The 121,896-nt window shown below is 39.8% G+C and overlaps 2 protein-coding genes and 1 long non-coding RNA gene across 3 annotated transcripts in view; all 3 read left to right on the top strand.

The window, feature by feature from the left end:
• The first annotated feature begins 21,313 nt into the window (after window positions 1–21,313).
• Window positions 21,314–24,832, top strand: LOC127658481 (uncharacterized). Its single transcript, XR_007972389.1, has 3 exons — window positions 21,314–21,471; window positions 22,303–22,455; window positions 24,749–24,832. It is a non-coding gene; the product is annotated as an uncharacterized LOC127658481 (long non-coding RNA).
• Window positions 24,833–34,341: 9,509 nt separating this feature from the next.
• Window positions 34,342–77,169, top strand: LOC127657942 (TGF-beta receptor type-2-like). The gene is made up of 7 exons (XM_052146961.1): window positions 34,342–34,576; window positions 55,025–55,181; window positions 55,381–55,571; window positions 68,778–69,580; window positions 71,193–71,334; window positions 75,013–75,140; window positions 76,144–77,169. Exons 1-7 carry the CDS (start codon window positions 34,477–34,479, stop codon window positions 76,330–76,332), a joined length of 1,710 nt encoding a protein of 569 aa, XP_052002921.1. The 5' UTR covers window positions 34,342–34,476; the 3' UTR covers window positions 76,333–77,169.
• A 17,529-nt stretch (window positions 77,170–94,698) lies between these two features.
• Window positions 94,699–121,896, top strand: part of LOC127658321 (dolichyl-diphosphooligosaccharide--protein glycosyltransferase subunit STT3B) — a 75,677-nt gene continuing 48,479 nt past the window's right edge. Inside the window, exon 1 of the mRNA XM_052147553.1 lies at window positions 94,699–95,235. Within this exon, the coding sequence (XP_052003513.1) occupies window positions 94,976–95,235 (260 nt within the window). The 5' untranslated portion in view covers window positions 94,699–94,975. The remainder of the gene's footprint in view (window positions 95,236–121,896) is intronic.

The following is a 121,896-nucleotide window of genomic DNA, read 5'->3' as shown; positions in this document are numbered from 1 at the left end:
CTGACCCTCCAACAGTTTTTTTATTTTTAAAAACCCTCACAATCTGATATCAAAGTGCCCTCTCAGCAAAGGTTTAGCGCGTTCATAGGCAACCGCATTCATCGGTGAGTTTAACAACGCTCATTGTGGCGTACAACACCATTCATCGGTGAGTTTAACAACGCTCAACTGCAGGTAAAGCAGCACTCAGAGGTGAGTTCAACCAAAACAACGCTAAACTGCATGTGGCTAATGTTTACACTCAGGGTACATTACGGCATGTTTTCCATAACGTTACGACGTTCTCAATATAATTCATAATCACACGTTTATAATGAACAACGCGTTATGGTTATTGTGTTATTAAAAACTGTGTACGCAGGTGTTACAGTTAACATGGTAACACTAAGTTACACCTGGTTTACTTGTATGTTACTGATTAAGAAGTAATGTAAAAAAACAGTTATAACTGCATGAAGATGAATGGTAACACAATACTGGCAAAATACTGTTTACATCTTGCAAATGCATATGATTCAAGACTACAATTCCCCCAGAACGGAGGGAGGGGCGGGGTGACCAAACCTCATTATCATTTAAAGTCATATGCACTGAAACGGCGTGCTGAAAACGGAGCTGTTTTTGAGCAGTTAAAATTTGTGTTTTCTTAAAACACTAATGAGAATTTTTAATAAAAGTATATTACAAAGTTTTCATTTAGACCCTAAAGATTCATATTAACTTGTACAAAAATGGCATTATATGACCCCTTTAAGGTTACAAATACACACACACACACACACACTCCATCATTGCAATCTTGACATTGCAGCCTGTTCATTATAGCTGCAATAAAATATAATAATAAAATAGTAAACCTACCATATAAAAATTACTCTGTTTAAATAGTCAGTAGTACAATTCAGTATCATTCACAGTAAGCACCGCTCACTGTGATGTTTCCAAGCATATTTTTTAGCATGCAAAGAGGATGATTTTCTACGTCGGTATTGGAGCGTGAGTAAAGTACAAAGCCTATAATAACTGGCAGAAGGCAGTAAGAGAAACAGGAAGTCTGTTATAACTTCTGCATACATTAATTGATCTCGACGAAACTTCAGCAGTGTGTTCGCTGTAAGAGGCCGATCGCATGGATGTTGCTATTGTGAGTCAGTTATAGCGCCACCAACTGGCAGAAGGAAGTGTGTCACTTTCAAAATGCTTTTAAATCACCCCCTTATGTCTCAAGTGAACAAACAGACCAACAGAAAGTCAGATATTTTGGTTTGAATGTGGATTTCTTGGAATTTGCACACATCTTCTCGACGGTCGAAGCGAGCTTACGTTATTGCCCGTCGTGCGCGGCGACCCTAAAGGCCCAGGGGTGGCGGTGCCACCGGCTTGGGCCCGTCATCGCTGCTCGCAGCTTTAATGTTTAGTATTCTTACCTTTATAAGATGTTTATCTTCAGGTTTTTTTTTTTTTTTCAAGTTTGACATCAATCAGATTTGTATAAGACTTATTGTATTTTTGTTGTTGTTTTTTTTTTGTTTGTTCGGGGAACAGACAGTCTCTATGTGATATCCAGGTTATTCATTCTCTATGTGTTGTAGTTTATGTGGCCTGTGTGATGTCTCAAGGCAGCTAGCAAATGTTTGGTTTAGCCAGTTTGTCTGTTTCCTTACCTGGGTCCCCAGTTAGTCAAATTCTTTCACTATTAAGCCATATTACGAGAGAGGAGAGCAGTCCCTTCCCTGAAGGGATGGAGTCTGTCTCTCTTTCACAGGTCAAGTTTTCCCCAAAAGCTCTTCTAATTGTCTATGAATCCAATGCTATTCTCTGTACACCACTCAGACTTCCAGCCATTCAGTGTCACTAATCTACTATAAACCTCAGCACCACGAAGAGCAGGGAGAGGGCCAGAGCATATTATAGTGTTAGACATTGTTTTGCAAGTTCACACACCTCTTTAACATCATCTTTATTGATCTCCGACTGTCAAAGGCAGTCATTGTTAATGCTGACATGAATAACAATCTGAACAAAAAATCTAAGTTTAACATTAGCCAGCACTTGTAAATTTGATCTGATCAGACACTCTGGCATCAAAAATACTTTTAACAATAGTGGCTGGATTCTCTGTTTCCACATTCCTTACAATAGAGTCACCAATAACAAGGGTGCTTTCAACATGATTCTCAGTAGGTGCATCACTGTGTGGAAAGAATCTAATAAGAACGAGAGAGTGGTGTCACTTTGCCCTACGAGTATGCTGCTGAGACATCACCCAAATGTCCTGCTGCAGGGGCTCTACAGCCGGAACCAAAGTGTTTGTGTTGCTCGCTGTCCGTTCGAATGCTTGTCTCTAAGTCGTTAATTTTCTCCATGTGTACATTTATTTATATATTTATCACATATGAATCCCTCACTGCTGACGGATGAAGCTATAGTAAACATGTGGCATGCAATGCACAAAGCGATAATATGAGCAGATGCCATGACTTATCGCAATTGTTTTTGTTGTTATTGTGGTGGTGGTTGTTGATCAGTGGGGGTTTGAGATTGTTGTGAATCCCTCACATAATTGTTGTTGTTGAGGTGGTTCCTGATCACCAGTGGTTTGAGATTGATGAAATGATCTGTGTAAAAAAATGTGCAGTAAAGCAGCATCACTAACAGCGCACTCCTACATCACAGCATCACCAACAGTGCCCACGTTCGTATTTTGGATTGTGCTGTGAGGATCTGTATTCACCTTATGCGCCAGATAAACTAGCATGCAGCCATCTTGAAAATGTTGTCTCGGAACTTCAGTTCTAGCGGTTCTATATAGATATTTATGGTGTTGATGTCAAAATGCAATTAGTTAGCGAGGAGGATTTACAGGTTATAGAGTTGTCAAAAGTCATCATGAGTATTTTAAAGTGTTCAGGGGCTGTCATAGCTGGAAGCAGAGCAGGGAGATTTTAAAACAAGAGTACTTCATTCATAAATAAAGATCTTACCTTGAAGCTGTGGATGGACTCCTGTGCCTCTGTGCTCATGAAACTCCAAGAGACTACACAAAGTAATTTAAAATATCTAGTACGACGCCTCAAACCATCTTGTCATTTCATTCATCCATCACGTTATTGTTAAGGTGAGCACATTTTTTGAGTGTTAAACCAGGACAGGGGGAGGGGTGCAACTATATTTATACACAAACACACACACACACACACACACATACAGACACACATACACATGCGAAAGTGTATGTTTTATTTTATATTTTGTTTACAACTATTTTAATCACATTTAAGCCTCTAAAAATGTCGGGTGACAAATTAATTTTAAAAGTACAATTTTAATTTTCTTTAATGTTATGAACTTTTCGACCTGTCCAGGGTGTCCCCCGCCTTTCGCCCAATGTTAGCTGGGATAGGCTCCAGCCCCCCACGACCCTGTACACAGGATAAGCGGTTGACGATGGATGGATGGATGGATGGTTATGAACTTTTTATATAATTATATATTTTATATAATTAATGTTACACAGGACAAGCGGTTGATGATGGATGGGATATAATTAATGTTTTAATTAATTTATTTATTTAGACACCTTTTTGAAAATAAAATTAAACTGTCGAATAACTGTCAGATAAAAATTAAATGGCAGACACAGAATTTGTGAATAAATTAAAAAAAAGGATTTCATAGGGGCCTGCATGTTAACATGCATATATGCTTCTGTTCATGAAAAAGAACCTGCCTATCATTATCTTTTACTGCTAAAAATTACGTTTTGATGGTGTCTTTTAAGAAACAGTTGCTGAAGCACAATAAACATGCTATCCTCAAATTATCAATCTCACAATATAGTATTTGAAAATGGCAATATTACAAAAACAAAATAATAATAATAAATACATTCATTAGTACTGGCAAATACTAAAAAGAAACTCGTAATTTTCCTCTTTCTCCCAAAAATATATATATATATTTTTTTGAATGGCAATGGGACATCCCTGCAAATGGAATGTGGACCAAAATTAGACCTAGTCCACTTTCAAGGCCAGGGACAATGCAAATGCAAAGAACATTTTTTTAACTTAGTTCACTTTTTACCTTTATTTAAAGGATTTGTTTAAGTGTGAAAACATACACACATAAATCTGCATGCAAACACACACATTGTATTCACCATCAGTTACCTTGAAGAAAGCGTTTTAAATGATCTGCATGGTGTATTTGTCACGAACCCCGCTCCTCTGCCCCATCCCCGCTTCGTTGCACACACACTCACTCCTCAAGCTCGCACGCTCGTTCCGCCCCCCTCGAGCTCACGCTCGTTTTGCTCCCTCGAGCTCTCACGCTCGTTTTGCTCCTACGAGCTCTCATGCTCGTAGCAGGTCTCCCTCCTCGGGCTCACATGCCCGCTCCCTATGGCCAGAACATTATGACCACCTGCACTCGTCTCTATCACCCCTTTATTCGTTTCACCTGCACTCGTCTCATCACCTTTCATTGTTTACACCTGCACCTTCCCCTATAAATACCACAGCACATCCGTTTCACGGGTGTTGGTTATTGTATTTAGTTTCCCGTGTCTTTGCCCCCGCTAGTCTCGTCTAGTTTTGATCTCCTCTTGAACTCCTCTTGATTACCCCCTTAGCTTGCCTGCTCCTCGTTCCCCTAGTACCCCTGTCTACCAGTGGCGGCTGCTGGTCTTTCAAAGAGGGGAAGCTCATTTTCGGCCTACATTATAAACTCATTTACCCTATTTTTTGCACTAAATCAATCTTAGGTGTTGATCTGCCCTGCTGTTTAATTCTAATTTTTTCCTCGTAAGGAAGACTTTCAAATGGCTTCGCCAAAATCAGGTCGACAATATTAGCACCGTCTGCCATCGTGCGCAGTTTCACCCGTACGACGCTAGCCTAGCCTACTGTATGAATGAATGAATGAACGAACGAACGAACGCTCTAAAACAAAATATATTAAACTTGGTAAAACTGAAACAAGGAATGTGGTGTATAATTGTGTGAAATGTATTATGCAAATTGACTAGCAATTTCAGCCAAACAAATATAAAGAAATAGGTTGCAGCAGTTTGTCTTTCGACTACACTTGAGAAATCCGCAATGGGACTGAGCGCGAAATAGCTTCAGTGACTTCTTATAGTACAGATTCGCTGTCAATCAAAAGGAGATGCAGTCTTTCGACAGATCCTCCAATCATCACGCGGAAGCCCGGAGTCCGGGCCAGTCCACTCCTCATTCACCCCCAGAGACGCTGAGCGTCCGTGGGCGGGACATAATCGCAGCATTTATCCAATGACCGTCTATTTAGGAGCACTGAAAAAAACTGTTCATAGCAGCCCCATTGAAGTCAATGGACGCTCGGCTTCAACAGGGAAATGCACTGACGCTACGGGAATGTATGAGAAGTAAATCGAGTCAGCCGACCTGCTATATGTAATGTAGCTGATTCTGAACGAACTCGTCTTCGAGATGAATGTGTTCTAACGCATTTTTAGTCAATAAATTGTTTACACAATAGTACATATTTGACCATTATTTTTTTGACATTATAGGGGAAGCTGAGCTTCCCTTGCAGTCTTAAAGAAATCCCCACTGCTGTCTACTCCCTTTGTTAGTTTACCCGCCTCTCAATCCTGTTTACCCCGGCTTTGACCCTCGCTCCCCTCGACTACTCTCCCGGATTTGCCCCCTTTACTCTCTTTGATTCCCCGGCTTTTGACCCTACGCTTCCCTCGACAACTCTTCACTGGATTTGCCCGTTTGTACTTTTGCCTGCTTTTATTGTTAACAATAAAAGCAGTTTTTGACTTACATTGTGACTGTCTCATCTTGTGTGTGTGTGTCCGGGTTACAGAATAACCAACCTCACCGAAGACAGTCACAATGCATCACGCGGAGAATTCGCGCAGCTCACTAGAGCGGATGTTTTCAGCGCACTCTGCCACAGGATCTACCGGTGGGAGTCATGATCGCACGCTCACAGCCCAGGGACTGCAGGTGCGTCGCGATTTTTGATTTTTGTCACCCTGCTTCACCTGTGTCTGCCCCTGAGCCCGTTTATGCTTCCCATGCATATTTGGCGCCGTGAACTCTCCACCCCGGAGAGGTTTTTTGGCTCTTCGGACGCTGACCAAGGGGTTTTTATGCGAGGCAGCGGTTGTGTAACTCATAACCCGCCCTCGACATTAAGGAGCCAGCGGCCCGACTCTTGGGGTTGCGTCAGGGAGTCAACCCTTGGAGGTTTTTGTTATGGATTTTTGTGCCCTGGCGTACCAGGTGAATTTTGATGAGGTGGCTCTGAAAGACATTTTTCAATGTGGACTGAATGAGCCAACCTCATCATTCATGCCAGGTGGTCGCTGCTCTCTCAACCTGGCTCAGTTTATTGACCTCGCCCTACTGTACGCTGGTTCCTCGTTTACTGTGGGGGAGGCAGAAACTGAACCAGCGTTCCATACCACGTCCCCCGTCTTGAAGCCTACCACGGCCCCCGTCTTGAAGCCTACCACGGCCCCCGTCTTGAAGCCTTACACGGCCCCCGTCTTGAAGCCTTACACGGCCGTAGTCCCGAAGCCTGACACGGCCCCAGTCCCGAGGCCTGTCACGGTCCCAGTCCCGAGGCCTGTCACGGTCCCAGTCCCGAGGCCTGTCACGGTCCCAGTCCCGAAGCCTGACACGGCCCTAGCCCCGAAGCCTGACACGGCCCTAGCCCCAAAGCCTTACATGGCCCTAGCCCCGAAGCCTTACACCGCCCTAGCCCCGAAGCCTGACACGGCCCCAGTCCCGAGGCCTGTCACGGCCCCAGTCCTGAAGCCTGTCACAGCCCCAGTCCCGAAGCCTGTCACGGCCCTAGTCCCGAAGCCGGTCACGGCCCTAGTCCCGAAGCCTGACACGGCCCCAGTCCCGAGGCCTGTCACGGCCCCAGTCCCGAAGCCTGGCACGGTCCCAGTCTCGAAGCCTGGCACGGTCAGCGAGTCAACGCCCATGCCTGCCACGGCCAGAGAGTCAGCGCCCATGCCCGCCACGGCCAATGAGCCAGCGCCCATGCCCGCCACGGCCAACGAGCCAGCGCCTGTAGCCTCGACCGTCCCCATGGCCACGTCCCCTGTTGGCCGAGGACGCAAGAGAAGGAAGAGGGCTCCTTCTCCCCAGTCTCGTCTTGTGCTCAAGACCGCAGAGGTTCCCTCAGAGTCTTCCACAGCTCTTCCGACCTCTGCTCCGCCCTCAGAGTCTTCCACGGCTCTGCCCTGTTCTGCTCCGCCCCCAGGGTCTTCCACGGCTCTGCCGGGTTCTGCTCCGCCCCCAGAGTCTTCCACGGCTCTGCCGGGTTCTGCTCCGCCCCCAGAGTCTTCCACGGCTCTGCCAGCCTCTGCCCCGCTCTCAGAGTCTTCCACAGCTCTGCCAGCCTCTGCCCTGCTCTCAGAGTCTTCCACGGCTCTGCCAGCCTCTGCTCGCCCCTCAGAGCCCTCGCGGCCTCCGCCTCTCGAGTCTCCCAAGGCCCCTCCTCCCAAGCCTCCCAGGGCTCCTTACAAGCCTCCCAGGGCTCTTCCTCTCGAGCCTCCTAAGGTTCCTCCTCTCGAGCCTCCCAGAGCTCTACCTCCCAAGCCCCCCAGGGTTCTGCCTTTCAAGTCTCTCGAGCCTCCCAGAGCTCTACCCCTCGAGCCTCCCAAGGCTCCTCCTCCCAAGCCTCCCAGGGCTCCACCTTTCAGGGCTCCTCCTCCCCTTGAGCCTCTCAGGGCTCCGTCCCTCGAGTCTTTCATGGCTCCACCCCTCAAGCCTCTCATGGCTTCGCCTCTCGAGTCTCTCAGGGCTCCTCCTTCCCTCGAGTCTTTCATGGCTCCACCCCTCAAGCCTCTCACGGCTCCCCCTCTCAAGTCTCTCAGGGCTCCTCCCCCTCTCAAGCCTCTCAGGGCTTCCCTCTCGAGTCTCTCAGGGCTCCTCCCCCCCTCAAGCCTCTCAGGGCTTCTCCTCTCGAGCCTTTCAGGGCTCCACCCCCTTCCAAGCCTCTCAGGGCTTCGTCTCTCGAGTCTTCCAGGGCTCCTCCTCCTCCCGAGCCTCTCGGGGCTCCGTCTCTTGAGTCTTTCATGGCTCCCCCCCTCGAGCCTCTCGAGCCTTCCAGGGCCCCACCTCTAGAGCCTCTCGAGTCTTCCACGACCTTTTTCCCCGAGCCTCACACGGCTCTACTCCCAGAGACTCCAGAGCTTCCTAGGGCTCCACCTCTCGAGCCTCCTACGGCTCCGCCTCCCGAGCCTCCTACGGCTCTGCCTCCCGAGTCTCCTACGGCTCCCCCTCCAGAGCCTCCCATGGCTCCACCTCCCGAGCCCCTCACGGCTCTGCTCCCAAAGACTCCAGAGCTTTCTATGGCTCCGCCTCTCGGGCCTCCTACGGCTCTACCCCCCGAGACTACAGAGCCTGCCAGGTCGTCGCCTCGGGGACCTCCCACGGCGCCACCTCCATTGGCTCCACCTCCAGAGCCTTCCAGGCCTTCCCCCCTAAAGCCTCCTTTGGCTCCACCTCCAGGGCCTTCCAGGCCTCTGCCTCTAGAGCCTCCCATGGCGCCACCGTCATTGGCTCCACCTCCAGAGCCTTTCAGGCCTTCGCCCCTAAAGCCTCCTTCGGCTCCACCTCCAGAGCCTTCCAGAACCCCACCTCCAGAGCCGCCTACAGTGCCGCCTCTGACGGCACCGCCTTTCACGGCTCTTCCCTGGCCTCCTGACCCTGTTCCTGTCCGGTTGTCACCTTCCAGACCCCCGGACCCAGTCCCTGTCCTCCAGTCGCCTTCCAGACCCCCTGACCCAGCCTCTGCCCTATGGCTGTCCCCTAGATCTCCTGACCACCCGCCTGTCCGCTATGTTCCCCCTGACCTTGCCTTGAAACTGCCCATTGACCCCATGGACTGTCTCATTTCCCTCTGTGCCCCTTGGACTGCCCTCGATTTTGTTTGTGTGTTTTGTGGGTTGTCTGTTCAGGGTTTTTTTGTTTGTTGGGATCGTCCAGCACCACTTCCTCGCAACCGAGCGTGGCCGTCAGGAACCGTCCGTTTTAGAGGGGGGAGTACTGTCACGAACCCCGCTCCTCTGCCCCATCCCGGCCGTCGCACACACACTCACTCCTCAAGCTCGCACGCTCGTTCCGCCCCCTCGAGCTCGCACGCTCGTTCCGCCCCCCTCAAGCTCACGCTCGTTTTGCTCCCTCGAGCTCTCACGCTCGTTTTGCTCCTACGAGCTCTCATGCTCGTAGCAGGTCTCCCTCCTCGGGCTCACATGCCCGCTCCCTATGGCCAGAACATTATGACCACCTGCACTCGTCTCTATCACCCCTTTATTCGTTTCACCTGCACTCGTCTCATCACCTTTCATTGTTTACACCTGCACCTTCCCTATAAATACCACAGCACATCCATTTCACGGGTGTTGGTTATTGTATTTAGTTTCCGTGTCTTTGCCCCGCTAGTCTCATCTAGTTTTGATCTCCTCTTGAACTCCTCTTGATTACCCCCTTAGCTTGCCAGCTCCTCGTTCCCCTAGTACCCCTGTCTACTCCCTTTGTTAGTTTACCGCCTCTCGATCCTGTTTACCCCGGCTTTGACCCTCGCTCCCCTCGACTACTGTCCCGGATTTGCCCCCTTTACTCTCTTTGATTCCCTGGCTTTTGACCCTACGCTTCCCTCGACAACTCTTCACTGGATTTTCCCGTTTGTACTTTTGCCTGCTTTTATTGTTAACAATAAAAGCAGTTTTTGACTTACATTGTGACTGTCTCATCTTGTGTGTGTGTGTCCGGGTTACAGTATTATATACTAAAGAATGTGTTTAGCCTCCCAAGTGTAAAGTTATTTCCATTTGTTTGCGTAGAGGTGTCAGCAGTTCTGTACTTGGTCCTGCATCTACTGAGCTTGTAAACATATTCATAAGATTCTGTTTATATATTTCCCCAGAGATAATGACATCAGCCGCTCTGCTATTCTCCCTCAAGACTGAGTGTTTCCTGTCCACGCCATGTGAGTATATTTACTGTGTCACTGAGTGACAATAAAAGTCAAATTTTCTTCCTATTTTTATAGCCTATATAATAACTTATTGCCTCATTGTTTACCTAATCAAAAACCTGACCACTTTTAGAGTAATAGCCTAATGGTTAGCGTATGCACTTCCAGTGTGTTGTGCCGTAGGTCTCCACAGGGATTAAGTTTAAAGGGATGGTTCATCCAAAAATGAAAATACTCTATATATTTACTCACCTTCATGCCATCCCAGATGCGTATGACTTTCTTTCAACTGCAGATGAAAAATTGATATTTTTAGAAGAATATCTCAGCTCAGTTGATCCTCACAATGCAAGTGAATGGTGACCAAAAATGACATAAAGGAAGCATAAAAGTAATCCATATGACTCCAGTGGTTAAATCCATGTCTTCTGAAGCAATATGATAGGTTTGTGTGAGAAACAGTTCAATATTTAAGTCCCTTTTTACTACCAATCTCCACCTTTGACCAGCCCCGACCAGTAGGTGGCTGAATGTGAAAGTGAAAGTGTATAATGTTGTGGTCACCATTCCCTTGCATTGTTAGGACCAACAGAGCTGAATTTTTTTTTTAAAACCTTAATTTTTGCTTTGCAGAAGACAGAACGTCATACACATCTGAGATGGCATGAGGGTAAATGATGAGAGAATTTTCATTTTTGGGAGAACTATCTCTTTAAGTCCCAACCTGGCCTATATTAAGTTTATCAAGCACTGAAACTTTACTGGGTGAAGAACAATCTGGAATCAAGTCACATATCAGTAATCTTTTCATTCAGAACTTCTTAAGAACGTTGAATCTTTGTGACACCAGCACAAAAAAAGGTAGATGCAGCGCAACAAATTAAAAAGAACACGAGTGTCTCGAGATGTCTATAAAATGACGTTCTTTTTCACGTGTCTAAAAAATTAGTCTGTCCTGCCCAAAATGCTGGAAAATCAGCAAGACGTGGTGCAACAGTCAGAGAAGTCCACCCAGCACGTGTTTATGTAGAAAGGCTCTGTAAATAGCAGAAAATGTCGTATGGAAAATTCATTATTGATGCAATTCCATTTAGTGCCACTAGTGGCACAAACATCACAGTAGCCTTAACAACACACGTCATTCATCTCACTGTGAAATTACGGCAATAAAGACTGACTATAAAATTAACAACATCTACACAGCGACCAATCCATCTACTGATTCGACATCAAGTACTTAATGAGTTTGAACAGATCCCATAAATTCCTAATCATCACTTCATCAATGGACGATAACATGCTTTTTGCTTAAGCGCAGATAAACATCTGCACTTTCTCTTGCTAATTGGTTTCCAGAAAAAAACGAATGACATGGTGTTTTGGTTAAACCAATCACGATGACAACTCATGGGGTGTTTAGATTTCAAGTTCCCCAGTTGACTCATCTGTGCTGTGGTGAGAATGATTATATATTCACATTAACACCATGCCACATCACCCTATTAACTGTCACATATGTCACACATGATTTATGTGGCTGACCAACTGTCTTATGTGGGGGCATTCCCATTCCTGTGCATTCCTGTGGCTACTGAACTGTCCCCTAGAAATGTACTGAAAAACATCCTCTCTCTCTCTCGCTGTGTGTGTGTGTGTGTGTGTGTGTGTGTGTGTGTGTGTGTGTGTGTGTGTGTGTGTGTGTGTGTGTGTGTGTGTGTGTGTGTGTGTGTGTGTGTTTGTGTGTGTGCGTGTGTGTGTGTCCAGTTGCTCATTACACACACAATCAACATTCAACCAAAAGACTTATCAGCTGTTATTCTTTTCAGGCAGAGATTAGCGTCCCTTCCTCCCTCTCGTGTCAAAGATAAGGCTGCTGCACACAAGGCAGTAAATCATTATGGCCTGATGGCTGACTGTGGATTCACTGCTGGGTACATGTATTGTGATGAGACATGCTGTGCAATGAATACAATAGTCTATTTCAGCATTTGACATGCATTCATATAAAATTATATTTAATCTTACAGTAGCGTTGATTCTGTTGTGGTCACAAACATTTGAAAGGCTTTTAAACATCAAAGGGATGACTTTCAAATGTGTTGTGTAAATTCTAGGCCAAAAGTGGACATATGCAGTGTTGTACTGTAAATAAATATTACAGTAAGATAAAATCCAAGTATTTTGTTCTTAGCCCAGATGTGTAGTCAAGTGAGCAAATACAGACACAAATACTTGGTCAGCACATTGCAAGTACAATCCTGTTGTGCACATTTCTGCTGCATTCACGTGCTATCCAACTTCTGAAGTCATAAATACCAGTATATCACATTCAAGTGCTTTATCGGCGAAGAGAACATGAAAAATGAAGGATGCCAGGTTTATTCATGCATATTGCTTGGGGAACTCTTATTTTGACATCCTAATACATGTTAGTCAGCTTGCTGATGATAATTGAATTATTTTCTCTGTGTTTAAAATGTACAATAAGCATTACATGGTTACTGTGGAGTGGAGGGCGGGGCCGGGCTAGAATGTTGTCATTCTCTCTTTCTCAAACCATCGTCACCGGCCGCCTTTATCCCTCGCGCGCCCCATCAGGCTGATTGGGGACCGGGCGTGTGACATTCTAGCCCGGCCCCGCCCCCCTCCGCTCCACACTTATTATATACGTAAATGTGTTTGACCGAAACAGCAAGCACAAACAAGGTATCTGCATTTGGAAAAATGAACAAATACTCAAAATCATTCTCTACTACAGTAACAATCCACCCTTAGCCATGATGAAAATGTATGGGTCCTCCAAACTCAGAATCTCAGGTATCAAAATTATCTCATATTTACGATAATTCCGATGGCACGTGAATGCAGCATTAATGTCCATTGTTATATTATTGTGGTGGAAATATGTGTAATATTAAACCTATATTTCTCTTGATACTTTTGCTTATTATGATGCTATCTGTTTGGTTTAGGTTTAAGGATTAGGGTAGGGAGGTAGATTTTGTTCATTTAAAACATGATAGAGCATTAACCTTAATGAACCATTTTTCATCTTACATTTGCTTTTTCTGACTCAATCGGTTAGGTTGAGGTTTAGGATAGGGAGGTAGGTAGGTATTGTTGATTTAAAACTCAATTGAGCTTTAACCTGAGCTTTAAACTTTAATTCACTTTAAGCTCCACTCAGTGGACATTTCACCTTGGAACTGCAGAGGACCCACATAATATAATTTTATAGAAATGTTGGCACAGTGGCGTAATTGTCATGAGATCAGGCTCCAAAATGTTGTTTACAGCTCCTTTAAGTAAGCTGTTCTGCTAAATTCTCTATTGAAGAACTGCTGCTCGTAGTTAATGTGAAAGAGAAAACTGACCGTAGACAGTTTACGATAATGACAATTGCAATAACTCTTGCATAATTGCATTGCGTTATTAATTGCGTTCAGACACAAGGAATGCAACTACATGTAAAATGGAGCCTCTTGAGCTAGATGCATTTGAATTCAAATACTTGTGTTGAGTATGTTTCTGGTCTCACTGTGATATTTGTGTATCTCTACCATCAGCGGGCCCTGTAATCAAGGATAGTTAGCATGCACTCCTCAAATCCATCCTTTTCCTTTCATCCTCTAATGACAGGCCTGCTCCTCATTATGGAATCTCAGAGACTGCCAGACCCAAAACCCAACAAACCACATCTTCCACCCAAATCAAGCTGCTCTCACAAGCTTTGTTGTGTATAGTGAATGGGGTGGTCGAGGGCTGGTTTTGCCAAAGAGATGCACGCAGACCGCTACATCCAAGCAATGCTCCCTGAGATCCACTCGTATTCAGCAACTAGCCTCATCATTTCATGAACTGTATCGGCAATTCTATGGATCTGATCTAAGAGAAGCATTCCCATAAAGCCGCAGTCAGTTCCCATCAGACAAGCAACATGTGGACATCTTGAAGTTAAGTGGAGTTGAAAGGGTGCAGTGTCATTAAGGATGAATTCTGGCCATAACTGTCTTTCTTATTTTTAATAGTCTGAGTAAGTGCTTCTACTTCTGGGTGGCATGAAGATCTCTCAACCTCAGAGACCCTATTAGAGATAAGCAAGAGAAAATAAATCGCACATACCTCTGACACAATCACTCATTGTGAGGAATGAGTGGTTTGGGTCTTGTGCATGTACTGTGTTTGAATTTAAAGGAGATGTTAGAATGACCTAGGGCTGCACGATTTGGGGAAAATGTCATATTGCGATTATTGAGGCTAATATTGCGATATGCGATGGTGATATCATAAACAAATGAGTCAACTTGCTTGGTTAACTTTCATTGTTTGGGGGGAAAAAAGATGCAATGAAAGTGAACTCAGGCTAATCTCCTTTAAATTCAAACACAGTACATGCACAAGACCCAAACCACTCATTCCTCACAATGTGTGATTGTTTGTGCGATATATTTTCTCTTGCTTATATATATAACGGCGGCCAAAAGTGTGGAATAATGTACAGATATTGCTCTTATGTAAAGAAATTAGTATGTTTATTCACCAAATTTGCATTCATTGGCAAAGTGGCATTCAACTGATTACAATGTATAGTCTGAACATTAATAATGTGAACATTTTATTTTAGAATTTGAAAAAAAATTCAGAACTTCTTAAACTACTTCAAATTGTTCACATCAAAAAATCCTCCATGTGCAGCAATGACAGGTTTTCAGATCCTTGGCATTCTAGCTGTCAGTTTGTCCAGATACTCAGGTGACATTTCACCCCACACTTCCTGACTCAGATGTACTTGTTTAGTTGTACATCTGGCCATCCACATCTCATGCCAGTCTATTGCATACTGTGGCAACTCAAAAACAAACACAAAGACAACGTTAAGCTTCATTTAATGAACCAAATAGCTTTCAGCAGTATTTGATATAATGGCAAGTGATTTTCTTGCAATTTAGCAATTTAGCATGATTACTCAAGGATAAGGTGTTGGAGTGATGGCTGCTGGAAATGGGGCCTGTCTAGATTTGATCAAAAATTACTTTTTTCAAACAGTGATGATGATTTTTTTTTTTTACATCAGTAATGTCCTGACTATACTTTGGGATCAGTTGAATGCCACTTTGATGAATTAAAGTACCATTCCCCTTCTGTCACTCTCTCGACGTTGTGTCGATGTAGTGACACTAAGGGTCGCTCTCTCTCTCTCTCTCTCTCTAGTTATATATATATATATATATATATATAACTATATAGTAGTGCAAACGTTTTAGGCACTTGTGAAAAATGTTGCATAGAGATGTGTTCAAAAATAACAACATAAATAGTTTTCATTTATCACTTCATGTCATACAAAGTTCAGTAAACATAAAAAAGCTAAATCAATATTCGGTGTGACCAACTTTGCCTTTAAAACAGCACCAATTCTCCTAGGTACACATGGACACAGTTTTTCTTGGTTGGTGGCAGATAGGATGTTCCAACCTTCTTGGGGAATTCGCAACAGTTCTATCTATTTAAGCTGTCTCAATTGCTTCTGTCTCTTTATGTAATCTCAGACTGACACAATGTTCAGTGGGGGGCTTTGTGGGGGGCATGAAATCTGTTGCTGGGTTCCCTGTTCTTCTATTCTAATCTTTTCTATTTGCAAAAGTAATGTTTGGGAGTCTAACATTTATATTTCCTATTGAAACACTAAAGTAGCAGAAATAAATGACCATCTTAAGACAAAAGACTTTTGCAAAGTACTGTGTATATATGTATATGTATATGTATATGTATATGTATATGTATATACAGGTGAAACTCGAAAAATTAGAATATCGTGCAAAAGTTCATTAATTTCAGTAATTCAACTTAAAAGGTGAAACTAATATATTATATAGACTCATTACAAGCAAAGTAAGATATTTCAAGCCTTTATTTGATATAATTTTTATGATTATGGCTTACAGCTTATGAAAACCCCAAATTCAGAATCTCAGAAAATTAGAATATTACATGAAATCAATAAAAAAGGATTTTAAATACAGAAATGTCGGCCCTCTGAAAAGTATAATCATGCATATGTACTCAGTACTTGGTTTGGGCCCCTTTTGCATTAATTACTGCCTCAATGCGGCATGGCATGGATGCTATCAGCCTGTGGCACTGCTGAGGTGTTATGGAAGACCAAGATGCTTCAATAGCGGCCTTCAGCTCTTCTGCATTGTTTGGTCTCATGTCTTTCATCTTTCTCTTGGCAATGCCCCATAGATTCTCTATGGGGTTCAGGTCAGGCGAGTTTGCCGGCCAATCAAGCACAGTAATACCATGGTCATTGAACCAGGTTTTGGTACTTTTGGCAGTGTGGGCAGGTGCCAAATCCTGCTGGAAAATGAAGTCAGCATCTCCATAAAGCTTGTCTGCTGAAGGAAGCATGAAGTGCTCTAAAATGTCCCGGTAGACGGCTGCGTTGACTTTGGACTTAATAAAGCACAGTGGACCAACACCAGCCGATGACATGGCTCCCCAAACCAACACAGACTGTGGAAACTTCACACTGGACTTCAAGCATCTTGGATTGTGTGCCTCTCCAATTCTTCCTCCAGACTCTGGGACCTTGGTTTCCAAATGAGATGCAAAATTTGCTCTCATCAGAAAAGAGGACTTTGGACCACTGAGCAACAGACCAGTTCTTTGTTTCTTTAGCCCAGGTAAGACGTTTGACATTTGAAGCCCATGTCCAGGATCCGTCCGTGTGTGGTGGCTCTTGATGCAGTAACTCCAGCCTCAGTCCACTCCTTGTGAAGCTCCCCCACACATTTGAATGGCCTTTTCCTGACAATCCTCTCCAGGCTACGGTCATCCCTGCTGCTTGTGCACCTTTTTCTTCCACACTTTTCCCTTCCACTTAACTTTCTATTAATGTGCTTTGATACAGCACTTTGAGAACATCCAACTTCTTTTGCAATTACCTTTTGAGGCTTTCCCTCCTTGTGGAGGGTGTCAATGATGGTTTTCTGCACAACTGTCAGGTCAGCAGTCTTCCCCATGATTGTGAATTCAACTGAACCAGACTGAGAGACCATTTAAAGGCTCAGGAACCCTTTGCAGGTGTTTAGCTGATTAGAGTGTGACGCTTTGAGCCTACAATACTGAACCTTTTCACAATATTCTAATTTTCTGAGATTCTGAATTTGGGGTTTTCATAAGCTGTAAGGCATAATCATAAAAATTATATCAAATAAAGGCTTGAAATATCTTACATTGCTTGTAATGAGTCTATATAATATTTTAGTTTCACCTTTTAAGTTGAATTACTGAAATTAATGAACTTTTGCACGATATTCTAATTTTTCGAGTTTCACCTGTATATATATATACAGTGAGGAAAATAAGTATTTGAACACCCTGCTATTTTGCAAGTTCTCCCAGTTGGAAATCATGGAGGGGTCTGAAATTGTCATCGTAGGTGCATGACCACTGTGAGAGACATAATCTAATAAAAAAAATCCAGAAATCACAATATATGATTTTTTAACTATTTATTAGTATGATACAGCTGCAAATAAGTATTTGAACACCTGTCTATCAGCTAGAATTCTGACCCTCAAAGACCTGTTAGTCTGCCTTTAAAATGTCCACCTCCACTCCATTTATTATCCTAAATTATATGCACCTGTTTGAGGTCGTTAGCTGCATAAAGACACCTGTCCACCCCATACAATCAGTAAGAATCCAACTACTAACATGGCCAAGACCAAAGAGCTGTCCAAAGACACTAGAGACAAAATTGTACACCTCCACAAGGCTGGAAAGGGCTACGGGAAATTGCCAAGCAGCTTGGTGAAAAAAAGTCCACTGTTGGAGCAATCATTAGAAAATGGAAGAAGCTAAACATGACTGTCAATCTCCCTCGGACTGGGGCTCCATGCAAGATCTCACCTCGTGGGGTCTCAATGATCCTAAGAAAGGTGAGAAATCAGCCCAGAACTACACGGGAGGAGCTGGTCAATGGCCTGAAAAGAGCTGGGACCACCATTTCCAAGGTTACTGTTGGTAATACACTAAGACGTCATGGTTTGAAATCATGCATGGCACGGAAGGTTCCCCTGCTTAAACCAGCACATGTCAAGGCCCATCTTAAGTTTGCCAATGACCATTTGGATGATCCAGAGGAGTCATGGGATAAAGTCATGTGGTCAGATGAGACCAAAATAGAACTTTTTGGTCATAATTCCACTAACCGTGTTTGGAGGAAGAAGAATGATGAGTACCATCCCAAGAACACCACCCCTACTGTGAAGCATGGGGGTGGTAGCATCATGCTTTGGGGGTGTTTTTCTGCACATGGGACAGGGCTGACTGCACTGTATTAAGGAGAGGATGACCGGGGCCATGTATTGCGAGATTTTGGGGAACAACCTCCTTCCCTCAGTTAGAGCATTGAAGATGGGTCGAGGCTGGGTCTTCCAACATGACAATGACCGAAGCACACAGCCAGGATAACCAAGGAGTGGCTCTGTAAGAAGCATATCAAGGTTCTGGCGTGGCCAAGCCAGTCTCCAGACCTAAACCCAATAGAGAATCTTTGGAGGGAGCTCAAACTCCGTGTTTCTCAGCGACAGCCCAGAAACCTGACTGATCTAGAGAAGATCTGTGTGGAGGAGTGGGCCAAAATCCCTCCTGCAGTGTGTGCAAACCTGGTGAAAAACTACAGGAAACGTTTGACCTCTGTAATTGCAAACAAAGGCTACTGTACCAAATATTAACATTGATTTTGTCAGGTGTTCAAATACTTATTTGCAGCTGTATCATACAAATAAATAGTTAAAAAATCATACATTGTGATTTCTGGATTTTTTTTTATTAGATTATGTCTCTCACAGTGGACATGCACCTACGATGACAATTTCAGACCCCTCCATGATTTCTAAGTGGGAGAACTTGCAAAATAGCAGGGTGTTCAAATACTTATTTTCCTCACTGTATATATGGATATGGATGATCTATTCCATTAAAAGACAGGAAGAGATGCTGGCGTCCTTTTCATTAGCACAATGTGGAGAAACCCTTCTTCCGGCCTTCCTTTCAGCAACATTCCAAGCAGCATTCTGGTCATCTAAAGTGCTTGCTGTTTGGACAAGCATACTTCTGCCTGCAGCAGGGATCTTAGAGGGGTGACAGTGTGTATGTATAGGAGCAAGTGAGAAATATGACAGAAAGATTGAGAGAAAGAATGCTCAAGACCTATGGGAACAATTTGTGACTTAAAGTTATAGTTCACCCAAAATTGAAAATTCTCTCATCATTTACTCACCCTCATGCCATCCCAGATGTGAATCACTTTCTTTCTTCTGCAGAACACAAATGAAGATGATGCTCCAGAAATCATATAAAGGCATCATAAAAGTAATCCATATCTTCATAAGTGATATGATGAGGTGTGGGTGAGAAAAAGATCAATATTTAAGTCATTTTTGCAAGAAATTCTTCTCCCTGCCCAGTAGGGTGCAATATGCATGAAGAATGAGAATCACCAAAAACACAAGAAGAATGTGAAAGATATATTTGTCTCACCCACACCTATTATATCACTTCTGAAGACATTGATTTAACCATTGAAGTCTTGTGGATTACTTTAATGCTGATTTATGTTTGGGCGTCAATTTAGGCAAAATTTTGGCACCCATTCGCTTGCATTGTGATGACCTACAAAGCTGAAATATTCTTCTAAAAATCGTAATTTGTGTTCTGCTGAAGAAAAAAGTCATACACATCTGGGATGGTATGAGGATGAATAAATGATGAGAGAATTTAAATTTTTGGGTGAATGTAAAGCAGTTCAATGGAAAGGAGGAGGCGAGAACCGGCTTGACAATATAAATAATATCTTTAATAAATAACTAAAACCAAAAGACACAAACACACACATAGGACAAACAGCTGCCTGTAAACGCCCTCTCTTTCGCACCACCGTCCGCAGTCGGCCTTTAGCCCTCTCGTAGGCTTGATTAGCCTGATAAGGGGCCGGGTGTGTAAAATCACGACCTGGCCCCGCCCTCCGCCCTGTCACATTTCTCCCTCATTCTCTCAGGCAGGGGAGCCCCTGGCATGATGTCCATCCCCCTCCTTTCCCTGGGGGAGGGCGTGCCTTTATGCCCCATCTGCCAGTAAGTCATACCCGCCTTCCTGAATCTGGGAGGGGACAGGGGGAGGGAAACAATAATGAAAAATAGGGGGGTACTCCCTGTAACAGTGCTTAATACTGTAAAACTTTAAAGAGAGGGAAAAGGCTAACTTGGAGCGGCAGTGGGAGAGAGAGGAGATAGAGAGAGAGTGAAAGAAAAAACACTTACTCGCTGGTTCTCCGATATGCCATAGCTTGGTCCTCGGCCACTCCTCCACCCTCTAATGGATGACAACCATGCATCCCTGGGTGGATCAGATTCAGTCCTCCAGCCCCTGGCGGATGGAACTCCCCGCCACGTTCTCGGGGAACAGAAGGGGTCTCCCCTGCCCCTGGCAGCGGTTCTCCCGCTCCAGGCGGTTGGCAGTGAGCCCCTTCCCCGCTCGCGTTCGGCGGTCTCAGACCTCGCCGCGTTTAAGCGGCTGGTAGGTGTCTCCGTCCCCCGGCAGATGGCTGCGGCTGCTCCGTTGGGGATGGTAGCGGCGAGATTTCCACTACGGTGTATCCCTCCTCCTTCCTGGGTTTTGGCACCAGTGTAAAGCAGTTCAATGGAAAGGAGGAGGCGAGAACCGGCTTGACAATATAAATAATATTTTTAATAAAGATCTAAAACCAAAAGACATACACACACACATAGGATGGACAGTTGCCCGTAAACGCGCTCTCTCTCTGTTACACCACCATCCACAGTCGGCATTTACACCTCTCTGAGGTTTTATTAGCCTGATAAGGGGCCGGGTGAGTAAAATCACAACCCGGCCCCGCCCTCCGCCCTATCACAGTGAACTATCCCTTTAACACATGAAAAATACACTCTCACCTTTAAATAACAAACATAAGGCATCTTTTGATCTTTTGAGTTCACTTAAGACAATGGCTTGGATAAGGGGAGCCAGGGAAGCTCTTTGTGCTACTGCCGTGTGTGATACTTTGTTTCCTTTTCCTCCTTCCCACTGAACGCTCCCACAATTCATCAGCAGCGTGTGACAGTGTGAATATCGGTTGAGGATGTTCTCATAGCAGGGTTGGGCAATATTCACAGTTTTAGATCTGGCTCCCTTTCAATTCAATTCATAATCAGTAATGAACGTGATACAGAGGTTGCATTTTTTGCTCTAACATTACATTTTTACTCCATTGATATTTGGGCTGAGGGTACAGTTTATAAAATATGCATTCCTCTTCACTATGTTACAGCCTTTAAAGCTGAAAACAATTGGAATCACAACTTACTTTTGGCACCCATCCATGGACATTTCAGAGCGCACACGTGTCGACAGTTACCGCTTTGGCCACTGGGGGCAGTGTTTCTCATTTAGGTAAGCACAGACTGATTTCAGTTAAAGAAATGACAACCTACTGTTTTTAAATTTAAAGGAATATTCCAGGTTCAGTAGAGGTAAAAAAAACCTAAAAAGCAAAAATCAAGTTTACAGTGAGACACTTACAATGAAAGTGAATGGGGCCAATTTATGGAAAGTACATTAATTCTTCTGTTAAAACTCTTGTATTATTTGAGTTGTGAAGTTGGATTTTAGGATTTACATTACATCATCATGGCAACAAAACTGTAAAAATGTCTATAACTTTACACAAAAAATTTTAGAAAGTGATTTCATTACACTAAAATCATGTTAACATGCATACTGTTTACGTCTTGTGCTACTTTTGAAACAGTGAGTATTTTAAAGTTAAAAAATTTGCCATCATTCACTTCCATTGTAAGAGCCTCATTCTAACCCAGATTTCTGCTTTTTTTTTTTTTTTTTTTTTTTAAAGAAAGAAAGAAAGCAAGGGGCAAGTCAAAATGAATTTTTCTCTCTTTATCTTTTTAAAATCTTTATATTATTTTTTGGTTTGTTGTTTTCTTTTTCTTTCTTTTTTTGGTTTGTTTGTTTGTTTACTTCTATTTTTATACTTATTACTCGTGTCCTTTTTTATGTGGTTTCTTAATTTGTGAAGAAACACTGGTTTCTTTTTATTTATTTTTTAATTTATTTTGTGAATTAGCCATAAGCCAGAGGAATTCTGTGAACAACTGTGCAAGACCTTTTGAAATGGGTGTAATGGAAAGGCATTGAAATCTAATGTAATTATTACTGCAATTCATGTCCTCTCTTTCCCTCTCTCTATTTCTCTCACACACACAGGACACACGCTTTCCAAACACAGTTCTGACCTCGGATGATTTCTTGCGCTTTGCTGCAGTGACACTGACAGACTAAAAAAAGACTGATCTTTCAAATCAACAAGGTGAAGATTGTAGACTCTGGGATTGATGCTAAGGAAACACATCTCTTATGGTGTGTATACTCTCTTTTTCTGTATGTGCATATGCTGTAAATTTATAAACAAGCCCATACATATGAAGAACTATGGATGTAATTAAGTCAACATGTCTTTCACCAAGTTCAATGAGTCACTGAATATAGGAAGTGTCATGTAACAACTGGCAAATGAGTATGAGTGAGTGGGAAATCGGTCCCCTTCGGAGGCATTAAGACCACAGGAAGTCCTTAAAAACATCGAAGCTGGGAGCTTGGAAATGACTCCATGCACTGACTCAGTCTAATTCACTCTAAACAGACTCTTCATAAGATATTTAGGATTTCATCCAGGCTTTTAAGAGTGATTAGGTCACCTTTCAGTGCAAATAATTTAACCAATAACTCTGACTATCCATGGCGACTTGCATCCTGTTTTTAAAAAGCATTGTGTTGTGTCTTTGGGCATGTTTAAACACGACTAAAGGCTAAAATAAAAAAAAATAAAAAATGCTTGTCTAGTGTGGGTGTGCATGTTTATCTGTATGCTGTGTGACTGTATTTCATATTTACTCTGTGTTTGTATACACCCTTTTTTGTGTGTTCCTGTGTATATATGAGTTTGACATGATCTATGGAAGATCTTTGTGCACATTGGGGGGCACATTACTGAAAAGACCAGCTTAGATCAGCATGAATTACCATTCTGGCTCAGCCTAGTTTTTACCAAGGAAGTTGGTTAACCTAGTTAAGAAGCCTTCTGGAAACATCAGCATGCCAGGATCCAAAGCACAACTGGTGAAAATTACATGACTCAAATATTTTGTTGTTCATAACATGTTTAGCATCAATTCCAAAGTGAAATGTCCACTATTTGGCAATAAAAGCAAGTAAAAATTTCTCTCAAAGAGATAATTTTTTTTAGATGAATGATTTATTGAGGATTAAACCATTTTACACTACCATTTAGGCCAGAGATCTCTAATCTCAAGAGACTAACCCTGGGAACCCTGGCTCGGTGGCCATGACAGTGGACGTCTCTGACATGGCAGTCACTGTAGGAATGCATAGCTCCTCATTAGCCACTCCTTCAGTGATAGATGAACCGCTCAGTTGCAGCGCTAAATCCATGCATTTAGCCCAAAATGGAAACAGTCTTTGAAGGCAACATATGACACAATCCACAAATGTACACAACATAATCCTTGAGGGGATGATTTCCCTGCTGGGTTCATGTTGTTTGGTCAAGTACTCCGCAACATTTAGGCAGACAGGACACAGGAGCAGATGAAGATGATGAAGTGAGAACCCAAGTGCAGTTTATTAACCAAGTGCAGTTTATCCAAATGTGAGTACAACATAATCATAAACAACTTGACTACACAAAACAATACTCAACAAAGGAAAATGGCAAACATAGGGCTTAAATACATGGACATGGGCAAACACATGACAATGACAACCAATAACAAGACTAATCTAATAACAAGAAAACTAGATACTAAAACATGAACCAATGACAAGACAAGATTGATCATGAGTTAAACAAACAATGAACCAATGAAAACAAGACACATGAACGGAAAAACATGACAGGATCACACGAGGGAACAGGAAATCACATGATATGAACCAGGAACTAACTTCCAAAATAAAAGTCATGAACACAAAACATGAACAAAAACACATTTACATGTGACAGTGGATAAGAAAATAAAAGCAGACATGGCTAGTGCATGTCAAGATGAAACCATCACTAAATTGGTCTACATCAAAGCAAAGGACATGATGTCTTTTAGAATTGTAGAGAGGCCAGGGTTTAAAGCACTGATGAAAACTGTTGCTCCCATATATAAAATCCCAAGAAGACAACAATTTTTTGATAAAGAAATCCGAAACATGTACTTTTAGTAAAAGCTGACATTGTCAGCTCTTTGGATGAAGCTGAACACTTTGCACTTACAACTGATCTCTGGACCAGTAACTGGAAACCACTATATGAGCTTAACAGCTCACTTCATCACACCAGCATGGGAAATGAAAGCTTCATGTCTAGAGACTGTTTTTTTTACTTGATAACCACACAAGGGAAAACATTAAACAGACATTTGAAAATCTAATTGAAGAGTTGGTCAGATGACAGTCGTACCAACAAAAGCGGTATATAGATTCAGATATGGCTACAGGTGAGTAGGCCGGTACCCAAATTTGGTACTTAATCTCCAACCTGTGAATATCATGAAATTATCAGACTTACCTTGTGTACCCTTTATTTTTTTTGTGTTTTGTGAGCTCCTGTAATAATGCAATTTCACTCTGGGTTAATTTACAGTGATGAAACTGGCCTGTGTACTGGACCCACAGTTGAACTTCTTGGAAGAGGCTGACTCAATCCCTGCAATCAAAAGACAGCTAGAGCAGCAGGTCACACAGGAGTCTTCTGCCAATGAAGGTAGATCTTGTTTCTCTCACAGGAGTCTTCTGCCAGAGGAGAATGTGAAGATGAGGGGACCAATGTCTCAGAGGCATCAAAGGGCTTGCCTGGTATTTTCAAAATGATAACAATGAGAAAACAGCAGGAGAAGGAACAATCAGCAGACATGGTGAAACAAACAGCAGTCTTAGAAGTTTCTACATACAAATCCATTCCCACCATTCCTGTAGATAAAGACCCACTGCAATGGTGGAAAGCTAATGAGGACTTTTCAAGTTTGGCAAAATTGGCACGGAAGGTCCTTTGTATTCCTGCCAGTGTTGCATCAGAAAGACTTCTTAGTTCTTCTGGGAACCTTCAGACAGTGATTCGCTTCAGCTTGAAATCTGATAAACGAAACATGCTTGTCTTCCTTCATAAAAAATTGTCATAGACAGAGAATGTGAAAAATGGAAAGAGGAAAAAATTATGTAAGGACTTCACAAGGACTTCACTAAATCACAGTATCAGAGTGGTTAGTTGTCATCCTGTGGTCTCACATACAAACTCTCTGTCCCCTGCTTCCCGCAAGTGATTTTGTTTCAGCTGACATTGTATTGATGGCAGATGTTAGGCCTTGTGTATCTTTTGTTTATCAGTTCATCTGGTTGCCATTAAGTGTAATTGTTCTTTTTGTACGCTTTTGTACAGTTATGGTAACAAACTCACTCTCCACCTCCCTACACTTTTGAGTGTAATTCATTGGCCAAAAAAGATAAAACACACAATAAACAAAGTTAAAGATTAATTTGTGGTGCTTCTTTGACACTTTCAGCTTGGATGTGACTCGCAAGCTTTTTCGGACTCCTTGTACTTTGCATCGCAAAAACAACACCCAGTTGAGCTGCCACACAATTTGATCACACTTAAACAAGCTTCTAAATGTAGTTCATTGTAGTTCATCAGATGTAGTTCATAAAGAACTTTGTCTCATGTCTGGGAGCTACAGCACGTCACACAGTTCTGGGAGCACTATTTGTGTGTTCCTCCTTCCTTATGCCTTTACTGTGCGGATCTATAAGATATTTTTCAAGTGTCAATAAACCTGCTATTTGGCACACTTCAAGTTTTAATTCAACTTATTTGCTCTCCAAACTCTTTGCAGGCTTTGGATTTCCTAGGCACATTTCAGATGCGATGATTGGTCGAATCATTCAGTCACATGACTCTTTTTGATCCGCATCCTGAATTCCTCATAAAGTCAATTAAATTCTAATTCCGTTTATTCTGTAAATGGGTTTCCATCGTAGTTTATGCACATTTCTTGTCTAATTAAAAATGATACACCTCAAGCGAGGGTATACCTTTTTAATGCTCATTTACATTTTAGTGATTCCATCCATCAGTTTTTATGCAATATCCCAAAATGCACATAAAAATATGTGGATGGAAACAAGGATTGCACCTCTAGTGTTCATTTCACCAGGAAACTGCCGCAATACACACAAGCCTTCTAAAACTTATTTTGCTCAAATATTTTTTGAGAACAAATTGGCTATGCTGGTCTTTTCAGCAGGGCCTGTACATATGTGGTGATCTAAAATCACTGAAAACATCTACCAACCGGAGATTCCTTTTACAAAATAATCCCTTGAGAACCATAATGTCATCTTTCATAATATGAATGTAAAAGCATGCACAGCAAGAGCCCCCTTTATCTCTATCCCTCTTTCAATGATGTTATTCTTTCCGAGTGCATTAGTGTACTCAGCACATCTCTGTAAGCTGGATAATGGTTTGATGTGTTAAGAATAACTTATGAGATTTGGTCTGAAAAAGCATTTGGTTATGAGTAATTTGACGTGGAGAAAGGTGTGGTGTTCACAACTGTGGAAAGAAAGAAAGAAAGAAAAGTAATATTCAGTAAAACAGTAAATATTTGACTAGATTTATTTTTTATGATTTCTCCTTCAGTTTTGAATTAAATGTGTATTTATAATCAGCATTTATCCAACTCTGGATAAAATCTGATTTGACTCAGTAATGCATTACTGACACAGGATATGACAGGTTTTCAAAAACGAATCAGATCAACTATGAACAGGAAGCTTCCAACCACGCATAAGAATCTATAACTTAACTAAACCCATAGAATAGTTCAGAGCTCAAATCAAACTACACATAATGAAAGCCTGTGGTGAGTTTACCAGCCTACTCTCTTCTGATCACCTCTCATCTTTGCCCACCTCATTATGAAACACTCAGAATATGCCCTCCTCGGTTCACTGCACCAGCCCTCCTATTGCATCTATAGCATTTCCCCTGGTTTCCACAGCAACTGGGTTCAGGTGACAGAGGAGGTACATGGCACAGCTGTCATAGCAAGCATGCCAGCAGAAACCCAACTCCTCTCCTCTCCTCAGCCTTTGTGCACTCAGAATACAACCGACAAGACACACGGTGCACTTAAGTGCTTTGATATAAAAGATGAATCCAACCGTGGTAAAGTTTTGTTTGTGGTTATGGCTTCAGGCCTGTGGTGGAGTCACCGGATGACAGAACAGATGTTTCAGGTCATTCTGAGGAAGAGATCTGACCACACACCTGTCAACCTTTTGTGCACATGGTGCATATTGTGTAAAACCTGTATTTGTCTTGTCTGTGTTATGGGGTATATTTGGTGTCTTGTTTATAATGTAGACCTTTTTGAATATTTCTGTATTTTTTTTATTATATGTGATGTCTGGCTGCAAATGCTCCCCAATTCCCCTCACAGGATAAATAAAGTGTCTGTTTGTTTTTAGTGTATCTACTGTTCACACTGTTTGTGTCTGTCTTTAGTGTATATACATATCTATCTATCTATCTATCTATCTATCTATCTATCTATCTATCTATCTATCTATCTATCTATCTATCTATCTATCTATCTATCTATCTATCTATCTATCTATCTATCTATCTGTCTGTCTCTGCTGTATCTACATGTCTGTCTGTCTGTCTCTACTGTCTCTATATGTCTGTCTGTCTATGTCTGTCTCTACTGTATCTACATGTCTGTCTGTTTGTCTGAAAGTGGCCTCAAGACCATGCTGACTACATTCTTCAGCTAATTTATACTAAGTTTCCAGCTAGACTAGAACCAAACCAGCATAAACCACCCTTGATGATGGGAATTCATGTTGGACTAAGACATTCTATTCAGATGTGAAGACTGGTCATTTTATACTGAATTATTTTCTACCATCTCATTTTCAACTCTTCTGAGTGCAAGTACATTTCTCTCTCACTCTCTCCATCATTTTCTCATACTTTTAACCTCTCAGGCATCCTTTACGGCCCCTCCCTGCCTTTTGGAAGGAGTGCTGGAGAAACACAGTCTCATGATCTCAAAAAGACTTGCCAGTGCTTTCATAACTCCCTCTCCTCATTCCAAGAGGATGTTCCGAATTTTCTGACCTCTGAGAGATGCACAATATAATTCACATGGACGTGTGCTTCAGCAACACAAACTTTATATTTTCTGAACTGCACAGAAAACGTTCTGCTAGATTCTTGATGAATAAGGAGCTGGGAATATTAATCAAAGTCAAATGATAGACTGTGTGCATGTGTGTAAGATAGGAGCGCTAACATTATCGAGTGCTACTGTATGTAAATAGAGTATGCTTTTGAAGAGGTGGTGACATTGACGGAGAGGATAAAGTGATGATATGCTGCCGCTTGTAGGAGGACCCTGGCTGTGCTCTTGGCACTGATGTAAATACAGATACATATTTCAACAAGATCATACACAAATAATAATCCATCATCTATAAATCTCGGCAACTATTGCTGTAAATGTACGTGCTGTGCAAAGTTGGTCTGCTATCACCGTGTGCTTGCTGGCTCATGCTTTATTCTAAGCCAGTGGTTTTCAACCAGGGGGCCGGGGTCCACTAGAGGGCCTCAGCAAACTTCAAAGGGAGCTGCAAGATTACTTAAAATTATTTATAAAAAGTTATATTAAAACAATCTAACTTAGTTACAATTGCTAAAAATCAATGTAAGTTTACAACAGTTAACTGACATTCTGTCTGATCGCTGCATTCTCTGTCACTTGATTATTATTATATATATATATATATATATATATATATATATATATATATATATATATATATATATATATACTGTATATAATATTAGATTATTAGACCACATTTAATATATAATCTATTAAATAGGGGTCTAATAATCTAATAATTAATAAAATATTATCCTTTGAATATTGTCTTAGATGATGAGGGACAAAAAATTTGAAAATCACTGTTCTAAGCACACCTCTCGCTATACCTCCTTCCCTCTTTTCTGGCTGTCTTTCTAAATATCTGCAGTGGTAGGCTGTGAACATTTGTGCATGTTCCAGCGTGCCTCGCCCATCCAGCAAACCAGTCTCAAGTTTGCTTAACCAAAAAAGTGAGGAAGACATCATGTTAGGTCTTTCCTCATCTCTCTCTAAAACAATCATTATAAAAAAGGCAAAACTATAGCAATCAAATGAGAGACTCCACATTGTATAATTTAAATCACATTTAGAGCATTCTAACATGATGAGGTTTAAAATTAATGCCCAATAAAGCTTGTGAACATGAGTCATACTTCTTGAGCAAATGTTATGGTATAATGACTATAGGGCAGCAACTGTGACATTATTGAGGCAGACATTGGAGGCCACACACACGTTTTCCAGCCATAATTATTTCTTACCGACCTCTATTTATTAATTTGATTATTTATTTTGTTCTTTTGACAATTATTTGACTTATTTTTGACTAAAATCATGGTGTGTTAAGGTGCGGTCAAATTAACCTATGCACAATGAAATTCCAGTCAATGAAGGCGTGGGCGGATGTTAAGCGCATGTGAAACCTGCAAAAATGACTGGCCAAGTAGCCTCTATTTTTACATAGCACTGTATACTCTGTGAGTGTGAAGTTGTAAAGAAACTCACAACTAAAATGATTTCTTTGTCCAAGTTGCAATGTGTCTCCACACAACTTCTGGAGTTATGACAATAAATGGAAAGGGGGTATAAAACGAAATTTTGGAATTTTGGACCCTACACACATGCACGCATGTGTTATTTGTATTTTATCAGAACTTCCCATTGACCTCTTAAATTAAGTTTGTCTATCATTAGTAATGGAAAAATAAGATAATAAATAAGATAAAATTATATGCCTTTATTTAACTTTTTACTAGTGAGTACTTAGAGAGTTTTCCTTATATTTGAGAGAATATTTTCAGAAATTTGGAAACACAAGTACACACACTCAATTGTAAAATATATATATATATATATATATATATATATATATATATATATATATATATATATATATACTATGCAGGGTTGGGGAGTAACAGAATACATGTAATGGGATTACTTATTTACAATACAAAATATTAGTAACTGTATTGCACTACAGATACAGTTTAAATAATTGGTATTTAGAATACATTTAACTTCAAAAAGTATTTTGATTAATGTAGAGATTATCAGTAGAAAAATAAATAAACCTTGTGTAATTGTCAGCTTTATGCTAAGCTAAAATGCTATTTCTAGCCATTTTAGATGGAACGAGTTCTACTGCCGCTTTGAAAGACAAAGGGACAGTCCTGAAACCATCCCCCATGTCACCTCCCAACAGCTCCAGCCACAGTGCATCACCTCCACCTCCCCCACCCCAGCAGGGGCCTGGGCACCCCCACCAATGCCCACCTTAAAGTTACCCCCCCAACCACCCCAGTGACGACTCTTTCCATCCATGAGAGGGACGTCAACAAACTCTTTAGGAGACAGAACCCCCGGAAAGCTGCCGGACCGGATGCTGTCTCCCCATCCAGCTTGAAGCACTGCGCTGATCTGCTGTCTCCAGTGTTCACAGACATTTTCAACACCTCACTGGAGACATGTTACGTGCCAGCCTGCTTCAATTCTTCAACTATCATCCCTGTTCCCAAGAAGTCAAGGACCACAGGACTTAACGACTTCAGACCCGTCGCCCTGACCTCTGTGGTGATGAAGTCCTTTGAGCGCCTTGTGCTTTCTCACCTCAAAGTCATCACCGACCCCCTCCTGGACCCCCGGCAGTTTGCATACAGAGCCAACAGGTCTGTAGACGACGCAGTCAACTTGGCCCTCCACTACATCCTCCAGCACCTGGACTCCGCAGGAACCTACGCCAGGATTCTGTTTGTCGATTTCAGCTCTGCCTTTAACACCATCATCCCGGCTCTGCTCCAGGAGAAGCTCTCCCAGCTAAGTGTGCCTGTCTCCACCTGCAGGTGGATCACTGACTTCCTGTCTGACAGGAAGCAGCATGTGAGGCTGGGGAAACACGTCTCCAACTCACAGACCATCAGCACTGGATCCCCTCCAGGGCTGCGTTCTTTCTCCTCTGCTCTTCTCCTCTGCTCTTCTCCCTGTACACTAACAGTTGCACCTCCAGTCACCAGTCCGTCAAGCTTCTGAAGTTTGGGGATGACACCTCCCTCATCGGACTCATCTCTGATGGTGACGAGTCCGCCTACAGGTGGGAGTTTGACCACCTGGTGACCTGGTGCAACCAAAACAACCTAGAGCTCAACGCTCTAAAGACAGTGGAGATGGTTGTGGACTTCAGGAAGAACTCAGCCCCACCTGCACCTGCCCCCATCACCCTCTGCGACTCCACAATTGACACTGTGGAGTCTTTCCGCTTCCTGGGAACTATCTTCTCCCAGGACCTCAAGTGGGAGCTGAACATCAGCGCCCTCATCAAGAAAGCACAACAGAGGATGTACTTCCTGCGGCAGCTGAAGAAATTCAACCTGCCAAAGTCAATGATGGTGCACCCTCTGCGACTCCACAATTGACACTGTGGAGTCTTTCCGCTTCCTGGGAACTATCTTCTCCCAGGACCTCAAGTGGGAGCTGAACATCAGCGCCCTCATCAAGAAAGCACAACAGAGGATGTACTTCCTGCGGCAGCTGAAGAAATTCAACCTGTCAAAGTCAATGATGGTGCACTTCTACACAGCCATCATCGAGTCCATCCTCACTTCCTCCATCACTATCTGGTACGCTGCTACTACTGCCAAGGACTGCAGACTGCAGGGTGTCATCCAGTCTGCAGAGAAGGTGATTGGCTGCAATCAGCCACCGCTCCAGGACCTGTACGACTCCAGGACTTGTGGCTGATCTCTCCCACCCCGGCCACAATCTCTTTGAATCACTCCCCTCTGGCAGAAGGCCGAGGTCCATCAGGACAAAAACCTCACGCCACAAGAACAGTTTCTTCCCATCCGCCACTTGCCTTATCAACAATGCCCGGTACCCACCCTGACACTCTCCACACTCCACCTCTGGCTCTACATTTCACTGCACTGCTCTGCTCTCTTTTATTTTCTACTTAATTTTAATTGATACTGCGTGGACATATTTATATTTATATTGCTTATATTTTAATTCTTGTTCATATATTTAGAGATTGTGTGAACGCACCTACAACACCACAAAAAATTCCTTGTATGCGTAAAAAACGTACTTGGCAATAAAGCTTTTTCTGATTCTGATTTTACATGCACATGTTACCAGGCACAATCATATTTTTTTTATCAAGAAAATTCATGTTGGATCATAATTTCTAGTAAGACCTTTGATATTAGTACAAAAATCGCATTCTTGATAATTTTTGTATTGTTTTTACGTAAAAATATAATTATTATTATATTTAGGTTTTTCAGAGAATGTATTTTTAACATGTGTATTTTGTTTTACTGTACTGGCAGATTTTTTATAGTCAAAACAAGTGAAAAAATCTACCAGTGATAAAGAAGTAATACAAAGTATTTAGAATACGTTACTGACCTTGAGTAATCTAACGGACTATGTTACAAATTACATTTTACAGCGTGTATTCTCTAATCTGTAGTGGAATAAATTTCAAATGTAACCCTCCCAACACTGACTATATGCACACTTAGAAATTTCCACTCTAACCACCTCAAAAATTCAAGAAATTAACCTTATCAGACCAATATCACCCAGGCGAAGTCATCGCATTAAAGCAGTCCATCAACTTTTTAAACAATGCGAATCCCGTAAAAATATTGGCAACATGTCATTTAATGCTACACTTTGTTACTTTTGGCCCTCTAGCGGCCAAAAAAAAACGGCATGCGTCTTGAGGGAGAACATTGTTTTGGTAATGACAAAAGTTGTGCTTCGGCTCTGCTCCTCTGCACCGATGAATGTGGTTGAATTCACCGGTACACACATGGATACAGGACATCTTATCAGTATAAGACTAATAAATAACGAAACAAAGGAAAAAATTTATATCTAAAAATGTCATCTGAGCAGGTAAGTGCCATATCTTATGCTGTTGTTTTGACTTATTGGAAACATTGATGTTTTGAAATAAATGTTACGACAAGTTAGGCAACGTTCGTTAACATTACACAGAGCGATTGCTAGTCTGATGAGGTCAAACGTTCTAAAACGTTTTTAACTGCAGGATATTCTGGCCAAATAAACCACGGTAGTTACTCATTTATAAATTGTCTCTGTTACCAACCAGTAGTCAAGATCATTTCAAGACTCACATGTCCTTGGCAAGCCTACTAAAAGATTTATGTATATAAATTATTACTGTTATAAAGAAAAATACACTTGTGTGCTAGCAAGTGCAAAGTTCTGCACCAATTACAGTATTTCACATAATTTCACATACTGTGTGTGTGGGGGGTGATTACACAACTATTCATAAACCATATCAATAAAATATCTTACCTGTTGAGTAAGGAAAAAAACATCTTTGGGTCACTTTTTGTCACCACCTCTGAAAAGCCCAGCCAATGTTGATTCTGGTTTAATTAGGACTCTAATTAGGAATTGGGGAGCTGTTACTTTCACTTATTGCTTGTAGACTCTGTTCTGCTCTGGGTTTCTTTGTTTTGACAACAGGTGATTCCCCTGAGGTTTGCCGTTTTTAATGATTCATGATCCAATTTTTCTCCATTGTGACGACAAACTTTCAGCTTCACGCTACTTTCACACTATACAGGCGCTACAGTAGCCATATCTAATTTTCTCTGTGTTCTGATACGGCGTGAACAATTGAACACGCATGGGCGAATGACGTAGGAATTTCCCGCGAAATCCGTCCCAACAGCACTAAAATATAAATCATTATTAGAGGTTTATCAAAGAGTATTTGGGTATAAAAAAAAAAAATAAAAAAAAATGTTGTTGCACTCTCTCATTAATATCATTTAGTTATTTAAAAAAAAAAAAATTTTTTTTTACATAGTAGGCCTATAGCTTTAAAGTCATATACAATAATATTTGAAGTGATGGCATATACTGTACATATTTACAGGCTCTAGTAGAAACTGTTGTGAGGAAGGGAGATGGAGGAAAGTCCTGCCCTTTTTGAAAGATTTCCTGTTTCCTCAGCGAGTAGAACTGCTTGACTCAACCCCACAGATTCCTGCACAGTGACTGTTCACTTAAACAGCATGAGTAGACGCTCTCCGGCTCTCCGGAATAGACCGTAAAAGTACTTCACTTTCTTGTCCATCAACGTCAGCTTTATTCTATTCAGATTAATGCGAGGGATATGGACAAAATCACTTTTCTAATGGAGCAATATCGGCTTTCTCTTCTCTGTTGGGGCACCGTGTTTATTTCTACAGTTCTCATGGAACAGAGCGGAGTCGGTGAGTTTACGTCTACATGACACTTCTCGCGCGCGGTTTGAGTTGTCAGGTATATACGCACATCTTGAGACACAAGACCCGTATATTTATTGTCCGCTTTGGCTCGTATGCTGTTAGAAGAGCGTTTGTTCTTAACCGCTTACATTTAACTTGCAACAGGTGGTCACTTGCAGTTAACGCAAACTTTTTTTTCTTTCTTTCTTTGCAGTTTTCACTAGTTACGTAAGAGCTGTAAGAAAGGCAACATATTTGCTCAGGTGTTGCAAGATGACATCAGTCCCACATCTGCAGTTTTTATTGTGCTACTAAACATTAAACGTCCAAGTTGTTGATAGGAGTGACTCATGCAGGGGTGTCATTGTGGTTGTGTCAAACCGTTATTGTTGTGGCTGTTATATTTCTACGTGAAGCTGACGTTGTAACAGCATGAAACCTATGAAATGGGCTTTTGATGGGAAACAAACAGTTTAGCATGTGTCACTTGTGTTTATTTTTCTATCACCTTTTATGAAACATTAGCATTGTTTATAAGTTATAAGATGCATATTGTATGTATACTTAACATTAGTCGAAAGTACATTCTCACACACAAATAAATTGGTGGTATAATGGTAGTGATGATATCAGATGGTCATACCAGGGTACTTTGATATTTACCATGATACTGCATGATTACAATATTAATGTTCCATGGAATTTATATTATACATTGTCCAAAAGGCCTTGGTAACTGTGGTAGTACCATTTTGGTACTTTTGTGACATTCTGTCTCGTCATTAAGCATTAAAATTCAAGAAAACAAATTGAAATGTTCATCTTATCAGACACAAGACATTTGAACTTTATCATATCAGGCTGTTTCTGTTTGTTATTCTCTCAGAAGTGTGTGGACAAGGGAACGCCCTTATGTACTGAAAGCTGAGTAACATTAAGAATTTGTCTGTTCTGCTGTAGTGGAAGTGTTTGACATTGCACACTGGACATTTTCCATTTAACCATGAAGTGCACGGGGGTTTCGCCAAACATTATACCTCAGGTCTTTAGTGACCTGGCATGTATATCTATCTCAAATGAATCTACAAAATGCCCAGATAGTGTCAAATTTTGAAAACATTTTCAAGAAAATTAGAAAATAATAGATATATATTCTATTATAACAGAATATAGGCCTACTGTACTCTGATATAGTTTGATGTTTTTTTTTCATATATGAAGTACATGATGCACATAAGTTACACATATGCCCTTTTTTCAGGTATTTTTTGAGTCTAAATAGACACAACGTTTCAGTAGTAAACCCAGATGGCAATAGCCAAATCATACTGTCCATGTGTTACACTTGCTATAGTTTACTTCCACTTTGCTTCTTTTTCAAATAGCAATGTCACATGTAAATCAAGTTATCACTGAAACATCAGCACCACTTGAGAAAGAAATAGCATTTATAATATATGTGCACACACATATGAGATACTGATAATTCTCCATCGTCACACAGAAAATCGAAGTGATATAGTAGTCATTTGCATGAATATAGTACTCATTTGTCTTGTAATAAACAAAACAAAAAAAACATATCCTGTGATAGTAAAAAGATATAGATATGAAATAATCCTAAAATATGATTTATGGAAGTAGAGAAAATATCGACACTATTACATATCTTGGGTCTTTAATGACCTTATACAGTTTTGGGCAGTTATATAAATAAATAAATATATGTTTTATTGCAATTTTGCCTTTTATTGTTGTTGTTGAGTTTGAGGAATACTTAAGAGGCGTGGGCATAACTAAAAAAAAAAATTGATTAGGTACATTTACATTTATGCATTTGGCAGCCGCTTTTATCCAAAGCGACTTACAGTGCACTTATTACAGGGACAATTCCCCCGGAGCAACCTGGAGTTAAGTGCCTTGCTCAAGGACACAATGGTGGTGGCTGGTGAGGTACAGGGGGTGGATTGAGGTTCCTGGTCACTAAATACCTAAAGTATGCATTAAAGGGTTAAACCAACCCCGCATCCCTCCTCCTATTGGCGTAAATGGTTTATCTCTCTCTGTCCTGTCATTAATTCAGCCTCTGTAATTACAGGTTACTTTAGACACTAATTACACTCAGTGAACTCCTACCTTCCTCACACCTGTGATTATACAGCAGTCTATAGAAATATATGTTTTTCACATAGACCTCTCAGATCCGTTTGCTGTGTTCAGATGAGTATTACTAAGATGTTTCTTACAGAAATCATATTTTCCAGATGTCAGACTACATCTTTGCCTCTTCCTGTTTCCAGCCTTGCTTGGCTGCATGTTGCTCTGCGCACTTCTCTGGTGAAAAACACTAGGTCTGTGTCTGTTTGGGCCACATTTTTTGCCCTGCTTGTTTAGTCTTTACAAATAGCATCAGACAACCTTACTGTATGTACTGCTACAGTGCTCGCCTTCCTGTTTGCTGTCATTACTTAGAATGTTACTTTTATTTCTCAACTGCCTACACAGGTCATTTTGGGCAATGACATCCCACATAAACAGAATACAAATGCACTAAGTGATGAATGCTTTCATCCTGTTTTACATCACACACACACACACACACACACACACACACAAATGTTCACACTTACACTTACACATTTTTCTGTGTACTGTTCAGGCACTCCACCCTCATGTTAAAAAAGGGAAAGTTTTGCCATTTATGGTGCTCAAATAGACCTAGTTTTTCTTATCTGAATGTGGTTGGTGTATGGTTACGTTTGTGGTTGTGGACTAAACTTAGTTTTTACAGATTTTAAGTAACTGACCATATATTTAATAAAACAAAATAAAGATGACAACTGTCTGACAGGCCCAGATGGGTTACATTCTCCTTATCTGAAGTTGTTCATTTGTTATTGGAATGTACAGGGCCTTAAACAAGATCTTGTTTCCAAGTTAGCCAACAGGCCTTGTCAAGTCTGATATTAAAACATTTAAAGCATCTGTCAGTTACTTCCTTCTAGACAAGATAAAATAGGGCTGTTACTTAAGGCTGATTAATACAATTGTTATATGCAATACAGTATACATGTAATACATCATATAATACACATGATATGTGTATAAAACAAAACCAAAAATATATATATATTTTTTTACATTTTTATTTGTAAATCCACTGCATTGCTTTAAATGTTACAATAATGAACAGTCTTGGAATGATCATGATATTGGGGGCTTTTCTCAGCAAATACGTTCATATGCAATCAATGTGATTAATTAATCTGAATGTCATGCTATTGCCAATTAATTTGCACTTCAGCAGCCCTCCTGCAAACTTAAATCTATGGGGGAAATAGCTTTCTCTTTTAGAGGCCCTAAGCTATGGAATGCTCCCACCCCAACCTTGGATTGTTTTAAGAAGTTACTTAAGACTCATAAAACTAATATTAATAAATATTAAAATACCACCTTAAATAAATAAGTGGTTGCTGCTCTATGTTAGTAATTTTGTGTTTAGTCTTTTTTAATTTGTTGTTATGGTGGTTGCTATTGTATGTTATGTGTTTATTCAATTTTGTAACGCTTTGAGTGCAAGAAAAGAGCATTATAAATAAAAGGTATTATTATTGATTTTATTGAACATTTTGATTGGCTCTCCAAAAATGTCATAATTATGGATATCTCATCAAACTCTATGAATTGGATCATGGCAGTGCATAATGGTCTTGCTGCTTTACTATCAAAAGGAAATGGAGTGAGGTAATGGCTCTTCATTATACAATGTTATCCAGTCAGGCCAGGCAGTAGATACCAAGAGAGCAAGCAGTGCTTATCAAGTTAAAAGCTCCTTTGTAGGCCCTATAAGCTGTGTAAAGCCCAGGCTATTGGAAGGAGGCTGTGAATCTGAACTTGTGTTTACCAAAGCCTCCCTGGGCCTCTGTGCAGAGAACTCAAAATAGCTATCAAGGGATGAGAAGAGGGGTCACATAACATCAAAATGACTCCATCTGATTTGACCATATTAGTCTTCCTATCCTCGTGGCGGACACAATCCCCTCTTGGCTCGCTCCAATGAACCAGAGACTAAAAGAGCACATTGGCCTGCTTATCTGTCCAGTTCCAAAACTGAGCTAAATCAGCCAAAATTTACAGTGGATGTGTGCTGGATCATAATGGCACACCAAAGGCCACACGTTTATAAAAGGCGAATCGCAGACGAATGTCCCTTTCAGATAGAAAGTGACATGAATGATCACCTTTAACACGTTCATGCTTTTACAATAGGTGGCACTAATCAACAAGCAATTTTACCCTGGTACGGTAGGTCAGTGGTTCTCAACCAGTGGTTCTCAAGCATTACGTTATGTTTGCGTTAGTTTTCATTACTTTTGTCTCACAGCCACTTTCTCTTCTGTTATGCTATGCATTCCATACAAATAAGCCATGCATTGCATACAAGAGACATGACAGGTCATGCTAGCTACTGTACAACACTCATGTCAAAACATCATACTAAACAAACAGATATTTAGAAAGTAGGTCTTCACATCATATTTATAATAAAGAATCAATAACATGAATATGCATGATTTGTTTTTCCATCAACATGGCAGCCAATATGAATAATGAAGAATAAACACTGTCTTACCTAAAGTCCAACACTTGAACCTGCATCATATGTGATCATATGCTTTGCCCATTGACAATGCCAGAGTCAACTTGAGATGTTCTTCAGAAGTCAGGATAAAATTCAGTGGCAAATGCCAGTCTAACATGTTCAAGGAATAAGTTGGATGAATAAATTAATATTTTTCACTTAAGTCATCTCAGTACATGCTTATTTTGAGTTGATCCACAGTGCATACAGACGCCACAACTTCAAAGGTGCATGTTGATGCAACTTGAATGGAATCGTTTTTAATGAAAAAAAATTCATAAAAACAGTTTAGTTAACTAAGACATTTTCTCTGCATACACAATCGATGCAGAATGTTGCTCGGAATGACTGATCCAGAGTCTTTTCTCATCCCATTCTCTCACGGGTTAGCACGGAGTAATTCGGCTGCATAAGTTTGAGAGTTGAGTGAGTATTTAATCCTGTGTATCATGTCATGACCAGTTTATGCAGAATGTATGCAGAATATAAACAATAAAGATTTTTAGGGAGTGCAAAGTTATGAGGTAGAGAAGCAGAGACCAGCTCAATGCAAATTTCTATAATACAGTACAAGGTGCAAATGAAGAAGTATAAACACTGAAGGTGCATTGTACAGAATGAGGTATAATATAGTAAATATATATATATGACAGGTGACCATTATAGTGCAAGTGCCATCAAGAGGTACAAATTGTGTGCAAAGAAATATGCAAGGGAATGTGCAAAAATAAATATGTAGTCCGAGTGGGATGTAGTGTTCAGCACCTAAGTTTAGAGTTCAGTAGGCTGAGTACGGTGGCCCAGTAGTGCACAACACAACGAAATTCAAAAAGCAAACATAAGTTCACAACACAACGGAAACAAGCCACAACACAACACAAAAAAGCCGCAACACAACGGAAACAAGCCACAACACAACGAAATAGCCACAACACAACGGAAATGATCCCGAACATTAGGGGGCAGCGTCGGCACTAAAAAGCCGATATTTCACACACACACACAGCGTCAAACTCGGAGGAGAGGAGAGGAGAGGAAAAACACATGTGAAAACAAAGCAAAAGCAGGAAAATGAGTCGGAAGCACAGCAGCATTTGGAACCACTTTAATGATGTGGACAATGTTAAAGCACAGAATTTGTAGAATTTTCCAAAAAAAAATATCGCATAAAGCCGGTTCTACGCACAACCTACACCGGCATATGCGAACTGTGCACCCAACTGTGAAGCTAGCGGAGCTTCGAGAAACAGCTTTTTCTTTAATATGGGTTCTATTATGTTCAGATTGTATTTGTTTTGAATGTTGTTTCTATACATTAAAAAGTTCTAATGCAAATGCTTAATAGTATTATTTTTTCATAACACATCAATGCATTTTTAAAGAAATTGTGAGACATTGCGAGTATGATTTCATTTAATAATTGAATTAGAATTGTTTTCACACCTATCATAGAGAAAACGTTTTTTTTTAAAGAGCCATTTGTGAGCCAAAAGAGCCGGCTCTTTTCAGTGAGCTGAGTCAAACGAGCCGACTCACGAAAAAGAGCCGGATTGCCCATCACTAATCCAGACCGCCAGCGATAACGCATGGGAGATTGAGAGCAATTTACCATTTCCGGAGACCACCTGTCCCCCTAGTGGTCGGGAGCATTTCCGTTGTGTTGTGGCTATTCCGTTGTGTTGTGGCTATTCCGTTGTGTTGTGGCTATTTCGTTGTGTTGTGGCTTGTTTCCGTTGTGTTGCGGCTTTTTTGCGTTGTGTTGTGGCTTGTTTCCGTTGTGTTGTGAACTACTTGGCCACCGTAGGCTGAGAGCTGGGGGAAAGAAACTGTTCCTGAGTCTGCTGGTGCGATAGCGAAGACACCTATAACGTCTCCCAGAAGGGAGAGGAGTAAACAGACCATGGTTGGGGTTAGAGGTGTCTTTGATAATGCTTCTCACCCTCCTTAGGCAGCATTTGTGGTGAATGTCTTTGATGGAGGGTAGCTGAACACCAGTGAAGTATTGGGCAGTTTTCACCACTGCTGGAGGGCCTTCTGGTCTGAGACAGTGCAGTTGCCATACCACACTGATGAAGTTTGTTAGGATACTTTCAATAATGCAGTATGTATTAGCACATGAATCATTGACGGACAGGCGACTTCATGTTGACGGACAGGCGATATCTGTATATAAAAGGTGATTGGCTCTTTTACCTGCAAGGCAGGACTTCTTTTCTACATCAATTGACTGTTGGGTGGTAGTGCTTCTTGGATGGTGTTATAATTAGTCCCATTCATACAAATAGAAGTGACTCGTCTCTGCTAAATTGTCTCTGGTCTCACACTCTATAGAAATACTATGCCCATCATGCACTATATCTCCTCCCCGAAGTTAGCACACTTTTGGTCATGATTTCTCGCAATATAGGGACAGTAGGGGTGTACAAAAGCAACATGTTACTTTATTTAAAAAGTAACTCCGATATTATGGTTTAAATAAAAATATTGCATTACTTTACTCGTTACACCCCCATCAGGATGAGAAGAAGAATGACAAGTTTACAAATAAACGAGTTCTCAAGAAAGCAGATAGAAAAATTAAATCAATTGTATTTATCTGCAAGCTGCAGCAGTGATAAAGAGTTTGTCTTTATAGGCTTAATGAGAAAGAAAACATTCAAGACACTTTTAGAAACAATTTCAGTTGTCCTGTTGGACTGGTTGACTGGCAGTATTATCATAAGTACACAGTCTGAGCAGTGATTAGAAAGAATCATTTACTCATCCTCATGCCATCCCAGATTTGTTTGACTTTTCTTTTCTGCAAAACACAAATTATGATTTTTAGAAGAATATTTCCACTCTGTTGGTCCTTATAATGCAAGTGAATCATAAAGGCAGCATAAAAGTATTCCATACAACTTCAGTGATTAAATCAATGTCTTCTGAAGCGATCCAATTAGAATAATTACAGCTCATGGGTTATCCATGTTATCCATGTAATTTAATGGCAAGAAACAGTCAAACTTTTAAAAAATGCATCTCAAGACCTCTGTATTCTGTTTCATTCTATTGTGTTCCATCCTGCTGTTCGTGAACACAAGAAAGCATCTTATTTAAACACCCCCTAAGAAATGCATCCGATTTGAGCCAGGGGAACCCAAAACCTGAATTATTAAACAGTGCTTTTCTTCCTTAAGACCAATTAGTTTTTCAGGCAACCCTCAGACTAGTCGATTTTGAAATATGAAGATTTGCACACAATTATAAAACTATACTGACCTTGACTCAGAATGTAAAATAAATATTCTGTAGAAACCAAGATTTGTGATCTTTTTTAGCATAGATTTTGTAAGCTAAAATGTATGTTGTATTGTTTTTAAATGTAGGTTTATGTTGGCTGTTGCAGTGTAAAAAGATTGGTTGAAAGTCTCTTCAGTAGAACTATCTCAGCAGAAGTGTCTTGTTATTCTAGCCATGGAAGGAAAGCCACACATCTGCTCTATCTGTGTGCTTCCTTCCTCGGCTGGGTCACCTGTTCCATCCTTTCCAGAGGAGCAGTGGAGAGAGATTGAGGAGGGAGAGCTGCGTAAAGGGAAAGTTGGTGTCAGAGGTCTTAGCATAGTGTCTCTTTACCATATTCTCTTACTGACATTTCCATATAGACTCTTTCAGAAATTATTCTGGAGAATAAAGATTTGCTGCCATCATTAGAGAGTATGAGTAACTAAAGAATTAAGGTTGTTTAAATCATGTAAAGTTGAGTAGTTCCATTGCTTACTGCTTTTTTCAGATTATCACTTTTTATTGAGTCACACACTTGAACAGAAATGGAAAACATATATTCATAGAATCACCTATAACCCCTATTATTCCCTTTCCCCCTCCCAATCCCCAACCCCACCCTCAACAATATCCCTGTGGAAAAATAATAATAATAATAATATATATATATATATATATATATATATATATATATATATATATATATATATATATATATATATATATATATATATATATATAATCACACACATTTAAAATTGCACATCTCTCTCCACAACCCCTCCCCGAGAGTCCTCCGAAAGGCCAAATAGCAGCCCCATTTTTTATTTAAAGAATCTAAGTTGTGTAGCCTTCTACATAACATCTCCTTGAATGCCACTACCTTGCCCATCGCTGTGCACCACTCTTAAAATGAGGGTGCTCCAGCCAACTTCCATCCCCTAAGAATTATCTGTCTACCTATCATAACACTGGCTAGGACACAATTGTTTATGCATTTATCGTCACACATAAAACTCTGAACCCTCAACCAAAATGTCTGGATCTTAACACACCACCAAAAAACATGGGTTGTGTCCCCATCTTCTGATGGATGTGGATGTGCCTTTAAGGCCAAGCCTATACAATCTAGAGGAGGTCCAATAGAATCAATGTAAAATATTTCCTCCGCACTTTTAATATTCCCTTCCAATTCCACGAGTTCTTTTGCTCACGGACTGAGTCCATCAAAAGTTTAAAGTTTCCTCCCAATATTATATCATGAGATATTGGGAGTCTCCTCCCAATATTATATCATGGGAAGCTTAAAAATATGGGAAGATATGGGGTGGACATGGTTTCTTTACGGCTGGCTCAAGTAAGAGCAGAGGAGTCATTCCATTGATAAGTAAGCATCTACAATTCAAATGTCTCAAACAGGCTAAAGATAAATTAGGAATAGTCATTATAGATTTAGAATAAATTCAGGGGCAAAGGTTGATTTTGGCTAATATTTATGCACCTAACACTGATGATCAGGGCTTTTTATAGCTCTTGAGGGGGTGCTGCAAGTCGCTGGCACCCCTCATGATATAATATTAGGAGGAGACTTTAATCTATTGATGGACTCGATCCTAGATCATAGTGAAGCAAAAGTGTGTAAGCCCTCTAGAGCAACATTGACGCTTCACAGGATGCGTAAAATCTTGGTCTTACAGATATTTGGAGACTTTTGAACCCATCTGGTAGGGACTATACATTCTTTTCATCAGTCCATAAGATTTATTCTAGGATAGATTTTTAATAAGTCCCTTATTTCATCTGTTATTGATTTCTCAGTTGGAAACATCTTAGTCTCAGATCACGCTTTAGTGAGTTTAGAAATGTTGCCACACATGGAGAAAAAAAAAATTAATCCCTTTAATGAATCCCTTTTGCAAAATCCTGAATTCCAACAAATCTTAAAGACTGAAATCAATCATTATATGGAGACCAACTGGTCCTCAGTACCCTCTGTGGGAGTGGCTTGGGAGGCACTTTAGGTGGTTATTAGGGGTCAGATCATACAGTATGCCTCATTCATCAAAAAAATCCAATGAACGAGAACTTGTGGAGTTGGAAGGCAATATAAAAAGTGTTATTTTGTCATGGAAGGTGGAGTTTTTGTCTTGCCTTGGAACCATTAGCAGCCACAATAAGAAGGGAAGATGATTTTCCAGTGGTGGTGGTGGAAGGAATGGCGCATAAGCTTTTGATTTACGCAAATTATATTTAATTATTTGTCTCTGACCCTACTAGTTCTATGACTTGCCTCCACAGAATTATTACTTCCTTTTCTAATTTCTCAGGATACAGAGTGAATTGGTCTAAATCTGAAGCTTTGTCTCTGACAGCATATTGCCCAGTAACAGCTTTTTAGCTGGGTGCCTTCCAGTGGCCCAAACAGGGCATTAAGTACTTGGGTCATTTGGAATGGTAAGTGTTGTATATTACATTTTAATAAGTTACATAGGCCGATTGACAAAGGTTGGATAGGCCTACACGTGAATTTGTTTTATTATTATGCATTAGGTTTGCAAAGCATTTCTATCAAACTAATCGGAGATGTTAATTTTCACCCCGTTATCTCGCATTTGCACTTGGTATGGACAGAAGTGTCTAGAGTGTTTAAGTCAGACGTTTATTTAAATGTTGCCTTAAGCATATGGCTGAACTCTAAATTGTGTATTAATAAGTCCCCTTTCTGCTGGTCAGAGTGAAGGGGGGTTACTACACTCTGTGACTCTTTGGTTCATTTTGGGATTCCCAGATCTCAGTTCTATAGGTATTCACAGCTGCGCCACATGATCTGACTGTTTTTGGGAGAAGCACACACCCTCGTAAATTGCCAGATACTCTGGGAGAGGTGATTACTGCTTTTGGAAAATATCATGAGGCATCAGTGTATTACTCCCTGCTAATTCAGTGTCTGGGGGTCGGAGCTTTAACTTCTGTCAAGAGAAGAAAGTGTGCGCCTTATGCAATTCAAGATTTTACATCGATTCTATTGGACCCCCTCTAGATTGTATAGGCTTTGTCTTAAAGATACAGCCGCCTGCTGGTGATACCAATTAGAAGATGGAGACACAACCCATTTTTTGGGGGGGTGTGTTAGGATCCAAGAATTTTGGTTGCAGTTTCAGAGTTTATATGTGACGTTTTGGGCACTCAAATTTCATTTTGCCCCAGACTTTGTATTTTGGGCGATGGGGCGGTCATCAATTTTGGGGATAAACACATACAAAATTGGGTTCTGACCATGATTATGATTGGCAGGCAGATTATTTTAATGGGATGGAAGTTGGATGGAGCGCCCTCATTTCTGGAGTTGTGTGCGGAGATGGGGAGGGTGGCAGCTTTCGAGGAGTTGTCAAGCAAAAGGCTGGGGTTTTGGGATTTGTTTAATAGGAAATGGGGCAATTATTTAGTGTTTTTGGGGGACTCTCAGGGAGGGGCTGTGGAGAGAGAAGTTTAGTTTTATTTATATATGATTATTACATTTTCTTTTTTTTCTTCTTCTTTTGTGTGTGTGTGTGTGTGTGTGTGTGTGTATTTGTGACCACAGGGGTGTTCGTTGGTGGTCAGGGTAGATTTGGTGATTGGGGAGGGGGAGGGGCAGTAGTGCTGGTTAAATGTTGATTCAATGTATATTTGCACACTGCACATTGGCATAATATTGCTTTGTCTCTGCAAATCATTGTGATTGTAAACACTCCTTGCTGCTGGATTAGATTTAAAGTGACTCAGGAAGCACTGTTGAGAAGCATTCACACTGAAACAGCTTTACAGTGACAAAGCAACCCGAAAGTGATCCGTTGCTAATGATAGTTGCAGATTTGAGGTGACATGAGCAACGGAGTCTGTTGGCGATGCAACAAAATTGTGCAAAGGAGCAGCGACGCGATGCAGCAACAAGCAGCAAGTGGAGCTCACATGATCCAAGTCCTGGCAGTTGGATACAATGGAGTAGGTACACGTACTAGCAACCAACAGTACAGTGATTAGCTGTTCCCAGCGATTAAACCGTTATCATTGTGAATGCGCCTTTATGAACTATATGTAACTGTCCAGTTTTGCTCTTGTTGTGGAATGGTCCAGAAGAATCTACTGTGACTGTTAAAGCTGTAAACTGAGAAATGCATTTATTTTGTGAATGAGACTACCTTTAATCTTTAATCTTTCCATGAACTTTTCTTTACAAATTAGTTTTCTGTTAGGTTAATGTGTCAAAATGTAATTCTTGGCTCTGCATTATGGGGCAGCTCCAATGTTAGCTCAAGAGAAGGAACAAGAGGAAATGCAGGAGAAGGAAGAAAAATAAATTACTCAGGCGATACCAATCTCGGAGCAAGAAATATTGAATGCAATTAATTTGTGGAGAAATTCATTTCCACTGCCGGTTTAGTTGCCTAGGTTTAGTTGTTTGCCTTTTGCTCCAACAACAAATTATGATGAATTTAACACCAATGTGGACGTTTCTAAAAAATATGTAAGCTGTTAGAGTTAAACCAGCAGATAAGGGTAACTCCATTGTAGTTAAGAATTTTTCTTATTATGATCAATAAATGAAATTGAGTGACAGTGTCTCCTATCAAAAATTTTATTCTGATCCCACTTAAGTTTTTATGACTGAGATTCATGAATAATTGCAACATTGTGAGATCACAAAACAGCAGTTTACTATCATGAAGGTTGATCACCCAATTACCCCAGTTATTTATATACTTCCAAAAATCAAAATCTTGAAAAGCTTCCAGGAAGACCCATTATCTCTGCGATTAGGACTCTTACTGAGAAAATGTTGACTTTTTAAAGCCTATTGGGTCTTCATTACCCTCTTTTGCAAAGGATTCGATTGACATGATTAAGATCTTGAAAACTATACTATTATCTGATGATACATTATTTGTCACCTTTGATGTTGAATCTCTTTATATTAGCATACCACACGAGGGAGGCATTGAAGCTATTGATGGTTTTTTAAGAATTCCACATCAAAACAAAAGACAGAGTATTGATTGTATCAAAACATTAACCAATTTGGTGCTAACAAAAAAATATTTTTAGATGCAAAGATTACTTTTTTCTCCATGGGAGCCTTTTTCTTCATTTTGTGCCATGGGAAGCACTATGGCAGTAAATTATGTCCATTTGTATAGGGGTTCTTTGAACAAAAACACATTTTCAATGGTTTTCAGAATTTCAAAGACTCTGGGGTAGATACATTGACGACATTCTTGTGTTGTGGTATGATACTGAAAATGAACTTCTACAGTTTCAGCGCTTTCTTAATGCAAGTGATGAACACCTTCGATTTACTGCTAATTTTGACTTGTCCCAAATTAATTTTCTTGAAATTTTGATTATTAGGGATGGCGATAAGATTTCTACAGATCTGTACAGAAAACCGACTGATCGTAATACACTACTGCATGGACAAAGTTATCATCCTACCTCACTGAAATGTCGTATTTGTATCTCTAATGAGTCTAACGCACAACAAAGCATTGACTTAACAAAAAGATTTAGAGAAAGAGGTTATAACGAAAATTGGATACAGCCGCTGTTAGGAGATTTGAAAATAAAAATCAGGACATATGCTTAAACACAAATCAGGTTAAATCTGAAGAAAATAAAGTTGTTTGCTCATTCTAATACTCCCCTATTAGTACAGAATTAAAGAAGATTGTCAACAAACACTGGTACATTTTACATTCAGATCCCATTCTTCTTGATATTTTCACGTATATTTGTATATAAGACATTCATAATCTTGTCATGAGAGCTGATTTGCCTATTGACCGTCTCACAAATTATAGTTGTGGTCACTGTACCCAATGTAATTTTACCATTAAAACTCATGATTTTCCCATCCCCATTTGGGTAAAGAATTCAAAATCAAGGGTGTCATTACTTGTACTACAAAGAATGTTGTTTACATGATTAAATGTCCTTGTGGATTAGCCTATATTGGAAAAACACAATGTGCTCTAAAATGGAAGTAGTATACATACAAATGATCAAAAGAATCCTGTGGCAGTTCATTTTAATTTGAAAAAACATAATCTTTCAACTCTTAGATACATTGGTATTGAACATGTCAAATCACCCAGAAGAGATGGTGATGTTATAAAATCTTATTAAAAAGAGAGGTCTATTATATTTATACACACAACACTTTATATCCTAAGGGCCTTAACTTGGATTTTGATATCCATCCTTTCATCAAATCAAAATCAAATCCCTTTATTGTCACTTAACCATATACACAAGTGCAACAGTGGGTGAAAGTCTTGGGTGCAGTTCCAAGCAACATAGCAGTCATGACAGTGACTGATTTACCCAACACAATTTACAAATCTAATATACACATATTTACACAAAACACAATATACAAATAATAATGTAAAATATACATTAGGTTGTATTGTGCTGTATTGACATTTAGGCTGTCGGTTGATAGTCAGTTGCCAGTGTGTTGTTAATGGAAAATATAATTTATGACAGTCCAGTTTAAGATTAATAAAGTGCAGTGCTGATGTATATTGATCATGAGAGATCAAGAGCTCAAAAGTCTGATTGCTTTTGGGAAGAAGCTGTCATGTAGTCGGCCGGTGCGGGTCCTGATTCTGCGATACTGCCAGCCTGATGGTAGCAGTGAGAGCAGCCCATGGTTCGGGTGGCTGGAGTCTCTGATGATCCTTCAAGCTTTTTTCACACACCGCCTGGTATATATGTCCTCACACCACACTTTGCAGGGCTTTGCAGTTGATGGCAGTGCTATTGCAGTACCAGGCAGTGATGCAGCCAGTCACGATGCTCTCTACAGTGCTGGTGTAGAACCGTGTGAGGATGTGGTGGTTCATTCCAAACTTCCTCAGCCATCTCAGGAAGAAGAGGCGCTCAGTGTGGATGGACCATGTGAGTTCCTCTGTGATGCGGAGCTGACTCTCCACCGGTGCTCTATTGATGGTGATGAGGCTATGTTCTCTGTCTTTTCTCCTGAAGTCCATCATAAGCTTATTGGTCTTACTGACGTTGAGGGAGAGGTTGTGCTCCTGACACCAGCATGTCAGAGTGTGCACCTCCTCTCTGTAGGCTGTTTCATCATTGTCAGTGATCAGACCTACCACCGTCGTATCTTCAGCAAACATAATGATGGCATTGGAGCTATGTGTTGCCACACAGTCATGTGTGTACAGGGAATACAGGAGTGGGCTTAGATCCCAGCCCTGCAGGGCTCCAGTGTTGAGGGTCAGTGATGAGGAGATGTTGTTTCCCATTCTAACCACCTGGCGGGTGCTTGACAGGAAGTCCAGGATCTAGCTGCACAGCGATCTGTTTAAGCCCAGCGCCCAGAGTTTCACATCAAGCTTGGAGGGCACTATGGTGTTGAATACTGAGCTGTAGTCTACAAACAGCATTCTCACATATGTGTTAAATTTTTCCAGATGGGAGAGAGCAGTGTGTAGTGTAGATGCAATGGCATCATCAGTGGAGTGGTTGTTGCGGTTGAATTCAGTGGGTGTTCACGGCTGAGTTTTTATTCCCTTTGAAGTCCGTGATATTAATTCCCTGCCACATGCTTCTCGAGTCTAGAGTCTGTGGTGTTGAACTGTCCTTCAATCTTGTGACTTCAGTTCTTGTGACTACTTAACATTTTGGGATAACGTTTACCTTTGTATCGGTGTTTGACTTTGACCTGTGTCTGATATTTGCTGTTTGAAACGTTTTTGCTTAAATTGGGTCGTTTTCATTCATGTGATTCACTGATGTTTGTGCATTTTTTTGTATTCGTGCGAGACTGATGTTTTTTTAACTTATCTCTAATTAAGCATTTAATACTTTTCTTGATATTTTTATTACTCTTTATAATAAACACTGTCCCATCAAAAAATGTACAATAAGAAAACATATAAAAACACCCTGGATAACAAAAGGGCTTGCAAACTCGTGTAAAAAGAAAAATTTTCTATATAGGCAATTTTTTAGGTATAGAATTAGTGAAACTGAACATAAGTATAAAACATATAAAAACAAATTAACTAGCATATTGAGAGCAAGTAGGAGAGAATATTATACTGATTTATTGATCAATAAGAAATATGATATAAAAGCAACTTAGAAAGTGTTGAACACAGTTATTGGTCGTGGTTCCAGCAGCTTATGTTATCCGGAGTATTTTGTGGAAAATTATACGAGACAAAACAATGATCGCGGATAGATTTAATTATTTTTTTGTCAATGTTGGACCTGATCTGGCGCATAAAATTCCATCCACTAATGAACAGATTAAGGGACTAATTGATATAAATTCTAATACCATGTTCCTCACTCCAACCGATGAGAGGGAGGTTATGAAAGTAATTAGGGACTGCAAGAACAAAATATCCCAAGACATATATAATATCGATATGAGGATTGTTCGTAATGTTGCAGAAGAAATTATAAATCCATTCACATATATCTGTAATTTATCCTTTCAATTTGGTCATTTTCCATCGCAAATGAAAACTGCTAAAGTCATACCAATTTTAAAGTCGGGGGACAAACATTATTTTAATTACTATCGGCCTGTTTCCCTCCTGCCACAGTTTTCCAAAATTTTAGAAAAATTATATGACAAAAGACTCCGGAGCTTCATTGATAAACACCAATTAATATCCGATTGTCAATATGGGTTCAGGGAAAATAGATGTACTTCACATGCATTAATTGATTTATTGGAAGAAATTACAGATGGTATTGAAAGAAATAAATTTGTTTTGGGAATCTTTATAGATCTCCAAAAGGCCTTTTGATACCATTGATCACCAGATTTTAATAAAAAAGATGGAGGACTATGGCATAAGGGGAATAGCAAAAAAATGATGGAGAGCTATCTAGGTGAGAGGAGACAAATTGTTGAGATTGATCAATATAAATCAGGGTTTCTGGATATAACGTGTGGAGTACCGCAGGGGTCAATACTGGGACCTACACTATTCCTAATGTATATTAATGAATTATGTAAAATAACAACGAAAATGAAATTTATCCTTTTTGCTGATGATACCAATATTATTTGTGCCGATGACAACCTGGAGCAACTTTTGGCCTCGGTAACTGTGGAAATGGTAAAGTTTAAAACCTGGTTCAATATTAATAAACTGTCTTTGAATTTGAAAAAGACAAAATTATGCTGTTAAGTAATCGTAAATGTAATATACCTGTTAAAATTGTTATTGATGACATACTAATAGAAAAGGTTCAACAAAATACATTTTTGGGCGTTATAATAGATGAGAGGATCTCTTGGAAACCCCATATAAGCTACCTGAGGACAAAAGTGGCTAAATGTGTTGGAATGATGAAAAGATCATATAATTTACTGAACACTAAAGCTCGACTTCTACTGTATCATTCATTTGTTATGCCATATTTATATTATTGTGTTGAAATATGGGGGAATTGTTACAAAACTCACTTACAGCCCTTGATCACTCTGCAGAAAAAGGCCATTAGGATTGTCTCTGGTGTTTATTACAGACATCATTCCAATCCATTGTTTGTAGAGCTGGAAGAACTTAAGTTGCAGGACGTGATCAATTTTAAAACTGTTCAAATTATGTTTAGGGCATCTCAAAATTCCTTGCCTCCTAATGTTCAAAATTTATTTCGTGATAGAGATGCTCATCATAGTTACACATTAAGAGGAAATAAAAATAAATATTTGCCTAAATTTAGAACCACTTTAAAATCGATGTGTATTTCAGTGCGAGGAGTGAAGCTTTGGAATGATTTGGTGGATGAATTAAAAACCTGTCCTAATATAATTCATTTTAAATATTTGTTTAAAAAAAATGTTATAAATAAATATGGAGAGGACAGTGAATGATGCCCTCAGCATGAAGCTAGTGGTGAGAGGGTGTAGATGCAGAGAGTGTTTGGGCCAGTGTCTTTTGTAAGGGTGTGTGGTGTGTGTGTGTTGTTTTGTCTTGTTTGTCTTATACCAATTATGTAGTAACAATTGTTCTTCTGTATGTACTGTACAGGAATACTGTTGCTTTTGAATTATTTTGTTTGTATATTGTTTTTGTATTACATTTTGTGTTGAATGTGAGGGGGTTTGGAATTATATAAGCGTTTGCTTCATCCACCTCCTTTTCAAACCATGCACTTGTATAATTTGTTTGTTAGGTAGCCTGTTATGTTGATTTGTGAGAAAACTAGAATGCAGGTTTGAAATAAACATCATCATCATCAAGTGAGATTGAGTGATCATGAGATAATTGAAACTGATTATTAACAGGTAAACATAATGATGTGTTTGGTTGTAACAAAAGTACATAATTGATGTGTTGCCTATTGATGTGTGCCTGACGAAGATCATTCTGATCCAAATGCTGCTGTGGTATTTAAATTAATAAATGGGAATAATTAGACACTGTGCAGATCCAATTCTTTTTCATTTCAGCAGCTCCAATATTATACAGTGTTTTTGAATGACTGGTGCCCCATTCGATCACAGAGAGCAAATGTGGCCCTGTATCCCTGGAAAAGGTTACTACAGGAGGTACAGTATGTGTGGTACTCTAAAGGGGCTAAACTAATAGATTGCGTAATGCATTTTAACGGCTTCATATGGGTTTGCCAAAACAGTCACATACACATATGTACAAGAGGGCAAAACACTGCAATTAAGAAACCATATATGAATAGCAAAGGTCTAGAAATGACTCACACAACACCAAATTAACACCCTGTGTACGTGAACTAATCTTTCTGGGTTTCTAGATTTACAGACTAAACTAATGGCAAAAGCATAACACTTCCACTGATCTGAGGTTATGAATTCAGTCTCCACTCTCTTAGGATGAGGCAGGAGTTGACATCCTGTTTGGTCTCTCGTTGTGCTGTTGCTTGCTTGATTGCATCAGTGCATTTAGGTCAGATTATCTGAGAAACTGACAAGGGTGCTGGAGACAAACACAGGTCCAAACAGGGCAGAGAAAAACAGATAAAAACAGAGAACAGAATGCATATCTGATACCAGAGGCAGATGGAATTTCATCTTACATTGTGCTGTGGCTACTTAAAACACCATTGAAGAGCAGTATAAAGTGCCTCCCAAAAGGAAATGTCTAAACAAATTTTGAAACCAGCCTAAGATGGTTTGCTGTCCTAGCTGGACTGCCAGCCTTTTCATGCTGGTCTTCTGGTTGGTTATAGGGGGGGTTTGGGCACTTTTCAGCTTGTCATGCTAAGAGACCTGCTTAAACCACTGAAGACCACCAAACCAGCCTAGGCTGGTTTAAACTGCTTTCTTAGAAGGGATTTAAACCACAGTAAAACTGTATCAATACCTTTTGCATTATAAAAGCCAAATCATCCTGTAGCTCTTGTCTGGTTACTAATTGAAGCTAAGCAGGGTTGAGCCTGTTCAGTACCTGCATGGGAGACCTCCAGGGGGAATCTATGTTTGCTGCTGGAAGAGATTTTAGAGAGGCCAGCAGGAGGTGCTCACCTTGCGGCCTGTGTGGGTCTTAACACCCCAGTATAGTGAAAGGGACTGTAAAAAGGTACCGTCTTTTGGATGAGATGTTAAACCGAGGTCCTGACACTCTGTGGTCATTAAAAATCCCAGGACATTTCTGGTAAAGAGTAGGACTGTAACCCTGGTGTCCTGGTAAAATTCCCCCTATGGCCCTCATCATTCATGGCCTCCTAATCATCTCCATCCCACAATTGGCTCTATCTCTCTATTCTCTCTTTTTCACTGATAACTGGTGTGTTGTAGGCGTTCTGGCGCACTATGGCTGCTGCCGCATCAGCCAGGTGGATGTTGCACACTGGTGGTGTTGAGAAGTCCCCTGTTTACTATGTAAAGCGCTTTGAGTGTACTGTCAGAAAAGTGATATACAGTATATGAGTAACGTTCATTCATTTATTAATTTATTCAAAACAAATATTAAACCTTTTTTCACTTTTATTTTAAAGAAAGATAGCACAAACTAGGTATTCATGCAAAAAATTGACAAAAAAGTTTGTTAGGTTTGAAATTATACAACAGTGTATATATAATATTCAAAATTAATTTAAAAATGTTGTGACACTTTGTGGTTTTCAAATGTGAGTGGAACATGTCAATAGTTAATGTGATGAACAACAGCTGTGGTTTATCTGGTAAAACACTGTGTGACTTCTGAGGGGAACTGACTTCATGCATCCACCAAAAATCACCATTGCTCCAAATTTTTATGCAAACAATTATTTAGAACCGTTAATTTAGTTCTGAGATCTATTTATTTTATTTTATTTATTTATTTGGGCAGATGCCATTTGAATATGATGTAAGTGTCAAAAATTATCCAAATACGTTTTTCGGGCCATTCTGTAACCTAATATTGGACTTCAAACAGTCGGTAGGAAATAAAAGATTAGTTTAGCACATCTTAAACCTAGCTCTTTTTACACTACTTAATTAGATTGAATGTTCTGGTTGGGCATTGTAGTTTTTAATGAATTGTCTTGTTTCTGTTTTATCCTAGATGGGATGTATAATATACACAATTCTATACCGATTTCTCAGCTCTGTAAGTTCTGCGATGTAGAGACGTCCACCTGTAATGGCACTGACACCTGTAAAAGCAACTGCAGCATCACATCCATCTGTGCAGACCATAATGAGATCTGTGTGGCTATCTGGTATGACTTCCAAAACCATTTATCAAATATGATACTATTTAATGTTGTCTTCAGTTATTGAGAGAATGCAGTCAAATATACTTTAGCTGTTGAGTAATTACAATATCTAAGTGCTTTTCATATTTACTGACATAACAATAAGGGTATTTTAATTTTAATTGTGCGTGTATATGTTTGTGTGTCCTCTCTATATTATTAGGAGGACGAACGATGACAACAACACGATTGAGACATTGTGTCACAACCCCTCCAAGCCCCTCTATGGCATCATGGTAGAGAACTACAACAAAACCAATTGTGAGATGAAGAAGAGGATATCAAACAGCGGGCCCTTCCACATCTGCTCCTGCAATGCTGAGGAGTGCAATGACGACCTGATGTTCAATCTCCGTTAGTTTACCTCCTTTTCCTTTCATCTTTCTTGCTCTCTGTAAATACTCTGTTCAGTTCACTTATGGTAAAATGTTATTGATAGTAACATGGGTGGTGTGGCATTGTGGTTTGAGATCAGGATTGGTTACTGAAAGGCAGTTCAAATCCCCCATATGTTGATCTGTGAACCATTACTATTGTCCCCTTGATCAATAGACTGAACCTTAAGTTGACTGTCTGTGTAAGATGTTTACTTGAACTGGATTTTCATATCATGCTTAACCCTAGGTTAGAGTCTGTTTTAAACTGAGGTAAGACCACTTTTAACCCAGAGTAAAGCAAAGTTTCACTCTGGTGATTTTGAAAGGCTTTTAACCCTACGTTTTGAAGTGCTAACCCAGAATTGTTGTGCCTATTCAGTGTGAAACAATGCAGTGCAAGAATGTTACAGCAAGTTTAGCAACAGACATCCAATCTGTGTTTAGTTTCAGCATCTAAGAGAAACATTTAAAAATGTCGAACCGCAAACGTGTTAACTAGTGTAACAGGGAAAAACACTGGATTTTTTTGGAGTAAATCTCAGAAGATTTGAGTCAACCTGAGCAGATTTACAGTCACATTTCCACAGATGGAGAAACAGTCATTAAAGCAGGTTGCATAATCATTTTCCCCTGTACTTGTCCAATCAATGTTGTTTATTAACCTCATAAATATGCAAATAAGAACATTACCACGGAGCTTATAAATGTACAGCATGAAATCTCAAAACCCGACCATCCAGTATTAATTACTAACCCAGAGTTAATAAACAAGCCAACCCACAATTATGCTAATAGTTAAAAATATCCATGGGTTAACAATGTCAAGTGTGAAAAGGCCAAAAGTTGCTGCTTTAGGTAAAAGCTATGTAACTATTAACTTGCTTACTTATTAATTGATGAGCGAACCTAGAATAGCTAGCTCTGACCTGTGAAGTCTCCCATGTAACATAGCCTCTATCTCACCTCTCTGTGGTTATGAGGTTTTCTGTTGAACTATAGAGATTGATGTCTTAGTTAATAAACAATTAAATGTGTTTTGAAGGCTTAGCTAGTCCAACAGCAAGCCCACCTCACCAAACTAGATAAATAGGTCTTAAATAATATCTTTTTAATTTCATTTTAAAAAGATATATCCATCCTGGACTACTTTGAACATGTTGTGTAACTAAACTACCACACACATGCTAAAACGGTCTGACTGGAAGACTGCATTAGCAAAATATTCTAATTATTTACCACTGGCTTGTATAGCATGTCGCTTAGGTTGTGCACAACACATACTACACGTTGTCGTAACATTCTAAAGCAGCTGCAGTGTTGCTGGCCAGGCTGTTGTCTCGGGCAGACTTTCTGTTGGCATTGGTTGTGTGGAGGGCTGAGGATCTCAGACATGTGGTTTCCTGTCTGTGTAACTTGAAGCAGAGACATCACAACCACATGGCAAAACAGCTGTGCACTAGGCATGCTCTAAAATAACCTTATTTACCAATATTAGTAGAGTTTATTGCATGTTTTGATGGTTAAAAAAAACTTGTTCTTATTTAGGGAAGGAATATACATAATGTATTTAATGTAATGTTGTCTGCTTATTACTAATGCTTTTTTAAGCTTATTACTGGTGTTTTTTTTAAGCATGCTTTCACACTTGAGCTTTTGGTGCCAAGGTCAGTATTCGGTTAAATTTGTTGTTGTAAATGCAGTATTTCGAACCTGGGTAATCATTAGAGAACCACACCCAAGTCCACTTGAAAAGGTGGTCTGGTATACAATATATGATAACTCTGGAATAGTTCGCAGCTAGTATGAAAGCAGTTTGTCCTGAATCATGGGGATATCTAAGGTGTGGGGTGTTCTGAGGCAAGGCTATTTCCTTTCTTTCAGTATAGTGCAATGTAAGTACTATGATGTAGACCAGTGGTTCTCAACCTTTTTTGAACAAACGCCCCCCTGACCTCTTCATGATCCTCTTAACCCCCCTAAAAAAAACTAAAAAAAACAAAAACACTTCAGAAATACTATTACAGCCAAACAATTGCAACACTGATACCTGAAGCCTGAGTTTTTGGTAAAAAAAAACTGAAACAGAGGTTTCTTATTGTATTTAAACTACATGTAAAAGCCTCAAGTTGAGTAATATTGTGTTTGGAAAAAAATGCAAAAACACATGGATTGTTTGAAAGGTATTGCAAATGTATTTAGAAATTCAAACAAATTCAGGCTCACACACAAATTTTTGTAAGATGAACCAATCAGGAACAATAACGTAACTAACCTAAATGGCCAATGAAAAAGCAGCGGTCGTTCACGCACTCAATTAGGCAATATATACTAGGCTTCAAATTTGAATAGCCTACAAACGGTCATTTGATTTCAAATGACGAACAAAGATCGACAACAGCTCGGCCACCTGAACTGAACCGAAGAAAAACGACGTCAAAAACAGCCACTTTTTTTAATTAATTACGGTCATTAGTGTGAGCCCTGAGCACTAATTATGCACCTAATTATGTATTCCGCGTTATGTACAGAAAAAGCTGGTGAAAGCGCGCCTCTATTTTGCGCTGAAAATTCTCCGCCTCTTAAAAGCATGTGTAACTTAGGAAGCGGCTCTCCTGGTATATCCTCCTGGTGAAGTGGCAGCAGTAATCCGAGCAAGACGAAGACATAGGCTAAGGAGAAGAGCTGAAAAGATTTTTGCGCAGGCCGCCTGTTGAGTACCTCTGAGTAACGCCCCCCATTTGTGCCTGAGCGCCCCCTCTCTGCTGCCTCGTTCACACCGCCCCCCAACACTGTCCGGTACCGCCCCGTTGAGAAACGCTGATGTAGACTAATGTAGACAAATCCAAGCATGGTAATTTCTGTTTATATGTTACAAACATATGGCTTGTGAGCAGGTGTTTGATGCCTGTTGTGTTGGGAATGTAGGAGCAATCCAGGGTGGCTGTATTTCCATCCGGTGGTGGAGGCCTCATTCCCTGCCTGAGTAGGGAAGTATTGCAGGAAGTCCATGTTTACATACTGGAACAGTTCCATGGCATATTTCTCCAGAAATGCCTGGCATTGTTTTCCCGGACTATACAATTTTTATGACAAAATCTGTGGCTGAGAAACTGCACGTTTACAGTGATAATCTTCTTATTCTGCATTCAACTCAAGACCCTGCTATTTATTATGGCAGCTGTAGTGCGTATACACCAGGTCATAATTATACATTGCACAGCAGAGTTTTGCCATATAGCAATTTTACACATATTTTTTACTGAATTAAATAAACAAAGTCACGCTTACACTATTTTAGGTTTAGGTGGAAAACACTGTAAAATTTAAAGATGCCTCAACTTTTCCATCAAAATAACTTTATTTACAGTATATTTCAACTGCCTCAACAACCTTTTCCTGTCAAATGGGTTATTTGAGGAACTGTGGAAAGTCTTAAATATTCTGGAAGGAAATTATGGGCTGCATTAAACAGTTAGCTTCAGGTTCAGGAGTCAAGGGTTCCTCAAAAAGGAACCATTTTAAAATGGGTTTAATATGGGTAATAAGGTATTAAAGGGTTTCCAGATTGAATCCAGGGAGATCCGCCATGGAAAGGGTGTCTCAAAAGTGTTTTCATTTTTACAACGTTTTATTGTAATAAGACTGTCTTGTCCTCTGTGGTTGATCAATATGGGTATTTAATGGCTGATACTGATATCTAGAGAGTATGGTGGCCAACATTGATATAATGTAAAAATATAAAACAAATTATAGCTAATAAGGCATACATAAAAATAATTCACTCAAATGAACAGTCTATACACAATATTAACTCAAAATTCACGTTTACACATAAAACATATTTGAAAACAGAAAATCTATTGACCTATCCATTTACAAGGCTGGTAGATTTGGAACTGAGGCAAAATAACCATTTGATCTAAATATGGATAAATATTGGCCTAGTTGATATATTTGTCTATCTCAAGATTTTAGCCAATGGGCTTGTTGTTCTGCAAGATGTTAATTCCACATTTAAAGTCATTACTGTTTTGAATGTTGCATCAGAATCATTATGATCAGCAGCATGATGACATCACCATGTCTCAGACAAAGTGCCAGGCAAACAAATTATGAAAGACAAAAAAAAATTGAAATTGGTCAGAGACCGATTACAGTTATTATTTCAGTATAATATTTATCTACTTTGAATAAAGAATATTTAATTATTATTATTTTTGTATTTATTACATTCAATTTTGACTTATGAATATGTAATATTCTTCAAAATGTAGTTTGTGCAAACATTACGGGAAGCAGCTAGAGTGTCAAAGTGCAAACCAAGGAAACAGTTCCACTAATGCTTTAATTTACTTTTTTTTTACCTTAAACCTAATGTTCCAGACAGTTTGTTTAAGCCGGGCTCTGAAATGTGACAATTGCAAGATATGAAGACAGATTGATGACACTGATAGAAGCAGACACTTTTGGGTCTGTGATCTGCACAGCAATGGCTGCCATTGCCTGAGAACTCCAGCTTATTAGAAACATTTGTTTCTAATAAGCAACTTATAAAGCTTGTCAGACGGAGTGTGTTGCACTTTTCATTGTGGTTTGAACACGTTTTTCTGTTTTTCAACTTGTAAATTTGATTGGCTCAATAGGAAACATGGGCGGATCTACTGGGGTGGAATAGGGTGGCAAATGCCACCTTAAAATAAATCATTGCCACCCCATCTGCCACCCCAACGAAACTATCAAAATGTATTAAATATAAATATAAGTATATTATAGTTGATGTTGACATTGTGTAGGGATTTATTCATGTCAAACTGCCCAATCTCTCACCAAATGCTCAAATGACTACAGACGCATAGCGTGATTGATTCCAGCAGCGACCAATCCCGTGATTGTTGACTGCAGCAGCGCATGTACAGTGTTTGTGCTCTCGGCTTGATGAGCTTATTTCCTCAACAACTATGACACATGAACAAATACATGGAAAAAAATTAGGTAAAAGATTAATTTCTCAGTTGTTTCCAAGTATTCACTCAATGTTTATTAGATACATTACTGACAATTATGGGTTGAGATGGATGAGACATGTCTTCACCACTTTTTGAAATAGCTTTCGTCAGGTATGTGTACAATCCAGATAAAACATCTCCAGCTCTTGACTAGGAGTTTCTATTTCATCTGTGTTTGTTTTTTTCTCTTTCGGCCAAAAACTGAAAGTGCCGAAATTTCGGTGCATCCCTATTTAAAATAATATTTTACTGTGCATAGCATAATTCATATTCATGAATTTTGCAGCACTGCCCCACACAGTCCAATATTCTGTACAGTTAATTTTATTTAGAGCTAACTTTTTCTAAATGACTTCTTCAAATAACTCCAGCTGTTACAAATGTGATAGGCCTACGGAACTTTATTAGCAGAATAACATGAGATATGCGCATTTTCCATCCATGTGTACACTTAACAAAATAAAACATTTGTTCTGCATAAGGTGGTGACACTTATCCAGATTGCCTGTTCTATATGTGAAGTTTAGGAACTTTTAGAATATGTAGATGTGTTTAATAGACAATGTCTTGGGGCGTGGGTAGCTCAGTGTGTAAAGACACTGACTACCACACCTGCAGTTTGTGAGTTCGAATTCCAGGGCGTGCTGAGTGAAACGCTTCTGCGGGTACAGAGCCACTAAAAGTGCCCTCAAAAAACTATGTTTTTTCATTTAAACCTGCGTGGGTATAAAGGGTAGCATCTCTAGTTTTGTTTGATATGCCGCTTTAAAAAATTCATAAATTTTTTGCACATCAGCATGCTGTTAAATATCATGTCCACATACATGGATTTTGGGACATTACCTTGAATAAGAATAATTTATTCAGCTTTAGAGAAAATCAGATGTAATGTCTGTCTCATCTGTGTCTGTTATGTCGAATGAAGAATGCCGCGCGTTCTTCACTCAGTGTGACGTTGTGTTTTCTCTTCAGCCCTCTACTTACTCACAGTGCAGAGCACGCATCGCCTATGTGATATCTCTCCTCTCCGGACGGGCTCGCGAGTGGGGAACAGCGATCTGGGAGGCGGAGGCTGAATGCACCAACCGTTATTCGGACTTTAAGGAGGAGATGATAAGGGTCTTCGACCGCTCTGTTTTCGGTGAGGAAGCTTCACGGGTCTTGTCTTCACTTCGTCAGGGTATGCGATCCGTCACCGATTACTCCATTGAGTTTCGCACCCTTGCTGCCTCCTGTGATTGGAACGAGCCGGCCTTACTCGCTCGTTTTTTGGAGGGACTCTGCGCGGAGGTTAAGGATGAGATTCTCTCCGAGAGGTTCCCTCGAGTGTTGACTCTGTGATCGAGCTCGCCATCCGGATTGAGAGAAGGCTCGACCTGCTTCACCGGACTCGTGGAAAGGACTTCGCTTTTACCACTATTTCCCCCCTTCTCAGTGCTACCATCCTCCTCCGGCACCGTGGCTTCCGAGCCCATGCAGCTGGGGGGCATCCGCATATCCGCTAAGGAGAGGGAGCGAAGAATTATCAAGCGCCTCTGTCTCTACTGCGGTTCTGCTGTCCACTTTGTTTCCTCTTGCCCGGTAAAAGCCAGTGCTCACCAGTAAAGGGAGAGCTACTGGTGAGCGCTACTACTATGGTCTCTCCTTCGAGGTCTTGCACTACCCTACCTGTCCATCTCCGTTGGCCCGGCGCTTCTGCCTCCTGTAGCGCTTTGATTGACTCTGGGGCCGAGGGCTGCTTTATGGACGAGACTTGGGCACGAGAGCATGATATCCCTCTAAAGAGGTTAGATGAGCCCACGGTCCTGTTTGCCTTAGACGGTAGTCCTCTTCCCAAGGTTCGGCGTGAAACGCTACCTTTAACTCTCACTGTTTCTGGTAATCATAACGAGACTATTTCTTTTTTTATTTTTCAGTCCCCTTTCACCCCTATAGTTTTAGGCCATCCCTGGCTAGTTCTGCATAACCCCACTATTAATTGGTCTAGGAATACCATCCTTTCTTGGAACGTGTCGTGTCATGTGAATTGTTTAATGTCTGCTGTTCCCCCCTTTTCCTCTGTCTCTTCTTCACAGGAGGATCCTGGTGATTTGACGGGAGTGCCGGGGGAGTATCACGATCTGCGGGCGGTGTTCTGTCGGTCCCGGGCCACTTCTCTTCCGCCGCACCGTTCGTATGACTGTAAGATTGAGCTTTTTCCGGGTACCACTCCGCCTCGGGGTAGACTTTACTCGCTGTCGGCTCCTGAACGTAAGGCCCTAGAGGATTATTTACCTTTTTCTCTCGCTGCCGGTACTATCGTTCCCTTGCGCGTACTTTTCTCATCGCTTATCGCCGTCTGAACGTAACTATGATGTGGGAGACCGCGAGCTGCTCGCCATCCGCTTAGCTCTAGGCGAGTGGCGCCAGTGGTTGGAGGGCGCTACCGTTCCGTTTGTTGTTTGGACCGACCATAGAAACCTTGAGTATATTCGTTCCGCCAAGCATCTTAACGCCCGTCAGTCCCGTTGGGCCCTGTTTTTCGCCCGTTTTGAATTTATTATTTCTTACTGCCCTGGATCCAAGAACACCAAGCCTGATGCGTTATCGCGCCTCTTTAATTCCTCAGAAGTCCCCGCGGATCCCGAGGGGATTCTCCCTGAGGGACGCATCCTCGGATCGGCTGTCTGAGGTATTGAGAGGCAGGTTAAACAAGCACTCGCCCGCGCCCCCGCGCCACGCACCTGCCCCAAACACCTTCTTTTTGTCCCTGTCCCCACTCGCCTGGCCGTTCTTCAGTGGGCCCACTCAGCCAATCTGGCTGGTCACCCCGGCGTTCGGGGCACGCTTGCTTCCATTCGCCAGCATTTTTGGTGGTCCTCTCGGGAACGTGACACGTGTCGTTTCGTGGCTGCTTGCTCCGTTTGCGCGCAGACTAAGTCTGGGAACTCTCCTCCTTCTGGACTTCTCAGACCGCTCCCCATCCCCTCTCGACCTTGGTCGCACATCGCCTTAGACTTTGTTACCGGGCTCCCTTCGTCGGCGGGTAAGACCGTTATTCTCACGGTCATCGACCGGTTTTCTAAGGCGGCTCATTTTATTCCCCTCGCCAAACTTCCCTCTGCTAAGGAGACGGCGCAAATCATCGTCGAGAATATTTTCAGAATTCATGGCCTCCCATCCGACATCGTCTCCGACAGAGGTCCGCAATTCATGTCTCAGTTTTGGAAGGAGTTTTGTCGTTTGATTGGTGCTTCCGTCAGTCTCTCGTCCGGCTTCCACCCTCAATCTAACGGTCAAGCCGAACGGGCCAATCAGACTGTTGGTCGCATTTTGCACAGTCTTTCGTTCCGCAATCCCGCGTCCTGGGCCGAGAACCTCCCCTGGGCGGAGTACGCCCACAACTCGTTGCCTTCATCCGCCACCGGTTTGTCTCCCTTTCAGTGTAGCCTCGGGTACCAACCACCGCTCTTCTCGTCCCAACTTGCAGATTCCTGCGTTCCGTCCGCCCAAGCTTTTGTCCACCGTTGCGAGTGCACTTGGAGGGGTGTGCGGTCTGCCCTTTGCCGCTATAGAGATCAGACCGTGAGAGCTGTCAACAAGCGTAGAACTAAGAGCCCTCGATATTGCCGCGGCCAGAAGGTATGGCTCTCCACTCTCAACCTTCCCCTCAAATCCGCCTCTCGTAAATTGACCCCGCGCTTCATCGGTCCGTTCCGTATCTCTCAAATCATCAGCCCCGTTGCGGTACGACTCCTCCTTCCCCGCCACCTCCGACGCATTCACCCGGTCTTCCATGAAACCCGCTGTGCGTTCTTCCACTCGTCCTGTTTCCCCCCCTATTCTGGTTGAGGGCTCCAATCTACAGGGTCCGCAGGATCCTGGATATGCGTTCTCGGGGTCGTGGGCATCAGTATCTGGTTGACTGGGAGGGATACGGTCCGAGGAGAGAAGTTGGGTTCCCTCTCGGGGCGTGCTGGACCGCTCGCTCATCGATGATTTCCTCCGGAGCTGCCAGGGTTCTTCCTCGGGAGCACCTGGAGCGCTCGTTGAGGGGGTACTGTTATGTCGTGTTATGTTTTGTCATGGTATGTCTTGTCCCTGTTCTTTCTCTTTACTCTGTCGCCCTCTGCTGCCCTCTTTTGTTACCTCTCCTTTCCCTCTTCTCTCCTTCTCCAGCTGTTCCCTATCTTCCCTGAATACTCCGCTAATTCTCTTCCCACCTGTTCCCGTTTTCCTCTGATTGTCTTCTCTACTTCTTTCTCTGTTTTCGCTGCTTCCTTTGTCGAATTCTCACTTGAGTTTCTCTCTCCTAGGAATACATGCTGTGTCCGGTTTGTCGCTGTCCAGTCCTGTCCTGTAGGCTTCCGCCTCACATAACTACCTGTTCACTCCTAACACCCGTTATTTGTATTCTGTCCAGCTCGCCTGGCGCTGCGAGAGAAGCGGACTACCACTATTGCTTCCTCGACCCTTGTCAACCCTGGGGGAAACCTACAGCCAGTTGCCGCTCACTGCTACCCTCGGCTGCTACATTGTTTCGCCTCTCAGCGTATTAAGAAGTTTTCTGTTTTTTGCATCGCCCACTCTGCGGGTTGTTTATGTTCACTTTTATTCTCTCAAGGAGAGATTTATGTTTTTCATTATTGGCAACTTGAACCTACATTAAAAGACTCCTTTTGTTAATTCGCTTTTGGGTCCTCACTTACCCACACAACAGTGTCAACGTCTCAAAAACACAAATAACCAACACTCTTGGAAACATAAATAATTTGATGAAAAAAAATCGGACTTTCTATAGCATGGTATTATATAAAATTTCACGACTTAGTCCTCCTGTCCACATATGTGGACATTGCATCATGTTAGTGAACAAAAAACAACAAATGCCAAAATATAATTATATATAATAGCCAATAATATCTCTGACCTTGTGGGAAATAATCATTATTCTTTCATTATAAGTCTATCCAGTCTGTGTGTTAGATAGGACAAATGGGGCATGTGTCTGTCTCACTGGAATATTTCCAAGCTGACAATATTCTTCTACTCAGTGGATCTTTTATCATAAGCTATTTTGATGAAAAGAAGAACATATAAGGAAAGAAGGAAGAGTGCATTATGAGAACCTGTCTGACTGTCTGTGCAGATTTTATTTTCAAGCCATCTCTGACCTGCTCGTATATGCTCTCTCTTTCACAAACACACTCACATTAACATGTTGAGGAATCTTGGCCTCCGATTGTAGAGTACATACTTGAAAAACATCTGAGTCACAGCGATAGACCAAGACGGTGTAAGTGAAAACAAAAAGAGAAATCAGACTTGTTTGTGGTTTAAGCAATGCTATAAAACAAGTCGTAGCCATAACAAACAAACAGTAACAGGCCTGTTTTTCTCATGTAGAGCATGTTACCAATTTCAGTCTGGCAATCCTCATGGGTACTCAAAACCCACACCAGGATGGGGATCTAAAAAGCAATAACTCATACATCTGGGAATCTCCACTTTGAATTCTGACATTTGGAAAAGTAATGCAAACACACAACATGCCCAGCCAGCAAATGAAAGCAGGCTGAAGCTGGCTCACCATTTATCATTAGTAATAGAGATGAGTGGAGAGAATTGGCCTGTCTACATTACATCGGTAAAGATAATTGACATCTGATGTGAGTGTAGCAATTACGTTATGGAAATCAACATTTATTTGCCTACCACTTTGGCAAACATCCACCCCATTCAATCTTCTACAACACGAATATGAAGAAAAACGTCAGACAAGTTTGCAACAACATAAGGTTAAATGACAAACTCTTTATTTATTTTTTAGGAAACTATCCCTTAAATGGCAGAGCCTGAAGAAAAATGCTTCTTAGTTGATAATGTCATTGGCCTACAACAGTGTGGTTGGCATCCTGCTTTATGTGGCTGGAAAATGCAGCGTGATTTCATGCATGTTTATATTGGATGTTTGGCTCAAGGAAAGGTTTTTCCTTGTAAAAAGTCTTGAATGTTCCCTCTGTGCACCAACTACAGGTCAGTGCCTTATGCATGTGTTTGCTGGGTCTTCAGTCTGCCATAAGGTTTGGCTTTTATTGGTATCCTCCCTGCCACAGAGTCGTGTTTGAATTTCTGGTCTTTTCATGTCTGGTTCTGGATGATATGGTGTGTCTGTGTGTTTGATGGAAGAATGCAGACAGGCTAAACACTGACTCCACTCTCTGCCTACGTAGCTGGCAGGTCTCACTTTGTATCTGGATCGATCTTGTCTCTGGGTTGGCAAATGCATATAGCAGCAAGGTAACTTTCCCTGGACACGGTCATAAAACAGGCTTCCACTTTGCAAGCCTCACCCACTCTCCCTGGTGTGACAGAGAAAACTGTCCGCACACATAGAGCGTTAATGATTAGAACTTCAGTCAGACACTCTCCTGCAATATATTGTTATGTAGTAAGTAATTAGCAGTGGCATTTGGTGCTTTGGAAAAGTGGAGAAGCACACACTATGGTCTGTGGCGTCTGCAGGGTTGCTCCAAAAAGCTTCTCAAACTACTACTCAAGCAGTGAAATTTTTTATGTAAATAATCAGCTAAGCTCTAAGCAAAATGTTTGCAACAAAGCAGGCAAAATTTTAGATTTAAAAGGTGAAATAAAAGTGCAGTCTAATGTTAGATTGCAAATAACTGCGTGTGTACATTATCTCTGAGCTGTCGAACAATGCGCTCCACAGCACTGCTTTTACACTTTGTGCATCACTGTTTTAATTATTGGCCATTTGTTGCAAAGTCCTTCCGATTTGAGAGCTCAACCAATCATAATATAGAGAAGCTTGCCTTCCAGGCAGGACAACAACACATTGATTGAAAGCCCAATGTTCAATAGGCAATCAGCTGCAGATATAATGCAAATTGTGCTCATGAACCTCCCATAAACTCTCAGCGAACTCGAAGTGACATATTTAGACGCTCTTGTCCAATGAACAGCGATATTTTGCACCATTAACTTGAAAGGAACAATTGTCTGCTATAACAGTATGGGCTGTGTGTCCACTGTCTTCTATGGACATATTAATTTAGAAAGAAGCAGATTGCGATATTTCAAACGAACGAGTGATGTGATATTTTACACATTTATTCCAAAAAATATACAGATTCATTTGTAATTTATATAGATTATTTGTACATACCTGTATATCAAAATAATCATTGCAGCATATCTTTTTTTTTTCAACTTAATTTTTTTTATTCTTTTTCCTTTTGAAAAAAAAAAAAACAGCCACAACAACATACAATCGTTCAGAACAATCGTTTGGTCACTAATATATTCTTACATAGAACAAAATTGATTAAAGTATATATGTCAGATGGTACATTGGTCAATAAACAAGTCATGAACATTGCAGCATATCTTATGAAATTTTAGGGGAAGCTATGCTCCCTGTGCAGTCTTAAAACAATTGCCACTGGTAGGTAGCTAGTAGTGATAAAACTGTCATAAACCTTGAACATTTCTTTTGGAGATGCTTTTTTAGCAACCTTTTGGTTACCAGCCTTAACCACTACACCACCCCACCCCCTTATAAGATAATATCAAATTTGTAATTTGTCAAAAAACACAAAAAATGACAGGTTGTATGGGCATAAGGATATACAGAACATAGGCACAAACAGAAGCACTAAAATGTAACAAAAATGAAGGTATGTCATTGCATTAGATAACATGTAGCTAATACTAAGAAAGATAACACGAGAACTGTTTTCAAGCCAAGCATTATATAAAAAGATGCTAGTTGGGTATTTATGATAAAACAATATGTATACTGTTCAAAATTAAGACAAAAAGTATTTGGACATTTTCTTGTGGTAAAACTTATTTGAACATCCCCGTAAGTAAAGTAGTGAACTATGTGGTTATTCTGCTAGAGAGCGAACACCTGTGTGAACTTGATGGTAACTGACTTCATACTTCCTCTTGAATTACCTTGGGACAAGTTAGTTCTGAAAATAGGTCTAGCATAATTAGTTTGCAGATGCCACTTGTTTGATATTTTGTTATGTAATGCAATGAGATTAATTCAGACTAAGTGTGACTTTATTGTTCAATAATCGTTGGAGCCACTGTAAGATGCGTTGGTGTTTTAGTGCATTGGTATTTTAGAGGTTTAAATAAATATCCACATTCTTTGTTTTTGTCTTCAGCTGTAGGTACAGACCCCACAAATAACCAGGTGGTGTCAGTGATCCTAGTCAGTTTACTGCCCCTGCTCGTTCTGGCTGTGTTTGTCATCGCCTCTTTCTACTGGTATCGGATCTACCATCGACGGAAACTTGATGAGTGGCAGACCAAGAAGCCATCCAAACGCAAAGGACCCAAAGGCCCTCTGGACTGCAGTGACGCTTGTGCCATTATGATGGACGACGACCGATCCGACAGCAGCTCCACGCATGCCAATAACCTCAACCACAACACAGAACCTCTGCCCATCGAGCTGGACCTTCAAGTAGGCAAGGGCCGCTTTGCAGAGGTCTATAAGGCCAAACTTAGGCAAAGTCCCTCAGAGCAGTTTGAGACAGTCGCGGTAAAGATCTTCCCCTACGAAGAGTATGCGTCTTGGAAGAACGAGAAGGACATCTTCTCTGACATCGATCTGAAGCATGAGAACATTCTACACTTCTTAACGGCTGAAGAGAGAAAGGTAGAGAAACAGTATTGGCTAATCACCGCCTATCACCAGCGTGGTAACCTGCAGGAGTACCTCACACGCCATCTAATCAGCTGGGAGGACCTGCGGCTGCTCGGGGGCTCTCTGGCTCTGGGCGTGGCTCATTTGCATAGTGACCACACACCCTGTGGGAGGCCCAAAGTGCCCATCGTCCACCGAGATCTAAAGAGTTCCAACATACTGGTGAAGAATGATCTTTCCTGCTGCCTTTGTGACTTTGGGCTTGGTCTCCGTCTGGACAACTCGCTCTCGGTAGATGACTTGGCCAACAGTGGACAGGTGAGGCATGCAGCAATATTCTTATCTTTATAGGTGCATTAAGCCAAACAAAAACATTGTACTATGGTAGGGCTGCACAATTAATCGAAAAAATAATAGAGATTACAATTACAGCTGCCACAATTTACTAATTGTGAAAAGTATCAAATGTAGCATTCCATTTAGGTCTCCAGTTGCGTCAAAACTTTTAATTTTTATTTATTTTGCACCATCTGAGCATTGTAACCAATTATAGATAGTCTGTGTCATGCTTTCTGTGAATAATTTATTCCAAATTTGAAAAGCTTTGTTTATCATGCTGCTAAGAGGTGCAATGTTCACAATTTAGAAAGTAAAGTAAAAAACAACTATAAAGTAGTTCAGTTCACAGTTCTCAAATTCTTTTGGTTGTGTAGCCTACATAAGGATACTGTATGGCATGCAGATGCCCAACACAAAATCAGTTTTTAATACATTAATGTAAATTCTATTAATCAAAATTAATCACAATTACAATATCAAGGGAAATAATCAATTGTGTTTTTTGTCAAAATCATGCAGATCTACACTATGGGAACAGATTTAGTCAAAACTGAGTTATCATTAGATTAAGATCTGTCCTGTGACCAACAGGTCTGGTTTAATCATGCTAAGATTCAAAGAAAATCACAGTGACTATAAAATTTCCACTTAAGTTTCAGTGAAGGTGTAGTTACTGTTCTTTGCCTTTGTAGTGTAGAACACCCCTGCCTCAGCCTGTCTGTATTCTGCTAATATCATTTATCACTACTGAAAATGCTCATATGCCTAGTATGTAAGACCATATCAAACCATATTTCTTTAGATTTAATACAATTATCATGCAAGTATGCTTATTTCAAATAGCAAAATTTTTGGTTGTTTAAAACTCAGACTTAAATCTTTCAAAAGTTAAATTGACCCCTCTTTTATATTCTAATTATGAATCTAGTTCATTTGCTATTGTCAGTTCATCCCCTCAAGCAGCTTAACTGAAAATATATGTCTAATAGCTTTAAAAGTGACAGGTAAAGTGTTGGCATATTCTTTAGCTTCAATTTAGCATATTTTCAGAAGTGGGGACATTGTGTCACAACTTATAGGGAAAGCCTGCTCAGGTATCTTATGGTGTAGAGGTGTATTTGTATGCATGCATGCTCTTTGTTCAGGCTTTCTGCTCAAATATATGATTCATGGGCTGAAAATGCAAAGACAAGAGGCGCTGAGTGAATCAGTAATAAAACAGTCACCTGAATATGCTCTGCCGCCTCTGAAAGCAACGTCTCTTCACACACAGAGAGCTTTGATGTATGTAAATATTTGGTTTGTCCCAGACAGTGACCCTCAATACATTCAGACTGAGTTTAGACTTAAGTGTTGAGGTTGCGTTTAGTTTGTGTTTTATTTTTGTTGTTTGTCTGTATGACCTTTTGAACTCTTGATGTCAAAGTGATGTCAAGTATGAAGATAGAGCTGTACATGACATTTTTAATTAAACAGTTCGCCCCCAAAGTGATAGTTCTGTTATCATTTAGTCACCCTCATGTCTTATGGAACCGTCATGAATTTATTTCTTCTGTTAATTTCAAAAGTATCCTACATATTCCATTTCCAGGTTGGTACAGCAAGGTACATGGCCCCAGAAGTGCTGGAATCGAGGATCAACCTGGAAAACATTGAGTCCTTCAAGCAAACTGACGTCTACTCCATGGCCCTGGTACTTTGGGAGATAACTTCTAGGTGTAACGCCATAGGAGGTGAGTATTCAAACACAAATTACAACGCATATCTCTTGTCAACCTGGATCTCAATGCTGCCAAGGCAATTTTTGGCATTCACTGAAATGAAAAGACATTTGGGTTGGCAAGTTTCCAAATAAATAAAGTTGGTAAATTTGAGACAATGTGATTCTGTTTCCAATGATTCCATAATTGTCCCTTAAGGTGAGCAGGGATGAAAATAGACTTGATCTTTGTCCAATTCCATGTGGCATTTTGTTTTTTTTCCAGCATTGTTGGACTATTGCATTGTTGATACATTGCATTCTATTTGCCCATTGCAGCCTACACTGTGTTTTGACCGATTCGCTGTTTCCTGTTATTGGAGGAGATGGTACGGCCAGCAACTCTTCTCACTCGACTCAGGGAATGCAAGGAATGTGCAAAATGTTTAGTGGATCCTTAGAACTTTCCCTTCTTTGGTCAGGTGGGAAGGTAGTTGCTAGCATGAACTTGGCAAATGCACATAGGCCTATTGTGTGAGTGATGTTGTGTCATGTTCTATCTTTGAATAGATGATGTGACTACTGAATACTGTGTAAATTTCAAGACAATTGATTAATAGTATTCATGGAATATAAGGTGTATAAGAGTATGTTTGCATTGTATTTGCATGTGTATATTGTTATTACACTGTACCTAAGCAGTTGTGCCACATGCCCTGACATGCCTCCTTTGTGGCTCAGAGGGTTTGCAGGAGTCCCTCTGTCATGGTGCTTGGAGATGTTTTGAGCCAAACAAACTGACTCATTCCAGTGGGTGTTCTGTTGGGGACGAAATTGAGGACTGGGGTAGGTACAGACGTCCTAGGGTCTACAAGTATATCTACGACAAGTAGAGTTCTCTAAGCCCTTGCTGTTGTTTTCGCTCCTGTCACAGCCACATATATATAAAAATTGAATACACCTAGTCCATACAACTTGTGCATTATATTCCAAGCCTTCTAAAGCCATATGGTTGTTCTGTGGGATAAACAGACTGAATTTAGTGAGAATAAGCCCTATTGTGAGCTGCGGTCATCAGAGAAAACACCCTCTCCACGAACATGTTGGTGACAGGAATGCTCAAAGCCAAAGATACCAGACCATGAGCTGGGCACTGAAAAGCTTCAGCAAAGCTGTCCGTGAAACTTCGGTGGCATACCCGGCACTCTCTTTTTTTAGGGTCACCTGTAACTGGTTTTAACCATGTATATATTTTCTCCCATTCTTTATTATACGAACAAAGACACTTTTCCTTCTCGCGAGCTCCGGATTAGACCTGTTGCAGTTTTTGTTTTCTCCAGTGTTTTCCTGCTCTGGCAAGAAAAACAGCTGCACTGCGCATGTTCAGTATTTTCCAATGGGATAAGATAAATAAAAAAAATCTACTCTTTTGTTCCACGGAAGAAAGCAAGTCATATGGGTTTGGAACAACATGACAGTTAGTAAATAATGGCAGAAAAAACATTTTCAGTGAACTTATCTTTTTAGAATCAATCTAATACAAATACAAATGTCTGCATAACACACTTTGCAGACAGTGGCTGAAGAAAGTGTGTTGCTAGAATGAATTAGCATTGGGCACGGCCTGGGATAGAGTAATAGAACAGAGCATAAACAGAGAGAAATGGAGGACAACAGCTGGTTAGCAGGTGGCAGTACCCCATGCAGGGTGGCCATCCATCACTAGAGTCTCATATTCGCTGTTGTCACGCCTCTCACAGACTCAAACTCTTCTCACAGTCCACTCAAATACTTTTAGACTGTAAAAAATCCTCCAGTCAGGCAACAATGTTGCTGCACTGCTCCCTACTCAGCCTCAGACTTTTTAAATAGGTCAAAGTATTTCAGCAGGAAACTTACCTCTGTCTGCCATGACTGACTGCTTCACTCCCAGTGATTTAACTTGTTGTTTTTCTTTATATACTCTTTCCCAGACAGAGAGTCAGACAGGCAGATCTGTGGAGGTAGCAGATGGTTAATCTGAAGGGGAAGCTGTAGTAAAAAAGTGCTTCCCTGGATAGTGCTGGCTGGGCCTAGTGAGGGAGGCCTCAGTCAGCAGGACATCTGTTCCCAAAACCATGGCATTCTTCACATAGCGAGAGTATTTGTAGAGCCTTGGTGAGAGCCCCTTGAGCAAAGCAAGAAATACAGAAAAAGAGAGGTTAACAAAGAGACAGACCAAAAAGAATGAAAGAAAAAAAAGGAAACTTTGTTGCCGGTAGGTGACTTTTATGTTGTAAACAACTACGTCTTCTACTGGAATAGACCCTTGCACTTTAGCAGGACCTGAGTCAATAAAAAGACACTCTTTTTTGTATTATTTCTGAGTTAAAAGTCATTTTGATATTGGTATATATATATATATATATATATATATATATATATATATATATATATATACTGTTTTTAAATTAAAAAAAATTCTAAATGGCATAACCATCCAGAGGATGCAATGATAAATAAATAAATGTCCCATTAAAAGCTGAAATATTTGGCACAAGTAGTACCGTAGTTTGGAATAACCTATTATCATGAAGTTTATAAAAATGAAATATTGAAAAAAAAAAAACGGACAGACGGACGGACATACATCTCTTTTTTCATTTTGTGTGACACCCTTATATGACATTGACCTATAAATCCTGAAATGTGGACTGCATCTGTGACCTGCTCCAATATGGTAACGCCAGATACCGACGTGGGAATGAGATTTAGGGCACTAAGGACAGCAGAAATAGCACCACAGAGGTGAGAGTATTTTGTTAAAGAGCTGAAATAGGGAAAAACCACTTGTCAAAAACAGGATGTGTCCGCGTGTGGAGTCAGCTTCTCCGCAGGGGCCCAATCACAGTCCTCCACTTCCTGTTCCTGGCTGCATACTGGTCTAGCCCCTTCCTGTGGGCCTAGAGTGCTGGGCAGAACCACAAAACACCCTCTCTAATTAAGAACATGCTACTCCAAAGTAAACTTACTCATCTAACATCATTTGCTGTCATGGATTTTACAGTTTGTTGGCTAAGTATGTAGAAGCTGACACAAACCACTGTTTTATGATATCTCAGGTTCTTTTGCGAAAACTGAGATTTAGATATTTTTGCTGATTCTCCCTGTGTGCGTGTGTGTATGTTATCTATAGCTGTCTCTGGTCAAGTGTGTGTGTTTTTGAAGTATTTGGCTATGAGTGCTGAAGACAGATATATGAATGGGCCTCCACAGCTACACAGAGCTCCGTTTCACAAGGTCTGGAAAATTATGCTGCAGCTCTGTTTGTGTAGCTCCCTGGCACAGTCCAGTGATTAGCTCCATATTTCACCAATTTGTTTTTATGAACAAAACAAATGACTCGCAAACAGGCTCTCATTATTGTTTAGTGTTGGCATTCTGATGTAGCAACTGATTCCATCCAGTTTCTCTGCAGTTGTCGCATGTACAGTTTGGTTTCCCATTACAGATAGAATAAATAGAGCATATGAAACATGCTTTATTTTTCCAATGAGGGCTTGCTTCCAGCTTTAAGATTTTCCAACCTCAATTCTTCTCATTGAGTACTTCAAGGCTTACAACCAAACCTCCCTTAAAATGCTTAAAACTCCCTGAATGTTGTAAGTGGTTAGAATCTTACAGAGGTTCCTGATTCAGTAATGAGTGTCTGATTATCTGACTGTCTTCACAGAGGTGAAGGACTACGAACCTCCGTTCGGCTCTAAAGTTCGAGAGCACCCCTGTGTGGAGAGCATGAAGGACAACGTGCTGAGAGACAGGGGACGGCCGGAGATCCCCAACAGCTGGATGAAGCACCAGGTAAAAGAAATAAAAAACATTTAAGCATCTATTTACAGAGGTCAGAATTTGATCCCTGGTTTGAATCTTATCAAATCAGTCTTAGCTGATTTAAGCTGGTCTCTCTGCCTAGCCAAGTTGATCTTCTAACCAGGCTGATAAACCAATGAAGGCTGGTTTGGCAAAGGCAAAATGCAGTAACAACTACTCTGGGGATGGGATGATATGTTCTCTTACAATTTGGTTTTATATATGATATGAGATTCATGATTCGATATAATCTCGATTCGATATAAAAACCTTTAAATTGCAAAATATAACAGAAATGTATTTTTATTTTTTTTAATTGTTTGAGCAAAATGTACATATCATTTCTCATCAAATTTCTTTAATACACATTATAAATGATAAAACTTTAAATAAAAAGAGTTTCTCATATACCTTTCTCTATTAGAAAAGATCACAATCAAATAAGCCTTCAAAAATAGTGGGCTACACACATTGTTCCTGTTAACTAATAAGAGAGAACAATGTTGCAAATTTCGAAGTATCTAGTTTTGCCTCAGTATGGTTCGTCATTTTATTTGGTTCGCGATATATGTAAATTCGATATATTGTCCCATCACTAATAATGACGCATTTTGTCAAAAACAGAAATAGGGTAGCTGAAACTGTCATCTGTCCTAGAACAGACAGGTTTGACATTGACTCAATTGTAATAAGTACCAAATTCACACAAAAACCAAGGCAAAATTATACTTTAAAGCCATTTTTCTCACTGTTTGCATAGTTACTGCAAGTTGCCTTTGTATGGCAGTATGAACTAGCTATAAAATAGTTTCAGTGACGTACTGTATACTGACCAAATAAGACATTAAAAGAGAAAACACTCCAGGGATTTAGTGTTTACTTCCAAATCTGCTCTAAGACACCAATTTGAACCAAAAGATGTTGATTAGCTAGTTTAGCTGGTTTGGATTTCCAGAAGCAACATTGAGCTGAAATACTTCTCCTTTGACTCCAGGGTGTGGCCATGGTGTGTGCCACCATCAACGAGTGCTGGGACCATGACCCCGAGGCCCGGCTCACAGCACACTGTGTGGCAGAGCGCTTCAACGAGATTGAGGATGACCTAGATAAGTTGTCCACCTGTAGCAGCTCTGAAGAGAAGATTCCAGAAGATTGCTCTGTGAGCGTGAGCGATGACAAATGAGAGAAAGGTCTCATCAACTTCACACCATCTCTCGTTGCCACCAGCTGCTGGTGATTTGCTTAAGAATACATTTTGCCAAGAACAGCAGAATCTGAATGTTTGGATCCTTGCAATGGTGTTTCTCAGGCCTCATAGGGTGGAGTGGAGCAATGTGGCCTTTTCATAAAGCTTTATGTTTCATAACCAAAGATTTCATGCACTTTATCAGATTACTTATGCATAGCTCACACTGAGGAAGGTCATGCTAGAGGAGCTGGATGGACACACATATTCTCCTCTTGAAGCTGACCAAGAGCCAAATGTAATCAGGAAAATGTTTTGCCTCAACACTAAAGATTCATAGGAGATTGTATAAGATTTTTAATTTCTACAGATCAATTCAGGATTTTCTGGATTTATGGAAGAATGTTTGTTAATTAGATCGTAAGATATTATGTTTGAGAGTGTGTATGTTATGTGCAGGATTGTGTGTGTGACAGTCTAAGAATAATGGAGTATGTGCATGTGTGTGTGTGTTTGTGTGTGTGTGTTTGATATTTCTTTTACAGAGAAGTTTGTGTTTTTCAGCCAAAGTTTATTGTAAATACAGCTTTTCAAATACAGTATACATCAGCCATCACTATTGAGAGAGCCAAAAAAGTGAAGAGAATGCTGCACATAATAAGATGTGTAAAAAAAAAACAGTATTTTTAGTCTCACAAAGTGCCTCTAATGTGTACACGTATCTTGGATGTTGAAAGAATTGTGCCTCTCTTTTTTTTTTTTTTACAAATTTTTATTAAATATATTGTAAATCTTTGATGATTAAAATACATTTATGTACATTATTATCACTAATGAATGGTAAGAATTTAGCATGTATTAATCAGTGGATGGATGGATGGATGGATGGATGGATGGATGGATGGATGGACGGACGGACGGATCGGATGGATGGACGGACGGACGGACAGACAAACAATGTCATCTTTCAGCCAGGGAAATTTGTCAAGGCCTTTTCAAAAATCAAAGATGATTGACAGTTTGATATTACAGGAATACTGTTGATGGTTCCCATGGTGTTTTCATTTAGTCTTAAAAGAACATTCCACTTATCAGTTGTCACACGCCTCCTCTGTTTCAGTGTTCTGATAATCAGTCAAATAGGCCTCAGAGACCTGTCACATGCTTTTACATGCATTTCTGTGCATAAGCCTCGCAGGGATTCTGCTTCAACAACTTCAAGCATCAAAAACAATTTTAGTCATTGATAAATGAAGATGTTAATAGTGGTACTGGCAGAGGCAAGTGTCACTATTACTAGTGTTTATAATTATTGCATTAAACTATGGCTTGTCACTTAAATTTGTCACCACAGATGTCTACGGACATGAATGATAACTCAAATTGTGCGACTTGTTGAAAAGAGGTCTGTTATTAATTTTCTAAAGGTGCAATCACACTACACTTTGTGCTCCATTTACTCCCATTCAAATGCATCCGAATGCAGGAGACCGGAAATGCAACTCACGCAAATACATTTTGCATTCCGCTTTGAATAAAAGTTTACAGTCTCATGTAGCCAGAACTTTGACTCTGTAAGTGAACGGACTGCAGGTTTTTTCCGATTAACATTTTATATAGATTTGTACATATAACAAAAAAAAAAATATATATATATATATACACTGAATCAATATTCAACCCTCACTATTACCCCTCCTCAATCACCAACTCCACCCTGACCCACAACGAACATCCCTGTGGTCAAAAGTATACACACAAGAAAAAGATATATATATATATATATATATATATATATATATACACACATCTCTCCAGCTGACTTTCATCCCCTTAAAATAATCTGTCTGCCCATCAAGACATTGGTCAGGACAATATTTGTTATGTTTTTATCCACCGCATTGAGTCTGGGGCAAAATGAAATTTTAGTGCCCGATACATCACACTTAAAACTGAACCTTCAACCAAAATTCTTGGATCTTAACACAACACAAAAAACATGGGTTGTGTCTCCATCTTCTGATTGGCATCGCCAGCAGGTGGGTGTGTCGTTAAGAACAAGTCTATACAATCTAGAAGGGGTCCAATAGAATCAATGTAAAATCTTAAATGGCACCAGATGCACCCTTGCATCTTTAGATGTAGACTTGATGTTTTTTTTAATCCTAGCCCACACTCCCTCCTCCAGTACCAAGTTTAAATCTTTCTCCCATAATCTCTTGAGAGAAGTTAAAGCTCCATCCCCAGACTCTGAATTAGCAGGGAGTAATACACTGATGCCTCATGACCTTTTCCAAAAGCTGTAATCACCACTCAGAGTATCTGCCGTTTTAGGGGTGTGTATGCTACTCCCAAAAATAGTACAGAGCAGATGGCACAGCTGCAAATACCTAAAGAACTGAGATCTGGGTATCCCAAAATGTTTAACCAAATTTTAAAGGACCTCAACACTCCACTCTCATATAGGTCACCAAGCGTATTAACCTCCCTCACAATCCACTCTGACCAGCAGAAAGGGGACTTATTAATATATAATTTTGGGTTCAGCCATATGCTCGAGGCAACGTTTGAATAAATGTCCGAATTAAACACTCTGGACACTTTTGTCCATACCAAGTGCAAATGCAAGATAATGGTGTGTAACTTAACTTCTCTGATTGGTTTAATAGAATGGCTTTGCAATGGCGAAATAGGGGAAATAATTTTCTGTTCAATACAAAACCAGGAAGTGACCAATGATGGAATGCATAATAATAAAAACATATCTTGGGTAGGCCTGGTTCACCTTTGTCAATCAGCCTATATAATTTATTGAAATGTAATCTGGGATGCTTACCATTCCAAATGAAGGACTTCAATATGCTATCAAATTGTTTGAAATAAGAGAGGGGGACATCTACAGGGAAAGATTGTAGCAGGTAGTTAAATTTTGGAATACAATACATTAATTTTAATAACATTAACCTGCCCAATCATAGATAAATGTAATGAAGCCCACCTGTCCACATCATATGAAAACCTTTTTATTAAGGGGTCAAAATTAACTCAATCACACAAATTTGCTGGGACTAAAATGCTCAAGTACTTAATGCCATGTTTGGGCCACTGGAAGGCCCCTGGCTGAAAAGCTGTTACTGGGCAGTACCCTGTCAGAGCCAAAGCTTTGGATTTAGACCAATTTACTCTGTATCCTGAGAATTTAGAAAAGTAATTAATAATTCTATGGCATAGATCTAGTGGGGTCGGAGAGCGAATAATAAAATATAATTTGCATAAAGAAAAAGCTTATGCGACACACCTTCCGCCACCACCCACATCTTCCATACTTATTGCGGCTGCTAATGGTTCCAGGGCAAGACAGAACAATAACGGGGAAAGAGGGCAACCCTGCCGTGTGCCCTAATCCAGAGTAAAACAATCTGAAATGTATCCATTTGTTTGTACCACCACTACCGGGTGTCTATAAAGTAACTTAATCCTAAAAGTATTCCCAAACCCGTATATTTCCAAAAGCTTAAAAAGGTAATTCCATTCTACCATATCAAATGCCTTTTCGGCATCAAGTGAGATGATGGCGACCAGAGTCTGATCATTTGCCATTGACTCAATCTGTTTGAGACATTTGAATTGTAGATGCTTACTTATCAGTGTAATGACTCCTCTGCTCTTACTTGAGCCATCACTAAAGACAAGATGTAAACCCCATATCTTCCCAAATTTTTCAGCTTCCTTTGGGGAAAGATGCTTTCTTGAAGAAACACTATGTAATATTTATTATGTTTAAGAAGAGAAATAAGCTTCATTCTTTTTATGGGGGGCACCAACCCATTCACATTCCATGTGGAGAGAGACAATCCACTCATATTTACATTTGACATTTTGACATATATATAAAGAAATACAGTGAGGAAAATAAGTATTTGAACACCCTGCTATTTTGCAAGTTCTCCCACTTAGAAATCATGGAGGGGTCTGAAATTGTCATCGTAGGTGCATGTCCACTGTGAGAGACATAATCTAAAAAAAAAAATCCAGAAATCACAATGTATGATTTTTTAACTATTTATTTGTATGATACAGCTGCAAATAAGTATTTGAACACCTGAGAAAATCAATGTTAATATTTGATATAGTAGCCTTTGTTTGCAATTACAGAGGTCAAACGTTTCCTGTAGTTTTTCACCAGGTTTGCACACACTGCAGGAGGGATTTTGGCCCACTCCTCCACACAGATCTTCTCTAGATCAGTCAGGTTTCTGGGCTGTCGCTGAGAAACACGGAGTTTGAGCTCCCTCCAAAGATTCTCTATTGGGTTTAGGTCTGGAGACTGGCTAGGCCACGCCAGAACCTTGATATGCTTCTTACAGAGCCACTCCTTGGTTATCCTGGCTGTGTGCTTCGGGTCATTGTCATGTTGGAAGACCCAGCCTCGACCCATCTTCAATGCTCTAACTGAGGGAAGGAGGTTGTTCCCCAAAATCTCGCAATACATGGCCCCGGTCATCCTCTCCTTAATACAGTGCAGTCGCCCTGTACCATGTGCAGAAAAACACCCCCAAAGCATGATGCTACCACCCCCATGCTTCACAGTAGGGATGGTGTTCTTGGGATGGTACTCATCATTCTTCTTCCTCCAAACACGGTTAGTGGAATTATGACCAAAAAGTTCTATTTTGGTCTCATCTGACCACATGACTTTCTCCCATGACTCCTCTGGATCATCCAAATGGTCATTGGCAAACTTAAGACGGGCCTTGACATGTGCTGGTTTAAGCAGGGGAACCTTCCGTGCCATGCATGATTTCAAACCATGACGTCTTAGTGTATTACCAACAGTAACCTTGGAAACGGTGGTCCCAGCTCTTTTCAGGTCATTGACCAGCTCCTCCCGTGTAGTTCTGGGCTGATTTCTCACCTTTCTTAGGATCATTGAGACCCCACGAGGTGAGATCTTGCATGGAGCCCCAGTCCGAGGGAGATTGACAGTCATGTTTAGCTTCTTCCATTTTCTAATGATTGCTCCAACAGTGGACCTTTTTTCACCAAGCTGCTTGGCAATTTCCCCGTAGCCCTTTCCAGCCTTGTGGAGGTGTACAATTTTGTCTCTAGTGTCTTTGGACAGCTCTTTGGTCTTGGCCATGTTAGTAGTTGGATTCTTACTGATTGTATGGGGTGGACAGGTGTCTTTATGCAGCTAACGACCTCAAACAGGTGCATCTAATTTAGGATAATAAATGGAGTGGAGGTGGACATTTTAAAGGCAGACTAAAAGGTCTTTGAGGGTCAGAATTCTAGCTGATAGACAGGTGTTCAAATACTTATTTGCAGCTGTATCATACAAATAAATAGTTAAAAAAATCATACATTGTGATTTTTGGATTTTTTTTTTTAGATTATGTCTCTCACAGTGGACATGCACCTACGATGACAATTTCAGACCCCTCCATGATTTCTAAGTGGGAGAACTTGCAAAATAGCAGGGTGTTCAAATACTTATTTTCCTCACTGTATATAATGACCACATTCCATCATTAGAGCAACAGTTAAACCCCAAACTGCCCCCTGAACCAAACAAACAGAAAAAAGATAAATGTGCACATTAACCCGCGCACAACAGTGCCAACTGGTGTCCTTCCCTCTAAATTCAAACAGTCCATGTATGCCTACGAGAGCCCCTGTGACAAGTTTGCCATTGGATTGCTCAAGTCCGGTGATTCTAAACAAATTTTGTAAAACATAACTAAACAACAGAAGATAATCTATAAAACAAACTCCTGCCAATAGGTGGAATAATCACAAAGAACATGTAGATTCATCCAGATACTGTCCCAAAGATGTGTTCCTCCACAAAACCAGCTCCAGCCGCTAGCGGAACCAGCAAAAAAAAAAAAAAAAAAAAAAAATGCTGTTAAGTTTCCTCAGGCAGTCAAACTGCAATTTGAGTACCACAAAATAACTTACTCAGTACATTGACTTTGAAGGACATTGCTTGCTGGGGACATGTAAATATTTTGAGGCCATCCATAGCATGTATTCTCAATTTTGCAGAGAACATCAGTGCAAAAGCGACCTTCCGTTGATGTAAGAGTTTCTTACATTCCTTGAATTGATTCCATTTCTCTCTTGTCGAATTTGCAAAGTCTGGCAACAAGAAAATGCTGCAGTTTTCCAAGAAAGCCTTCCTTTACTTCTCGCATTCCGTAACACGAGATGTTTATCGGATGATCTCAGATATTTGGCCAGAATCGATCGGGGCCTGTCTCACTCAGCAGAACGCTGAGCTGGAACACTGTGAGCTTGCTCGATTTCCAGTTTATGGCCTGTTATGTCGAGCAGACTCTGGAAGATGCTGTTCAGGAATTTCACCATATCTCGACCTTCTTCATCCTCAGGAATTCCAACAATTCGGACATTATTCCACCGACTACGATTCTCCATGACCTCCAACTTCTCCCAGACGTGCTGTAAATCCACCTTGGTTGCTAGTGGATTAGCAGATAATTCCCTCTCCGATGACTCCAGATAATCAATCAGTTTGTCGACATCCCCCACTCTTATAACCACCTCAGTGAATTCTGTCTCCATGGCAGTGATCGATCAACATATAACAGCAAGATCCTCCAAGTCAGCAACAACCTTTGTCAGCATTGCCGACATGTTCAACAATTCTCACAGACTTTCCTTCACTTCTCCTACCAAACTGACTCCGGGGCTTGCGGCCAATTGCTCAGGGGTGTCAGCTTGAGCACGTAAGTGTTTTTTAAGGTCTCCAGAGCCCGAGAATTTGGAATTCTTTGACATATTGTCTTCCTAGATCAGGGTGAGTCAAATCTCACCAGTTTATGACATACAAAGTATTTTAAACTATCAAAGTGTGCAGAGCTCACCGTTCACACGTATGGCATCACGTGACTCAAAGCTGCATGTTTTTATTGTTGCAGGAAAGTGTGTTGATGGTATATTTTAATATTTTGAATTAGAGATGTCAGTTTTCATTCATTTTCATCATAGATCGTAGTGGAAATTAACAATCAATTAATCGATTAATCATTAACGTTAATACCTCAAAACACACGTGGAGGATTCAAAATAATATGTGCATGAAGCCAAATGTATAAATTGAATTTAAATTAATACACTTATTAATACACATTGGCATTTCTTGTAAAATATTCTTATTCAGTGTATTTTAATACATTTAGGCTATGTTTAGTACAAATTTGTGAGTTTGATTACTAGGCTACTGTTAAAAAAAATTGTTATACAAGATATATCACTTGTATACATATTTGAGTTCATTAAAACTTCACATTGTGGATTGTGGGATATTTCGGACCTTTGGACTTACATTTTTATTTGAAATTCAGTCAAATCATAGCATGCTGCATAAAAACAGTACTTAACATACCATTTCTAAGATGATGGTGAGATATCAGCTTAATGTGCCTTTGTGCTTTCCCGAAAAATGCTGATGTGATTGTAGGTTGGGATGAAAAAAGGAGATCAACAGTGATTGTTGTCACGTTGTACTTTAACACACCATCAAGGTGTGTGCATAAAGCATTAATTTAAATTTACAGAGAAAATTTCAACTGATTACATTGAGCCCACTTCATCTTCATCTGTGCGTCTTCTTCTTTTGTGATTTGGATAACATACTTCTTCTAAAAGCGCCCTCTAGTGGCAGATGACTGCATAGGCCATAGACATCTACACTAGATGGGCCATGATAAGTCGGCACGTCCACCATATTGGAACAGTCAAGAGCCGACTGTCAACACATGAAAGTAAATTGACAGATACGGTCTGTAACAGTCTGGTGTCTTTTCCAGCCAAATTTCAGTGTATTTGATTTTCCATAAACATTGGGCAATATTTTAAATTATAGAACAATTCCTGACTTCACAAACTGTTTTTTTTATAGCAAACTACAAATTATGTCCTCTTCAAATGAATATATCATGGCAAAAATACTGAAAATTACCTTCCGGTCTGTCAATTTATTATATGATGAACTGTTTCCACACAAAAGCAGTTTATGCAATGGTCTGAGACTTCTTCTCCATTCACTTGCATTCAAACAACTCTTCTTGTTGACCATTCCAAGATGGCGCCATGGTTGACATGTCCAAACCAGCTGAAAGAGGAATCTACGTATGTATTTCTATGGTACAGACAGCCTTATCAACGTTGCTGTCATGATTTCAGAACGACTTTGTGCTCAAAATAATTAATTGAGGATCGATAAGCTTAATCAATCAAAGAATTAACGACAATGAACACATTTTCGATTAATCATTACCATCCCTATTTTTAAGTTTTTTTTTATTTTCAATTTAAATTGGCAAGTGGGTTGGCAAAGCTCATTTTTATGGTGGCAGATGCCACCCTGTGCCACCCTTCTGTGCCACCCTTCTGGCCCACCCCAGCTATAAATATATTTTATTTTTTAGAAAAATCTACAGTAGTTGTGTTGTTTCCTGCTCACTGTATGGAAATGTCTTACCATAGCAACAAATAACTGTGTAAGAAATGCTTCCTTGACTTTTTCAAATGTGTAGTGTCTCCTCTGTAAATTCAAAGAGTCTTGTACTGAGCATGCACAGTGGCTGACCGGTATGAGTTTAGGCCGATGACCACCAAACTGAGCGAAATAATCTTCCCCTTTCACTCTGTTTTTTGTGGTATGACACTGTTTTGAATTCAACTTTGGAGTCTGTAGTGGCTTGTCTCGCCTTCATTTGGGAGTGAGAGTTTTGAAATTCCTATCCAGGAACAGCCATGACCATAATAACAGAGAAAGAACATTGAGCGAGTCCCTCAGACTGGTCATTTTTATACCCAGCAGTCGTGCTCACCTCTGTTCCTTCACCCTACCCTCACCATCCCTCCTTTCCCCAGTCTCTATTATTTCTTTACTATTTTAGACATTAACTTCTGGAACATCTAGGGGGAGTAACCAGACAAGGGAATAAACTGGTATCTGATCTCAGAATAGGATTTATGGGCCTGCACTGAGTCCTGACATTTGTTGTTGTTGTTGTTTTGTCCTCGAAAAAGCAAAGCTGACAAGAGGAAACCATAGAGCATACACATTTTTCATTCAGGTAGAGATGGAGTAAACTGTTTAGTTTCCATTTTAAGAAATGTTTCTAAATAGCTTGAGTACTAAAAATGTACATACACTAAACATGAGATTTATGAGACCACAAAAATGAGCTTGTGAAAGAAATGTCCTTTCAGGCAAGGTTGGTAATTCATAACAAGTGTGCAAGGCATTTTCGTATGTCAAGTTTTCGAACACAGCATTTTTATTTAGAATTGTAAGTGAAAAAAAAAAAAAAATCATCTTTAAAGATTTATCTTACTTTGTTTAGTCTTCAATCCTAGATCACTTTGTTTCTGTGTTGGGTGAAACAGGATATTTAAATAAAAAATAAAAAATAAAAAATAAAAATAGGATGCAACAATTTTATCCATCAGGAATTTTGGATTGGATTGGGAAGATTGGTCCTTATGTTGGTTATAGGGGAGGGCTTGTGACACAAGAGGGCTTGGAGAAGTCAGCCAAAGAGGGAATACATTAAAAAATCAGAGCAAGTGATTACATTTTGATAAAGCATTACAAAGACCAACTTTTTTCTTTTGAATGACATGCACACATGAAATGTTTACAGTAAGACCAGGAACTTTTAAGAAATTAAATAGGGTTAGTTTTGCTTTCATGACTTAGAATGTTGGGCTAGTATCAAAGGTCATGAAGGTCTTTATCTGAGGGTCTATATCTAGTTCAGTTAAGCTCCTGTACATTTTTCAATTGCGTCTGCCGTCCACATTCAAAGGTGTTTCAAACCCCAGAGAGTGGATTTTATCCAAGTCAACATTCCACTGTCTGACCTGAGGACTGATAAGTATCTGTTTGAAGAAGCTCACCTTTCCCTGCACTTCTAGTAGCCAGCCACCATCAGCCACCATCAGGCTGCTCTTCATCATATGCGCTTTGATCGCTGGCGCCACTGGAGGGCACGGTGATCAAACAACAGATACGAGGCAGACACTGCAAAGGGAAGAAAGAGGTGCATGCTACAAACACAAAAAAAATTCTGAACACAAAGACACATAGAGGGAGCAGGATAACATCAGGTTAGACAATAATCTTTGGGCCCTAAAAGAACAAACGAAACCAAGAAGCAAATCCACTGTTGTACATTAAGAGTGACTAACAAAGCCTGACAAGACTGAGTCATATTTAACCCCAAAATAAAAAAATTCAAAATAAATTATTATTATTATTATTAATAATATATTTTATATGATATATTGCAGTATATTATTATATATACCAATAATGATGGTAACAATAATCATTTTAATAATAATACAGTACTTATTATTATACTAATATTTTGCTAAAAGAAAATGAAGCCTGTTTTAAGATCACTAAGATTTGTTGAGTTTGTCGGTTTGTTTTGTTATTTTCTCTCCTTCGTGTCTCGCAGGTTGCGGCCGGCATGCACGATCAGTTTTTCCATGGGATATTGCTGATCATACCACTAATTAGTGTGTTGAGCAACACCTGGTTCCCCTCTAACTCACTCCCTTCTTAAGCCCTTCGTGTTCTTAGTATCTTTGCTAGATTGTTGTTTGGTGTGAAGTAATTAATCTTACTCTCTCTCTGCCTAGTTGGTCCTGTCTCATGTATTTGTTGGTTGCCCATGTGTTGGGTGTGTAATTGCCTTTCAGTTTGCTGTGTGTCAACTGGGTTTCCACAGAGGATACCTTGTCTTGGCCTGTGTGTCGGGAGCTAGATCATCCTAGCCAGATGGCCTTTGTTCTGTACCTCACTAAGCTTCAACTGAGGATTCCACTAATCTATTCCTGACTCCCACAATGCACACACTCATTCTACGAACACACTCTTCATGGATTGCCCCTTGTGCAGCCACTGCACGCATGTCTCTACGAGATCCCCTCCCGCTGCTGCAGCCGGTGCCGGGATCTCGACATTCACAGTGACTACTCATTTATTGTAAATAAATCCTTTTGAACTGTGTCTTCTCTTGGGTCCGTTTATCTTACTGTCGCTCGTTACAGTTACATTGTTTTATTAAGCACATGTCCCCTAAATTAATTATCATAATGTTTTACTTTAGAGTTTTAATTAAAAAAACCTTAAATAAAATAAACACAAAATAAATAAACAAACAAATGTCTGGACAGGATGTTTGTCGTTAATATTTTTCAGCCATGTGAATCTAATAAGAATCTTTTTTTATTATTATTATTAAGTCAGTATAAATTGAAGGCCTTACAATAAGTACTACCTATTTAATGAATTACATTTTTTCACAACTTCACAAAAGTAAAAACACCTGAGGAAATTTTTATGGAAATAATGTCACAATGCTAATCATCCTTAGAAATACGCCTCGTTTTCTTATGCAAAATATAATTAATTTTTTTCTTTGATTTTGGGGTTAAATGTTTTCAACAGGCTTTGAGATATGTTAATGTCAGCAGGGTATACATAAAGTTTACCAATATATATATATATATGCTGTTATAAGCAAAAACAGAAGAAAAAAAACCCTGAAGACATCTCATTCAAATTCATACCATATGTTCATCTAAGTCAAGTTAAGAGTAGAAACAAACACAAGCCACTAAAACCAAGACAACACAAAGTATTAGTAAGCACCGTTCAAACTCAGTAACCTGGAGAAGAGATAGCAAACAATTTATTTCAAAATCCCAAACTTTGTATTTCTGTCATCTTTGGCCAGCTGTTGAGAGCTCCATACACATATGCTTGTTTACTAAACTCTTCCGCTCACAGACTAATTATCCTACTAAATCAAACCCTTTTGTTGTGAGAGAGTCTTTGGCGTTGCTTTATTCCTGTGAGTGTTGTGTCTGGGTAAATAAAAGTCCTTCAGTTCCTCTCGTGAACTACACTGCCCTCTGTTGGTCATTTAATCTTAACGTCCAAATATTCACCACATGGACGTCAAGACATGTCCAACAGACTAAGTGCAATTCCAAAGCAACAGGCGATATTACTTTTAGACTGATTCTAAGAATAAAAGCCAAAAACAGTTTAAAAAATATATATATTTGAAATTCCTTTGAGTTCCATGGAGTGAATACTATTGTGTAATGGATGTTTGTATATTGTATATCACTGTGTTGCCTAATTGTGCGACCTTTGGGACATTTTTGTCTTTTTAATTTTTGTTTTGTCGATAATTTTGGCTGTGTTAATGCCAACTGCATACATTTTGCCAAAGGTGTGTATTTTGATATTTTAACCTAATTTCCTAAAATAAATATATAATACACTGTATACACAAAATAGTTATATTCAGGACCTTAAGGACAAAAATGTCCCCCATTGAAACCCATTAAAACGGCAATATTGGATCCCAGTGCCATTAAAGCATAAAATCATGCATTCTATGATATTGTCCTTTCATTCCGAAGCCCTGGATTAAAAAATGTATTTATTATATTTTCCACCAGATGACACCATTTTTCTCATGTTTATCCTCTCTTTATTTTTATTTATTTGTATTTTTTTGTATTACAGAGCACTGCAGGCCAATTTAATAAATGATGCAGCTAAAATTGTGATGTGTGCTGGTTTGGATGTCAGGGTGTGTTTTGTATATGTGTATTAAGATATTTGTGTGTGAGTGTGTGTGTGTGTGTGTGTGTGTGAGCGTGTATTTATCACTTTGTGGGGACCAAATGTCCCCGTAAGGATAGTAAAACCCGAAATTTTTGACCTTGTGGGGACATTTTGTCGGTCCCCATGAGGAAAACAGCTTATAAATCATACTAAATTATGTTTTTTGAAAATGTAAAAATGCAGAAAGTTTTCTGTGAGGGTTAGGTTTAGGGGTAGGGTTAGGTTTAGGGGATAGAATATAAAGTTTGTACAGTATAAAAACCATTATGTCTATGGAAAGTCCCCATAAAACATGGAAACACAACATGTGTGTGTGTGTGTGTGTGTGTGTGTGCGTGTGTGTGTGTGTGTGTGTGTGTGCGTGCGCGCGTGTGTGTGTATGTGTGTGTGTGTGTGTGTGTATGTGTGTGTGTATGTGTGTGTGTATGTGTGTGTGTGTGTGTGTGTGTGTGTGTGTGTGTGTGTGTGAAACAACAGTGACATTATGTAAACAAACTGGCATTTAAAGGGTTAAAATCCTTAAAATTATGGTCAGGACTGATGTTGAATAAGTCAGCGAAAGTTTGAAATAATATTGACATATAACATTTTTATGGAAGTTTTTTGACACAAACATTTGTGTCCTCTAAGGTCCTGAGTGTGTGTTTTTTTTTATTTAATTTTTCATCTGACACTGCAGAAAAAATAATAATGCATCAAAATCAATGTTCATTGGCATATCCCAGACTGTGATAATAGCATTAGTATATGGAAAAAAATGTGGCATTATATAAACAAACTGGCATTTATAGGGTTAAAATCCTGAACATGAATGATCATTTGGTAGTTATGATCGGGACTGATGTTGGTTAAAAAATTAACTAACTGAAAGTGGAAGATATATTAATAAATTATATTATTATGGCAGTTTATTGATGCTGACATTTTTGTCCTTTAAGGACCTTTTTTTTATTGATGTACAAGGGTTAAAGGAATGTTCCAGATTCAATACAAATTAAGCACAATAGACAGCATTTGTGGCATAATGTTTATTACCACAAAAAAAAAAAAAAAAAAATTACTCATTCCTCCTTTTCTTTTAAAAAATGGAGGTTACGGTGAGGCACTTACAAAATAATAGCCACAAGACAATATGCACGTAAAAATGATTTTACAGTGATAAAATCATTTTGTAAAGTTTATAACTTCATTACCATGACCCTAAAACCATCAACTCTTTTTGTCCACCAGGTGACCATCAGAATTTTAGAAAGGGCCCTGAATTAGAGTTTGGGGACCAATTGTGACCAATTGTAATAGTGATGCTTCAACACACGGGAAGTCGGCATGTTGCTTCCAAATGTCCCAGTACTCTGGCATCAGCAATACTGACAAAAACCTTCTCCCATCAGACATGGTTCGGTTCTATTGTGATTACCTTCTCCAGTGGCATGACCTGGGTTTCTGACCCACATTGATACCAGGAAGTAACCGAATTAGCATAATGAGTGACAACCTACGATTTTGAGGTTCCATTTTTCCTCTCAGAATTTTACTCAATGAAACTTAATGAAACACCACATAGTGTTGAGACGATACACACTCAGCCTCATTATCACACTTTATTCTACACAACAATGAGTCGCCAGTAGGTAAATCACCTCATGGAGATGAGCCAATTATATTATCTTTCTCACCTCCTTATATACTTTTATACCTTCTATAAACTTTCTGGAATAATTTTCCCACTGAGACAGAAAACACCGAGGGGAAAAAAGAAGTGATTATTAGAAAAAGACATTAATGTCAGACTGCAATGGGTAATTGCCTTGGCATTTAAATAAGAAAAGAACGTTTGGAATTACACAAACGTTCTTGGTGCCACTCTGCAAGAACAGATCTACTTTTGAAATCAAATAATGGCACCAGAAGAGTGCCGTTAAAGTTGTTACTAAATGGAATTTCAAAAATAATAACCGTTTTCAAACAGTTATAAAAAGTTCTTTTTTGTGGTTTCATCAAGAATCTTTCCAAAATGGCTCTAAACAACGGGCAAACACCTGGAGCAAAATCTTCACGTATTAAAATTGCTGCCCTATATTTAACAAAACCATTAACATGTAAAAGTAACTGTGGAAAACAGAATAGTTAGCTATGTTAAAAATCCTGTGGATAAGTTATTATTTTCTACTCTTTTCATGCAAGGATGGGCCGGTCAACCAGATGATAACTTTGCACTGGCAACTTGAAAACTGTGGGTGTCAGCAGAGTTACATCTGGGCTTTCCCAGAGCTGAAAGGGACTTAATCAACAAACATTTTACACCTTTAAAAATCGGCATATGTGATTTGCATTGACACTCTAACCATCTGTCAATTCGATTTTTCCAGACATCATTTTCATGCTCAAATGGATCCAGAGATTTTGGATTTTGAACATTGTTTCACGATTTTACATGAGTAAAAGTAACTGTTATATTTTTACAAAATGTTATAGTTTCAAATGAAATAATCGAAATGTAGAATCTATTAGACCTCATTTTATATCAACAGTGGCAATTGTAGTTAAAGTTTCAAGATATTTGATATTATTATTACTATTATTTAAGACTGACCTAACCATGGTAACGAGGAGACTTTCGTCCTGTGTAATATGTATGTTCTGTTTGAATTATGTTTGAAATTAGGAAACAAATGGGATAATAAGAGTCTCATATAAGTAAATATGCTCTTCATTTTGTAAAAGGGGGGAGAGAAACTTCCTCTCGCTTTTCAACAACAAAAATCATTTGTACTTGAAAACCATGAACAAAACTATGCAACATAAAAGGAAATGTGACCCAGGATACATTAAATACAGGTTAAGATTTTACTATGGTGTGTGGCCATTTGATTTCCAATGTAAAGTCTGGGTCCTGAAGCAAAACTAGTTGAAAACCACTGGTCTAAAGCACAGAACTGGTAAGCAAAAGGTTGCCAGTTCAATGCCCATAGCCACCACCGTTGTGTCCTTGAGCAAGGCACTTAACTCCAGGTTGCATTGGGGGGATTGTCCCTGTAAGTGTTCTGTTTGTTGCTTTGTTTGTTAGAAGTTTGTATGGAATCTTTAAAGAATGGAAAGCTTCCGCCAACCATGACACATGCCCGGATCAGTCTGATCCTAAAAAGGACAAAGATCCAAGCAAGTTTAAGAGTTAGCATTCAATTTCCCTGATCCAGCCAGGGCTGTATTGGTAAACTGGCATACCAGGCATTTTACATTTATGCATTTGGCAGACACTTTTATCCAAAGTGAGTTATAGTGCACTTATTACAGGAACAATCCCCCCAGAGCAACTTGGAGTTAAGTGCCTTGCTCAAGGGCCCAACAGTGGCATCTTGGTGGTGCTGGGGCTTGAACCCCGACCTTCTGGTCAGTAACCCTGAGCTTCAACCACTGAGCCACCACCGGATTTTCCTGGTGGGCAGTTGCACTTTGGGGCCGATCAAGGGCAGACTGGCCATCGGGAGTGCTGAGCATGCCGGGCGCGAAACGGGCCGAATGGGCCGCTTTAAGCTGAAATGAACTGCCACATTATGCAGAAAGGGCCACAAAATGGTGCCGCGATATGCCGAAGTGGGCAGTGATTAAGTTACTTTATAGACACCTGGTTGCGGCGGTACCACCAAATGGATTAATTTCTAATTATTTTACTCTGGATAGGGGCACCCAGCAGGTTTGCCCTCTTTCCCCATTATTGTTCTTTCTTGCCCTGGAACCATTAGCAGCCACGATAAGATGGGAAGATTATTTTCAAGAGGTATGGCGCATAAGCTTTTGCTTTACACAGATGGTATTTTATTATTCCTCTATGACTCCATTAGATCTTCACTGGTTTTCGAGCGATGTGAGCAGGTGGGCTTCATTACATTTATCTATGAATGGGAATATTCTAACTAATTCAGAGTCTGGGGGATGAAGCTTCAACTTCTCTCAAGAGATTATGGGAGAAAGATTTAAATTTGGTATTGGAGGAGGTTGTGTGGGCTAGGATTAAAAAAAATGTCAAGTCTACATCTAGAGATGCAAGGGTGTATCTTATGCAATTCAAGATTTTACATAGATTTTTTTGGACCCCCTCTAGATTATATAGGCTTGGTTTTAAGACACACCCACCTGATGGCGATGCCAATCAGAAGTTGGAGACACATCCCATGTCTTTTGGGCTTGTGTTAAGATCCAAGAGATATTTGAGTGACGTTTTGAGCACTGTCAGTGGCTGTTCGGGCCTGGGTAGTTCAGTGAGTATTGAAGCTGACTACCACCCCTGGAGTCGCGAGTTCGAATCCAGGGTGTGCTGAGTAACTCCAGCCAGGTCTTCTAATCAACCAAATTGGCCCTAGATTCACATGAGGTAACCTCTTCGTGGTCGCGATTAGTGGTTATCGCTCTCAGTCTGGCAAAGGCAAATAATTCACTGTAAATTTCAGATAACTATCATGTGGCACGGATAGGGCAGTGGAAAGTTTTTCCAATATTTTACTATGGAATCTACCAATTCTTCCAAGACATATGCATGAAAAAATGTTATTAAGCTTTTATTATAGTATAACATGCATTAAGCAGACCGTGACCCTAGATTATATATAAAGGTGGTTTAGAAGGGAGTAATGCTTGAAGTATTGTAGATGCTTGAAAATAGCTTTCTTGATCAGTGAAAATCCAATTCAGTTTGATGTACCTTTCCTCTTCTGCAGCAACTCAGTCCATCAAAGGTTTATTGTGCAATAAGAGGGGCATATTGTATCTTTGACGTTACAATAAAAGGCCTCATCAAATACTAAACTAGCAAGCAACCAAAATGTAAGACAGTTTTATTAATTAGGCGCCATGAATAGCTGTCATAAAACATATAAAACATTTATAAATATACTGTTAATATATACATATAGAACCCAAGTAATTCGTAAAGGAAGGATGTGTGGATGGGAAGGCAAGGATGAGAGGCGTTGGATGAGATCCGGTGTCTACGCAGGTGATGGGAGGGAGAAGTCCAGCTGGGCTTAAGGCACAGGTGAATGTGCGGCAGGCAATAATGCCCAGCAGGTTTTTACAGCTCTTTGTGTTTAAAGTAACAACATGAAACCTCTCAATTGCCAGATCTTCAGTTATCTTTATGCATTTCTCTTATTACAAGACGCCAAAATAGACTTACATATTTAAAGTGCTCTTTTTATTTCAATGTTTGTATGCAAAACGTTTTAAATGGCGAGCTCAGACAGTACGCAAAATCTATCGTTTGACGTCTATGCGTTGTGGCCATTGGCAGAAGTTTTTTTTTTTCTCTCTCATTTGCAAAAACTCATTTATTTTATTGGTCAATGCTTCGACATCAATCCATGCTCATTGGCTCCAAAAAGCTTTCACGCACAGTAATCCAGGCACAAGATTGGCCATTTTCCAGTGAGCGTTGTTCCGTTTCAGTTAATCAACGATTCAGTGTGTGAAGCTCCCATTGGCTGGTCGATTGCTTCTGTCAGTCATCGACTTGCAGCGGATTGGCTGAGGTCACTTCTGTCAGTCATCGACTTGCAGCGGATTGGCTGAAGGAGCCTCTGTCAGTCATCGACTTTCAGCGGATTGGCTGAAAGTCTACAGCGGCGGAACCGCCTTGTTCTACCTGTCTCGCTATGAGAGGCTGAAAGATTCTTCATGCTGTTCTTCCGAGTTGATACGCCCTGTTCGCCCCCACTTACTGGTGGATCTCGTGTTCCGAATGCTGCAAGCCGGTTAGCATGCTACGCAGACGCGAAATCTAGTGCAAATAAATACAAATAGTACATATTAAAAGCCAAATAGCAGCAGCTGGAACAAAGCCCTGCTTGCGGAGTAATATTGGAGACGAGGAGGGAGCGGGTTGGTGGATAGAGGGGTGCGTGTCGGTGGGAAGTGCTTTCCTAACCAAATCCTCCACCAGCACGGCTCGCTCAGAACATGGCGGAACACCACACTGCCTCTGACTGTAAGCACAAAGCGAGCTCCAACGCCGGAGGTTCGGTATCGGGCAACGGGCGGACCAATTCCCCAGCTGGATGTAGCGGCGGCGGAGGCCTGTCCGGGGGACTGACGCAGCCGGCGGGATGGCAGTCGTTGCTGTCGTTCACCATTCTCTTTCTGGCCTGGTTGGCAGGGTTCAGCTCTCGACTTTTCGCAGTTATTCGTTTCGAGAGCATCATTCACGAGTTTGACCCATGGTGAGTAAAAACTCTGCGTTTAAACTTCGTGTCGCATTTAGAAACTGACGTTTTTGGATGTAATGCAAGAGAATGAATGGAATTCGTGAGCGCGGTTCCATGTGTCAGCGGTAGCAGTCAGTGTGTGTGATGATGCTTCATTCATCTCGGTGTAATTGTCTTAGGAATCGTATTGTCTTCAACACGTCTATGATGGCAGTTGCTGCTTTTGGATATGCACGGTGAACAAAATTATTTCTCTTTACTGAATGTGATAGCAGCATACAATCATCATGTTTACTATCAGTTGCCTTCTGATTAACTGAAGCGCAAGGTACCATTAGAAAACAACGAGGAAATGGCAAGGGATAAAGCAACTCCAACTCACGAAGAAACGTTGGTGTCTACAATTACATTTAAATAGCGAGGTTATAAATATTTGATTAATATTTGAATGTACATCAGCCAGAGATCTTCTATGTTTATTGATGACTTGTATTCAAGTTATTATACAGTATTAACCAAAGGATCTATAATTATGCTCGTATTTATCCTCCACTACAAAACTATTCACATTGAAAGCCAAATGTGTGTTTTTTGCACGTGACAAAGTATTGGAATGTTCGCGCGAAATTTAGTGTCTCGTATTCGGTATTTGACACACAAAGTAGTTGTCGCGCACTAGCTTTTAACTGCTTTAGTGTATTTTTGGCAATCACATGTTGTCTATTTATGATTTTTTGGTTTGAATTAACCTCAAGTCTTCGTGTAGTGCACAGTATAACAGTAATCCAGACTACTCCGGTGGTTTAATCCATTTCTTTTGAATCGAATTTAGGTGAGGACAAACCAAAATGTAACACTTTTTTTCACTGAACATCTTGCCATCCTAGGCACAAGCTTGAAATCAGGAGACTGCCGTCAAGATTTATAGTGAATTAGGAATGACATTTTGGTCTGTTCTCACCCAAAGCCGATTGGATCGCTTCAGAAGACATTGATTGGAGTCGAATGGATTACTTTTATGATGCCTTTATATGATATTTTGACCTTCAGAGTTCTTGCCACCATTCAGGTTTTTGATTTGATTCAGTTTTTTTTTTTGATCAGTGTAATTTCATTAGCTTAGTAAACTGTTTAGTGATTCTTGTATTTTTTAATTGATAAAATACTATGAATCATATAAATGCTAAGCTTGATCCAGGGTTTGTTGCTTTGTTTTACAGGATAGGCAGATTAAGTCGAATATCTGGTCAAATGAGAAGTTTTTCTTTATCAAAGGCAACAGATAGTTGCGCAGGTATAACCAGTATACAAAGCCTACAGTACAACTCACACAGTTTGTTATTGTGCAAAAAAGTGAATATTTTTTCCTGCTTCTCTCCCTTTCATATCATCTTGTTACTGTGCCTTTTAACCCCTGCTTGCATTACTCATTAGCATGTCTCGGTAGCTTTTTCGAATTATGAGTGATTAGACACTTAACAAAACTGATCTATTGATTTAAATGATAGAAGTTTGCTTGTCTAAAGCTGCACATGGTAAAAGGTGTCACCACATATATGTTCGGCCATAGACTCTGTTTACTCCTGATATTAAGATGCATTTTTAGTGATCCGATGACATATGTCAGCACTAAATACAGGTCTTAACGATGTCTAAAACCTTTAAAACTGCATACGAATATGGTCAATAACGCACAAGACCACATGGCATTTGAAGTGTAAATGCTAATCCTTCCTTTTATGCATCCTGGACAACAGTGAAGCACCACCCCTCACTTGTCAATCAACCACTGTGCTAAAACAGTGTCAACTGTGCTGGTTTCGAGTGGCTTGTAAAAAATAAAATAAAAAAATAAGCAATTACATACACAAACTCGAGAACTTCACGCATCTCCTTCAGTGTGTCTGATGTCAACACAGATGAGAAGCACGAACATCTAACGCTCATTTAGTACAGGTAATCCACTGAAATAATGGATAATTCTGCTTGAAATTTTCAGATTTCGCTTGAATCAAATTTCAGATGCATCTGGGAGTAACAGCGTGCAGTTTTTTTTAACATTGTCGTTTATGATTTTGCTGCACTTTAATGTCATGCAGTAACACACTGATATACTGATTTATGTATATCATCATAAAACAGATCCTCCCCATGAAATCCGAACACTAGTGGTCACAGGGGACAGGATACCATCTGTAAACAGGGTCTTAGTCTCTTTGTCATTTTTCTACTGTAGATGTTCATGAACCGTATCTCATTTGCTATGTTAGGAATGGAGTACTAGCTTACTACCTACTGAATACTGTGCAATATACACATACTGATGCGTTCGATGGATGCACACTACGACTGCTTTGATACTCTTTATGCATAGTCAATGCATGCAAAGAAGCAGACTGTGCTGAAGACTAAATGTTCATGCGAGATTTGACAGCGTGCAGAAAACAGACGTGTGCTTTTGCCATAAGATTACAATCCTGTTCCAAACAGGGTTTTTTGTATGTAGGCTACTAGTGCTGTAAAGCCAGAAATGGGCTACACAAATTGGGTGAGTACATTAATTAGCAAACGAGGCATTGCTATTTGCTAATGGCCCTCTGAATTTATTTGGATGATTTTCTAAACCATTTACATGTAATGGTACTGCCAGCAATGTCTTTGTCATTAGCCTAATTTCCATTCAGATAATTCGTAATACATGCAGCATATCCTGAAATGGTATGATAATTTATTTAGTGCAATGCTACCTTGACTTTTTTCTGTTGTGCTGATACTCAATGAAGCAAGTATATTTGAATCTCTTTGTCGATTAATGTCCTGCTGCAAGTTTGAGATGTCATACTGTTAGGAAGATGATGCCACAATTCACATTTACACAAAGGTGTGTACACCGATCAGCAACAACATTAAAACCACCTGCCTAATATTATGTAAATTCCCTTTGTTCCACCAAAACGGTGCCAACCCGCATCTCAGAATAGCATTCTGAAATGCTATTCTTCTCACCACAATTGTACAGAGCAGTTATATGAGTTATCGTAGAATTTGTCAGTTCAAACCAGTCTGGCCATTCCCCGTTGACCTTTCTCATCAACAAAGCATTTCCGTCCACAGAACTGCCGCTCACTGTATATTTATTTCTTTATTTTTTTTGGCACCAGTCGGCGTAAATTCTAGAGACTGTGGTGTGTGAAAATCACAGGAGATCAGCAGTTACAGAAATACTCAAACCAGCCCATCTGGCACTAACAGGTGGTTTTAATGTTGTGGCTCATCAGTGTATAACATTTGTCTATGCTATTTCTGAGAGCCCTGTTTTTTTTTTAAGTGTCATCAGTCTGATTGTGATTACATAATCTCTGATAATCCTTTTCATAGCCTTTTCTGCCATATTGGGTGATTGGACTCTGTTCAAACTACAGTCTCTGATGTATCTTATTGGTTGATTTATAGAAGAATTAAAACAGTGTTTGTTCTTGCCCTTTATTTTGCACTCTCAGACTGATTCATTGTGTTTATCTTTGTTGTGTGCTCTCGAGTGTGCCATTGACACTACTCAAGCTATTGTGTGCTATTTCAGTGATCTAGCTTGACATGCAGAAGGAGTTTTTCTTTTTTACTTGCAGGCATGCCTTGCCCAAGATTGATTTTCAAGCTCTGTTAGTCATACGAATGTTGAGAAGCTTTTAACTGTGAATGTGAGCTCTCAAGTCCCTTTGCAGAGGTTGGGTTGCTGTTCCCTCTGGGTAGTTGGTTTGATGGACACAGATTGAGTTTAGACATGAATTTAGACCACTGACATTCGGTCCTTTTTTTTATTTTTTATGTTGGTACATGGTGTACACAGAACTTTATCCATGGAAGCGTGGTTTTTCCTTTGTCAAAAATGGTCTTTGGTGGTGGCTGACAAATACAGTCATTCACACACTCAGAAGTAGGTTTATTAATAACTGCAGTTAATTAATATGTAACTTCTTAATTGCATTAATTAGATAAACATTATTTTAATCTCCTCTAAGAACCTGACTGTACCCATCAGTAGATGACTTCAGTTGGGACTGTGATATAAGGCTCTTGGTGATTTAAGTAGGCCTAATCTTTAGAAATATTTGAAGGCAAACAAGGCCAGTTTATTTCCTAATTTCAAACATCATTCGAACAGAACATGTTACACTGGAGGACAACTGTCAATCGTTTGTCCGTAAGTCTTTGAGGTCCAGACTTGAAACCAATGAAAATGTTGAAAATCACAAAACATTTTTATTTCATCTCAGGCACCTTGTCTTGTGCACCCATAGGCATATATTAACCTAAGTTTTTGTCCATCAAAATGCTTTCTGTGAAATGTGTCCCCTCCCCCTACGGGTGGAAACATAACATAATTGTGCATACACAGATGAAAGCTCATGGGTAATGCATTGCCAGTACACGGTCCAGTTGAATATGCTTAACGTGCGTCACTGTGGCGGTAACGAACCTTACTACTTAAGGGGGCGATAGTTATTTTCAAAAGTTTGTGCCATTTAAACTGGATGTTGTAATACAGGTTAGTTGCAATAAATATATTCACTTTTTTTGTTGCTCGATGAGGACTAGTTAGCTTAAAAAGAGCTCCCCATTGAAGCAGACACTTCACACTAATGTCCACTATAACACCCTTGCGTCAGCATTGAGACTGCAACATTTACTGGCATTATTAATTGTGGTCTGACACATTTTGGAATGCAACAACCATGGCTCCAGACTAATAAAATTACTTTGGAGCCATTGGCTCCTAAACAGAAACATTAAGGAGCCAAATGGCTGTTTTTAGTCACCAAACCACAGAATTGCTCTATTTAGATTGCTGTTCAGAAACAAGATAGAAAGCCGAATAAAAGTAATACAGCTGACAACCCATTAATCCAAGGTTTAATAAACAGTGTATATATAATTGAGAAGATAAGTTTACATTCCCTTTTGTCTCATAAATGTTCACACCCCTTACATAATTTATACAAATAAAAGTGGTAAAAGATATGTTGAATTTAGTTCTGCTCTTCAGAATCTACAATACAGATAATTACATAAACTATGGTATGCATATAGTAGTGTGCTGCCTTCTTGAGCATCAATTAATGTTTTCACCATGTGTAATAGTTGTGTACAAGTACCTCAATTGTCCTAAGTTTCAAAAGCTTGATCTCAAAATACATATATAAATAATATATATTTTTTTAAATATTGACTTGGTCTGTGTTTACTAGTGTCCAATTGAACAAAATCCCAAATGCAGTTTATTGTGCTACTATAACTGGCACTGCTCAACCTTCTCCAATCTGCATTCGAACCGGGGTCAGCCAGCAGGGGAGGCGGGCACACTAACAAGGAGGCTAAAGCATACAGCCTCTAGCGCCAGTTGCTGGTGCGCCTCTTAAGGTCAGGGGAGGGAAGTTTACACACACTGCACAGCACGGACCAGCTGTCTACCGTTACACTACACCAATCCCAACCAATAATTACCAGAAGATATTAAGTGGTACACAAAACAGGACTTATAATTATAAAGAAGCCCAAAATACACATGGGACTCTTATTTTGAAATATCTGTGCCCCCAGTTGTGAGCTAAGTGACTGCTGAGAAAGTGAATGTGATTCAAACTAACCTGAGCTCCTAAGTTCAAGCATGAAATCGAGCTTGCGTAGCTAGAACTGCCTGGTCATGTTCTGCCTGGCATAGATTATGTTTTGGTCTTTAAAATTGCTGCGAACTACCAACTAGCAAATAGCACATCATAGTTTCTTTAACTGCATAAACACTCATAGGGGTGGGCGATATCTCGATATTTAAAATATATCGAGATATTTTTTAAACACGATATGAATTTTGACATATCGTATATATCGATTATTGTTTATATTCAATTCTGATTTCGCCACTTTGCTCGTTTGCTTTCTGTGCTGTGCTGTGCTCGCTCCCGCGTCCTTGCTTTTGCTCCCCTCCCTTCGCGTGTTGTCTCATTCAACATCGGATGAACAGCAGACAGATGTCTACTGCCGTGAATGCCGAAAGTTGGTGCCAACCAAAGCTTCTAGCACCACAAACCTTTTCCTACATTTACAGACAAGGCACAAGCTTGCATACGAGGAGTGCACCAGACTAAGGATCCCGGCCACTAAACCCACTAGCTCTGGTAACACTCCAAACACTACACAAATAACACTCCACAAATCTTTAATGCGGAGTGTAGAATATGAAAGAAAGAGCGCAAGGTGGTGTAACATCACAGAGTCCGTGGCATTTCATATAGCGGTGGACATGGCACCCATTGCCGTCTTTGAACAACGTGGCTTTGTACGCATGCTAAAAACACTTGATTCAAGATACAGTTTACCTAGTCGGCATTACTTTGCGAGACAAGAACTCCCGCGACTGTACACTACAGAGAGAGAGCGGCTTGCTGCTGAATTGGAGAAGGTTACTAACTATGCCCTGACTACAGACATGTGGAGCAGCAGGACATTTTAATTTACAGTTAAATTATTATTATTTATGTAATCAGGGATTTTTTTTCCTTAAATGTCGCAGAAGCACTTTGTTCTTATGCACTGCCTACCTTGAGTTGAGTTGTTTCATTTTTGAATGAAAAGGCAATATGTATTTCTTCCTTTATTTTACAGTTAGCCTAAATAATAAGAAGCACTTTGTTCTTACATGAACTGCCTACCTCTTTGCACTTTAATAAAAAAAGACTGTGGTATTTGGCATATTTGTTTTTGCAGTAGTTTTTGGGGGGTTATTTTTCCTGTAAAGATATCGAGATATATATCGTATATCGAGATATAGCAAAATATATTGAGATATATTTTTTGCTCCATATCGCCCAGCCCTACACTCATACTTTATTTCCATTCCCAATCATCTTTTGGTGCAAAAGAAGTGGCTGGAATTTCATTTTGAAAGTGTCTTCATTGTTTTTGTCGTAAAAGGCTATTGACTTTTCGTATGACCCACCCTAACTTGTTTTAATACGTCAAAATATGTCAACACAGGAAAGAAAATGGCACTCGACTAACCTTTTTATGGGTTCTTTAAGTGTGTTGGGGTAAGCTTTTGAAATTGTTAGAAGTTTGATGTTACCCCCATTGGCACCAGGTGATGCAATTTTTCAGAATGAAAACCAACAAAAACTGAAAGTTGACTCATCCTCTCTCAGCCTATCGCATCACATAATTTAAAGTAGATTGGTGGCTGACCGACCGTCCTAAGAGTTTGGAGATCGTAATAACTCTCAGAGCTCCTTTTCGTTTTCCTACAGTTTGTTCAAGCAACTCTTCTGCATTCTCAGCCAGCGGCTTTATTGATTCAAGAGCCCAAATGAAAAATTGCTTCATGTTCAGATAATTTCAGAGCAAACACCCTTTGTCTCTGGGTCTCATTTAGAACCAGCACACTGCCCCAAGCCTGCTCTGTCCTTTATAATATCTGGATGCTGTATGTCCTTTTCTTCTTTTCTACCCTTAATTCCTCCAGTGTATTCCTTATGAGTTTTCTCTCTCTCTTCCTCTGGCTTTTGTACTTGTTACTCTCAAAGAAAAATAAGAGTGCTATAATCTGTTGGCACACTGAAAACAAGAGCAGAAATGCAATTCTCACATTTCCAATTTGGCTCCCCCCATTTTCTTTGAATCCCTCTCTTATCTTCCGCTTCCCCATCTCTATCCATCTGGCATCATCCATCCAGTCCTGTGTTTAATTGAGCTTTCATCCTTTATCTCCCTGACCGGGACTCTATTGTCTGTGACTGGCATTCTGATCTGAAGAAGCATTTGAGTGCCACTTATCTCCAATTTGAGCCTCTCTCTTGTATCTCTGAATTAGATTCTGCTTTTATTCTAGGATATGAGAAGAATTATAATGTTTCAAGGACCACAGGGCTTTTTGGCCTCTGGCTAACCTTGAAAATAAGTCCCCCGTATTAATTAGTCCCAATATGGATGAGTGGAGGCCAAGCACAGGTCAGCTTATTACTGGCTTTGTGTCACCTTCTCAAAGCATTGTTAAAGAACAACGGTAACTTGCATGGTAATAATGGTGTTTGAAAGTGGAAAGTGGGTGTTGTATTCTGTCTACAGCTGTAGCATCCCTGAAGTCTCAGCTCCTTTATTCAGGTTTGTGACCCCTTCATATCTGTGTTTCTAAGCCATCAAATTGAAATGACTACTTCCTGTTCAACTGACAGGTGAGATCCCTGGTCTTTAACATTTCAGTATATGGCAGTCTCGATCAAAGTTTTCAGTAGTGGTTGACCGATATGGATTTCTTCAATGGCCGTTGCTGATATCGAGTGAGCTGGATGGCCGATGGTCAATATAAATATTGATAATCATAATACAATTTAACAACAATATACAGTATAAGCCTGGCTGATATATCGGCCTATCACTAGTTTTCAAGGCAAAGAATGTTGATCTTGTCATCTGCGCTTTTTAATTTGAAGAGTCAAAATGTCTAGGCCTAATTATTGTGTTGGTAGTAAAGGAAGTAGTGGTGGGTGATATAAACAATTAGTGGTGTCAAAAATACCGGTGTTTCTGTAGTTCAAATGCTCAAATCAAGAAATGACAGAGCAGAGCACTAATCCACTTTGAAGTGTGCAGCACATGTAGACTATATATTTATCTAATTAAATTACAGCATTTGTGCTTTATCCATCACACTGGGCCATGTAGCGAACTGTTTATCTGTTTGAAGTGAGGCTTCCGTTAAAAACACGTCAAAATAAAAGCTTGATTTAAAGCAAAATCTAGATGCCTGAAATCGAAGAAATTGCAAAATAAATAATTTACAACTGTATGGTAAAATTAAATATTCACTGTAGTAATATTAATGATATATAAATGGGGGCCTGGGTAGCTCAGCAAGTTAAGACGCTGACTACCACACCTGGAGTCGCAAGTTCGAATCCAGGGTGTGCTGAGTGACACCAGTCATGCTTCCTTGGCAACAAATTAGCCTGTTTGCTAGAGTGGGTAGTCACGTAGAGTTAACTTCACCACGTCACCATAATGTGGTTCTCGCTCTCGGTGGGGGCGCGTTGTGCGTGGATGCCACAGAGAATAGCGTGAAGCCTCCACATGCGCTACGTCTCCACTGTAATGCGCTCAACAATCCATGTGATAAGATGTGTGGATTGACTCTCTCAGATGCGGAGGCAACTGAGATTTGTCCTCCGCCATCCAGATTGAGGCGAGTTGCTACGCCACCACGAGGACATAGAGCGCATTGGGAATGGATCATTCCATATAAATAATAAATTACGAAAGGGGTGTGTACATTTGAGACAAAATGAATGCAAACTTATCATTTTTATTAAACCTCCGATTAATGGGTTATCATCTGTCTTCCTTTTCTTCGGCTTTCTATCTTGTTTCTGAACAGCAATCTAAATCAAGCAATTCTGTGATTTGGTGACTAAAAACAGCCATTTAGCTCCTTAATGTTTTAGTTTATGAGCCAATGGCTCCTCTGTCATTTCTTTAGTCTGGCTCCCCTGTACTCAAAAGGCTCCTTGTTAGCCTGAGTAAATGACCCAACCAGAAAATCTCTACGATATTCTGGTGCAGAGATATGTTACTTGGTTGCTAGGGTAACCTTGTATGGTTGTTAGGCATTTACCAACGTCATACTCAAAAGGCTTCATGCTACCCTGAATCAAAAGAACGAAACCCGAAGTCCCTATGATGTTCTGGTGGAGAGATGTGTTTTGTTATTTGGTTGCTAGGGTGAGCTCATTTGGTTTCTAAGCGGTTTCCAGGATGATACTAACAAGGCTGCTTGCTGTCCTGAGTCATACGAGCCAACATTGAAGTCTCTATGATATTCTAATCTGGAGATATCCACCTAAGCTTATTTTAATGGAAGTCCTTGGATTATGGTAGCTAGAGTTCACTAAATGGTTGCTATGGTGTGGCTAAGCATTGTCCATGTGATATTTAAATCAAATAAGCCAAAATTGAAATCTCTACAATATTGTGGTGCTGAGAGATTGCTATACGGTTGCTAAGGTAAATCCATCTGGTGGTTAGGAATTTTTCGGGGAGATCCTTAAAAGGCTGCTTGCTTGACTGAGTGTAAAGATCCAAACCTGAAGACTATTGGCAATTTTCCACTGCACGTTATGGTTCGACTTGACTCTGCTCGCGTTACTTTTTTAACATACTTTTCCACTGCAGTTTAATGCAGCCTCAACATGGGTGTGATTTATAGCTTGATCATCGTAGTTGCTTCGCCCCATTTAGCTCATTGGATCCTATGCTCGGCTTCTAACGAGAGGAACTTCTGCAACTTATTTATTGACCGCAGCGTGGTTTTGCACACATCCATTTCTTTTTACAATTTGAAAGTTGCGTGAACAAACTATATTGCTGTTGCTAACATTAAAACTAGCGGGTTGATGTCCCGTGTAGCAAATCCAGTGACGCTGGTAGTGATGAATCTCTCTGACCAAGATATTCTGGGTTTTGACATCACATTTACTATTGGCTCGGTTCGCTTGGAACCTCGACCGAGGTGGTACTAAAAAAAGTACCAGGTACTATCCAATCTGGAAAACCCCCAAAAAGCGAGCAGAGTCGTGTCGAGCCGTACCGGGCAGTGGAAAAGCCACATTTGACATTCTGATCAGAAGATATACATTTAAGCCATTTTGAATGGCAGGCAATGGGTTTTGGTTGCTAAGGTGCACTAAACGGTTGCTAGGTTGTTAACGTGAGTGAGTAAATGAAAGAATAAAAATAGTGGAGTGATGTAAAATAGAAAAAGAAAGTTATGGAGTGATAGAAATTATGAATGGTGGAGTGATAGGATGTAGCTTGAATGCTCTAAAGAATTTATTACAGGAAAAGTTTATATACATCGAATGGAGGTCAAAGTGAAATGAGGCATGTTCAAAAGTCTGATACAGGAATATTATAACTCTGATCAGTTAGAAAGTATATAGCACACTTTTTGGGATTAGACTGAAGTTGAGGTCACCCGATATATAAATATATATATATATATATATATATATATATATATATATATATATATATATATATATATATATATATATACCTGTTCAATTTCTCATTAATGCAATTATCTAATCAACCAATCACATGGCAGTTGCTTCAATGCATTTAGGGGTGTGGTCCTGGTCAAGACAATCTCCTGAACTCCAAACTGAATCAGAATGAGAAAGAAAGGTGATTTAAGCAATTTTGAGCGTGGCATGGTTGTTGGTGCCAGACGGGCCGGTCTGAGTATTTCACAATCTGCTCAGTTACTGGGATTTTCACGCACAGCCATTTCTAGGGTTTACAAAGAATGGTGTGAAAAGGGAAAAACATCCAGTATGCGGCAGTCCTGTGGGCGAAAATGCCTTGTTGATGCTAGAGGTCAGAGGAGAATGGGCCGACTGATTCAAGCTGATAGAAGAGCAACTTTGCCTGCCTGAAATAACCACTCGTTACAACCGAGGTATGCAGCAAAGCATTTGTGAAGCCACAACACGCGCAACCTTGAGGCGGATGGGCTACAACAGCAGAAGACCCCACTGGGTACCACTCATCTCCACTACAAATAGGAAAAAGAGGCTACAATTTGCAAGAGCTCACCAAAATTGGACAGTTGAAGACTGGAAAAATGTTGCCTGGTCTGATGAGTCTCGATTTCTGTTGAGACATTCAGATGGTAGAGTCAGAATTTGGCGTAAACAGAATGAGAACATGGATCCATCATGCCTTGTTACCACTGTGCAGGCTGGTGGTGGTGGTGTAATGGTGTGGGGGATGTTTTCTTGGCACACTTTAGGCCCCTTAGTGCCAATTGGGCATCGTTTAAATACCACGGCCTACCTGAGCATAGTTTCTGACCATGTCCATCCCTTTATGGCCACCATGTACCCATCCTCTGATGGCTACTTCCAGCAGGATAATGCACCATGTCACAAAGCTCGAATCATTTTAAATTGGTTTCTTGAACATGACAATGAGTTCACTCTACTAAAATGGCCCCCACAGTCACCAGATCTCAACCCAATAGAGCATCTTTGGGATGTGGTGGAACGGGAGCTTCGTGCCCTGGATGTGCGTCCCACAAATCTCCATCAACTGCAAGATGCTATCCTATCAATATGGGCCAACATGTCTAAAGAATGCTTTCAGCACCTTGTTGAACCAATGCCACGTAGAATTAAGGCAGTTCTGAAGGCGAAAGGGGGTCAAACACAGTATTAGTATGGTGTTCCTAATAATCCTTTAGGTGAGTATATATATATATGTGTGTATGTTTATGTTTTGCAGATTAATCTGCACCGATGACAGTTTCTGGAACTATCAGTTATCGGCAAAACTCCATACCGATAATTTTCCCTGATTGTGTCTGGTGCTGGAGTAGTTGTGAAGGGCGCTGTCATTATACATTATGAGAGCGACCTCTAGAGGCAAAATAAAAACTATCACCGAAGCCTCATTGTGGTTGTTTTGACACGTGAGACTGCACGCTGAATGCAGCGGAACAATGCACTGAGCTGAACAATGCAGATTTAAAACAACAACTAAAAGGTATGTATACAGTACATGTTGTCATATCATTATAAAGTAATACATTTCTTGAATAGATGCTGCATTAATGGAGAACAGCAGTATGTTTGCAGACAAGGCTGAGCGTATGCTAATATTAAAGCTAACCTCAAGCGGTTAGAATAATGTGAAAAAAAAAAAAACACGTCTATTACCATCTATTTGCATTAGTTATATCCAGTCACATTTATGCTTTAGACAGCTAAGTTGTATATTTAAAGGTAGAGAGAGATTTGAGAAAAATATTTTCATGCAGTCAAGAGAAATGTATAAACAAATCAGAAATGCTTCTGATTTTAATACATTTTTTATCCTCACAGTAATACATATTTTTGTCATATGATTAAATAATCAAGTGATCTGTGTGTTTTTCGAGTTTCTTTGAGAATTTAAACAAGCGTAACAGCGCAAAAACAAACCAAAATGTCACTGAATCTTACAGAAGTGTTAAAAAAAAGCAATTCACTAGTTTGCCCTAGTTTCACATTAAAGACCCCTCACCAGAAGTGAAGTGATCGGCCACTTGAAGACATGCAATAGCTCTGTGAATCACAAAAGGCTGTGTTTAATAAGTAAATGTATAGTATTCGCTGTGCCAACGCATCAGTGAATGGCGCTGCTCTGTTTACACACACAAACCCGTGGCTATTTTTAGTCTTCACACGTTGCGCAATATTTGAGCACTACTCACGAACAACATTCTCAGATGTAGATGCTCAATAGTTCGGTTCACATATAATATTAATTTAGAACATTTTACATTGCATGATTGCGAGTGTGATATTGCTTATATACAACAGTTCAATGAACAAGTATATTTAAAAAAAATTGGCAAAAACTGAGAACGGTCATAAAAATGCATTTGTGCATGGAACTACTTTCTTACGCAATGGATCAGAATCTGCCTTTGCTGGTTCAAAACCAATGATGCGTCCAAGCCTCCATTAGTAATTCAAAAATATCACTTCAGAAATAGTAACACCGCTTGTACTGTATGAGATTCAGCTTTTGACAATTGAGGGACTCCTACACAACTATTACACAAGGGGCAAACATTCATTGATGCTCAAGAAGGCAACACACTACTATATGCATACTATAGTTTATGTAAATCTCTGCGTATGTAGATTCTGAAGAGCAGTACTAAATATTATTGTTTTTATCTCTTGTATTTGTATAAATTATGAAAGTGGTGTGAACATTAATGAGACAAAAGGAGAATGCATACTTATCATCTCAACTATATATAATGTCTATTAAACCTCTGATTAATGTGTTATCTTCCATTTCTTCCTACCATGTTTTCTAAATCAAGCAGTTATATGATTTGGCTCCTTAATGTTTCAGTTAATGATTGTAATTCAAGTAATTGTTTTTGCTGTGGTATTGAAATTATCGAGAACCATGAAATTCCACTGAGTCTACAGAGTACTGAAATTAATTGTTTACAAGCTCTTTCTCACTTACTCCCAAAATGTAAAGTGATTGGTACTTGGTTGTAAGGTTTCTATAGGTTTGTGTCAATCGCATTCACACCTGTAAATGGTTGAGATACGTTTTACAGTTTGTTATGCAGTGTCATCTCTGGTTATGTCGAAGTGAAGTGTTTAACACAGTCCATTTAACTGTGAAAACATGCATTAAGGGGGCAGTTCTTTTTTCGATCATACTGGAGTATCGCATTAGCATCTCCTGCTTATTGAAACCAGTGTGTGGTCCATCAGGTTGCTTACCTTGTAATGATGCACCCGGCACATTGTATAGCAGTGAACCATGATAACAATATAACAAACTCATTGGTTTATAGTGTGCAAATAAAGGGCACAATGCAAGGCTGCTGTTGCAAGGTGATGCACACATGATGTCTTTATTTTTTTGTTAATGACCTGTTTACACCTGGTATTAGCATCTATCTCTAGAGATCCAATTACACGTGGCCAGTGCTAATAACTGACAAATAAGTTATTGGAAATGCATTGGGATTCCTCAATCAACATTTTGCGGTGGTGAGGATAATATGCATTATCCCATACAAATGCATCCCATACAAAATCAAAGGCAAAACACAGTGCCAAAATTAAGTTATGACCAAAATTGTGTCTCTTAGATTATGATCTGTCCTGGTACTGAAGGTTTTGGCTCAATTCTGCTCAAATTCTGAGAAAATGGGTTGTAAAAATGTATTACTACAGAATCCACAACAAAACCAAGAAAAACTGCAGTAATCCAAAAACTTTGAAGCTTTTTTTCCCATTTTCAGTGGCATAGTTAGTTTGTTTTGCATTTATTGAGTAGTAACTTGTAGAAGTGTGAAACTTCACTGGCACATGATTCGATTAAGATTCAAAGGGTAATGATTCTATTAAAAAAGTTTTTTGATGCATCATTGTGCATCTTGTCCTCCCAATTTTTTTTTTTATCCACACTCATTAATTTACAATTAATCGTTCCCTAGCCTATAACCACAACTATAGGTTGCGTTTTCAGGATGGCTACACGAGATATCTGCTTCTCTTTTCCACTCGACAGGTGATAGTAAAGGGACACAAATAGCAGGGGCTGCTGCTTAAGTGTTTCCCATGTTTTATGAGACTGTGGTGGGAGGTCCAGGAGGCATGGCCCCCCTTTTTTGAGGTTCCAAGCGAGCCGAGCCGATACTAAATGTGATGTCAAAATCCAGCAGGGAGAATCATCACTACCAGCATCACTGGATTTCCGGCACGCGACATCAACCCGCTAGTTTTAAAGTTAGCCACAGCGATAACAGTATCATTTGTTCACGTGACTTTCGAATTGTGAAAAAAGAAATGGCTGTTCACAAAACCACGCCGTGGTCGATAAACGAGGTGCAGAAGTTCCACTCGTTAGTGACGAGCGAAATGGAAAAAGTCTCTCTGAATGTCTGTCCCTCTATGAGCATCAGCTGAGGCTGTCTCTCCTGCTGCCCCTGCAGTCTCTTCTGCTACAAAGAAACAAGTAATGTTAAAATTACACTGTTACTCCAGTTTATTTCTTGACAAAAGCCTATGAATAATCTGTTTGGCTATTGACTTGCCATCTAACTATGCTAGGTATCCTAGCTAGCTACCTCTGTAGAGGTTCCTTCCTCATCTGGTGGTGGATTTCACACTCTTCTTGAAAAATTGGTCATTCACTTATCTGAGTCTAAAAGTTACTTGTCAGGAGAGAGAGAAAAAAGGAGATTTAAGTCACACGCTTAAGTAACATGTCAAATTTTCTGTTGAACTTTTCCTAAAATTATGACTGATGCCCAACCTAATAGTGCATCTATGCATTTAAGTTCTCTGTGACAGAAATGTAAACTGCACTGGGTAGGGGAGGAGGCTATTTTCATATGGTAATTATTATATTACAAATAAAGAAAAGGCTCCATCACCACCATATACAGCAGGGGTGCTCACACTTTTATGGAATGAGATCTACTCTATCATCATGTTATTGCAGCAAGATCTACCATGTACAATATAGGCTTTATAGATTATCACAGTACCAAAATTGTTGTAATCTGTTGTGAAATTTGACGATTCTCAATACCAGCTTCAAAACCACAACAAATTAGAACACTAACTAATATGTTAATTGTGGGAGAATGGTTTCAAGTTCATAAATAATTAGACTAGTAAACAGCCAGTAATGCTTCAATGCTTTTTTTTAACAGCTTTTAAACGTTTTTATTTAACAGCGGTAGGCTATCAAGTATTCAAGTAAACATTCAGAATGAAATGCAATATAAAACTACTACTGGTCTTCACTGTATGATTATAATACTTTAATACTTTTTAAAAGCTACTAAAATTACTCAATCAAGAGCAGTGAGTGGTTTTCTCATTTTCTTGTTATGGTTGTTATATTATAATGACACTCTCTAGACAGCAGCAGGTCTATTAGTTTACATTTATATTTTGACTAACTAGGAGTGAGAGATGCTCTGCCGAAGCAACGGCACATAACACAACGTTAGAGATCTTTTAGGTTATTATGAGAATTTGTAAAAACAGTCTAGGTAATTAACTGTGCTTAAGAATCTTTTTTTTTCTTCCACTCCTAGTAACTCGCATAACATTATAATTGCTACAAAAGAGAAATGTAGTTCATGACAAACATATCAGTTGCCGTGTCTAGTTATTGAAATGTACAATTCAAAGTGGCACTGATTGCCTAATTATAGCTGAAGGAGGTTTTCTAATTCGTCCTCAAACAGTGATATGCCAAATATTATTTGCGATGGGTTTTTGCCCCAAGTTGTTTGTTCTGTGTGTGGAGCACAATGAGTTGTCAGCATCTTTGTGTGCTGAAGTGGAATAGGTTTAATTAGGATGTGCTCACTTTGCTGATCTGCTTTGCATTCACAGTGCAAGCTTTTCCCCTTGTCAATTATGGGCCCTCAAAGTGATTTGAAGAGCGTCGCTTTGATGTGCTTGTGTCAGGCGTGACCTACTCCTGGTCCTCATCCGCAAAAACTTCCAGATTGTTCCTCAAACTTAATCGGTTCTTTTATGTTGGATTAAATTGCCAGGAAATTAACACAAAGGAAGTGAGATGTGAGTTTGCCATTGACTGTATGGTTTCCTCCCATCATTTTTTTTTTCTTCCAGTATGTGGCTTGATCGATGCTTAAATCATTCAGACTGATCTGACGTGCTTGACGCAATAATTGGGTTTCTCATGAACAATGTTCATTTAAGCTAATTTAAATGAGGGAAGTGAATAACATTGATTATCTTATTACAATCTGTCAAGGGTTGGAATATATTAGGCAGCAAGTGAACAGTCAATTCTTGAATGGCATGTGTTGGAAGCAGGACAAATGGGCATGTGTAAGGATCTGAGCGACTTTGACAAGTGCCAAATTGTGATTGCTTGATGACTGGGTCAGAGCATCTCCTAAATGGCAGGTCTTGTGTGGTGTTCCTGGTATGCAGTGGTTAGTAGTTCCTAACAAAAGTGGTCCAAGGAAGGACAACCGGTGACAGGGTCATGGGCACCCAAGGCTCATTGATGTACGTTGGGAGCTAGTCTAGCTCATCTGGTCCAATCCCACAGAAGAGCTACTGTAGCACAAATTGCTGAAAAACTTAATGCTGACCATGGTAGAAAGGTGTCAGAACACACAGTGCATCGCAGCTTGCAGCGTATGGGGCTGCGTAGCTGCAGAATGGTCAGAGTGCCCATGCTGACCCCTGTCAACCGCTGAAAGTGCCTACAATGGTCACTTGAGTGTCAGAACTGGACCATGGAGCAATGAAGAAGGTGAGAAATCACCATTTCTTTTAGATCACGTGGACGGCCGGGTGCTTGTGCGTCATTTACTTGGAGAAGAGATGGCAGCATGGTGCACTATGGGAAAAAGGCAGGCCGGCGTAGACAGTGTGATGCTCTGGGCAATGTTCTGCTGGGAAACCTTGGGTCCTGGCATTCACGTGGTTGTTACTTTGACACGTACCACCTACCTAAGGTTGATGCAGACCACGAACACCCCTTCATGGGAATGGTGTTCCCTGATGGCAGTGGCCTCTTTCAGCAGGGTAATGTGCCCTGCCACACTGCAAAAATTGTTCAGGAATGGTTTGAGGAACATGACAAAGAGTTCAAGGTGTTAACTTGGCCTCTAAATTCCAAATGGAATGTGCAGGACCAACAAGTCCGATCCATGGAGGCTCCACCTCACAACTTACAGGACTTGAAGGATCTGCTGCTAACATCTTGGTGGCAGATACCACAGGACACCTTCAGAGGTCTTGTGGTGTCCATGACTCGATGGGATAGAGCTGTTTTGGCGGCACGAGGGGGACCTACACAATATTAGACAGGTGGTTTTAATATTGTGGCAGATTGGTGTATGGTCATTTATGTGATTCTAAAACTGCAAAAGGCTGTGATTTAAGACCAATTAAAACAGTCTGTGTGCGCTTCACAATTAACTGGTGATGGCGATGTTCTGTGCACACGCAGGGCTCATGAACTTTTGTTATTGGCGCTTTCAGAGCAGTTCACTTACATTGTAAAAGAAAACTATTGCAGGTTCAAGCACACAATTCCAAACACTATTAACCAAACATTTACAAAGATGGCACAGAATAAAAGAAAAGATGACTGCTTTTCACCAGATACGAAACATTGTAAACTACACACTGCTCTTTCATTGTAAAGATTAAAGATCTAGGTGAAATGACAAATTAAAAGCTCCGGGTGAAGTGTCAAAATTAAAGCTCCAGGTGAAGGTGAAATAGGACAGAAATATATTACTTGTATATAAAACAAATCTAATCCTCAAAATAATAAATCCTTGTGTTCAATATGTGGAAAAATGTGGGGAAGCATGACTATTCTTTTTAAACAGATTTTTATTCAAGGCCTTTAAAATATTGAATCTACTTTGCTACACTGGTAGTTTTGATGAAATTATGGATCCTCTGATTAAAAAAAAAAAATCCCTTTTTGTCTATTACAGAGCAAATACATAATTATTGAGATATATATTTAATATCGTCAATAGGCTGAAAAATGTCAAGATATTTATTTATTTATTTATATATATATATCTCTTATATCTTGACATTATAATATATGCTAGGCACCATCGATTTACGGCAAACGGCATAAAAGTTGTGCATACATTAATAGAAAAATGTTCAAATTTTATCAAGCTATTTGTCGTCCTCCTCATGGTGTCCACTGTGGGACATCTTTTACTTGAATTTCCCATTGGCTGCTTCATGCATACATCATTATTGGTCTCATTTTCGGTAAAACACCAGTGATTCCATAGTTCAGTTTGATTCATTTCTAAATGAATGTTTTGTGTCTTTTGTTGTGGGGCTGCACAATTATTCAAAATAAAATATTTTTTAGTTTGTTGTCTTGGACAATGACACCTACTGGTGTGGATGCAGCATCATTCAAACAATAGTTTTCAGTTCCCGATGCCATTGTAGAAATGTACTATTCACAGTCATCCATCATTAATTTAATCTATAAGTGAAAGTGACCAATAGAAGAGTGGATACTGAGATTGAGTAGTATTTGGCTGGTCATGTGATCCTAACATGGCAGCCCCCATGAAGGGACCCTGCCAATGTAGATTTCAATGGCTTTTATAAGGTTATTGATATAACTAGAGTTTTCATCTCACGTGAGTGCTCCTAATTTTATACATACGTTTCAAAATGACATCTCATAGGAGTAACTTTTTCACTTAGGAAACTAATACTGAACACCTTAATTATTTGTGAACCCTCAAAGAATAATTTGTGTTTTTATTAGCAGAGGAACATATGAAAAATATGAAATTTTGGTTTAAAAGAAATCACGTAATAGTTTTGTTTATCATATCATAGTTCAAATCACAATCGCAATGTTTTTTATAAATAATCGTAATGGCACTTTTTAGGACAGGGATACAAAGTGGTTGGAGTTAGCTCTGCAGCGCAACAAGAATTGGAACGTGTATCTGGCAAGTCGTGACATGCTGCTTTTGCCGTTTCCAGTATAGATGGCTTTATTGAATATAATGGGAGCAATCTAGATTTGTTGCATCAGCCAGAATATCAGTTGCTTTTTAAAACAATGAAAGTTGTTGTTTTGAAAAGTTTATGTGGGGCAGATATTATCACACCCCTTGGTCCCTGACTTAAGTGGCTCCTAGTTCAAGCATCGTTCCAACACTTATGATTTATTTTTCAACATAAGCCACAAAAAGGTTTTTGGCAGAATATTCAAATATCTACTTTCCATACTTTTTATAGATGGTTTTATTTTACCCCTATGACAATTGAGTTTTCAGTCTGAAAAACGTTAACAAAGGTCTTGGATTAAAATCCTTTCTTTTCTTTCATGCAAATGAGTATTCCACGATGCACTGGCACTACATTTTACTCCTGACATATTTAATGCACTGAGGACGGCACATCTCATTTTATAAACCATAACTCTCCTATATATTATTCAGCTATCAGACCTCTTTCTGCTGAGTCGTTATGCCTCGAGCAGTCTTGCTTAGACCCATTTTTAATGGAGCAGGTAAAAAGAGCAAATTTGGCTGAACCCACGTCACTCCTCGAAGGCAGTAAAAGCCTCCGAACTGGCTCTAACTCCAATTCTTCACTGCTAAGCAACTTTTCATGGATTCACGAAGTGCCTGTATTGTTAAGATCAGGTCTTTGCAAATGGCCATTGATGCCTGTTTTACACTGGCTCTTTGAAGAATGCTATAGTACACCTTCCCTTCAAGTTTCTTGTCGGGTGAAGTGCTGTGCTTAAGTAGCACACCATCTCCTGTGCATAGTTTAGTGGGCACTTTTGTTATTTTTTTTTGTATGCTTATTTTTGTCAAGTATGTGAGCTTTTCTGTGGTTTTTATTGTGGAAGTGCTGGTATGTGCCTTGACTTAAATTTTTGTTTTTGGGTTAATTGTTTAGAAATATAAGTTTTTATGTGTGTCATTGGTAAATTACTATTATAAGATAAGTGTATAACAACCTATAAAATTGTTTTCCCAAATTCTGTTTTCAGTTTTATTTTTTCTGAATTCTGTATTCAGTTTTAATTTAATGTTATCTTCAAATGAGTTAATTAAAATGTTAATCAAATAAAATGTAACAATACATTTTCAATAACAATTTTTTTTTTTAGCTAATGTCAGAGAGAGGCGAGGGTGTGTGTGGGGTGTGTGGGTGTGTGTGTGTGTGTGTGTGGTGTGTGTGTGTGTGTGTGTGTGTGTGTGTGTGTGTGTGTGTGTGTGTGTGTGTGTGAGTTAAAGCAGTGGTTCTTAACTGGTCTATTTGGACTGAACAGCAGGGAAAGAACAATTCCATTGAAGATATTTCAGCGGCCACCCAAGTGATAGACTATTTAGAACTGCCGAGGCAGATTTAACAATAATCTCACAAACAGCTAAAGCAGACATGGGCAATTTACGGCCCGCGGGCTGGATCAGGCCCTCCACATGGTTTAATGTGTCTCGCGGCTCATTTATCGTAAAAGTGTTTGAATTTTTCATTGGATATTTCAGTTAACTTGCATTGGGACCTAATGCGTCTCCACAAGCGTTTACTTGTGCAATCTGGCAACCATGCACTTGAATGTGCTTTTTCTGTCTCTTGCTTTCCCCTTTGAACAAACTTGGCGATCTGTAGTGCAATATTCTGCTCAAGGAAAAGTGTTATACGGCTACTCTGTGTCCATTCTTGAGGCAGCTTGTGATGTTTGGTGCTACTAATTTTGCAGGTAAACCTTCTCGGTGATTAAATTAAATATAAAAGTAGATCTCGGCATCATTGACACATGGAGGGGTTATCATTGACATGCGAGCAAAAGCAAGCCAGAGATGAATATATATATATATATATATATATATATATATATATATATATGATATGTAATGTATATATGTATTTTTTATTTGTGCAATTTAGAAATGTTGAAGTCTCTTTGCACCTGTATGTTAATCTAACTCTTGCAGTAATCACGTATCATAGTCATGCAGCCTGTGTTATTCAGATGAGTGCTGAAAGTCAAACCATCGAGGAGACCTGCATCATGACGCTTTTAGCAAGTAAAATCGCCCGCTTTGTGACTAACATTAAAAGTTCTATAAATTTCTTTATTTTTTTATTAAAACAGACCCCTGATGTAGAGTGTTAAATTGATAATAAATTAACAAGTAGAGATGGTAAAATACATTTATAAGTTTCGCCTTTATTCCGTTAGTTTTTTTTATCTTTGTAGAGCAATACTTGGCAATTGCAGAATAGTCTCACTAGTCACAGATCCACTTCAGAAAATTGAGTACACTACTATTTCTGGGCTTAAAAGATACAAAAGCCAAATCAGTGCAGAACATTGTATCTCAAATGTAATACAATGTGGCCCCATATGCACTATTTAAAGCCCGATGTGGCCCCTTTACCAAAATAGTTGTCCACCCCTTAGCTAAAGGCTTCTCATCTGCACTTTTGCATGTGTGTAACGGAACCAGTTCGCGCTAATGATCTGCTCTTCTCTCTGGCGCGCGCATGCAACAACCAGGCTTCCCTCGATATTGCGGAGCGCAGACATCAAAACTGATGTGACCAATTTCAATTCTAGTGAAACTTCTAGTTTAAAGCATTACAGAGGAAGTCAAGTTGAACCTCTCAAACAGTAGCAAGCCTGTCATGCCAAACAGCACTGAGGAAAAGAGCAAATGTGCCAAATAAAAAATTATAATTACACACCATCACCTTTACAAATTTGCTTCAGGATTTTACATGAGTAAAAGTAACTGTTATATTTTGACAAAATGTTATAGTTTCATATGAAATAATCTAAAGGTAGATTCTATTAGACCTCATTTTATATCAACAGTTGTAGTTAATGTTTCAAGATTAGTTTCAGCTAGTATTTATTTTTCATAAATATATTAAATGCACTATTACTATTATTTAAGACTAGCACACTGACCTAACCATGGTAATGAGGAGCATTTCCTTGTGTGATGTGTATAAATATGTAATATTAGGTAACAACTCTTCCAAGCTTTATAATGGGAGTGAATGGTACCTTCGATTTTGAAGCCCAAAAAAGCGCATCCATCCATCAAAAAAGTAATCCATTCGGCTCCAGGGGGTTAAAAAAAAGCAATGCTGAAAGAAGAAAGTCATATACACCTAGGATGGCTTGAGGGTGAGTAAATTATGGGATAATTTTAAGTTTTGGGTGAACTGACCCACTTTTTACTTACATTAGAGTTGCTATTTGTCCTGCACTATTCATTCAGTTGTTTTCAATGTATATGCCTGTATTTGTTTAAGTCGATTCATTAAATGCATGTAATGTTCCAAATTTTATGTAGCCTACAAAGACGATAATGCAAAGCAAGCATGTCGCATATAATTGTCCATTTTTCAGTGGCATTTAGCATTGGATTTGGCTGTCGGAAGTATTTTAATTAGGTTGCATAACCACACAATGTTTTCTGAAGGTTTCTTTCTATTTAAACTAGTCTACTCCAAAGGTTTTCTTTCAAACTTCAGTGAAATTAGTCATTCCATACATCCCTAGTCTGAACCTGATGTTGTAATAAGATATTGATGTGTGTGTGTGTGGGGATTGTTGATTTTAAGGTCCGATACGTTGGCCCTATGCTGACCTGCAGAGAACTAACCATCAGACCATTTCTTTAATGTTGGGAGGGATGGATTAGAGCCTTATTAGATCAAAGTAATTGGCTTTTTGAAGAAAAGAGAGGTTAGCGCAGGAACAAAAAGCCAAGAAATATCCTCAAGACTGCCAAGACTGTTTCTCTTGAGGATACATCTATTTTAGTCTACTAGAAGAATAAACAACACTTACTAAAGTGCATGGGCTTGTAGCTTGAATAGTCAGAACTGGGTAAGTTTTTTTTTTTTTTTTTTTTTAAATCTTTATAAAATAAAAAAAATATATATATATATCTTAACTTAAATAATCAGGACTATTATTTTTTTGGCCTTTTTTTGGCTTTTTAATGTTAGAGTTAGTGGGGAGGGGACAGAACATGACAGGGGTAGAAGAGTGGTAATGGATCGGGAAAGGACCTCAAGAGCGGGAGTCAAAATCTGGTCACCCGTGATGCATTAGCACCACATGTCAAGAGAGCAGCCCACTGGGCTATGGCTGTGACTGGATCAGGATTATTAACTTTTTGGCACACTTGTTGATGGTGGGTGAATTGAGAAGATTACTGGCCATAAATACTGTATTTCCTATTGGCCATAAAACAGTACGTGGTATTTTTATCAAAAAATATATATATATATTGCCGCTGTGGATATGTGTGGTTGTGTTGGATGAGAGAAGAATTATGATTATGTCCATAATATAAATTACGTCCAGGGGGTCAGGAATTGGCTGTTTAGCGGGTCCCAGCTTGTCCCTGCCAGAACTAGATGCAGGAACTACACTCCTTATTGTCAGCCTATTAAAAAAAACAACCATGTATTCTGAAGGAATACCTTTTTTACAAGAAATATTTAGATCGCATACATTTCATTATATTGCCCTACTTATTTTTCAGGTGACCATTTTTTTTCTTCTTATTGGCTGGATGGCAGTCTGGCTCCTAAAAGCATGAAACTGACACGTTTTTCCCCGTCTAATGTACAATCCTGAAGCGTACAGCACCAGGCTTGTAAGGTTGGAAATAAACTTGACTTGCGAATCCTTATTGGATTTTATTATTTTCTTCCAATAAAAGGAAAGCATACTCAAGCTTACACAAAGGCATACTTCACAAGTAATCAATTGCTTTTGTTTGTTAGAGTACTCTACTACAAGATTACTTAACAATATGCATCCCTAGTTCTGACAATATATTGCAATTTATTTTCCGGGAATATAGAGTTGTGCAGACTTTAACTTTATACACAGAAATGCAAAGCAGCAGCTACTAATATGAGTGCAAACAGTAATGCTTCCTTTATCCGCTGCCTGAAACAGATACTGCAGTTGAGTTGGAATATCCCCCTAGCAACCAACAGTACAGAAAATTGCTGACCTCTTGCGATTAAACCGCTGATGGTGTGAAATGCCTCTTTATGTTACAAGGTTGAGGTTTCTACTCGATATCAGGTTCTACAGACTATTTTTAGACTCCGTATTAACGAGATGTAATTACTTGACCGTGTGTGTACTATCTTAAATTAACTTTAAAGAACTAATTCAGATACCATTTAATTGCTTAAACCTGGACAACATTTCTACTTCCTATTAGTATGTTAGCGCTTCGCTCTCAACATTGGACTTTAGCCACTCTGTCTACGAGTAGCATTGGGGTTTATTCAAGCTTTTGTAGTTTTTCTTTCACTATTTAAGCACCAATCTTTTCCGTCCCCTCTTCTGTGACTGTTAATAAATGTAAGGTTGCTGCACGCCACTGAATGTGACCTTTTCAAAGCTTTCCGTGTATATCCACTCGGTGTGAAATTGAGTTTTCTTGGCGAGTTCAGTGTTGGTGGGAGCGTTGATTGGAACGCGTGTCAAAGAGGTTAAACTGCATGAGAAAGAATCACAGTTTGTGATGCTTGCATCAAGACGGTCTCTACCTACTCAGCCGATTCTACGGTCACAAAATCTGATGGTCCTCCACATTGTAGGCAGAGATCAGTCTACCTTGAAACGACATGACTTCGTACTTCCCGGGGCCATTTCTGGGTCACTTCCTTGAGTGAGTGTCGCCTTGTGGTTGCTGCCAATATTTCTTTAAGAAGACTATGCTATTACAAAAACAAAAGTAATAGGGAAAAGTTGTTAAAAAGCAAGTACATTTCTGTTGTGTATGATCCAAACCTTGTGTGGACCAAAGAGGACTGTAATATCTGGAGAAAGCTATCCGTTAGCATTCCCATTAATCTCGATAGCAGTTGTTTGGCTGTTGCAGGATCCTCCAGAAGGTGCTCTGTTCCACATCCAGGGTTGTTTTTTTTTTTTTTTTTTTTTTTTTTTTGGCCAATCACCTGAGATGTAAATCGCTGAAGAACTACAGAAGAATGACAATGACACCACTGACTGGCTAATGGAAAGCACTATTGTGAGCTATGAACTAAGGCATCAACAAAAAAATCGATGCTTTTAAGGGCCCTCTCAAAAGATTGTGCACATGTAAAACATATACTTTAATAATATAATGAAATATTTGCCATTTTGTATGTTGCTTGCATAAAATAAATCTGTCAGAATACACAGTTACTTTCAACTTGGTCTACAGAAGCATGTTACTGAATATAAGCCTAATGATTTTACGTAGGTTGTACTTATCACAGCAGTCTCCTCGTGAAATAAACACTGGAGGACTTATAACAAAAATTACTTTTATTCCCTTTCACACAAATCATATGTAAACCGCTTATGAGTTCATATGGCCTGTTCTTCAACAATGCTGTCTTATTACATCAAAACAATTTTACTGTAGCGCATGACTTGTAAGGAGATACATTTTAACATTTGTATTATATAGCCAACTACATTTACAAGCTTGTGCAATCAAATTGTGCAGTAGCTCAACTGACAGCGTTGCACTTGTTATGCAAAGGA

This window comes from Xyrauchen texanus, chromosome 17 (genome assembly GCF_025860055.1).
Source record: "Xyrauchen texanus isolate HMW12.3.18 chromosome 17, RBS_HiC_50CHRs, whole genome shotgun sequence".
NCBI classification, from domain to species: domain Eukaryota; kingdom Metazoa; phylum Chordata; class Actinopteri; order Cypriniformes; family Catostomidae; genus Xyrauchen; species Xyrauchen texanus.
Note: the sequence above shows the minus strand (reverse complement) of the source record. Positions and strands in the feature narration are given on the sequence as shown.

What these genes read in the sequence shown, in the direction of transcription:
- LOC127657942 (XM_052146961.1), top strand. Translation starts at nt 34,477, where the DNA reads ATGGACAAAATCACTTTTCTAATGGAGCAATATCGGCTTTCTCTTCTC. An exon ending in GAGATCTGTGTGGCTATCTG is followed by an intron (nt 55,182 to 55,380) that starts GTATGACTTCCA and finishes CTATATTATTAG; the next exon opens with GAGGACGAACGATGACAACA. An exon ending in ACTTGGCCAACAGTGGACAG is followed by an intron (nt 69,581 to 71,192) that starts GTGAGGCATGCA and finishes TTCCATTTCCAG; the next exon opens with GTTGGTACAGCAAGGTACAT.